We start from the raw sequence: 144,179 nt of genomic DNA, 5'->3' as shown, positions 1-144,179 counted from the left end.
ATCATCAGCAGGGAGATTCCTCTCCCCACAGTTGCTATCTTTCTTGGCTGCTGTTTTGGAGTGCCCACTGTTTCAAAGAATGGGGGAAGCCCCTGTCAGGCGGAATGGTTAGGGAGGCGGGGTTACAACATGAAGAGACATGTAGAGGCTTGAAAAGGGTTCAGAATGTAACATATATCATTATGAACTCCCGAAGGATGCTAGAAAGACAGTGAATTAAGAAACTGCGTTATAATGAACAGTTCAAAGCAGTTGGATTAAAGAATGCAAAGACTAGAAGCAAGAGACAATGGCTAGATTCAAGATGCCAAATGACAAGGGCCTGAAATACAACAAAGTATTAGGGATGGAGAGCATGAAAAAAGTGGGTTTTGAAAATATTCAGTCTGTAGAGCCAGTGTCATATTGGTAGACAGCAAGTTGGCAGTGCTACACACAGATTTGGAAGTCAGACAGAATCTGATTTGAAGATTTTTATTTGAAAATTATCTGCTTGGGCATAGTAACTGAAACCAATGACACGACTCAGATTGACTAAGGAGAATGTGCTGGATGAGAACAGAATATCAGGCATACAGTCTAGGGATCATGGAAGACCAGTCATTCAGCGTTTATTGATGGGCCTATTTTAGGCCTAAGATTGGTTAGCTTCAAGTCCCCAAAGAGAGAGAGAGAGAGAGAGAGAGAGCAAGAGGAAGAGAGAGAGAGAGGGAGAGAGGATATGAGAAAGAATCTAATATTTAAAATATTTTGAAAAGAGAAACAAAATGCAAAATGCCAACTCCAGTTCACTTATACATTCATCAGTCAGTTTTACAAAAATATTTAGGGAGCACCTGTTATGTGTCAGGCAACTTGGATACAGCAGCGAAAGATAGAATCATATGCATCTGCTTCTCGGCCTCTTGGTGTCTTCCCCTTGTTCTCTATGCTTTCACAGGACTTCCCCAGATTGCAATCTCTAGCACAATGCTATTTACACAGAATGTCACTTGTAGAATAATGGGCATTATAAGTAATAACTAGGAAAAGAAAATCTGACTATGTAATGAAGATTATGAGAGAAACACAGAAATCTGCATTACATTCCTCAGAACTGGGGTTACATGGTTAAACTCGTGCATTCAAATGAAAACTTATTTTATCTTGCCAGGTAATTCACCTTTGGAGAGATAAAACTAATCAATTGGGAACAAAGTGAATATGATTTCACTTGTATTGTCCTTTAGACTTTTACTAGGGAAGGGAATTGACACCATAAAGAATGATAATGTATTCTGGATGTTCAGCATCACTGAATTGAGTACTCCGTTGTGTTCTATAGCTAAACAGCACACTTTTACAAGTCACAACTTTACTAATATTAAATAAAAATTGCCATGTACAGTTTCCATTTGCTCTTATGACAAAGGTGCAAATTTCATCCTTTAAACAATGTCTCAACTTCTACTTGCATAAAGGACGTCTTGTTTAATGCAAGAAAGAGGAGAAAGGTGTTGGTTGATCACTCTGCCCAACTGGGTACCCTCAGCAACTACAGTTATCCAGGCTTATTCTGATACGATGTAGTTGGGATGTTTCAGTACGACTTGTGAGAATGAACCCAAGACAGATGAACAAGCCCAGATTGCTAAGTTTCATGAGAGTCATCTGATATCAAAGCTTCATGTCATCCATATGTGAAGATGCTTTGAAATGTATTTAAGTTAGAAATATAAGGAACATCTGAAATAGTATTTTCTTCTCTAATTTATGCTTTCAATTCTCCTTATTTAAAATCCTCCTCTGCTAACAGCTGTTGAAACAAACAACACAGGATTTGCTTTCACTTAAATATATTTAAGTGATATATTCTTTTGTGTGTGTGTGTGTGTGGTATGCGGGCCTCTCACTGTTGTGGCCTCTCCCATTGCGGAGCACAGGCTCCGGACATGCAGGCTCAGTGGCCATGGCTTACGGGCCCAGCCGCTCCGCGGCATGTGGGATCTTCCCGGACCTGGGCACGAACCCGTGTCCCCTGCATCGGCAGGCGGACTCTCAACCACTGCGCCACCAGGGAAGCCCTAAGTGATATATTCTTAATCCCCCTCCCAGTCTCAAAATTAATATAGTTTTCAAGTTTCCACTAAGTGAGTGCTTAGTTAGCACTGGGAAACCAGGTGGTCCTATCTAAAGAAGGGCACTGAAAGAAGAGAAAATACAAATGGGTGGGATATCTAAAAGCAGAGGGAGACGGGTGAGGCAGAAATCTATGGCAGGCGGTAGCACTCCAAAGTTGAGAAATGACCAACTGTGTTCAGACTGAGGATATGGAGAGGGGGAGTCTGAGGATATGGAGAGGGGGAAGGGTAAGCTGGGACAAAGTGAGAGAGTGGCATGGACATATATACACTACCAAACGTAAAATAGATAGCTAGTGGGAAGCAGCCGCATAGCACAGGGAGGTCAGCTCAGTTCTTTGTGTCCACCTAGAGGGGTGGGATAAGGGAGGGTGGGAGAGAGGGAGATGCGAGAGGCAGGAGATATGGGGACGTATGTATATGTGTAACTGATTCACTTTGTTATAAAGCATAAACTAACACACCATTGTACAGCAATTATACTCCAATGAAGATGTTAACAAATAAAAGACTATGTATTTGATGGATGTGTTTTGCTTTTCTTCCTCTGTGTGTCTTTGCAGGTATGTATATTTTGGGGGTGGAGAATCAGGTAGCAAGAGATGCCGATAGGTTTCTCAGGTCAGTGTTGAGTTATGCCTTTTCCCTTTTCTTTCTTTTTAAAATTTTCTTTCTCCCCCTGCACTCTTTTTTTCCACTGCAGTATGTCCAGATCAGTAATATGTTCAGATCAGGTAAATGAAATAATCAACATATTAGGTTAAAATGTTGGATTTCAATTGTGTAGACTTCTCAGTTTATGAAGATAGTCTTGTATTGTGCCAGAACCCTTGGAAAGGTGACAGGCACTTTCTGTGAAAGAACAATATTAATGTTTTTCTCCTGAGAAGACTTTACTCATTTGCTCTGTGATAAGTAGGTAAGGATGATTACACAGTTCCTTAGTGTGTGTGTGTGTGTGTGTGTGTGTGTGTGTGTGTGTGAGAGAGAGAGAGAGAGAGAGACATGTTTTCCTTCTTTCAAGAAACATAATCAGAATAGACAAATATTATACATGAAGTACATGTTAATACATATGATATATGAAGTACAAGCTGGAGAGAGGACCAAAATGTTATCATTGGCTTTTGTCCCTTTTCTGCTCACTCTTTCTCTGTATAAAAATATAAAACATCAGGGCTTCCCAGGTGGCGCAGTGGTTGAGAGTCCGCCTGCCGATGCAGGGGACGTGGATTCGTGCCCCGGTCCGGGAAGATCCCACATGCCGCGGAGCGGCTGGGCCCGTGAGCCATGGCCACCGAGCTTGCGCATCCGGAGCCTGTGCTCCGCAGTGGGAGAGGCCACAACAGTGAGAGGCCCGCGTACCGCAAATAAATAAATAAAACATCAGTACTTCAAAGAAATCTATAGATCGTTTTGTCCAACTATCTCACATTATATATAGTTGAGAAAATTGATGTCCCTAAAATTAAACTGACCTGTGGTAAGTCCTAGAGCAAAGAGCAGAACCAGGACTAGAATGCAGCTTGCCCAGTTTTCACTCCAGTATCCCATAAAGTGGTTTTCCTTAGAGACTTTAACCATGATCTACAATTACATTATAGCCAAAAATTTTACAAAGTGACCATTCAAGTCTCTGTGACTCTTTATAAAACTAACTCCGAGGAAATGAAAATAAAATGTTTTAACTTTTTGTCATGTATAACTTGAATCAGGATGCTGCAGCATTTTTTACTTTCCAAAATAAATCCTGATGATGGCTGTTGAAAAACCGTAATGAAATTCAAGAAATTTTATTTTTTTTCTTTTATCTTTTACTGCCAAGCAAAAAGAATCTCTAACACCCTGCTAACATCTGCATGGAGTCAGCTGCTGTGGAATATAGGGGGTTAATAGAGAAATAGTAATTATAACAACAACAACAATAAAATAATAGTATTCATTTGCTAGGGTTGCCATAACAAAGTACCACAAACTGGGTGGCTTATACAAGAGAAATTTATGGTCTCAAAGTTTTGGACATTAGAAGTCCAAAATCAAGGTATTCACAGTTTGCTTCCTGTTGAGGGCTGTGAATTTTTTCATTCTTCTCACCTAGCTACTCGAGGTTTTCTGGCAATCTTTGATGTTCTCTGGCTTGTAGAAGCATTGCCCCAGTAGCTGCCTTTATCGTCACAAAGTATTTCACCTACATGCCTGTATGTCCCCAAATTTCCCTCTTTTATAAGGACACCAATCATATTGAATTAGGACCCACCCTAATAATTTCATTTTAACTTGATTACCTCTGTAAAGACCAGAGCCCCCACTAAGGTCACATTCCATGTTACTGGGTGTTAGGACTTGGCTATATAAATTTATGCAGGACACAATTGAACCCATAAAAATACTAGTGAGTGGGCTTCCCTGGTGGCACAGTGGTTGAGAGTCCCGCCTGCCGATGCAGGAGACACGGGTTCGTGCCCCGATCTGGGAAGATCCCACATGCCGCGGAGCGGCTGGGCCCGTGAGCCATGGTCCCTAGGCCTGCGCGTCCGGAGCCTGTGCTCCGCAATGGGAGAGGCCACAACAGTGAGAGGCCCGCGTACTGCAAAAAAAAAAAAAAAATACCAGTGACTGAACAAAAATAACACTAATTATTGTTTTTCTCACATCACAGGTAAGAATTCTTGAACACTTAACCAGATAATATGCCAAGCTACATTGAGCACATTTAATAACAACAACTCTAAAACTAATATATTAGTAGCCTGATTTTATAAAAGGAAATAAAAGAGTTAATAACTTGCCCAGAGTCACACAACAAGCAAGGCAATTGTTTGCAAAAGGTGGCTGGTTTACCCCTCAAGGGACATTTGGCAATGTCTAGAGACATTTTTGGTTATTATACGAAGATATACTACTGGCATCTAGTGGGTAGAGACTAGGGATGCTGCTAAACTTCTTAAAATGCACAGGACAGCATCCTTTCTCCCACCACAAAGAATTATCTAAACCAAAGAAATATTGGTATACGAGTACAATCCAGGCTTTAAATCAAGTCAGACTAAGTCTAAGGTAAAGTTCTCAACTACAAAAGCAGTGAGGAGTGGAGAGAGTCAATAGTGGGAGGACTTCTTGCCTGGGCAGGAGCTAGTGTTCAGAGTTTGCATGAGAACAGTGGCTTGAAAAGGTAGCTGTAGAGGCTTTCTTTCCCTTAAACACACCATTGGGTTGTTTTCTTCCAAACTCGATTTTTAAAATTTTATTTTGCTATTTTAATATAGAAGTAATATTATTGTTCAGACAATATTTGAAAAATACAAGAGCAGAAAAATAAGAATCACTCATTTAAGTACTCAAAACCAGCCATTGCATACATTTAAATGTATTTCTTTCTAGGCTCTTTCAGTGCTAATTATGACATAGCTTTGGTCATATTGCATGCATAATATAATTTGGTGTCTAACTTTTTAAAATTAACGCTAGTAGATAATATTTTTCTTCTATGTGAGATCATTATTTTGAACAACTTCATGTAGTTTTTTATATGCAAGTAACATATTATGTCAGTGTAGTAAAATGTCTTAGTTATTAGGTTGTATCCAATTTTTTCTTTCTTTTGTTTTCCTTTTCTTTCTATCTTCCCTCCTTCCTTCACTCATTATATACAATTTATTTTTTATTATTATTACAATATTTGTTGCTTCCTACCACTCCATAGGATTGCCAGAATCGGGATTACTAAAACAAATAGTACACAAATTGTTCTTTATTCATTTTGTCATATTATTTCTCCAAAGTGTTGCATTCACTTTTCTGTATCAGTTTTCTGCCCTCCTTTCCGTACTGAACATGATGATTTCGGGGTAGAAAAGCATATTTCATTTTCCTGGATGTTTTCCTGATTGGGGGAAGTTTTTCTGTGTTAGCCATTATATTTTTACAACTATATTTTGTGTGTTTTTATGTTTTTTATGTGTGTGAGGGAACATCCATGAAGCTTCTATGCACCTTATTCATATTACATGTTTTAACATTTTCCTGTCAAATGTAATCATTTTAGGCTGAGATCAATGTATTGTTTCTTCCATCGCTTATACATTTTGTGTAATATCTCATTATAAGCATAACGCAAGGGATTGGCCACATGCAGTTTAATTTTCTCTCCCTCTAAAACCTCACTACCCTAATGGAAAAATGTGCGTAAAATCACCATTTACCCAATGACAATGAGATAGGTGAGAAGAAAAGAGCAGACAAATGTTTTCAACAAATTCAGCAGGTAGAATTATAGATGGAGGAGTTGGAAATGTCACACTAGAACGGAAGGTAAAACATAAGTGGCTTCTGAGGAGGAAGACAGACTAGTAAGAAATTGGGCAGTTTGCCCTGCAGAACCCCTGAGGTGCTCAGAATTTGGAGGTGCATTGAAGAGGGTGTGAACACAGGGGAATTCTTTATACATTTTTTGTTTTTTACAAAGTGATTGGCATTTCTCAGGTTTCCCCTTCATCCCACACTCCAGGAGATTAAATTAGTTCTTCCTTTCCCACTGACTTCCTCTTCACTGAAGATAAGAAGCCTGCCATGTAAAATATTTAATCAAAAGACCTGAACTCAGCCAAACTAGTTGAAATGTTAAGCTGAGATGGGGAGAGGGTGGAACAGTTAAATAAAAGTGAAAAAAGTATGGTCTATGTACTGTACAATGGGGCATGTTCATCATTATCCACCCTAATCACAAAATTCAGGAAGCATGGCTTATGCATACCAAAGCAGGAAATTAGAGGATTCTTCTGTAGAGAAACTGAATGACCCCAATTTAAAAAATATATATCTATATATATATATATTATATATAGATATAAATATCTATATCTTATATATATATAATATATATTATCTATATATATATTATATATAGATAATATATATAATATATAAATTTATATAATATAAATATATGTATATATATCTATATAGGTATAGATATCTATATCTTTTATATATATATATATATATATATATATCCACAAGACAATGGCAGGCACCTATAGACAGTAAACTGAGGACCCCTGGTCATCAATATTCCCCCCCTTGCATGAAGTTTAGTGCTTCGTTGAATGAATAGACAAGAATCACCCGATATTTGAGGAAATCCTCCAACAAGAGAGTTGTTGGAGGATTATACAAACAAATAAGAAACTGATAGAATGCAAAGAGCAACTAAAAACTAAAAAACTTTAAAAATGAATGTTTCATATATAAATTAATATGTATGTATATAAACTTACTCCTTAATCACTAGAAAGTTTGAAAGATAATATTGATAGAATTTATAAAGAGTAAGCCAAAATCATAAAGATATGGAAAGTAGAAGAGGCAAATGAAAAAGATTAATCAGAAGGCTCAACATTTAATTTAACAAGTTTCAGACAGAGAAAGTAAAATTAAAGGGAAGGAAGGGACATTTAAGGATCAACAGGAGCCTAAAGAAAAACAAAACTATTATACACATACATAGACACACACACACGCACACCAAGCATACAACTGCGAAATTTCAGAATACCAAGGATAAAGAGACAATCCTTGATGGCTTCTAAATGGACTAAAAGGTCATGACCAAAATAGTGTAAATGTACATAGTATTGGACTTTTCAAGTAGTACCGGATAATAAAATATATTGCAGCAATGCCTTCAAAATTCATAAGAAAAAAAAAAATCACTTGCATCCTAGATTTCTGTATCCAACCCAATTATCAATGAAGTGAGAGAGGAGAACATGGAAGGGCTAAAAATTGTTTATATAAATGGATATATATGTATATCCATTTATGGAAGTATTAGAAATGTCCTTAAATGAAATGATGTAATAAATTTAAATGAATGCATGGAATACAGGAAACAGAACTCCATATCAAGAGGATAGCAAATGGATATCCCATGATTCTGCAACCTCAAATTTTCATTGTAGATCTTGGAGAGAAGCACCAATACAAACTGCAGCATAAACACAAAAGGCTCTAGGAAGAATGTCCTAGGGGAATGCTTATGACAAAGTATGCTATAGGTTACAACATTGTGGGGGAAATATTGCTCAGTGTCAACTGAACAAGGACAAATGATAAAGAAGCACACATACATAGGCTTCTTAGAGAGGGAATCACATGGAGACAATGATAACTGGTATGTGGGCTCCTGTTGCTCACTACTTTCAAGGTCAGAACACAGAGACCAAGCAGAATTGGATACTGGACTTTCAGAGAAAGACCCAGAGCTTTGTGCTGTGGGAACTTCAATATATCTGATTTGGGAATCATTAGCTCCTCACCTACCATCATCAGGGGCTCAATGTAGTAGAAATATAATGTGGCAGTATCTTGTCTCTAGCCTTATCTTGACAGCTAAGCAATCTGTGGAATGAGTTTGAGTTTGAGTTTGAGTTTACAGCTCTGTGATGTGGTGAGATATGGCATGATCTCACTGTAAATGGTTAGAAGAGCACCATCCCCTCCCCTGGAGTGTTGGAATGTTGGGATACAACCTTGTCACTGTTATAAGTACTTGGGTGTGTCTAAGTTCTGGAGTTTAGCAAGAGGCAAAGTTCTTTACTGGAAGGCCAAATGCAGGAGATCAGTCTTGGACAAGTTAATCCTTACACAAGTTAAAATATTAATTCTAAGAAGAATATAATGTTTTAAAATGTCTATGTAATATTTGGCTCAGTTATAAGTAAAATTTACATTACCATGCACACTATAGATTTTAAATGACAATTGTGATATAAAAGTATTAGCTGAATGACCATGGAGCAATGGGAAAGAGATATAAGAAGCACAAAAAAAGCATAAATTTTATAAATCAAGAAAAGTTAGTTTATTATATCTAATTTAGATAGATGGAATAAAATATTATAGGAGACATCTAAATGAGTTGAACCTCACCACCTTATGGAAGTGAGACTGGGGAAGGGCTACCCTATTTTTTATTATAAATCCCCTGTTACTATTTGAGTTTTCACCTATATTCGTGCATTAACTTAGATGCACAAAATATAATAAAATGTGCTAAAACAAAGTATATTACATGGACATATTTTATTTATTTATTTAATAAATTTATTTAGGCTACATTGAGTCTGTTGCTGTGTGCGGGCTTTCACTAGTTGTGGCGAGCGGGGGCTACTCTTCGTTGTGGTGCTCAGGTTTCTCATTGTGGTGGCTTCTCTTGTTGTGGAGCATGGGCTCTAGGCACGCGGGTTCAGTAGTTGTGGCTCATGGGCTCTAGAGTGCAGGCTCAGTAGTTGTGGCGCACGGACTCAGTTGCTCCGTGGCATGTGGGATCTTCCTGGACCCGTGTCCCCTGCACTGGCTGGCAGATTCTTAACCACTGCGCCACCAGGGAACTCCCTTTGGACATATTTTAAAATGTTAAAAATCATGACGTAACTATCCACCCATGTGGACAACACAAATGTTAAATTTTAGATATTTTTCCAGTCATTGTATATATTTCTTTATGTCTCTGTTGTCATACTGTTTATGATTTTCTAACTTGCTTTTGATATACAGCTTATGGTACATGTTTCATTATATTTAAAAATACACATATCAAATAACATGCATGGATTTGGGGCATGGTCCATATAGCTCCTATTTCCACACTTTTCTGTGCTAGGTGTGGTAGGGATGGATTACATCAGTGGCTTCCCGTGCCCTCTGGCTCCCTGTTGAGTTTGGCCAATGGAAGCCAATATCAGAGGGAATAAGGAAAGTGAGGTGGAATAACTTATTTCACCAATTTTTTTTTTTCATGAGAAATTTGCCTCAGCTTGGTAGATTCTTTGACCAAAGTTCTTAGTTCCTTTCAGCGCAGCCATCTCTACCCTTAAATTGTGTTAACCTCTACCTACTCTAATTTATTTCGGACCAACTGAGGTAAGATCTCACTGTTATTATCTTTTTATGGTGTTTCTACATCTTGTCCACAACTTGTAAATAGTACCTTTAATAAACCCTCTTCAAATTACAATTTGAGAGTTCTGTTTCCTGCTAGGACCTCTAGTGAAACAAGCATGTAGTGCTAAATAATGGGGGGAAAAAAAAGTACGATGTTTGAAAAAGAAAAGTCTTGCTCTGAAAATTGTCTCAGACATTATCAAACTGTGTTGTCTGAACTCTCTTCCAGCCAGTTTCCTTATCTTTGAAATGAGAGATAACTCTTTTTCTTTATAATATTTTTTTGTGAAGAATACATGAGCTAATCAACATAAGGGAACTAAATACAGTACCTGGCATGTAGCCGATACTCAATAACAACAAAAATAGGTAATTTTATACCATATGTCAACACTTCTCAAACTTTAACATACATGAGAAACAACTGACAATATTATTCAAAAGGAAAATTTTGGTCCAGTAAGCATGGGGTGGGTTCTGTGGTTTCACATTTTTAATAAGCCCCCAGAAGATGCCAGTGGTTCCAATTCATAGAAAACACAGTGAATGGCCAAGTTCTGTATTATTCTAAATGCATATCTATACATGCTTTGGTAAGTATTCAATAATGTAAGAATTCAGGCATTTTTAAATATGTTTTTACGTTATTGTTACAAATTCTCATTTATATGGCAGGCTACTACTACCATTTCTTCAATACTGAGTTTACAGCAGGCACTAAGCTAAAAGTGGCTACCACCTCATTTAATTATTATAGCAACATTATAAGGCATGCATTGATTCCTTTGCTTCAGATGAGAAACAGAATGTGCAGAGTCGTTGGGTAACTTGTTAAAGTTTCCACCATGGGGAGATCTACCTGATTCAAAACGTTTGTTGGGAGAAGGATGATGCACAGCATTAGAAAGTGTTGAGCACCTCTTCCAGAAAGGACCCTATCTAGGTTGGGGGTACCACTTACTATAGTAACTGTTTCTTTCCCTGAGGTCTGGGGCATCATTTGATCAGGTGAACATTTTTATGGCAGCACAATGCTTAGCTGATGACATCTGTTCAGAAAGATTTTCTTCAGTTATCTATCTATATTTATATATCTGTATCTGTATGAGATGTGAGGGAGGCTGGGCATCTGAAGCTCATTTTTGTCTATTTTAATTTCACCAGTCTTGTAAAGAAACCTGTCCCATAAATATGGTTGGCACCAATGCTCTACTATCTATAACTGTCTAGGAATAAGTGTAGTCTTCTCTCACGGCATTATCAGCTCATCCTTTTTCCAGTGCTCAGTCAGGGGTAGGGTAAGCTGTGCCAGCTGGAGCTCAGCACACAGAACTCATCCACTATTAAAAAATAACTTATCAGGCACTCATTTTCATCCAGTGAAGCACCCATGCAGTGGTGGACTAAAATAAAGTGAAACATAGAATTCGGCTATATTCTCTTTTCTTACTTACACACAGCAAAATAAAGCTTACAAATAAACTTCACATGTCAAGGTTATTTCGTGCTGGAACATAAAAACAACTGAAATCACATTTCTTTTAAATGCATTTCCTATCAGTAAAATTACATTTATTTATTTTCATTTATGCAAAATATACCCTCATGCTTTGTTCCCAGTCGCTATTTATACAAGGAAGAGAAGACGGCCTTGAGAGGTAAATTAAACCAAGAGCAAGGGATGGGCTTTGTAAGCCACACCTCAGGACCAAGTATGAGATAATAAGATATAACTCACACTTTTTTTTATTATGTGGCCAGTCTTGTTAAGTCACCCAACCTTATTGGACCTCAGTTCCTTCATTTACAAAATGAATGGGTTGGGTGAAATCAATAGGTTTCTAAAGTAGAACAGAGCACTGGTGTGGTGAGATTATTTGTCAACGGTTCAAGAAATAGTATAACAATAAAATAATCATGGAAAAACTACCAAGATTTCGGAATGGTTTACTTTAAAAAAATAATAATCGGATTCAATTTTTCACTGTAGGCTGGACTGGATATATTAAATAAGCAGTGGCTGGCCATTCTGATATGGTTTCTAGGTGGGTAGCTCTATAATTAAAATGTCTAAAATTGTAAAAAATCTGAAATTTACCTGATCTAGGCCTGCAGTGAACCAAGTGATATTATCAACATGTTCTTAACGAGAGTGGTGACTAGAGATTACTGTAGTAATTTATACCCTTGCATTTTCACCCAAATAGGTATTCCCAGAGGTGGTGTTTGCAAATGTGGCTGTTATCTGTCATGCAAACAGAATGATTGAGAACCCCCAAACTTCCCTACCCTTCCCCCTAGGGGTTTGGAGTTTATAAATCTGTGAGACAACTTTTGCAGAGGGGATATCTCAGTTGATTGTTTCTTTTCAGTTTGGCACTTAGGACGTACCAGGCATGGTGCTTGAAACTGGTGACACATGGATAAAAAGTCTGAGTACTTCCTGAAGAGGTTTACAGTCTGGTAGTGGAAACAAACAGAAAAAACAACCCCAATGTCTTACTGTAATAATAATGATAAGCTGCAATAGTGGAGCTGTTAAGAAACCTTGGGAGAGGGATTACCTAAAGAAATGGTGCAGGAGTTGTACCATATTATAGGAGGTGAGTTCTATATGATGAATATTGTAGGGAGAAGAAACTGTATAGATAGAAGCATAAAGGAGTGACAACATGAAAAAGGTTGGCCATAGAGAAATAGTTTGTAATTGCATTTGTAATTGCAAGGATGGTTTTTGGGTGGGAGACAATTAATTGCCCCTATGAGTATTTAGATAATTGAATTAAGAAAGTCCTTTAAGGAGAAGCTGACAATGAGGGCTGCTTTGGCTGCCCTTAATCTCCTGTCTATGGATTTGCTGTCAGAATTTAGTTGCTTTTAATGAATCGGGAGCCTTTTGCATGTTTTCTCACCCTAGAAGTATTATAAGCGTTAACACTACTGACATATTTACCACACATCCTGGGCCAGCTTTACTCTTTGAGTTGCAAGTTAAGATGCCCTGAAGTTGACAAGAAGAAGCTGCTTCCTTTGAAAAGACTGCGATGATGATTTTGGCTCTTCCAGGTCCATTCCTTTCCATCCCCCGCCCAAACACACTGGAAGGCCTTGAGAGCTAGTAAGAAGCCCTTTTGTTGGAGAGGGATGCTGAAGAGCAGATAAGGCCCACTCTGGAAGGGTGCTCATTAAAGTCTTGTTTTAAAACAGAGATTTATCGTTTAGTGACCCCTTGAATCTCCCTTGTGATGAAAGAAATTTTCCAATGTTGAAGTATGGGGAAGTCATTGTGGCTTATACATGATTTAACATGAATTTTTTACTAACTAAAACAGCCTGTTTGTGGCCTATCAAACATACACTATACATCTGCTTTAATTATTAAAGAAAAGGGTGTGTGACCAGAAGTAAAGAATGTCCATGTTCAAAACAAAGATTAAATGCGTCCCCTCTTGGGATGTCAATGCTGGTACTCTTTTGATGATAAGACTCCCTTCCCAGGTGCCAAGGCCAGTTGTGTACATGTTGATCTGTTTTTTGTTTTGTTTTGTTTGTTTGTTTTTAAACCTTGAAGGAACGTATCCCTGACTTGTTTGATGTGCTTTGTTCTGACAAGATATAAAACTTCTGAAAACCATGCTTCTCCAGAGCAGTTCCTCAAAGTTATCTGAGAGGCTGTCTCCCAGGCTATAGTCCTTAGTTTCGCTAAAATAAAACTCTTTTTTATTCCTATTGTAGATTGTTTACTGACTATTTTTGTCGATAGTGGTTTAGACTGGACTGGAGGTCGGATGCTCAGAACAGAAATATGGGAAGGAAGCATCAAATGGCTTCTTGTGTAGCCCATGAGAGTGTTTCCCACAGTATCACAAAAGCTCAAAAAAGAGGTACTGAAAATATAAGCTGTAAAAAAAATCTTTTCCCCATTTCTCTACATCTTCTTGCACAGCCCTGGGTAAATAGTAAGACTCAATAAATGCTTGTTGAGTTGATAGTATTGGCATCTCACTCACTTTATTCTAATTAAATTTATCTCTCTAGGTGTAAAATGACTTTTCATTGAGCACACTTCAGATAGAAGTTTTTAGACACAGACAATGCAGCCACAAAATGAACTCAAATTCTGTTTGGTTTGATGAGTGCATTTTATTATCTGTCATTTGCTAGCAAGTAGATAACAAAAATCTGAAGCTTTTGTAAACACAAGGGGGATTAAAGTACAGCAAGCTCACCAACTACTTGTCATGCTTTTCAAGGAGATTCGGATGATCTATTTTGTTTTGTATTGTTTGCTCTGCTTTGTTGTAAAAGAGTCTCTGGAGTATATCTGTTCTCTCAGAGGAACTAGGTGAAAGTAGCATTTGAGTATTTAAGAAAGAGCCTCAGGACATATAAATAGACTCATTTATCTAGAGAAGAGTCAGCTTTGGAAGATGTTCCTACTTACAACCCACTTTGATCACCTCCCCAGTAGAGCTCCATTTCAGCTTAGCTGGTGAATCTTGGAAGCTCATATGTGTTTTGTCGCAGCTGTGTGTGAAATATTATGTAATTAAATTTTACATTACATCAGTCCAACTGCATAATAAAATGTCATCTGGTTAATTCTGGTTTCCAAATGTCCTTTATAACCAACTCAGAGAAAATATTACATGTGATTCATACCACAAATTGTTATGTAGGCATGTACTAGCATATTTATGGTATTATACTGCATGCCAAATGATGCACTAAATTCAAATATGGACATGCTAATTTCCCTTGCGTTGACAATATGAAGTTCTAAGCACTTTTCTTTAATCAGAACACAACCAGTTCACTGAAGTCATAAAGTGGACTTCTCCCAAATCTGCCTGCTTCCTTACTTTTTCAAAGAAGTCAACTCAGGGGCTTCCCTGGTGGCGCATGTGTGTGTATGTATGTGTGTGTGTGTGTGTGTGTGTGTGTGTGTGTGTGTGTATATATATATATATATATAAATGTATTGTAGATTTCATAGTTCAATTACAGAACTGGGGATGCAGGGATATTTTGGAACAAATATTACTTATCTGACTGTAAATGCTTTTGACAGTGTTCCATGTCAAAATCATTAGAAAAATAATACAGGTAAACAAATGACCTGGGTAGAGAAAATGACTGGGATTTGGTATGGTATTTTTATTAGGCTGTCTTAAAACAGGAAAAAAATGGAGATGATGGTGTTAAAGAGGTATTCCACTGTATCATGAAAAAAACCTGCCTTTAATTTTATCCTTTTTCCAGAATTTAAAAATAATCTGGAAGAGAATAATGACATTAATTGTGCTTATATTAGGTCGTGTAGGCATTGGACTATTTCCTTTATAAGTATTATCTAATTGATTATCACCAAACCGATTGTGATTGGCTTAATTTTTTTTCTGTTTTCAACATGAAAAAAACTGGGATCAGGCCAAGTATCAACATTATGATATAGGTGTAACTATTGAGTAGGTTCCAAGATGAAATATAAGTAACAGTTCACTTGCAGTGGACTGGGTACCAAGGATACGGTAGAACACCCACTGAAGTTATTTAAATGTATGGGTTTAACAGTGCCAAACTACCAAACTATCAGCTCATTTATTTATTTAACAAAACAGAGAACCATTGTCAGCAGTTGCTTGAATATACTGAAAACAATGGCACTAGGGATAGTGGCCAAGGGGTATTTTGGGGGAGCTTTAGCTACTCATTAGGACTCCAGCCTACTGTCAAGGGGTACCACTAGGGTGAATTATAATATGAATGGTCCTTCCTGGAGGTGTGCAGTGTAATATAGAAACTCTTGTAATTTTGTCAGTGCTGATCTCGCAATCCATGCAAGATGAACAAATAATCCAAATGAAAACACAGAGTTTACTATGCAAATGTGCCTCCAAGAAACATCTCTAATACACATATTGACAACTCCAAGCCCCTCCTATATAGAAATTTTAGATTCTTCCATTTTAATGAGCTAATAAAGCTGATCAAGGCAAGATGAACTGATTTGATTTGATTTGTTTAAAATAATATCATTGGAAATCAATCCACTTATCAAACAAAATATATACATATATAAACATTTAGAAACTTTAGCATTTGTGCACCTTATTATGTAAGCTGTACGCCTAAACATACACACACACACACACACACACATGCTTTCACAATAACAACTAAGATAACATCAGAAGCAACAGATTTTTGCCACATGAGAATAAATAATTTTGTTCATTTGCTTAAGTTTGGAAGTTTGAAAATGTTCCTTGTTATTTACATGTATTCATTCTCATTCATTTGTTCATTGAACACTGCTTGAGCACAAAGCATTGTTTTAGTCACCAGGGATATAATTGTGAAAAAAAAAAGACATGATCCACCTATCTTCTTAGAGACCTCACATATGGGGGTAGGGGGAGAGTTAGAACAATTAAAAAGTATACTTTTATGCAACGTGATAAGAATTAATAAGAAGAAAGGACAGGGTGCAAAGAAAGCTCCTAGGAGGGAACACCTAACACTGACGGGGTGTAATAAAGGCTTCTGAGCTAGTTATCCTTTATTTGCCTCCCAAATACATTCTGTGCCCTTCTCTGCTCTGTCTTGCTCTACAATCTCCAAGGATGGTATCTCCTGAGCTTCCATGCTCTCTAACTTCTGTTGGGTTGACCAATAGGAGGCACCAGCAGAAGATAAAAAAGCAAAAGGAGAGTTCAGGGATTATGCTTCAGCTTCCTTTCCTGCTTTGCTCTGTCTCTGGAAATGGATTAATTCCCCTATGGGTACAGTTAAATGAGTTATCTCCAAACCCCATTTCACACCAGGTTCTAGGTAACTCAGTCATTTCCCTTACCCAATCTAGGAATAGTAGCAGCTTCCAGATATCATTAGTCTTTGTGTGACTCATCATCACTTGCTGGTTCTTATAACCCTGACTACAGCTCTATAAATAATTCCTAAATTACATTCTCTCTAGTTAAGTCATTCTGTGTGTGCCATAATTTCCTGCTAGGACCCAGACTGAGAGAGTTTCATACAAAGATAAACCCTGGGGACTTCCCTGGTTGTCCAGTGTAAGACTCCATGCTCCCAATGCAGGGGGCCCAGGTTCCACCCCTTGTCAGGGAACTAGATCCCACATTCCGCAACTAAGAGTTCACATGCCGCAACTAAAAGATCCCATGTGCCACAACTAAGACCCGGTACAGCAAAATAAATAAATAAATATTTTTTTTAAAAAAACATAAACCCTGTATAGTCTGTAGATTACAACAATGAAGAACGTTTATAGTTAGATAAACTCAAGTTTAGATGCTCCACCTACAGTTTACACTGTAAGCTGTTTATATTGGTCTCTCTAAAGCTCAGTCTTCTCATCTATAAAGCCATAACATCTGAAAAGTCATGGAAAAAAAGTTTAGACTTTGTCCAGGATGCAATGAGAAGGTATTTTGATAAGCAAAGGTCTTATCTACCATGTGACTTTAAAAAGATTGTGCTAGAATTTACAGTAGGAAGAGAATAATGGATATAACATTGAAAGCCAAAAGACTGAGATTTTTATGTTTTTGTTCTTCAGTTTTAGCCAGTGTGATTTTATAAGGGCAAAAAGAAAGGATCCAGGAGTTGATGTTGCTTATACAGGTCAGGAGAATGGCTTTCATCTGAATTCCAACTCTTGTTTTCATTTTTTTTTTCACTACACTGGTGAGTCAATCTATCAGGAAAATGTAAACATGATTAAAAACAGAGATGGGTGTAGTTTATATATTAATCAAGGACTTGGGAAGCCTGGATTGAGAAATCCTGAGAATTGTGGGCCAGTTAGTAACATGAGAGAAAATTGTAAAGACTTGGTAGAGATTACGTGTCATAGGACAAGAAGCAGCAATCTACAACAAATCCAGTGGAACTGAAGGGACAGCTTATTATCCTAATGGTTGAAATTAAAATAATAAATATATTAAGTAAGAGGATAACTAAATTAAATACAAATAAAGCTATCTAGTGAAGCTTCATTTGAAATTGTAGAGAGACTATAAAATGTGTATACTTGTAGGGACTTGCTAAATACTTTGAAATTTTGTGGAAAGCAGTATATAAATTAAGATTGAGACTATAATTCTTTTAGTATATAATAACAGACATACTGTGGGGACATGATGAATGTAAATTAGTTTAAAAGAAACAAGGAAATGCTACCTTAGTGTTATCTACCAAGGAGCTGAAATAATTTATTAAAGTGGTTAAGAGTATGATCTGTAAAAATATTTAGACAAAACTGAATTTAAATCTGGACCTTGACAGTTACTTCCTGTATGACCATGAACAAATTAATCTGTCTGATCTCAGATTTCCTCAATAGCTGAAATAGGACCTCGGCCTCATATCCTGAGGATTGAATAAGTTTATTAATATAGATATTTTGTACAGACCCAGACTCTCAAATGCAGTTGCTATCATTATTATTGTTAAAAATGAAGCGTTCATAAAGTCCAAGAGAGTAAGTCGTAGGTAAATATAAGTTAAATGATGATTATTAAAAGCATGTCAATACATAAAAATAATAAATGTTAAGCAAAAGGCTAAATAATGTAGCGTTAGTTATCACTCTCTTCTCTCTTCTCTCCCTTTGTATAGCTTTCCAATATCCAACTAAATATCTTAAGGTAAGGATTAGGGATTTAGGGGAGACTTTTCTTTTATAATATAATTAATATCATTATGTAACTTCTTTTGAACATTTTTAAGTTAAAAATTTGCTACCTCCCAAATGTTATTTCATACATATATATGAGTAATTATAAAAGTCAGAATGTTGGTTATGTAGTTTAATTATGGCTCATATGTAATGTAGGACAATCAAAACCATCAAAAAATGGTGCTCCAAATTTTTCAGGGTGGGAAAACTCTACAAAATTAGCCTTGTATAAATCAGAAGTGAATTTCTTACTTCATCTATCCATATAATTTTAGTGGTCCTTCTACCATACAGTTTTCAACAAATTTTGTTCTCAGAGTGAACGAACAAAGGTGATTTGGAAATATCTCAGAGTTTAAACAGACAGTGTTAGTTTATAATTCCATGCCTCACATTAATTTATAGATTATTTCAAGTAGAATTCATGAAAAATTCCAAATAATTACATTTTCAATGCTGGAGTTGATGCCTTTGGAAATACAAATAATTTCACAACTAAAAACTTATCTTTAACTTAAATAGTCCAATTAAACCAATTCAATTGCTATATGGTGGCAATTTAAATTATGTTCTTACTTTTAATGAAGTAATTACCTGCTAAGCATTGCCATGCAAATTCTTCAATATTTTCCAAGAGTAACTCTTTTTTTTTTTTTAAGAAGTTTAGAGAGGCCAAGCAACCGTAAAAGAAGGTGAAAATTTGAGCCCATAACTTCTTTCCACAGTAGATGAGATGGTACATGAAGTATCTCCTGACTATGCCCTCATTTGTGATATTCAATGAATATGGATTAGCAATTAACCATGGCTACACTCAAAGCTAAGATAAATTACAGGGATAAATTCAGGGTGGACGTGTGTTGTGCAATCCGTATTGATCAGCTTGCAGAAAATGACCTCGAAATTACTTTCAATTTTATGTGGCTAGAGATAGTTCTTGCAGAAGTATTTTGTCCAATTATATAGGAGCTGTCATTAGAGATGTTGGGAAATTGCTAAGGAAGCAATTAGCGTAGGATAGACTCCAGAAGAGTCATATTTATTTTTAAACTCAAAGAAAATAAACATCTCATAGATGTTCACAATCTCATAGAATCGTGATGTTATTAATAGCTCAGTCATTTCTGATACTTCCTTGGATTGTCATTGTCATCTACTCATCAGTTATTCAACCATGAACACCTTGGGAACAGATGCTATATTTTGGATCTCTACACATTCAATATCTGGCATGCAGTAGGGAGTAATGAGTGTTTGTTAAATTGAATAAGGAATCTGAAAACTCTCTAGAGCATTGAAAAATATAGAACATGTTCTCATTCCACACATTTGATTTTTTTTCTCCCTTATCCTATGGATCAAGATTTTTCAGATGAGGAAACTTACATACAGAAATATTTACAAGTTGAAAAGCCAAAGAATAACCAGCCTTTTGCTATTTTCAAATGTTTTCCATAGAAAATTAAAATGTAATGAAATTTTAGATACTGTTAACATCAACCATTCTTTGGGCAGAAGAAGAAACTAAAGGAGAACCAGTTTTAATTATTTTACTCAAGAAGACATAGCTATTTAGTAACATATTTGTATTCAATGTTAATAATAACATTACTTGGCTTTAAATAATAAGACTCTTAGTATATATTGAATATAAACTAATATTCAAACTCCTTATCAGGCCAATAAGTTTTTGTATAATCTTGAAACCCTGTAACTCAAATTTGAGCCTTTCTCTCCTTCCTTCACTTTATTCTAGTTTCCCAATATTCCTTTTAGTTTTCAAATTAACTACAATACTTTTGGTGTCAGATACTTTGTACATACTCTGTATTCATCTTAGAATTTCATGTCCCTCTTATCCTCTAGACTTCCATTGATTTTTTTTTTAAATTACTCTCTTACCAGGTCTTCCAAACTAAACCTATCCCAATAGCCTTCTCTTCTAATTAATCTCCATCAGGTGTATTTTGTTTACTAACATCATAGCATTCATTTCTCACTTTCTATTATTATTGGTTGACTTATGCATCAACATTCTTTCTTCAGGAAACATTATGTTCTATGACGTCAGGGGTGATCTTTGTTTTACTAATTACTATATATAAATCATCTGAGATAGTGCTCAGTACTTGTTAGCCATTACTAAACATTGCCTGATTTAAAGAGTAAAAGAACAAATGAATCATTGTCATACATACTCAGCAACCACACTATTATAAAGATGCCTGAGGGCTGATGTGAATCCACCTCAGGACATACACATGTCATTACAGTGACAGAGGTGTGAAATTGAGGATCCAACTTCTAATCAACTATATTCTGTGCATTATTCGGAGTATCTTTAACTGGCCAAGAAAATGCCTATTAGTTACAAAATATAAATGATCTTTTAATATTCTCCTCCATAGGCTTATTTTTAAAGGGTCATGAATAATGCTGCTCTGTTATTAAGAAAGCTTTTATTATTTTTCTATTAAGAACTTATTAATATTCCCGATGAATGACTGCTAGATGTAACTTGCTTATACAGATTTATATTAATTGATAGAAGAGAGCTATCACTCATAAAAAGATGCTAAAATTAATTTCTACTACTTTATTAAGAGTTATGTATTCTCTGTGTGTAACATCCTTTTAGGAAATAAGATGCATGTCATGCTTGGGTAAGACTGCTCAGGGCAAAGTAGCCTCAAAAGATTCCCTGGGAACCCAGAAAGAAGTCCAGACTCTTCTTCCCCAGCACTGTGAGCATGGTATAAAGAGGATAAAGGGGCCATTGGCTGAACGTTGGCAGTTCCTCACCATTCCAAAAGTAGCAAAGAAGAGAAAATCTGTATATGTCTGTACCATTATATGTAATGCAAATTAATGACAGATACATTTGATAGAAGAGTACAAAGCCTTTGAAAGCCTCTTTTTTAAAAAGATTCATCTTCCAAGACAATTAGAATGGTGAATATCTTATGGTGCATTGATGAGAATATGTTTATTTCAGTATAGAAAAACAGGGCTTACTTCGAAGTGTGAATTTAATAAATATTTACTGAATTAATACATATATCTAAGACTATTTTAACTAATAAAATATTTGTAATTGTAATATTGTAATTAAATACCACTTCTACAGAAGCAAACATATGTAACCACCACCCAGATTCAAATATAAACTATTCCCAGCACATCAAATAGCAGCATTTCCAGGCCCAAGCAAGACAGTAATAATTGAGGTGAAGATCAGAAGGCTATGTGGAGTCTTTGTGATCACTATATCTTCCTTGCATGAAGGAGGAGGAACTAATCACTCAAAGCTCGGCGTGTGTATCAGTGATTTTTTAATAAAATTCCCATGACATGCGGAGGCTGAAAGGGCAAGTAACCTGCCCCAGTTATGAAGACATGCTATGAACCTGGGTCTGTGTGACCCTACATGCTCTTCTCAATACTGTTGGATTCCCAAACCTTTCATATAAATTTGTCACAGTGCATACCATTTTATACTTCTGAAAACCCACTAGAGACTACACATTTTGAGCTCAGGGACCACATCAAATCTTTATATTGACAGCACCTAACACAGAGCTTAGAACATCTTAGATTTTAGAAAAATTGTGGGATCATGTTTGGATGGATAGAAGGAAAAAAATGAAGGAACTAAAAAAAGAAAGGCAGGAAGAAGAAAGAAAAGTAGGAAAGAAAAATGTAACAATTATAAAAATGCTAGATTTTTCTTGCTTTTTTTTCTCTTTTTACCTTTAAAATTTGTGTGAATCATGTTGGAGAGGATAGTTCTAAAGAAGAAAACGATGAATGAACGAATGAATGAATGAAAGCAAATAAGGGAAGTAAAGGTGAAAGTTGGTTAATATAATTCTTACTCACATACTCCATCTCCACCACTACTTCTACCCATAGCATTTATCACTTCCCAGAAACAGTGCTTCTAGGAATTACATCTCAAGGCTGGAAAAATAAGCAAACCAACAAAATCTGTCAGAAAATTCCAGCATCTGATTCATCTCAGCGTTAGTATCGATTGGTTATATTTTCTTGTACATGTTGTGATTATCCTGGTTATTGATGCTGAGTGATTTTTTATTGTATCTTGATTGGACATTTTTTATTTCATATTTCATATTATGAGGCTCTGGATTCTATATAATGTTCTTTTTAAACAGTCTCCCTTTTGAGGTGTAATGGGAACGATCAGTATGTATTTATGTTCAGCTTCCCATTGGACTCCTCCAACTTCATCTCAACAAAAGTGGGCACTGACTCAAAGTGCCTCATTGCAGATGTGTGCTGTGGAATTTCAGCTACCCCTCAGTCCCTCTTACACCTCCCTAGCGATATGGAACACTGACACATACCACCTCATTTCCTCTGAGTGGAGATATAAGCTCAGATCACTACTAGGACCCCTGTCATTAGCCAAGGTAGACATGGAAGGCTGGTGACTCATACCACTTCTACTGCAGAGTGATGATAGAAGCTCAGCTCCCTGCTGGGATCCACAAACTTCAGAAGGGGGAGGGTAGAAGAGGAGTGACAAATAGCTGCACCTTCTATCACTTTATTCTCTCTTGCTGATGTTGGATGGGGGTGGACACCCAGCTCCCCAATGGGCCTGTTGACGCTAAGGATGGAGGGAAGCAGTATGCTTCCTATCCCTCACTCATACCGTTTCCTTCAAACTTGTCAATGCTTACGTGGGTCAGCTCTCCACTCTACTGCACTGTCAACTATCCTGGCAATGAAAATAGAACACCGTCTGCTTCCACCATGTGAGGACGGAAGATCAGCTCTCTGCTCAGTCTCACTGTCACTATCTAAATGGAAGGATTGGAATGCCACCACCTGCTCTTGGTGGGCAAGGAATAGAAGATCATACCTATGCTTGGTCCTGCTGACATCACTTGGTTGGGGAATAGTAGCACTGCTGTTATTTTCTGCAGGTGGAAGTGGGATAGGGTGAAAAAGCAACTCTCCACTTTGTCCAAGTGCAGGTTTTCCACCGGTATTTGGCTGTAGTTGAGCATGTATTGCCAAAAAAAGAAAAAAAGGTGTTCTTTTGTTAGCCCACCCTTTTCCCCATCCTATGGCTAGGGGAAAAAAGTATTTTATTTGGAGTTTTTTTTTGGTCAGTGCCTATTAGTGGTTCAGGGATGGAGTCTTCTGCAACTCCGTCTGTGGGCTATATAAGAGCAATAGTAAACCCAGGGGATTCACTGCAGTGTAGTTCAAGTCTCAAGCTCCTTAGCAGCAAACCTTCTTTCCACCTTTCAGAGTTTGTCTAGTAGTGTTTTTTATGTTATTCCCAAGGTACTTTAGTTGTAAAGGAGAAGACCTAGGAGGAATGTGACTACTCCATCCTGGTGAATTCAGAGGTTGACCTTACCTTTTGTGATAATTTTGTTTGGAAATAGTTCTGAAATGTATAATGCTAGATATGGTTGTAGTTTTTCTTGTTACTTGCTGAATATCTCAAGTATCCTCTGAGGTAGTTTTATCCATGCTCATAGATTAGAAAATAGACACAGAGAGTTTAATTTAGTCCACTTTGTTCATACAACTACTAAGTAGTAGAATTTGGATTTGAACCTACGTGTGTCTGACACAGATCCTATGACCTTCAAATGAAAGCAGTGGTGTTAAGTTGTAGTGGAAAGTGTGGGTTATTTAAGTATTCTTTGAAGAAGCCTCCTTTTAGGGAGGGAAGAAAGGATTGAAGAGGTGAGTGTCCAGTGTTCCCTATTTTTGTCTCAACTACAGGCCTAATGAGACCTACCTATGGTATTTAGTTAAGTTTCCACACTGTCTCCTAAAAAAATTAATAATTATTGCTTTGTTCACAATATTTAATTAGTAAAGCTATTAGATTCCAGAAAGTGATGACCATTCATAATATGTTCATAATATGAACAGTCATCCATACAAACAGTGATGACTGTTCATAATATACACTGAGACACACATTAAGGACACCATCTTTAGTGGTACCTCCCTAACCTACCTATTCACTTAAATCCTAAAGCAAAATTTTATATATGAAGTTGTTATAGTGCTTGATATATACATACATACATATACACACACACACACACACACACACACACACATATATACACATGGCACTCAATTGTTAGTTCCTTTTCTTCATAAATAGATTTTGCAGAGAAAGTAGAGAGAGGAAAAACAGTTCTTTCCTTAGTTGACTTAGGTGTATCATGTCAAGGTCTGTTGCACTGGGATGTCTCCATATTTTAAATATATACATAAATCTATGTAACCTCATTTAAACATTACCTGCCAGTTTAACAAGCTGGAAGAGAATTTCAGGCCTCAAGTCTCTCTGCTCTCTAAGTAAATAGTCAATGTCCCCCATTACATTGGATTATATAGAATATGTCACTGGCATTTTATTTGGCTTCATTTTTAAATGGGGAATCTCAACTCTGGTACTTCACAAATATTCCTGGTCTTCTTCATCATTCTAAGATAAAAACAAAACAAACAGAGAAAATGTTCCCTGGTGAAAGCGGTGTTGATCTCAGCTTTACTCAATACTCCTGTGTAGATCACCTTGGAAGTTTCAAGTAAGCAGACAAAGGTAGAGTGTGATCCATAAAGATGTTTTTTTCTTCAGCTTTTAAAGCATGCAACATATAAAGGAAATTGTTTGAGTTGGTGTAATGTATTCTAAGAAGCTACATTATCCAGTTGGAGACCAACAGGTAGAATTCCCATATTATTCCTTTTCAACTGTGTGCCAGATTTCTATAAAATCAAATAGGAAGAGAGAATGTCATTTATTTTCTTACCTGACTTTTAAGTAAGTGTTTATAATGATAGAGGTAGAGTCAACACACATGTCTAAAACTTTAGCAACTTTCCTTACACAAAGTAGTAGCAATGTTAGTAGTGCAAGTTAGAGGAGTAGAGTGGGCAGAACGTAGTATTACTCTAACTACTCAAGCACGTTTAAACTGAGTCATGCTAGGCCCTTTACCTACTTTTTTCATGTCATCCCTTCCCACCCCCCATCCCCAAATCAATTAGGGTTATCAAAATACCTAATTTATACATAAGGCAACTGAGGCTTGGAGAAGTTTAGTAACTTGGCCAAGAACATACAGATAACTCTAGCTGGCAAAAGTAGAATTAGATTCAGGCAATCTAAAGGCAGAACTTATGCTCTTAGGCAGTTTGGTATGTAGATTTCCATACAGTGAAGTGCAGTAATCAGTACCCATTATTATTACAGTCACAGAATTTGAAGTGATTGTTTCAAGTGTATTGGTATGTATGTGATCTGTATATGTGATGTATGTGTGTTTGTACGTGTGTGTGTGTGTGTTCAAGCAAGATGTGGGTATTAGGTCTAAGGAAGGCCCCAGGAAGTTCATATGTGTGCATTCACAGTAGTCATTAATTTTTCAAAACACATGGGATTTGGAAAATACGAATATACCTCTTTCTTCATCAAGATAAACCAATATCTAACAGCTTAATCTACACACAAAGATGATCTGTAGAGGAGAAGACAGTAATTTAGTAGTATATCAGTCATCTGTTAGGATATAGTCCAGTAATTTCATTTAAATGCAAACAAAGCCAGTGGAGCAAGGTATCTTCCTTTTGTCACTCCAGATCCCCTGCCCACCCTTCTCCAATCTGCTCTGTGCATTCCCCCCACTCACTTCACCCCCACTAATAAGTATCTAGTTTACCAGTGGGCCTTCTTTGCACTCTGTCTTCCCATTGACTTTGGTCAATTGGGAGCCATGGCAGAAGATTAAGGGAGAGAAGAAGAAAGTGAGATCAGAGTATTCATTCCCTTTCTCAAGAATCATCTCTGACTTGTTGTTTCTGAATTAAATGAAAGCTTCTCTCAAGTTTGCCCTTAATATAGGATATTCTTCTTTAAAATTACCTTAACCCCATGTATTCAGTTATCTCTTTGTACCTAAGGGTGGTTAAAACCTTGGGATGATGCACTATTCTTGGTAGTATAACTTAAACCTTTCTACATATGTTTAAATAGTGTCTTTATTAAGACATTCTCAAAATCCTATAATTTCTTTGTTCCATCTGCTTCTTTCTAGTATGCTAATATTATATATATATATTTAAAGAACCTCTTGTTTCACTCCTTATAGAAAATCTTATAATAAAGTAAGCATATTTTAAAACACCCATCCACATAGGTTTTAAAAACTACAATTATTAAACTCAAATCTGGAGGAATTGAGAGAGAGGTTATGTGGGTACAGCCCTTTAACTGAACAATGGAGAAGCCTCTCCTAGGTCATAGTGTATGGCAGTGCCTAGATAGGACCATGATTGTGACCTTAGGAGTTCTGTGGAGGTTGATGCTTTTTCCGTTGTAACTTGCTCCTGTGCATTGCACATGTTTGTACAATTCAGAATTCCATCCTTCTATCCATGAAGTTGTATTGTTGTATTCAATGCATTTTTTTCACAGAAAATATGTTGCATTCTTTTTTTAAATCATGTGATTCTTTTTGGTTTCCAACACAATAGATAATATAGTGTAAAGTATAAGTAAATAACTTCACTTAAAATGCCATTTTCAAAATTACTGTGCTTTTATTCCACTGTGAAAAGAATTTAAGTCAGAGTAACAATGAATTGACTATAAAGAATATCCCATTTGACAGGTATAATGCTCTGAAGTACCAATATATTTCAGGTCGTTCTTAGACATGCCCTGTTTCTCTTCAGTAACCAAATTGATTGTCCTTGACAAATTAGCCTGGTCAGGCACAAAATAGAACCAGTATCACGGTGTCTAAGGATTTTTTTCCTGCTAGTTACCAAACTGATCAGGCGTAATCCAACTTTTCACTAAAATAATTAGAATGACACTTATCCATGGGGATCTTTTTTGTACTAAGTCATGAAGGACCACAAATACATTCCCTTAGTTCTCTATGCTTGTATTTCATGGTGTTTTAAAATAATATTAATCATTTATTTCTTATGTACTGTTTTAAAATTCATTAAGTGCTTCTGTACATACGGCAGATCCAGTCAGAAGTAACCCTTGTTGAAACAACATTGTGTTGCGGGGGAAGGGGCTGTGTTCCCCTTTGTTTACCCCCTCTGGGCACCTGGATTTTGACTTAGTATTCACATAGGCTTCTCTCTCTCTATTAGTACCTGTGCTGTCTGGAGGGATTCTCTAGTTCATGGCATTATAAAGATAACAAAATTTTAAATTGAGAATGGCTTAACTTACACTTCAGTGTGAGACTGAGACAGAGTTTACTACGCCCTTAGTGTTGAAGTTATAAAATTAAAAATTTTAATATTATCCAGTTTACTCTGATATTAAGGTTAATTCCTCTCTACTTAAGGGCTTTTTGAACAATATGGCAAAAAAGGTACAGTGTGGTCTCAATGCCTTTGTCCATATGCTTCTGTCATCTTTATGTGCCCCATGACTTTCTTTTCCCATACCACCTGTGTTTTTTATTGGTCATTTTAAAAAGCCTTCATTACTATTAGAAATTTATTCTCAACCTCTACTGCCATTTATAAATGTCCCCCTTCAATGCAGTATTTAATCAACTAATTTCTGTGGATGTTTGCTTCTTCAGTTAATTTAGCAAAATGCTTTGTTCTTGCTTTTCATTCAGGAAAAGGCTTGTCTCCATAATTTAATTGCTTTCTCTTGATTCTGGGTCGATTCACAGTACAGGCATGCCTCATTTTATTGTGCTTCACTTTAGTATCATGATTCTCAGTCAGTGCATTTTTACAACTTGAAGGTTTGTGGCAACGCTGCCCCGCGCAAGTCTACCAGCACCATTTTTCCAACAGCATTTGCTCACTTCGTGTCTCTGCGTCACATTTTGGTAATTTTCTCAATATCTCCAACTTTATTATTATATCTGTTATGGTGATCTGTGATCAGTGATCTTTGAATTTGCAATTGCAAAAATAGCATGACTCACAGAAGGCTCAAATGATGGTCAGCATTTTTTTGAGCAATACAGTATTTTTAATTAATGTCCGTACATTTTTTTTAGACATAGTGCTATTGTATAGTGTAAACTACAGTAGACTACAGTATAATATAAACATAGCTTTTATATGCACTGGGAAAAATTTGTGTGACTAGCTTTTTTGTGATATTTGCTTTATTGCTATGGTCTGGAGCTGAAACCACAATACCTCCAAGGTGTGCCTGTATGTGTTGTGCTATAGCAGAGCAGAGTGATACTCTGAATGTTGTCCAAGCTGACGGATGAATTCTTTATTCAACAACAATAAGAGCAAATCTTGGATTCCATAATCCTTCCTGTAAACAGTCTTTTGATATCTATCTCTCTCTTATTTTTTCACCGTGACCCCACACTCAGTTTACAACTCCACTGTTTAGCAAATCATGCTTATTTGTTTGTTGTCTCTTGTGTCATCATTCAATGTTAATATTGAATATAGTACCAATGTATTATTTATACTTGCTCTTATAATGTTATATAGGTGAAATTAATCCCATATAAAATAGGAAAAAGAACGCTGAAATCTAAAGAACTTAGATGCATTTCTAAGACCTTTGAATTTGAGTTCTCAATACCCATCACTGCTCCATCCCCACTTCTTACTTGTTGTCATACTCCTAGTATATTTAGGTCATAAGTAAAGTGTTTTTGGCCTAGGAATGATAGACCATAACCAACCTGCAATCACATATTAGTGGTTCTCCAACTTTAGTGGGCATCAAAATCACTTGGAGAACTGGTTAAAACACAGATTTCTGGTCCACACATCCAAAGACTCATTAATCTGTACTGTTTCTGGAAAATGCATTCTTTTGATCAGTTTGGCCTAAGGATATGTATCTTACCCAGGTCTTGTTAACAAGAAATACAAATAAGTTTGCTAGGGAGGACTTCTCTTCTGATATAGAAAACAAATTTATTCAGAGGCACGGCAATCATCTTTAGCAATTTCACGGAATTGTGAGGTGAGAATCATAAAGATGTAAAGCCATTACTTCTAGTATGATGCAACAGAAAGTTTAGAAGAATTGGGTCCTGGATGACACCTTTCAAGTCCTGACGCAGCTCTAAGTAGCCTCCTTGGAATTTCTAGTTTTATTAAGACAAATAATCCCCAATTAATTTAAACTGAAGCTAGTTAGGAATTTCTTTTTTTTTTTTTAATATTTATTCATTTGATTGCACCCGATCTTAGTTGTGCCAGGCAGGCTCCTTAGTTGCAGCATGTGAACTCTTAGTTGCGGCATGCATGTGGGATCTAGTTCCCTGACCAGGGATTGAACGCAGGCCCCCTACATTGGGAGCACGGAGTCTTATCCACTGCGCCACCAGGAAATTCCCTGAATTGCTTTCTATCTCAGCTTATACAGACACCCAGTAGTTTAAGGGACCTGAGATTTCAAATTTGGTTTAGACAATTTTTGTTTAAATTTGGCATTCTAATATACTCATATTTTCCCTTCCCTCATGGTTTTTGTTGTACTACCATTGGGTCATCCAGTCCTGCTATGCACTTTACTCACCTTGTTGCTTTTTCCTCCTCTGAAAAGAATTCCAAACATTGGTTCTGCTATTGAGATCCATCAAAAGATATGCCAAAATGGAAAAGGCAACTTTTAATTAATAGGCATCATTTAAAAAAAAGGAAAGAAATCTGAATATTAAAATGTCAGAAGAGTGTTGTGTGATGAATTAAACATGAGAACAAATTTGAAATCTCTAAATCATGGCAAGACAGCTATTTAGGTGCTATTGTTTACTCTTGGAAAACATAGTCCAGCTGTTCTAGAAAGCATTACGGCAACCTAACCTGTTTAAGAACCCTGATCCTGAGCATGTTTTACTCCAGGCCATTGCCGAACACATGGATGGAAATTACTACAGACATCAGCCCAAGCAAAGTCAGGCATGGCTCCACTTGCCTCAGTGACTTGGCATAATGCAGTAAGTGTTGTGCAGTTAACACTTCATTGTATTATCTTTGAAATCTTTCTTTGCCTGTCACGCAATTCAGAGACACAAAGAATTATAATACCTTTATTCATTCTTTTAACAATTATTTTTGTCGTCAATATATAATCAGAAAAATAAAGCCTGTATTTTATGATTCTTAGAGTAATTTCATATTCATCATCTTATTTGAATCTTGAAACAAATCTGTGCTCAACCAGTGTGACAGAAAATATCAGTATTTTACAGCTGAAGATATTAGGGATTTGAATATTGAAATATGGGGAGAGGATCTTCAAGGTCATTTGTACCCTCCTGTGAATGAATTCAGGATTCAAACAGTGGATTCTCTGGCCACTGACCCAACGCCCTTTGCTTAGGAGACATAGGGACTTGTGCATGGTCACTAGTGAATCAGTGCTAGAATTAATACTAAAACCTATATCAGCTGACATCCAGTCAAGTATGTTTCCAATAGTTTATGATCCTTTTTGTGTGAAGCTGATATTATGTTCTTTCTTCTTGATTCCAAGTATAGAAATCTAATTAACTCTGAACTTTGGATCCAGAGGTCTCCTATGCTATGCCTCAGTATATTATTAATACCCCTTCGAATTACTAGAGTGGTAAACATGAAGGTGTTTGTATCTGAAGCTCTGTGATATCCCTGGGGAAACCAACAGGGCAACAACCTGAATCATAATAAGAAGCATTTGGATTGCATGTAATGTCTGTTAAATTTTAAGACTGCCCTTGACAAAGCAGAAGAAATATAAAACTTAGGTAGAATTTTCTAGTGATTAGGGGATAAAATATAGAAATGTAAATGTAATAGAATAATTGGATCACCTCTCTCGATAGATAGATAGATAGATAGATGATAGATAAATAGATTGTTTAACTGTTAGAGGAAAAGTAAATTGTGGGCAGTTGCTGTGATGATTCCATGATAGATTTTGATTGCGATACAAAGATAAGCAGAGAAGGCATTTGCTTGTCGAGATTTTTCCAAGTTAAAGAAAAAAAAAACTTTCTAAGTTAATATATATATAAATATTTATATATATTTAAATATATATATATAACAGGGGTTTTTTTCTGTTGCTATATATATATAGTTAAGGGATAGATAAATGAATGGATTGATGGGTATGTTGGTAGGCAGATACATAGATAACTGTATAGATTGATAGATAGATACATTTTACTCCATACGAAATCTTTAGACATAGAAACAGGTCTATTATTATAATATATTATTACCTGAGTTGTGAAGCAACCCACTGCCTTTTACAAATATTAATTCAAGCAGCATTCAGTAAGTTCCTCCTTTGTAAAAGGCCCTGAGAGAGGCACGTGGAGTATGCAAAGATGAGTAATACCTTGGTCCCTAAATTGACTCTCTATTAGAGAGTTCATCATATTGTTGCAAACATGTTGGTATCCCTACTAGACTGTGTAGAGGAAAAGAAGTAGCTGAGATGGGGAAATCAAAGACCACAGTTGATTGTTCTTTGTTTCTGTGGTTCCTGACAAGTAGCATGATGAATTATATACATTTTATATTGATCTGCCCATAATCTTGTTCTTGTTGTCAAGATTAGGAGAGACATATCAGAAGTCAAATCGAGCAAACATGGAAGCCTCTCTCTGAGTTATACAGACCTTTAAATTAAATGTTCTATGACAGGACAAACAAATAATTCCAGGGCATATTCCAACTTTGCTAGTCCTATTTTTCTAGTGTGAGATAAATAAGAAAACAAATTATGTTTATGAACTACGCCTTGTGTTATACTTTTCTTGTACATAATAAAACTGATAATATGTCTTTTGGACTCATATTAACGGGCATCATTAATTTTGTAAATCATTCAGAAAAGATGTATTTCTTGGTTGCGTGGGAAGAGTGTTTGGTGTTCACAAGCAATATCGTGAACCTGAACTTTATTTTTTTACCAGTATGACAGAAAACAAACAAGAACCATAATAAAATCTATGTTTGTGTATAAACAGATACACACACATATACGTACATGTGTACATTTTATCTTACTAAAATGACAGGAAACCGATAAAAAACATGACTAAATGTATATTTGTGTATAAACACACCGCACACACACACATAGCCTTTTTTTTCTTAGAAGTGACAGTGTTGTCAAGATATAACTTTTAAAGTACTGTGTTTTTACTGACAGTGACGGCACCAAAATTCTGTTTTTAAAGGCATCTCATTGGGCTTCCCTGGTGGCGCAGTGGTTGAGAGTCTGCCTGCCGATGCAGGGGACATGGGTTCGTGCCCCAGTCCGGGAAGATCCCACATGCCTCGGAGCGGCTGGGCCCCATGGCCGCTGAGCCTGCGCGTCTGGAGCCTGTGCTCCGCAACGGGAGAGGCCACAACAGTGAGAGGCCCGCGTACCGCAAAAAAAAAAAAAAAAAAAAGGCATCTCATTGAACTTCAGAATCTGTGACCCTGGTGACACGTCCGTTAAAACACACACACAAAAAAACAGAAAAATCTGGCATAAATGTATTGGCTTATATAACTGAATTGTTCAGTTTTTCATGAATTGAAGCACAGCTGGATCCATGGTTCAAATGATGATAAGTATCAAGTTCCAACTTTTAGGCTGCCTTCCTTTCTGCAGCTTTAGTCTCTTCAGTCGCATAGTAGCTAGATGGAAGGAAGAATTCTAACATACTCAGAGATTCAAGTGCATATGGGATGAGTGAATCTCTTTTTCTGAAAGCCAAACATCTGTTGATTGCATTGGTTTAATTTGGACATAAGCTTATCACTAAACTCTAAAGAAAAGGAAGGTTCTGATTGGTCAGGCCTCGGTTTAGTTACTAGGATCCTGCTGCCTAATTTGAACCCTGGCTTCCTTGATAACTATGATATCTTGATAAATTGATAACACATGGTATCTTGATGACCTTGATATCTACATGGCCTTAAACAAGTTACTTACTTTTTTTTGCTTTCAGTTTGTATCTGTAAAGAGTGAATAGTAATAGTTCCCGACTCATAGGTTGTTTTATAAAAGAATGTGTTTGATTCATGGGGATTGCCTAGGACACCTGGTGCAAGGGTCTTGAATAAGCGTGTCATTATTATCACAGGTGAGCTCTACCTCATAAAAAAAGTTCATGAGGAGTGGAGGATGAATGGATGTCTACAATGAAATTGAGTTATTTTTTAAAGTAAATACATAGTAAGTCATACCAAAATATGTATCTACAGATATAGTTAAATAGCCAGTGCTTGATCACTGTGGGGAAATGTAATTATTGGTTACTGGAGAGCTCAAGATCACCTTGAGAAATCACTTCTCAAGGCTGCTTTGGCAGTCTTTTAGACACATTTCCTTAAGCCTTCTTCCCTCTACCTCAAAATTTTCATCCTTATGCTGAGTCTGAATTAAGAAAGAGGAGCATGGCATTAAAAAGTGTGTGGGCGGGCTTCCCTGCTGGCGCAGTGGTTGAGAGTCTGCCTGCCGATGCGGGAGACGCGGGTTTGTGCCCGGGTCCCGGAAGATCCCACATGCCGCGGAGCGGCTGGGCCCGTGAGCCATGGCCACTGAGCCTGCGTGTCCGGAGCCTGTGCTCCGGGGCGGGAGAGGCCACAGCGGTGAGAGGCCCGCGTACCGCAAAAAAAAAAAAAAAAAAAAATAGTGTGTGGGCGTGGAGGAGGGGCAGATCTCCTTTCTGGACAGAATGAGTAGCTCAGTGAACCCTTTACCAGCAAAACAACCACTTAAGTAGAGAAATATATTTAGAAAGGAACAAAACAAACAAACACATAAAGTCAAAACTCTTAAAATTCTTTAGAAATTGTCCCAAGGGCATATAGCAAGTGAAAAACATTTATTCAAAAGAATTTTAAAAATCTTAGTAAGGCAGAAAGAGTCTGACATGTGCGCCAGAGACTGCTCCTATTCCCAGTCCTACTAGCCGCAGATAATGGAAGCTCTAAACCAGAGGCTTTACACTGGTTAGGTATAGCCAGGATATGAGGACTCCATCTTATCACAGCTCCCAGTCTAGGGCTGTGTTTTCACCCTCGGCATTTACTCATCACCTCATGATGCAGAAACTTTGTTCTTGCTGGGAATAGCCAAGAGGAATAGCTGTACACACACACACACACACACACACACACAAGAAATCAGAAATGTCGGAAGTATAAAAGAGAGAGGGATACAGCCCAAAGGGCCTTCCTAGGATCACACATAATTGTGGGTTAGGAGGCTGTATGCATGAACTAGCCTGTACCCACTCAGGAACAATCAGAGTAAGATGTAGGGGAAATGTGAAGCATTTTCCAAGCCATACACAAATCCATCAACAAAGGGCAGAATCCTCACTGGCACAGTGGGGCTTAAGATCAGTCACTAAGTGAAAATGGCAAAGAATGGAGCTCCAACGGCCTCTTCCTCCACAGGTAAGAAAAATGGACAAAGACTCAACGTCAAGTTTGGCAGAACTCTGGAAAGTAGTCAAAAGTTTATAGCAGCCAAGAAAACAACAAGTCAAGAATAAGATGACTGAAACATGGTAGGAGAGCTTTGTGGCATTTTAACTTACCCTTGCCTCAGATAGCACTTTAAATCAACATCACAAAAGAAAAAAAAAAGCCGTAGTAAAGGTAATTATATTGGTAATTATAAAAGACAGTATCATTTTATATTTTTCCTTTCAACTGATTTAAACAATAATTACAGTAAACAATATATGTTAGAGAACTGTAATAATGAAGAGTAATAGCACAAGGAAGTGGGTGGGAAAAAATGATGTATTAGAATAAGGACATTAGACCAGATGGGAACTCATTCACATTTTAAAAAATCAAGCAAACCAGAACTGGTAAATAAAGTGTTGATACAATAAACTCTACAAATATATGTTTACTTTCTATTCTTTTCTCAGCTTCTTTAAGAGACGTAAAATTGAAAAAAGTAATGATTACAATATCTATCTATATCTATCTACATAGATAGATATAAAAAATATTGGTCAAAAATCATAAGGAAAATTAGAAAGCACTTTCAGATGAATGAAAATGAAGCTACTAATACCAATACTTATGCGATGCAGCTAAAGGAGTACTGAGAAGGGAATTTAGAGCTGTGACACCTGTATTTAAATAAATAAGTAAATAAATAAATATTTTCTCTATATATGTATGTTTCAAATTGGTAACTTAGTCTTTCACCTTAAGAAAATAAAAAAAGAGAAAGGTAAACACAAAGCAAGCCTAAAGTAGGAAATAATAAAGATCACAGAAAAAATTTTAAAGGATTTGGAAAATAAATTTAGAAAATCAATGAAATAAAAAGTTGTTTCTTTGAAAAGTTGAACAAAATGGATGAGATTTTACCTCAACTGACAAAGGGGAAAAAAAATAAGATTGAATTTTCTAAAATCACAAAAGAAAGAGGGGACTTAACTACTAATTTTAGAAATATAAAAGAATTTATAAGGTAACATTACATGTCAACAAGTTGGGTAAGTTATATAGAGTGGAAAAATTCACACAAAGGTACAAACTACCTAAATTGACTCAAGAAGAATAGTAAACTCTAAATAGACATGTAAGAGGTAAATAAATTAGTAATTTAATACTATCTACAAAAGAAAGCCCAAGACCAGATGGCTTTACTGGTGATTTGTATTGAGTTTTAAGTAAGATAATCTCTGAACTTTGAGGGCAGACTAAGTACCAAAACCAGACAAAGTAAGCACAAGAAAACAAAACAACTAACACTCTTTATGTAAATAGATACAAAACATCTCAACAAATAATTTTAAAGTTAATACAATAATGTATAAAAGTATTATATACCATGACCAAGAGGGCTTTATCCCAGAAATGCAAGGATGATTTAATATCTAAAAATTAATTAATGTAATATACAATATCAACAGATTAAAAATATAAACTAAATGATCTTCTCAGTATTAGAAGAAAAAAGTATATCACAAAATCAAACATGATTCATGCTAAAAATACTCAACATATTAGTAATAATAGGGAACTCTTTCAACCTGATAAAAGGCACCTAGGGAAAAACCACAGCTAACATCATAATCAATGGTTAAAGAATGACAGTTATTTCCTAAGATGAGGGGCAAAGCAGGAATATCTGATTTTACCACTTTATTTTTTATTTTTTATTTTATATTGGAGTGTAGTTGATTTACAGTGTTGTGTTAGTTTCAGGTGTATAGCAAGGTGATTTAGTTATACATATATCTATTCTTTTCCAGATTCTTTTTCCATATAGGTTATTACAGAGTACTGAGTAGAGTTCCCTGTGCTATACAGTAGATCCTTGTTAATTATTTATTTTATATATAGTAATATGTATATGTTAATCCCAACCTCTTAATTTACCAGTTTTCTTTTACATTGTACCAGATATTCTAGGGCAATTAGGAAAGAAAAATAAATAAATGGCATCCAGATTGGAAAGAAAGAAATAATTTATCTCTATTTGTAGATAGCATGATCTTTTACATAGAATATTGTAAAGAGTTCACTAAAATAAAACACACACACAATTAGAACTGATAAGCAACCTAAGTAAAGATGAAGGATACAAGTTCAATATACAAAAATCAATTGTATTTCTATACACAGGGAATGAACAACGTGAAGATCAAATGAAGAAAATTCTCTTTACAATAGCGTCTGAAAGAATAAAATACAATACTTAGGGATAAAGCTTAAAGAAGTGCTGAAAACTACAAAACATTGGTGAGAAACTAAAGAAGATTTAAATAAAGGAAAATATATACCATTTTCACAGGTTGGAAGCCTTAATATTGTTAAGAAGAAGATGTACATAAAACTGATCTACAGATTCAATGCAATCTGTATCAAAATCCCATCTGGCTTTTTGGCATAAAGTGACAAACTTATCCTAAAATTCATATAGAAATAGAAGTGATTTAGAAGAGTCAAATTATCTTGAAAAAGAAGAATAAACTTGGGGGACTCATACTTCTTATTTCAAAACTCACAACAAAGCTACAGTGATCAATACAGTGTCATTCTGGGTTTACAGTAGACTTACAGATTAATAGAATTATAGATTAATAGAATAGACTTGAATGTACAGAAAGAAACTCTTAACTTTCTGGTCAATAATTTTTTTGACAAGAGTGCCTAGAACATTTCAGTGGGGCAAGATTTGTCTTTCAATAAAGGGTATAGTGGTAACTGATCATCTATATGTAAAATAGTGAGTATGACCTCTACTGCATGCCATATACAAAAATTAAATCAAGCAGTAATTTAAGCATAAGAGTTAAAATTAAAAGAACTATTATAAGAAAACATTGGAGCAAATCTGTATGACCTTAGATGAGGTGTTGCTTCTTAGACATGACAGCAAAAGCACAACTGGCAAAAGAAAAACAGAAGATGGCTCTGTATCAAAATTCAATACTTTTATGCTGCAAATGATAACATCAAGAATGTGGAAAGACAACTCATAAAATGGGAGAAAACATTTGCACATCATATATCTTTTGTATATAGCATATATAAAAATAGCTTACAACTCAAAAATAGATACAGAACCAAGAAAAAATAGGCAAAGCATTTGGATAGACATTGCTCTTAAAAAGATATATGTTGTCTTATAAGCACATGAAAAGCTACTCAGTATCATTAGTTGTTAAGGAAATGCAAATCAAAACCTTAATGTGATATCACTCCACACTCACTAGGATCATTATAGTAAAAAAAAGATAGACAAAACAGATGTTTGACTATGATGTGAAGAGACTGGAAACCATAAACATTGCTGGTGGGAATGTAAAGTGGTGCCCATTTGGAAAACATTTTGCCAGTTCCACAAAATGTGAATTATAAAGTTACTATATAACCCAGCAATTCCACTCCTCAGCATATACTGAAGTAGAACAAAAATGTACCTCCACAAAAAAAATTGTGTATACAAAGGTTATAGGAGTATTATCCAAAAGGTGGGTACAACTCAAATGTCTGCCAGCTGATGAATGAATAAATAATGTGACATTTTCATATGATGGAATATTATTCAGCCATAAATTGGAATGAAGTCCCAATATATGTTACAACATAGATGAACCTTGAAACCATTATGTTAAAAGTAAGAACACATTCACAAAAGACCACGTATTATATTATTTCATTTATATGAAATGCTGAGAATAGGCACATTCATACAGGCAGAGATTAGATTTGTATTTCCTTAGGATTAGTGGTGAGAGGATAAGAAGAGTGATTTCTTTTGTAGATGATAGACATGTTTTTAAATTGGATGTGGATATGGTCAAACTACTTTGCTACTCCTTGTTGCTATTTGGGACAAAATCCTCTTTTGTGTTGATATATTGCATACCACCACCTGGAAATAACTATTGTACCATATTGGAAGCATTTTTTCCCTAGGAAAATAGTTGCAGAAAGGCTAAATGAGCTTTCTCCATCCTTTGTCAGGGAGACTCTAAAGTTGTTGTTATCAATCTTTTGGAGCTTCCAGGGTGTATAATGTTTACTGGGTAAATCTCAAATGTCAAGTCAATTAAATCCCAGAAAACACTTGCACAGCCAAACCCAAAACTTCCATCTTTTCATTGACTAAGATCAATTTACGTCACAGGAATTCACTAATGAGTGTAATGATGGATAGTATGCTGTTTGTGAAGAAGAGATATTACCACACTAGAGTGACCTCCAGGAAAATTAATTGAGTGGTAGAGGCCTCAGTGAAAATGGGTTTTCTCTTCTGCCTCTTCTCACTCTCTAAACGTGACCCTGGATTCTTGATTTTTATGATGGTCCAAACTATACTTTGGTCCCAGGATATTTGACAGAAGTATCTTGAGGAGTGTGAAATTTCCTTGGTGGTGCCTGAACACTCCATATTGTTGCACAGTTTTAGCGCTGAAGAGCTCTTGCTCTGTGCTTCCAAAACTCCCTCTCCTTCTTCAGTTATACCTCACAACACATGCTGTTGACACTGCCTGTTTCATTCTTGTTTTCCCCACTATTCTTGAAGCTATGAGAGGGTAAGGGCAATGTGTACCTTCCAAAATTCTGATCATTAGTAACTAACACAATTAGGGAAGTAAAGTAGATATTAAAAATTAAATATGAATGAATTATTGGATGAATGGACCAATTAATCAAAATCTTGAGATGTTTAAATTTTTATAGGCTTGGTGCTGGAGAAAACCGTTTAGGTCACCCAGTTAAGACTGTCTCCAAAGAAGAAATAACACTTCTCTCATTCCCTTTAGTCAATGAACTGCACTACTGAATCAAGGCCAGCAAATTAAACTACTGTGGAACACTTCTTAGTGTTTTTCTTTATAATAAGCCAAGTTTCTCCTTCTTTTAAATGTACTCTTCTTATGAGCGGGATAAATCATGCCCAATGTCTTTTTCCCATTAAATTTTGGATAATGGGAATGCCAACATGGAGACTTTACCTTTATGTGCTGAACAGCTCAAGTTTTTCTTCAATTTTCATTCTTCTGATATTGTTTCAATACCAACTGTTAATCATTCAGAAAAAATTTTTCAGGCATCTATAAAATAGCTGGGCATCAAGCCAGGAGATCATCCTGCTTATACTCTGTCCTTGTTCTAATTAAAACAGGAAGCTATTACTATTAAAATTTATTATATAATTTATTGTCTTGAGATAAGTATCAAAGGAGAACTATACTAGGGGGTAAAATATATTTTCAGTGAGAAAATTATTTATAGCATACTCATTTCAAATTAGATATTTCTTGAATGCCAAGTATTTCTTATTCCTGTGGAGAAGTTATTTATTCTTATGGCTGAGAATAATGTTTGGTTATTATCTCAACCAACACACACACACACACACACACACACACACAGTATTTCCAATGATTTAAATATGATGAGACTATTCTAAAGCATGGCCAGATATATTCAGACAGTTTACCTGGGAGAAAAACTTTCTTCATCTCAGTCCATCTCTCTATATACATTTGTTTTTACCACAATTTCATTCTAAGGAATGAAGGTTTAGTTTTTTTCTTTCCGTAGACATTAAAGGAGGTATTTCAACTTAAATTCTTCAAGAATTATCTAGGTCACATTCACAGCTTTTAACTTGCATGGTGAGAACTGTTTTTCTTTCCCAGATGACAGAGGCTATGTAAGTGTGTAGGAAGATGGATAGGGAATCATGGCTTCTCAGTCTTATTCTCACATTTTCCTCAGTCCCAGGGGTGTTTTTTCAGCTTTTCAGATTCACAAACTTAATTTCACTGGTTTACAATGTGAGAGGACTCTAGCCTTGGTGAATTGATTCGTGCTATTCTAAAACACAAGAGACCACTACAGAAGCTACAATACTAAGACATTAATTTATATTTTTTAAAGTTCCTAATGGAAGAAACACTAATGCCTGTTTATCAAGAACATCTGCCCTCAGGAGATAAAAAACTCTGAGAAACTATAGTTATTTTGTTTCTCCAACAAATAGTACGTGGCTATTTAACTTGAAGTGCATTGCTGATGCATATTGACTTTCACAGGAGACCCTGAATGCAGTGGTATCAACGTTTTGTACTCAACCACAACACAAAACTCCCATCAGATGTTTTTTTTATCTTGTCCAGTGAAATAGAAACTCATTGGAAGTATCAGTCTCTGTCCTGTGTAGTGCCTCACCTCATCCAATGTCAATGTCCCTTGACTCCTCAAAATTATCTCTGCCCAGTTTCTTATACAAACCTAACCAGGATAATGTTGGCAACTATACATTTGGCCCAATCTCCAGTGAGGATTAGAAATCATTCTGAGGTCTTATCTCAAATCCCTGGTTGAAACCATAGGTACCTGTTTGAGCTTTGATCACAGATGTCCTCACAGTCATCTATAATGCCTTACTATAGCATTCCTATAACTAACTTAGCATATATTTTTGGATATGCTAAAGATTCCACAAATTCTACATCCCCTAAATTTGAACTCAAGATCCTTTCCCAAAACCAGTTTTATGTCCTGTAGCTCTTATCTCAGTGAATGGAAACCTCATGCACAAAATCATCAACAACCATCTGTTGTTTCAGATATTGAACAACAAGTAGGACATGACTGTGAAATTTGAGAGGAAGCAGATAAGATCAGTTCAACATTTTTACTGGCCTTCTGACTGTGGAAATGTGACAGATCAAGATGAGAAGGCTCAGGCAGAGTGTGGCGATTTCGTTGAAGCCCATGGAATAAGCATTCTACTGAAACCCATGAAAGATCAAGTCTTAGGAGTAAGAATCACACATTAGAATTAAAGCCACGCTGCAGAATTGAGGTCAAAATATTAATAGATTACCGCTGACAAAGAATAGAACCAAGCTTGAAAGGCTGAAAAGGAATTACCAGCTAAATAACTACCAACAGAATACAACTCAGTATTGTTTAAGGGAAGATGATATAGTCCAGATTCCACACAACTTATTATTCCCAGTGTCCAACAAATCATAAATCAGTAAAATGTAAACCAAGGATGATCAGGAAAATCTGAGTCATAAAAATAAAACAAATCAATAGAAACAGACCTTGAGATGATTCAAATGTTTGAATTTGAGGAAAAGAAATTTAAAATTATGATCAAAGACTAAAATACACTGATAAGATGTAGTGAATAGTAAATCTCAACATCTCAGCAGATAAATGATAAGTATAGAAACAAACTAAAGAGAGCAGTTATATATCCAAGATTTCAACATGAGGTATTCTGTAGACCTGCTCCCTAGTGAAACTCATAAAAATTATGACATAGCAACCATTTAAAGTCTCTGGAAATGGACTAATGGCATACAGCAAATAAAGAGACACTTATTCAAGAAAATCTGCTAACACACAGTTAGAAAAGCAAGAGTTTGAGGGCATTTAAACCCATTCCGCTCCCACTCTTTCTCAGTCTTGTGACAGAAATTCTACTACAGGTGAATGCAACAAAGAGCATATGGTTCCCACTACCCCCATCTCCCTGTATAAGTCTGCAGTGTCTTCTGAGAAGTGGTGGGTCATCAGCATATCTCATCCTATCTCTCAAGCACCTGTTAAAGAGTCTAAGTTCCTGGTGAGTACAACCAAGGAAGGGAGGTGTCATTTTTCCACTCAGCCTCCACCCACGGGATGGAAGTTTTACCTTGGCCCACTGAGAATACTGGGATCCTGATTAGCCTCTGTCCAACCATTAGTAAGATAGAGGTCCCATGCTGGGAGAGATAAGCTGAGAAGACCAGAGGCTACTGTCTTCCGTCATCAAGTACCCAGCTCCTGAATCACGGATGCTATGTGGAGAGAAGTGGCTGCTATGTCTGTCTTCTGCTTCAGAGCCATGGCTCCGAGATTCTGTCCGGAGGAGAGACAGGTTATAAAAGATTATGCAGTGAAGTTCTTCCCAAAGGAACTGACTTTGTTTGCAATAGAATGTGGGGAAATTAAAGCCTAGTGGTACTCTTCAAAATAATGGAGATTGTGGTGAAAAGCAATTAAGACAGACAGATAACTTCATTGAGATATAAGGTAACTTGTGGGCCAACTTAGTTTATCAGACAGAGCTATACTGGAATAATATTTCTGTATTTCACTGGAATTAATTTAGTGTATCTCTAAAGTAAATTCTCATAAGTAAATATATGGTAAACTCTAGAACAGCCATTGACAAAATAACTCAAAAATATAGTTTAAAAGCTAAAAGAATTAAAATATTACATTGTAAAAAAAATCATTTAACCAAAAAAAGCAGTAAACAAGGAACAGATAAACAAAAAACACAGACATATAGATTAAAATAAAATGGTAGAATTACATACAGCTATGTAAGTAATAACAGTAATAATAAAAGGGTCAATCCATAAGGAAGATGACAAAATATGCTCTATAACCACTATGGAGTGAAATTAGAAATCAATAACCAAAAGAAATTTGAGAAACTCAGAAATCTACAGAAATGAAACAACATACTCTTAAAAAACCAATGTGTCAAAGAAGAAATCACAGGAGAAGATGGAAAATATTTTTGAGATGAATGAAAATGTAAACACAACACTATGTAACGCAGCAAAAGCAGTTCTTGGAGGGAATTTTATAGCTGTAAATACCTCTTTAAAATAATAAGAGTAAAGATCTAAAAATCAATAATCTAACCTTCCACCCTAGGGAACTGGAAAAATATAACAAAGTAAACCCAAGGCCAGCAAAAGGAAGGAAATAAAGAAGATTAGACTGGCAGTTAATGAAACAGAAGTCCAAAAAGCAATAGAGAAAAGTCAACGAAACCAAAAGTTGTTTCTTTCTTTGAAAAGATAAACAAAATTGACAAATTTTTAGATAGATTGATCAAGAAAAAAAGATACAAGGCTCAAATTATTAAAATCAGAATAAAAAGACTGGACATTACTACCTACCTTACAGTAATAAAAGGATTATAAAAGAATACTATGAACAATAGTACACCAATAAAATAGACCACTTAGATGAAATGAGCAAATTCCCAGAAAGACTCAAACTACCAAAACTGGCTCAAGAAGGAATAGATAATCTGAATAGACCTACAACAAGTAAAGAGATTGAATTAGTAATTTTAAAACTATCCCCCAAAACCACCAAAAGAAACCCTACAAAATACTAGCAATACAAATCCAGGAACATATAAAAAGCTCTATACAACATGACCAAGCTGAATTTACCCCAGTAATGCAATGTTGGTTGAACATCAGAAATCAACTGATGTAATAGGACATATTAATTTTTAAAAAACCAAAAAAAACCCTACAAGATTGTATCTATAGATACAGAAAAAACATTTGTCAAAATCCAACACACATTGTTGATAAAAAGACTGAACAATCAGTACTCCGTGTCTAGAACTTAACCTGGTAAGAGCATATGTGAAAGACCCACAACAAACATCATACTGAGATCAAGGACAAGACAAGGATATCAGCTTTCACTGCTTCTATTTAACGTTATACTGGAAGTTATAGTAACATCAATTAGGAAAGAAAATGAGATATTAGAAAGAAAAAAGTAATGTTCTCCCAATTCAAAGATAATGTGATCGGGCTTCCCTGGTGGCGCAGTGGTTGAGAGTCCCCCTGCCGATGCAGGGGACACGGGTTCATGCTCCGGTCTGGGAGGATCCCACATGCTGCGGAGCGGCTGGGCCCGTGAGCTATGGCCGCTGGGCCTGCGCGTCTGGAGCCTGTGCTCCGCAGCGGGAGAGGCCACAACAGTGAGAGGCCCAAGTACCGCAAAAAAAAAAAAAAAAAAAAAAAAAGATAATGTGATCTTATATGTATAGAAAGTTCTAAGGAATCCATTAAAAACCTTTTTTTTCTGGAAAGACATATATTATTTTATTAAAATATTTTGTAAACTTTTCAAACTAGAGCAAAGTGATCACTTTTATAAGCTCACTATTTATATAACAAACTAACTTAAGTTTATATTCATTTTAACATAAGGTGATGGAATGAAACTGCAAAGAAAATATGGAATTTATTTTGTGAAATCTTGGTATGTAGTTAACTGAAATATTTTAACAGCTTTATTGGTATATAATTCATACATCATAAAGTTAACTCAAAGTGTACAATTCAGTCATTTTTAATAAATTTACAGTATTGTTCAATAATCACAATAATTTTAGAATATATTTATCACCCTAAGAAGATACTTTTTGCCCATTAGCAGTCATTTCCCATCCCCTCTCACCCCACCTCCCCATCCCCCAGTCCTAAGCAACCACTAACTTTTCTTTATTTATAAATTTTCCTATTTTGAACATTTAACAGAGTTGAAAAAAAAAAAATTTATTGCAGCATAATCCTAATTATGATGTAGCCAATCTATCCTTATAGATAAGCATCTACATATATATCTCCATGTTGAAGGAAGTACACCTAAATATTAAAATTGATTGTCTTCAGTTTTTTTAATGTAACATCATTTTCCAACTTTCTGCACTGATATGTTAGTTCTCTATCAAAAGTGTTTTTTTTTAATTTTAAAAGCTTTTACAACATTTAGGTCATATCAATTATGCTATGAAATGACTGTAAAGGGTATATATGATTTCTATTTTTATGAAATAAAGAAGTACTAGAGTTTCTACTTAATGATGAACATTTCCTTTTCAAGTTTAGCAGCCTTGCTTTTTAGTCTGTATTTTTCCAATCCTTTATTATAAATTTTATTTCAGCTTATATATGATACAGTTTGTAAGAAGCTTTAAAATCCTTTCTGGAATGAGGCCCAATACAAACATATAAGCAAATAATATAAAAGATTGATGAATTTAATACAGGTATGTTAGCTAGAGATAGATGGAAGAAGAAAATAATTAGATATTGAAACCTGTAGTTAAATACATCAGCTTTGCCTTTTCAGATTTGCTAACTAGGAGAAATGTTGACTGATTTGGATTCTCTACTTTCTTTTCTTGTTCCCTTGAGGAGTTCCTTAGATGTAAGGAAATGTGTCAAATTTGGGAACTAGACGAACTATATCAGAATTATGCATGGTGTTTATTAAAAATGTGAGACTTAGCATCAAAAGCTGTAGGGGAAATGTCATGGAATTTACTCCCCCAGGTGCTTCTAATGTAAACAAATTCAGAACCTCAGAATGAAAGCTGAGGCGAGGGCTTTCCTGGTGGCACAGTGGTTAAGAATCTGGCTGCCAGTACAGGGGACACAGGTAAGAGCCCTGGTCCGGGAAGATCTCACATGCCGCAGAGCAACTAAGCCCATGCGCCACAACTGCTGAGCCTGCGCTCTAGAGCCCGTGAGCCACAACTACTGAGCCCACGTGCCACAACTACTGAAGCCCGCGCGCCTAGAGCCCGTGCTCCGCAACAGGAGAAGCCACCGCAATGAGAAGCCCGCGCACTGCAACGAAGAGTAGCCCCGGTCGTTGCAACTAGAGAAAGCCCACGCGCAGCAACAAAGACCCAGTGCAGCCAAAAATAAATAAAATAAATAAACAAATGAAAGCTGAGATGAGAGACTGGAAGTGTTATAGACTGATAGACATAGGCTCCTTGTCGACCACCTTCCCCACAGGACCCTCCTTTTCTGGAAAAGGGATTGCTATTCCAGAATATTAAAAAAAAAAAAAAAAAAACTAGAATATTAAAAACCAAAAAAAAAAAGAAAACAACAACTAGAACCCAACAGCAAGAAAACAAATCCAATTTAAAAATGGGCAAAAGGGGCTCCCCTGGTGGCGCAGTGGTTGAGAATCTGCCTGCCAATGCAGGGGACACAGGTTCGAGCCCTGGTCTGGGAGGATCCCACATGCCGCGGAGCAGCTAGGCCCGTGAGCCACAGCTACTGAGCGTGCGCGTCTGGAGCCTGTGCTCCGCAACGGAGGGGCCACGACAGTGAGAGGCCCACGCACCGCGATGAAGAGTGGCCCCCGCTCGCCGCAACTGGAGAAAGCCCTTGCACAGAAACGAAGACCCAACACAGCCAAAAATAAATAAATAAATTTAAAAATGGGCAAAGGACTCCAACAGACATTTCTCCAAAGTAGATATATGAATAACCAATAAGCACATGAAAATATGGTGAATATCACTAATCATTATGGAAATGAAGATAAAAATCACCGTGAGACCATTTCATATTTCTTAGGATGACTATTATCAAAAAATAAAACAAAACACAGAAAATAAGTGGAGGTGAGGATGTACAGAATCCAGAACCCTCCAACACAGCCGGTGGGTATGTAATGGTACGATTGCTTTGGAAAACAGTCTGGTAGTTCCTCAGAAAGTGAAGCACAGAGTTATTTGACCCAGAAATTCTACTTCCAGATGTATACCAAACAGAAACAAAAATGAATATGCACACAAAACTTGTACACAGACATTCATGGCAGCACTATTCATAATAGCAAAGGTGGATACAACCAAAATGTACACCAACTGATGAATGGGTAAATAGTATATGACATATCTATACAATGGAATATTATTCAACCATAAACTGGAGTGAAGTACTTATGTATTTTACAAAATGGATGAACCTTGAAAACATTATGCTAAGTGAAAAACAATCACACAAGACCCCATATACATGATTTTATTTATATGACATGCTCAGAATAGGCAAACCTATACATAAAGTAGTTTAGGTGTTGCCTAGACCTGGGCGGGGAAGGGAGATTAGGGAGTGACAGCTAAAAACTATACTATCTTTTTTGGGGTGATGAAAATATTCTAAAATTACATTTCAGTGTAATGCTAGGCAATTGGGAAGATGAATCTATTTAAGGACAAGTTTAGAATAAACACCTCCAGTATTTATCACTGTTGTGTCACAGTGAGTGATAAAATAGCTCAGCCACTGAGGGACACCTGGTTTTGTTAAGGTCTTATTTCACTGAGGGAAATACTACTCCACAGCCCTTTATCTCCCTCTGTTAGTTGGCCTAGGATTGTGTGTTAATTCTGATTTTGGATGATTAACCAAAAAACATTCATTTGACCTCAAATGTCCTTCAAGAAGAAGGAATTGTAGGTAGAGTCTAAAGCAAACAAACAAACAAACAAACAAAAACCAGTCTTATGCCAAAGCCAAAGGGAGATCTCCTAAATGCTCGTTCCTTGGACTTATTAATGGGAATTTTCAAGGTTTCTTTTTCCTAAATTTCAACCAGCCTCTGGGATGTAGTCCTCACTCTGCAAGACAATGTTACATTTCTGATTTCTGAGTTGGCATCGTTTACTGTTATGTTGAGCAGTTTCATTGGTGTGTTGTACAGTACAATAAGCCAATGAGACACTCTCTCTAGGTTTAAGGTGTCACAGTCAAATATATTTTGAAATCATATGTCTGGGTAATCTTAACATAGATTCCTATATTAAAATTTCTGCAAATCTGTGAAATTCAGTTTAACTCTGAGTCATGGTCTCCCAAATTGAAATGACTAGGGAATATGCTACTACCTCTTTTTTATGTTTACTAATTAACATGTGAAGGAATTAGTATTCTACGAAACACACATTAGGAAATGCTGTTTTAGTGCCTATGTTATATAGTTTCTTATGTAGCCAGATTGAAAATAAACCTATTGACAGATGCCTTAACTGTAAATGGGCACGACCAAATATGAGCTTATGAAGTCAAATATTGTGTTTCAGTGTTCACATGGGCCTACTGAATCAATCTGAAAAAGATTGTGATGTGCTACGGTATTCTAGATGGCAGTCTGTGTGGTGGCATTCCTAACGTCCTGTTGGCGCTATGTGTAAAGGCATGGTATCAGCTATACAGGTAGTCTCTGCTTGCCTCAAGTTGTCTTGGGCAGATTGCACAAATTCCCTACACTTTCCCTGAAAAATGTTGATGGAAATTTCCAAGTAAGGCATTATTGACCTATGCATGTTTATATTTATTTTGTGGCTGGCAAGAATATCTAGCTCACCTGTTTATTCTGCATTAATAATCTCACTCCAGATAACAAAGAAAAGGACGTAAGTAAAATATTAAATAGGCCATATTCACGTGGTTTTAAGTCCAGTTAGAGATGAACATTTCTGTACCACCTAAATAAGGAGAGTTACATGGGAAAATATTCCTGTAATGTGTTGCTTCTAGGTTGCCAATTAATATTCTGTTAAAATGGCTACAACCATCTGGCTATTACAGGATGTTGGAGATAAAGTTGCCATTAAATTTAACCATGTGTTGTCCAAACAGAATTTTCAGCCTTCTGTAGATAATTCATCTGAATTCTCATTCATATGTCCATTTATTTACTTAACCAATAATCATCAATGTACTAGCTGCAAGTCCCTGATCTTAGCTATGAAAAGAAGGGTGCTAAGTAGGGATTATATTATTTTTGACATCAAGAATATATGTTCTTAAGAGAAAAAGATGTCTATGCAAATTATAAAATTAAGAATGTCATAGAAGTCATAAATGGGGGAAATGGAATAAATATTTACTAAGTGCCTCCTATGTATGGGCATTATGTTATGCTCTTTATATTTAAAGGAAAGTATATTGATTTGCTAGGACTGCCATAAAAAAATACCAGAGACTGGGTGGCTTAAACAATAGAATTTTATTTAGTCATAGTTCTGGAGGTTAAAAGTCCAAGATTAAGGAGTTGGCAGGTGTGGTTTCACCCGAGGCCTCTCTCTTTGGCTTGCAGATGGCTGCCTTCTCCCTGTGTCCTTACATGATTGTGCCTTGATTTGTGTATGTCTACACCCTAATTAACTCTTCTAGTAAGAATACCTGTCATATTGGAATAGGCCCATCCTAATGACCTCATTTTAACTTAATCACCTCTTTAAAGATTTTTATCTCCAAATGTGGTTACGTTCTGAGGTAATGGGGATTTAGGACTTCAACACGTGAATTTAGGGGGGAAACACAATTTGGCCAATAACATATAGTTTTTTTTCTCAATTCAGATATGAAAACTCTAAAACTCAAAGGGGATAACCAAGTTACCACTGGAGACCCATGTGTCTTCTGCGTCAAAACTCTTCATATCAATAATAATAGAAGTATTTTCAATAAGTTGCCATGTTTTATGTTGAGAATTTTGCTTTTACTAATTCATTTGGTGCTCCCAACAGTGCTACGAGATAGGCAGTGACAAATGCACCATTTTAGAAATTAGAAAAAATGAGGCTTAGAAAGATTAAGCTACCGACTCAATGTCACATAATCAGTAGGAGTCAGAGCCTTCTTCTAAATCTTGTTTTGCTCTAAACTTATCCCTTCTTTTCTGGAACTTGCTAGTTTCAATTTTTCTGACTCAAGAAAAAAATACATCAGCGTGTGTTATAATATTGGATTTTGTAAATATGACCCAATGTGGGTAACATCAGTATGTTTGGGAGTTTGGAAGAAAAAGAATATTACCTTCTTGAATACATTGGCATCCAAGCAGAGGCCCAGAATTAAACCAGGAGAAACAGCAGAAAAGAACATAAGTATGTAAACAGACTGCCCTCTGAACTTGAAAAACAATACACCTACACTTAAAATATGCCATGATCTTTTTTCATTGCAAATGTTTTTGAGGAGTCTACATATTATAGTAATTCTACTTTCATTTGATTAGCTTTTCATTAATAATGAAAACTCCTTACATCCTTGGACAAACCCAAAATATCTCTCTGGATGCAAATTCAGTGTGCTGTGATTTGGAGACAAAAGGAAGAAGAAAGAGACTATCTATCTAATGGGCAAAGATGTAAATGATCAGTGTAAATCAAAGGACAAAAATAAGCACCTGATTTTGAACACTGTCAGGTTGAATAAACAATGAGAGAGTTCATCTGACTGAGATGGTAGAAATGTGTGACTGGGGAAGAGGTGGAGAGGGATCCTTTAAAGATGAGAAATGAAAATGTCACCAAAATTTTTAGAAAATACTACTTCCCAGGAGCAGGTTAATGAAGCAGAAGCAAAGCTCCACCTGTCAGCAGCTGAATTATTAAAGGAGGAAAAGCAGAATCTGTGGACAGGTGCAGGCTTGTCCAGAAATTGAAAAATCTTAAAGCAAATCTCCAAGTGAATCACAAGAAGCTTCATTTAACTTTTATCTGAACACTTTAATGGTGCATTTGCTTTAGATTTTAACATTTTTCAGAGTTCGTTTTTTTCATACATCTATACCCATTCTCTTCCAAAGAGGAATAGTCACAAATCCGTGTCAAGAATTGCAGATGGGAAAATGGAAAAAGTAAGCAGACTGTCATTATACCAGTGCACTCATCAGTCAGACACCCCAAATGCAAGCATGCCTTTGGGAAACTTTTCTCTCAGGTGAAATAGAAGAGTAGTGGATTAAAACCTGCACTCTGGGTCAACAGAACTAGGTTTAATCCTGTCCCTGCAAAAATATTTCACGTGTGACTATGGATAAGTTTATTTAAAATCATTAACTCAGATTTTTCATTTGGAAATACCTCTTGATTCGGGTATACTGTGAAGATTAAAAGAAATAGAATCTGTAGAGCCCAGCTGTTTCCTTTCCTTTTCTCTATAGTCTCCGCTCTTCTGGCTTTACCCTGTTCTGGTTTTGCCACCCAGAACTCATCTTAAAGGAGTGGCTTGACTTCTTTATATCATTTCCCTTGGCTACAGAAGAAACCATCTGAGATCCACAGTTAGGGAGGAATCAAATGCTTGTATGACAGTTTGCAGCCCTAAATATAATGATGAACAATGTGTCCAATTATGGGCAGCAAATCAGGGCCACTCACAGAGGCTTTATTTATTTTTCTTTAATACTGATATATAGGTAGACTCTACAATATCATTAGTCATCTGGATGCAGGAATTCAGAAATTGTGCCTATAATGGATAGCAATCAATTGCCCTACTTCAAGGATCTAAACCAAATTTAAGGTATAAACACATTGATTTCTGCACTTCAGCAATTCATAAACTTTTCAATGAGCCTTTTCTATCTAGGAATAATATAGATTTAGATAGGAATGCATATGCATGTTTTGTGTATGTAAGTATGTATATTAAATAATTTGTAAGGTGTTAATGCAGTAACTAATTGACTATGCTGTAATCTCATTTGTTATTTATAACAATACATTTAAGCATATAATAGAATACAAGTGTATATGCATATGTGTTCATACTTTATACTATTTTGCTTATAAATTAAAGAAGAGATTCATAATTACTATGGTGGATGCTGTGATGCACTACACAGTCCCACTTTAGGAATGAAAGGCTTTTTCATCCACCTGATGGGAGTGATGCCAAGATAACCCTTGGCCCTCAGTTGTCAATCCTCCTTGAGGACTGTCTCAGCTGAAGAAAACAACAGCATCCAGAGTTGTTTCTGGATGCCTCTTTTCTTTTTTTTTTTTGGATGGGCCAAATGTGTTCTCCGGTAGTTTTAATTTGTTACTTCTTAATTACAACCGAGCATGTTTTTACATGTTTATTGGCCATTTGTGTTTCTTTCATAAATTGACTGATAATCTTAGCCCATTTATCTTTTTTATTTTAACATCTTTATTGGAGTATAATTGCTTTACAATGGTGTGTTCATTTCTGCTTTATAACAAAGTGAATCAGTTATACATATACATATGTTCCCATTATCTCTTCCCTCTTGCGTCTCCCTCCCTCCCACCCTCCCTATCCCACCCCTCCAGGTGGTCACAAAGCACCTAGCCGATATCCCTGTGCCATGCGTCTGCTTCCCACTAGCTATCTACCTTACGTTTTGTAGTGTATATATGTCCATGCCTCTCTCTCGCCCTGTCACAGCTCACCTTTCCCCCCCCATATCCTCAAGTCCGTTCTCCAGTAGGTCTGTGTCTTTATTCCTGTCTTACCCCTAGGTTCTTCATGACATTTTTTTTCCCTTAAATTCCATATATATGTGTTAGCATACAGCATTTATCTCTCTCTTTCTGACTTACTTCACTCTGTATGACAGACTCTAGGTCTATCCACCTCATTACAAATAGCTCAATTTCATTTCTTTTTATGGCTGAGTAATATTCCATTGTATATATGTGCCACATCTTCTTTATCCATTCATCTGATGATGGGCACTTAGGTTGTTTCCATCTCCGGGCTATCGTAAATAGAGCTGCAATGAACATTTTGGTACATGACTCTTTTTGAATTTTGGTTTTCTCATGGTATAAGCCCAGTACTGGGATTGCTGGGTCATATGGTAGTTCTATTTTTAGGTTTTTAAGGAACCTCCATACTGTTCTCCACAGTGGCTGTATCAATTTACATTCCCACCAACAGTGTAAGAGGGTTCCCTTTTCTCCACACCCTCTCCAGCATTTATTGTTTCTAGATTTTTTGGTGATGGCCATTCTGACTGGTGTGAGGTGATATCTCATTGTAATTTTGATTCGCATTTCTCTAATGATTAATGATGTTGAGCATTCTTTCATGTGTTTGTTGGCAGTCTGTATATCTTCTTTGGAGAAATGTCTATTTAGGTCTTCTGCCCATTTTTGGATTGGGTTGTTTGTTTTTATTGAGCTGCATGAGCTGCTTGTAAATTTTGGAGATTAATCCTTTGTCAGTTGCTTCATTTGCAAATATTTTCTCCCGTTCTGAGGGTTGTCTTCTGGTCTTGTTTATGATTTCCTTTGCTGTGCAAAAGCTTTGAAGTTTCATTAGGTCCCATTTGTTTATTTTTGTTTTTATTTCCATTTCTCTAGGAGGTGGGTCAAAAAGGATCTTGCTGTGATTTATGTCATAGAGTGTTCTGCCTATGTTTTCCTCTAAGAGTTTGATAGTTTCTGGCCTTACATTTAGGTCTTTAATCCATTTTGAGCTTATTTTTGTGTATGGTGTTAGGGAGTGATCTAATCTCATACTTTTACATGTACCTGTCCAGTTTTCCCAGCACCACTTACTGAAGAGGCTGTCCTTTCTCCACTGTACATTCCTGCCACCTTTATCAAAGATAAGGTGTCCGTATGTGCGTGGGTTTATCTCTGGGCTTTCTATCCTGTTCTATTGATCTATCTTTCTGTTTTTGTGCCAGTACCATACTGTCTTGATTACTGTAGCTTTGTAGTATAGTCTGAAGTCAGGGAGCCTGATTCCTCCAGCGCCGTTTTTCGTTCTCAAGATTGCTTTGGCTATTTGGGGTCTTTTGTGTTTCCATATAAATTGTGAAATTTTTTGTTCTAGTTCTGTGAAAAATGCCAGTGGTAGTTTGATAGGGATTGCATTGAATCTATAGATTGCCTTGGGTAGTAGAGTCATTTTCACAATGTTGATTCTTCCAACTGGATGCCTCTTTTCTTTGGCACCCTTCATGTGGCTATAGATCACCACAAAGATAAAGACTCAGCCCCCAAATTTGAATATACACCCAGCTCTCCATCAGACTGACACCTTCCTTTCTCAGACATCAATCTAAGAATACCCACCTCTGAAAACCCTGCACCGTTATTGCATCTTAGAATCTGCGTTCCAAGGGAAAAAACCTGAAACAAATGCTCAGAAGGAAAGGTTGATTGAAATGGAGAGAGATAGACTATTAACAGCAACAACAGAAACAAATGCAAAATAAAATAAAATATGGGCTTCCCTGGTGGCACAGTGGTTGAGAGTCCGCCTACCGATGCAGGGGACACGGGTTCGTGCCCCGGTCCGGGAAGATCCCACGTGCCGCGGAGCGGCTGGGCCCGTGAGCCATGGCCGCTGGGCCTGCGTGTCCGGATCCTGTGCTCCGCAACAGGAGAGGCCACAACAGTGAGAGGCCCGCGTACCGCAAAAAAATAAAATAAAATAAAATATGATCATTGTTTTTTGGGGGCTGATAAATGAAAGAGGAAAAGGCAATGATAAAACATAGTGACGGTATCTTCCCTGATGGAAGGATGGTATTGACTGTACATAGAGCACAGTCAATTGTGCTAGCCCTAGAGGCCACTTAGGCTAAAATGTTGGCTCTGCCTCTATTTAGCTTGTGTGTGTGTGTGTGTGGGCAAGAAACTTCAACCTTCTAATACTTATAGGGAATCAAATTATAGAGTACGTGCCTGGCACATAGCATTGTGTCTGGTACATAGCAAACACTAAATAAATATGTGAACAAATAACTTGTAAAAGCTTGTAATTGTTAGCAGCTAAATTACCCACAGAGCTGAGGTTCCACAGACATATTTCAAATAAACTCTTTTTCCATTCTGCTTTATAATAGCAGTATTACCATATTTACAAAACAAAGAATACACAGGGTGATTATATGTTTACAAAATAATAATCCCCCTTCCAAAGGATTTGTCATAGAAGCCTTTTAAGGATGAGGGTGTTTTCATTTGCCGACCTAGATGCCCTCTCGACTCTTCTCTACTCTGTACTGTCCCAGGAAACTGGTCTATACGGGCATCTGCTTTCCTCTCTGCCTGCCATATATGTTTGGCCAATGGGAGACACAGCAGTGAGGTCAGAGGATGGGAGGAGATTCAATCAGGCTACCAGGTCCCCCTATCCACCCAGCTCTCTTCTCCCTATTCCAGTAATCACTATTTTCTCTTGTTTCCTCAGCCCTGATATTTTTCACATTCTTAGGCTGCTATTAGATCTAGGGCATTTCACTATCCCTTGATTAACTTCCTATACTCTGACCACATCTTGGTAAATAGTGACTTTACTGGACTTCCTGCAAATTACCCAGCTCGAATGTGAATGCTCCATCCTCCTCCTCCTCCGGCTAGAAACTTGACTAACCTAAGTGAGTCTCCTAGAGATTAAAATATGCGTTTTTATTTGAAAAAATGTATTTTCATTCATATTCTTTTCAGAATCACTTTTTTTCATCATATGGAACATTAAAGCAAATGATCTGAGCTGCATTCAACATGAAATCTCTGAAATTTTACTCATAAAGTAAACTTTTTTTTTTCTAAGATTTATTTATTATTTATTTATTTTTGGCTGCCTCGGGTCTTAGTTGCAGCATGCAGGATCTTTCATTGCAGCACGCAGGCTGCAGGGTGCCTGGGCTCTGTAGTTTGCTGCATGCAGCCTCTCCGCGTCCCCTGCATTGTAAAGTGGATTCTTTACCACTGGACCTCCAGGGAAGTCCCCAAATAAACTTGTATACTCAGTTCTATTGAAGTGTCTCAAATGAGCAAATGGATTAATAAACCTTATTTTAAAATTGAAAGACTTCAGCCAAAAGATTCACCTTCAGTGACAAATGCCATTTCTTTACATTTTTTTTCATACTGATTACGTCTAAGAGACAAAAATAGACTTCCTTGGTTTCAGCCAACTTAAAAAAATAAATGTTAAGAAAGAGAAATTAAAGCACAAAAAGAAAACAAAAAGTTCTGTATTCTCAAATATGTTCGCTACCATTAGCTTAATACTGAAAATTGCCTACAAATCAAAACTATTTAAAAATCATAATATAAAGCATGATACATCCAAACTTTGGAATATCATGTAGGCATCAAAAGTGCTTTTATGAAAAAGAATAGTAGTACTTCAGTGGAAGATTATGTCTTCCTGTTAGGTGAGAAAAAAAATCAGGATATTCATTTTAAAATGTGAAAATTTCTAAAAGAAAGTACATAACAACTATTGATATGATTTCATCCAAGTTGTAGAGCATAGGTAGTGTTATCTGCCACTTTGAAGTTTTTGAAGTCACAAATTGTCAATAATAAGAATAGAATTCATTGTCAGAAAAACACTCATGGTTTTTAAATTGCTACATGAAAAGAAATTAGTGAAAAAACAGATTATTTATTCATGTATTTTAATATAGTCAAGAGAATTAGTTTGCTTTAGTAATATATCTAAACTAGTCTGGCTCTGGGATTTTAAAGAACGAAGTGAACAGCTCCAAAATTACTATATATACATATATATATTTTAGTAAAGATCTTATTTTAGACATAGAACCTTGGCTAAGAAGAATATAACAGGTCTCATCCTAATTCCCTGTAAATTATACTTAATTAATGCACTGATCTTAGTATTATCTCGTAGAACTGAATCATTTTCATAAAAAAACACATCAGTTCAATATAAATTTTCAAAGACATGGAAGTAGTAATATAACAATGCAGGAGATTTCAGAACAAAATCACCTTAATTCCCTGGGATTTAACTCGTAGGTAGTATTTCTTTGTTCCTGTGACATATTTTTATTTCAATATTGCCAGAAAAAATCATAGGAACTTGGCTTGATGTTAATGCTAGTCTAGGAATAAAAAGAAAAAATACTTTAAAAATATTTTTTGGAGGGAGCAGATATTATTCAGTTTGTACAAAACCCCAAATTTTATCGCAAGACAAGTTATATCAGCAAATGATAAAACACAAAAGAACTCCTGTGATAGTAATGCATCGGGATGGTATATCCCAATTTAGAAATCTTGATATTTCTAGTCTCCCTGGTCTAGTTCTTCCAACTTTCCCTTATTTCAGGAAGACCTGATATTCCATGCAGTATTAGCTTTCATCTCACACCTCCACCATGTGTATTCTTTGTCATGAATGCACAACCATCCTTGAAGTGGAGGTAATAAAGTTTACTTGATATTCTTCTCTTTTGTTAATTTAGGTGATTTCTATTGTCCATAATTATAAATAGCATCATAATAGTGACCCATGCTGATATTTTTATAATGTAACCCTAAATCAACCAGTTGTAAACATCCAAATTAATCACAGAAAAACATGTTGACGTTTTCAATTCAATACTATCAAATCAATTGGACCTAGCCTTCCTTTAGTTTCATTTTTCTTGAATTCTGTACTCAAAATATTTTCAGCATCTTGAAATCCCAACCCCTTCCTTCCAAATACCTACATATTTCTCTTGTTTCCCACCTACTCTTTCTTGTGCCTCAATTGCCCTTAACTTTATTGTCCAGCTACTAAAAATTCTTCTCATTGTCTCAGAAACTCAATATTGTCTTTTGTTTGAAGCCTTTCCTAAGTACCCCACTTAGGATTAAACTCTTTTCTTTCTTCCACAGAATTTTACATACCTATACATTAGCATTTACCATATCCCATTGTTGTTACATGTCTGTGAGAACCAGTTAAAATCAGGCCTAGTAGGCTTCCCTGGTGGCGCAGTGGTTGGGTGTCCACCTGCCGATGCAGGGGACGCGGGTTCGTGCCCCGGTCCGGGAGGATCCCACATGCCGCGGACAGGCTGGGCCCGTGAGCCATGGCTGCTGAGCCTGCGCGTCCGGATCCTGTGCTCCGCAACAGGAGAGGCCACAACAGTGAGAGGCCCACGTACCACAAAAAAATAAAAAATCAGGCCTAGTCACTACACGCTTGGCTGGGAGTGACCTGGACTTTGGTGTTCCTCATCTCACAGTAAAGTTTCCTTGGCAACTCTAGAGTTAAGATAAATGTATTTTTATTTCCATTACTCTAGGAGGTGGGTCAAGAAAAGACCTTGCTGTGGTTTATGTCAGGGTGATTTTCCTATGTTTTCCTCTAAGAGTTTTAAACAAATGGGACCTAATTAAACTTCAAAGCTTTTGCACAGCAAAGGAAACCTTAAACAAGATGAAAAGACAACCCTCAGAATGGGAGAAAATATTTGCAAATGAAACAACAGACAAAGGATTAATCTCCAAAATATACAAACAGCTCACGGAGCTCAATATCAAAAAAACAAACAGTTCAATTAAAAAATGGATGGGAGACATAAATAGACATTTCATTGAAGAAGACATACAGATGGCCAAGAGGAACATGAAAATATGTTCAACATCACTAATCATTAGAGAAATGCAAATCAAAACTACAATGAGATATCACCTCACACCAGTCAGAATGGCCATTATCAAAAAATCTATAAACAATAAATGCTGGAAAGGATGTGGTGAAAAAGGAACCCTCCTGCACCGTTGTGGGAATGTAAATTGATACAACCACTATGGAGAACAGTATGTAGGTTCCTTAAAAACCTAAAAATAGAACTACCATATGACCCAGCAATCCCACTACTGGGCATATACCATGAGAAAACCATAATTCAAAAAGAGCCATGTACCACAATGTTCATTGCAGCTCTGTTTACAATAGCCAGGACATGGAAGCAACCTAAGTGTCCATCAACAGGTGAATGGATAAAGAAGATGTGGCACATATATACAGTGGAATATTAGTCAGCCATAAAAAGAAACGAAATTGAGTTATTTGTAGTATGACAAATACTAGTCTGTCTGTATGTATGACAGACCTAGAGTCTGTCATACAGAGTGAAGTAAGTTAAAAAGAGAAAAACAAATACCGTATGCTAACACATATATATGGAATCTAAAAAAAAAAAAAGGTTCTAAAGAACCTAAGGGCAGGACAGGAACAAAGACACAGACGTAGAGAATGGACTTGAGGACACGGGGAGGGGGAAGGGTAAGCTGTGACGAAGTGAGGGAGTGGCATGGACATATGTACATTACCAAATGTAGAATAGATAGCTAGTGGGAAGCAGCCGCACAGCACAGGGAGATTAGCTCGGTGCTTTGTGACCACCTAGAGTGGTGGGATAGGGAGGGTGGGAGGGAGACACAAGAGGGAAAAGATACGGGGATATATGTATGTGTATAGCTGATTCACTTTGTTATAAAGCAGAAACTAACACACCATTGTAAAGCAATTATACTCCGATAACGATGTTAATAAACAATCCCATGGGATACTGAAAAGATAAGTAGTTTATTATTTTTCATGAAGGTTAAGGCATATTTCGCTGGGGAAAAAACACAACAACCCAGTCCTAAAAGGAGCAGAATCATAGTCCCAGAGATCACATACAAATGGTGCTATAATAAAACCAGACCCATTTCATGTCAAGATTTTTTTTAAAAGTTCTTGATTTAAGATAAATAGAATTTAGAGTGAAATCAGTAGGAGTACTCAAGGAAAGCTATCATGATCCTTGGAACTCCTCTAAATTCAAAATAGAAAAAAAATGAGAAAATGGAATTGAAAAATGAGAAAATGGATCAAAACTTTAGAAGCATTATGCAGTACTTGATCCTTCAGGCAGAGAAATGTCTAAGTGGGATGACAGAAATCTCTGTTAACAATGGTCTCTAATGTTGGAGTGTCTGTAATTATCCAATTTCTAGCCTTTGAATCTTATTTATGTTGTGTCTCTTTATAGAAGAAGAATGTGAATCATTCTTAGGATAGTGCCAAAGACCCCAGGAAGTTTTATTTCTCTCTTTTTTTTTTTTTTTTTTCCGGTACGTGGGCCTCTCACTGCCGCGGCCTCTCCCGTTGCGGAGCACAGGCTCTGGACGCGCAGGCTCAGCGGCCATGGCTCACGGGCCCAGCCGCTCTGCAGCATGTGGGATCTTCCCGGACCGGGACACGAACCCGCGTCCCCTGCATCGGCAGGCGGACTCTCAACCACTACGCCACCAGGGAAGCCCTCTCATTTTTTGTAATAACCACATTTTGAGAAAAGTATTCTTCCAGTTGTCTGTCTGAGGCATCAATCTGTGGGGATTCTAATTGAATCCAGCATCTTTCTGGTTTATAATATCATAGGACATAGATAACCCAATCTAACTTGAGCAGGCCTACTCATCATTTCAGCTTCAGAGAATTCATACAAAAGGGCCAGCATATTAAAAGAAGTATGTTTATCTTTCTCTCTTTTTATTACTGACTACCATCATTTCCTTAAGAGAAGAAGAACATCAATACCATAGCACACATATTTATGTAGCAAATATTTATCATGAATCTTCTGGGTTGGTGGTTCCCACATTTCCACCCATATAAGATTAACTTCGGAATTTTGATAAAATGCATAGGTATAACCTGTAATATTCTAAGTCAGGTTTGTGTGGACTATGGTCCTACATTTTATTGAAAGAAAAACCTGGTGACTCTGATACTGGTGACCCATAGACTGCACTTAGAAAAACACTGTTAAACATTAGACATTATTTAGCCATTGTAAAAATAAGATGTGTTATGCATATATATTCTGTTCTCAAGGAGCACACCAGGGAAGGAAGGAGAGCGCCAGCAGATAAAAAGAAGCATAGGAGGAACTATAAGATGAAAGCATATGACCAGAGAAGGGAAAGGTAACAAAATACTGAGTGCCTTTTACCTTTCATGCACTCTGCAGGGCATTTTATATATATACATTATAGAATTTAAGGGGAAAATCTCCAATTTGTATATAAGGAAACAGGTTGAATTAACTTAATAAATCAGTCAGGGCACCCATAAAAAGTAACAGAATAAAAATCTTATCCCATGTCAGCCTTTCCAAAAAAGAAAAAATCAATGGTTTTACATTGATAGCACAGCAGATTGAAAAATGTGTGCATGAATAATTATAATGCAAAGGAGACAAAGGCACTCCATAATATAGGCACAACATTCTTCACAGATTGGAAAATAGCACAGTGACAAGCCCAGAGTAGACATTTAATCAAAGTCGCTTACTTCCTGTTTGTTTGGAGAGGTTAATTAAGGACTCATTCAAGGACACCAGTGGATATGGAATATTTGACTTGTAGCTATTATTTTCATGTTGACACACGAGAGTAACAACTAGGTACATTTTAAAAAAGTTAAAGTCCTAAAACTCTTAGATAGTAGCCAGTTCTTGTTTTTTATGATCAAATGAGTCCCTGAAAGTGTTAGTAACTTGTTAAAAGTCACAATAAATTAGTTTTGCTAGCAAAACTTTTCATGATAAGGTATTTTTTAATATCTCCCCTTTTTCTGCTGTTACTTCCCAAAACACAACCTAAGATCCTTCCATGCCAAATGTAATAATGGATATTGTGTTGTGCCAGCAATTCAGATCTTCCCTTTAGTACCAAGGCTCTCCCTCAGTGGCAGCTGGGACTGTAGGCAGCTGAAAACTCTCAACTGGTCTTTCTTGAGGAATTGTCCTCAGCCAAAGAGAACGTCCTCACCCAAGACGATGCCCCCTCCCACCCATGCAGTCTACATCCTCTGACTGGTAAGTGTCAAGGTCTAACCACCTTACATTAAAACAGGACAATTCTGAAGGGCCAACCCATCACCAGAGCCCCCCAAGTGACTGTCTAAGCATTTTTTGCAACTCAGTCACAATCTATTTCCTCCCTCTAAGCAACCCTACTGCCTTCATTCCCTTAGAGGTGTTGATCTCGAGGACACTCCTAATGTGTAAGTCTGGGCCTATTATCCTAGGAACCTGACTTAAGACATCAAATGATTAGATCTTCCCTTCAGGTGCTTTAATTTTCTGCATATTTATACTGAAATGCTACCTTTTGGGGTATTATTCTTCCATGGACAACCCAATGCCATTGTCAGCTTAAACTGCACATTAATTAGGATACCAGTGGGAAATTGATGACATCTTAAAGTTCTTATAATTTCAGGAGGGATTGTTAAAGGGAATGTTTTAAAAGGAGAAGATAGAATATATAGAAGACACCAGGGATATTCCTTCCTGAACCATGGGACAGAGTGATGCCCCTCCTGACTCCATTGAGATGAGGAAAATGAAAGAATATAGGAGAAAAACCCAATAGAGAGAAGGGCTGGGGCTGTTAGCTGAAGGAAACATTTGGTTCAAATGTACCTTGCTGGGAAGGATCTGGGAAAATAAATACATCAAGGATGAGAGTAAGGGGATGAGTGGCTCTGGATGAGAAAGTGGAAGAGAAAATAATGTCCAGGTACAATGGGTGTCTTGCTTAAGGCCATAAAGTTAGTAAGTAGTTCTGACACTATAGAGCCACCCATAAGAATGCCTGTGCCATCATTTGATATAATAAGTATATTCCATTTTATTATCATGTTATATTTCTGTGTTTATATCTGAGGAACATTTTGAGCTTCCTAAGATGAGGCGTTAACTGTTACTCATTTCAGAATTTCTAACACCTAGTACAGTGTTGCAGGAAGTATAGAGCAACTTCCTTTTTCCTTGCGTACTCTTTGCTTAATATCCTCTTCATTCTTTGATTTGCCTTTGCTAAAAAACAGTTAACCTTCCTCGCTTCTAAAAATTATGCATTATAGTTTCCTGGGAATGTACATGGAGGTGTTAAAGAGAATGGGACATTCTCTTTCTGCTGTCCAGAAAGTTACAGCAGCTGACAAACCTTGGAGATGAATGGGGTGATGGCTGTCATAGCCATAATGCCATTATATTCAGAAAAATCAATAAAATGTATTAAGTGACTGAGTGAGTGAAGGAAGTTAATGACACAACTAGGACGAAATATGTGTTTCTTCATATTTAGCTCCACTATTTCTTGCCAACACATGATAAGGCCTCTTTAAAGGAATGATAAACATATGAATGAACTACTAAAATCCTCAAGAGCAGACAGATATATTACAAAATAATGTATTAAAGTCATTTTAAAAGAAGAAAAACAGATATTCTGCATCTCTTCGGAAATAAGGAGGTTACCAAAATATATCGTCAGAGAGAATTCAGCTTTGATGAAAGAAATTCAAATGCACAGATCACTGATCTTAATTAACCACTATTGATTCCATGGTATCAGGTTGAAATTAATGTAGGCGAGTTCATCAAGCACAAGAGAAATGAAAGTTATGAAGGTCTTCTCCTTTTAAGCTAGAAAGAGAAAGGGAAATTTAGGCCTATCAGGCAAGAGGCTCTGCCAGGTTTCAGAGGCCAAAGAAACAGGCCCCAGATGGAATCCTGTGGACTTCTGCCATCTCCTTGGCTGGGCTGAACTTCTGCCATTTGCCTGCATCTGTCAGTGCAAAAGGCAAAATCTCTCCCCTCCCACCCACCTACTTCTACCTCCACCACCCACCCCGGCCTTTTCAAAATACATTTTATTTTATTGTCTCATTACTTTTTGGAGACGAGCTCTGGAACTCCTCTCTCCACCAAAAGCAGCCCACTTCCTGCTGTACGAGAATTTACTTTTCTGCCTGGAACAGGTGTTATTGTTTAAAAATATCAAACAAAACTCCTTTAGCTACTATAAAAAGCATAACTTTAGAAGCTTTATATAATTTTCAGAGCAAATGGCATTAAGAAATTTGCTCTTGCACCTGCCTACTCTGCAGATTTGCATAAATGTCCGTTGCTGTACGAATGTAGCATGGCGTTTGGTTCTATTTAATGCAAAAAAAAAAAAAAACAGAGACTCTGTCCATCTCTAAAGCATCTTCCAGAAGAATCACAGACATTCACTTTGCTTAAGCACATGAAAGAATGAGGGGAGGTTTCAGAATTTTCACACTAAAATAAATTTTTAAAAACACAAAATATTAGAATATGACAGGCTAAGGCTATGCATATATTTTTGTCTGTAAGATTTAAGTATCTACTTGAATACATTACATTCTGAACATTAGGCATTGGCTTGTGAGAGAATTTCCTTCATAACATAAAGCTAACAAGCCTAGTTTGGAGTCAGTAATGTGAACAAATGGTCTTAAATTCTAGTACCATTTGTGGTGATATGGTCCAACAAATTGGCAAGGATCTAGAGTTTTCAAAATATAAAATATTTTAAAAGAATAATAAAGGGGGAAATAACACATAGGGGAATTCAAACTGAGTTAGAATGCTGCTCTAAATGCATATTTTTCTTTACATCTTGCTTCAAATGTAAATCTTTTCATACATGTTGCATTGAGCAAAGTAGTAGGTCTCTCAAACTTGTTTTATCCACTAAGTTCTGTTGTGTGTACTTTTTAATGATTTGCTATCCTGTATATTGTTCTACCTCTATAGTCTTACTTCATAATTACTTGCCAAAATTAATACAATAACTAATGCAATACTCTAGTTATTGGTATCACAGCATTTAATTTCAGTACCAACAAAATTACCTTCCATACTTCAATTTGTAGAGTTATCTTGGAAAATAAATAGGAAAATGTAATTACCCTGTTAAAACAATATCACTTCCTCCCATGACCCATAATAAGATTTCCAAGCTCCATATATGAGTTTTTTACTTCATTTACGAACTCTTTTCCTATTGGTCCTTTACCTGCTTTTTTAAAATCACTACTGACATTTTAGACCAAATTTTTTTAATTTTTAGATGTATTTTTTATTGAGGTAACATTATATAAGTTTCAAGTATACAACATTTATTTCTACTTCTGTATACCCACAGCAAGCCCACCACCAAAAATGTAGTTTCCATCCCTCACTGTACATTTGATCCCTTTTAACCATTTTGACCTCTTCCCCCCACCGCCCACACTGTGCCCCTTCCCCTCTGGTAACCACTACTCTGTTCTCTGTATTTACATGTCTGGTTTTGTTTGCTTTGCTCATTTATTTTATTTTTTTGTTTGTTTGCTTGGTCTTTATTCCACATATGAGTGAAATCATATGATATGTCTTTCTCTGTCTTATTTCACTTAGCATAATACACTCAAGTCCATCCATGTTGTTGCAAATTGGGCTGAATAATTTTTAATGTTGGATGTGGAACCTGTCTTGTGCATTGTAGGGTGTTTCACAACATTCCTGGCCTCTACTCACTAGATTCTCATAGCATCGCCCCACAAGTCATGGCGGTTAAAAATGGCTCCAGGCATTGCCAAATGTCCCATGGTCACAAAATTTTCTCTCATTAAAAACCATTGATCTTAACATGGGTTTCATGGAACCCGTGTATATCCTCACATCCAAATCCATTTACTCATGAATTTAGTATCCACTTAACACATGCCTACTCATCCATCACGATCTAACTCAAGTGCCGTTGCTCACGTGAAATCTTCTTTGATCCTTCTAACAATTAATTCTTTGTGCCACTTTAGACATAACCCTATTTCATCACATATCACCCTGTATTTAAACAATTTTTATTTCTGTCTTCCCCATAAATCTCTGAATTTATCAAATGTAGAACTTGTTTTTTTCTACGGATCTTTGATTATGCTATTACCTAGTAAAAAGACTGCCACATGAAAGAGAGGAACTCATTTAATATGTTTGAAAGAGTGATTGAATGATCAAACAAACGTTAAGATGATGAATAGTTGTTTGTGTGCCACACACTAGCATATAGTAGATAATTAATATATGTTTAGAGAAGGGATGAGTGAAATAGTCAATGTAATGGCACTCAAAATGGTGAGAGTCTATATAACACTATGCCACTCCAGCAACAAATCCCATTATAGCTACCTGGATATTCATTTCAAATTATGAAAGCTCTCAGAATATTATCCCTTACGTGTAAGCTAAGTTGTTCATGTAAAAATTATCCTTATTTCATTTTGGATGTGCTGAATTAAACAGACTCCTGTTCCATCTTATCTATGCTGTAACCTTTACTAGACTAGAAGATGAATCTTAAATGGCCCTGGATAGCCTGTGATCCATGCAGAATAATTGCAGTCCACTTACTTTTCTTTCTTATTTTTATCCTTTCCTCACAGGGCCACTCTCTTATCCTCCAATTCTTTGTGTGGTTTAGCATGAGCTAATGACTGCACATTTATGCCTATGAGAGTTTATAGTCTGAATAATAGCAGGAATGTCTTTTGACAATTTGCATTGTGCATATTGTTATAAAAATAAGAGAAGGGGAATAAGTTAATGGACTGTTTGTGAACTCTTTTCTCTGACATCATGTGAGTCAGAGGAAGACAGGTCAAGATTGATGAGCAGATTCTTAAATCGTTTATAAATTGATGAAACTCAAAGGATAGGGCTCTGTCTTTATCCTCTTATTGTTACATTCTAATTTTTTTGACAGGCCTTAAAATAAGCTCTTTTCCTTCCACATGGTATCAATAAAGCAGACACAAAAACTCTTCCTTGGTGATTTCAGTACACTCAAACTTTTCTCTGTTGATTTGAATGGAATGCATTTAAAAAGTGGTAAGGAATTCTGCAATGATTTGAACACCCAGCAGATATAAGGTAGAATAGATCAGTAGATACTGGATCAGGAAGTGAGGATGAATGAAAGTACACTTCAGGTGGAAATCTCTGTATAAGTGTGTGTGTGTGTGTGTGTGTGTAAATATAGCTATAGGTCTACATATATCTATCTATATGGAGAGAGAGTTATTATAGGAAATAACTCAAATGATATGGAGGCTAAGTCCCACAGTCTGCTGTCTGCAAGCAGGAGAAACAGGAAAGCCAAGCTGGTGGTATAATTCAGTACAAGTCCAAAACCCTGAGACTTGGGGAGCCAGTGGTTAAATCTCAGTCTGAGTCCTAAAGCCCAGGAATCAGTAGCACCGCTGTCTGAGGGCAGGAGAAGATGGATGTCTCAGGTCAAACAGAGGGAGCAAATTTGCCCTTCCTCTGCCTTTTTGTTCTACTCAGGCCTTTAGTGGATGGATATTGCCCACCTGCACTGGTGAAGGCCATCCTCTTTATACAGTCTACTGATTCAATGTTAGCCTCTTCCAGAGACACTCACAGACACACCCTGAAAAAATGTTTTACCAGCTATCTGGGCAACCCTTAGCCCAGCCAAAATGACACATAAAATTAATGATCACAGGTGTGTTCCAAAAACAGAGAATAAAAAATAACAACATAATGGAGAAAAGAGAAAAAAAGATTGGTGAGGCGTGTAAAGAGTTACATTTTAGGCCCTCATTTCCACTTCAGTGTATGTGCTTACTGATAAATGGAATAAGAATTTATTATTATTTATTAAATAAGAATTTATAAATAAGAGTTTATTTATTGTTATAAAGATAAATAAATAAGAATTTATTATTCTTATAAAGATCTTATTCATGGGACTTCCCTGGTGGTCCAGTGGTAGAGAATCTGCCTTACAAAGCAGGGGACACGGGTTTGATCGATGGTTAGGGAACTAAGATCCCACATGCCACGGGGCAACTAAGCCCTTGCGCCACAACTAGTGAGCTTGCACGCCTCAACTAGAGAGCCTGCATGCTGCAGACTACAGAGTCCATGCGCTCTGGAACCCGTGGACCACAACTACAGAGCTCACGTGCCCTGGAGACTGCACACTACAACTAGAGAAAAGAAAAACCCACACACTACAACTAGAGAGAAGCCCACGCGCCACAACGAAGAGCCCACGTGCTGCAACTAAGACCTGACGCAGCCAAAAATAATAAATAAAATAAATCAATAAACAAATAATAAATATTTTACAAAAAAGATCTTATTAGTAAGCATTAGCACATAATTAGCAAATATGCTAGGATATAGCTAGGTTTAGAATATCTAGACATGTTTTGAAATCCCGACCCTTTCAACAATGTCATTCTTTTCCTTGAGCTCTGGTTTCCCAGTTTTGGACACTATCTGGATACTATACACTTCTTGCAACTTATAACTGTTGATGTAATATTGAGTAATGTTTGCTTTATTTTGACAATCTAATATAGCTTTTCACTTTATTTAGAGTTCTAAAAAATAACGTTACAGGTATTTTAAGGTTATATAATTTTAAGGTTCTATATTTTAAGGTTACATATTTTACAGTTATAAGGTTTTATATACTTAAGGTCATATATATATATATATATATATATATATACAACATATATATGTATATAAAATATATACATAAAATCCTCTCTTCTGGAAAGGAGCTGAACATATGAAAAAATATTATCTCCCATAGTCATTTTCCATGACATTATGGTCTCTTTTTCCATGAGCAATCAGCTTTTTTCCTCTTCATGCTGTCACATACATATTGTTTGTGAGGATAAAAATCAATGGCTTGATTCATATATCCATGTATCAAATATGTTACACAAAACCATTTTCTAATATTGAAAAGCAAGGAGAAAAGTTATTTCTCTCAGAAATTGCAGTTTGTTTTCTGGCGACTTATCAGCAGTGTATGCTGAGTTTCAGAAAATCCCATAACTGGATTTATTTTTCCAAAAGAAGTGTTGGGGTAGATATGTTCAGCTTTTCACATCATAAAAATTAATTACTCTGATAGGACAATGGAAGACGGATTAGAAAATGATGTAATGGAAGCTGATTGGAAAGCAGTGGCCCTAGCCTTGAGCAGACTCCCAGGTTATAGCAGTCTGGATGAGGCAAATACATCATGGTATTTTTCACAATATACTGAATTAATTTTGTGTGAACTTTAGAGCGCTATCCAATTGCTGGTATGTAGTAGGCAGACAATAATGATGTTCATTTTTCGAAAGAGGGATCGTTTGTCCTCATTGAAACTGTAGAGTCACATAAAATTTGATTTACTTTCTGGAAATAGGATTCATAACGTTGACTCTGCCTCTCACCTATGCTTATTTTTACATCCATCTGTGCAAAATGGGTGAATGTGTAAACCATGCACAGATGCACACACACACATGCACACATTATTTCAGTTTTTAACTACCAGTAACTCTATGGTGAGTTTCTTTCCATAATTCAGTAAAATTATTTCTAAAATTGCTTTTACTTCATAATGAATCCTCTCTTTTAAGGAAGAAGTGCCAAACCATGGAATCTGAAATGGATATGATGTGACCCAGCGAATTAAAAATCTAATTTCTCTCCTCTCATTGTATAAGCACCATAAATTTTCTAATCCCTTTTTTGTTCTGAATATTCATAGTCATGTGATTATTAGACTCTTTTTCTGAAAAAGAAAAAATAATGAAGACTTCATTTGTAGTAGAAGATGTTAGAGTGGATCTACTTGTTCAGAATCACTTGAGGTAATTTAATAATTTACATTTCTTTCATGTGTGTTTGAAAAGTATGCTCTGTTATAGGTAATAGGTACTGAAGTCACTCACATCAAACCTTGCCTTCTCATTCCCTCTCCTGTGAAATGAGGTATCTGCATCAAGAATTACCATACCTTAGAGGCTCAGACTGTGTAATTTTCAAGGCAGCTCAAATGGTTAGATAAAACGTATTTGAAAATCAGTATTTTACACTGATCACTTGATTCAGTCTCATTAGATAGCATTACCTTACTCTCAGACATCAATTAATGCAATGGCTAGAGGATGAATCTCTCTGTATTCCAGGCTTTAGTTTGCCATCAAATTAGGTGCAGAGAAAACTGAAGGACATAGAACACTAGGCATGCAAAGAAAAAAATAATAATAACGATTATTGAATGTGATTTTATGAAAGAATAGAAATATTTTGAAGCTGTAGCTGAAGTCCTGGCATCTCAAAGAAAAACAATTCCATAGGAGATTTAAATCTTTTTTTCTTAAAACCCTAGGCCTTTTTGCCAAGAACAGGGCCTAGGGTAGACTGAGGCTTTGATCTCAGAAATCACCAAATGAGCCCTTTTCTTTTACTAGTAAGGAAACCAGGTGAACAGGAGTGGTGGCAGTGAGTAATTTTTTGGAAAGGCAAACGAAATCAGTAGGACCAAGGTGGTTTTTAAAAAGAAAAAGGTTCTAAGTGTTAGATGCTTCCCAACACATTGTGGCCACAGCCAAAGCCAAGCTCCTGCCATCAGCAGCCTTTCTCTTTTCCTGAACTAGGTAAGGTGTAGCCATTCTGTTGTTCAGGTTCTCCTAGGAAAGGAGCTCTTCTTTGTTTGCATCATCTATTTAAGGCTACCTATCTGCTAAAGTAAGGACATTTAGATACCAAGCATAAGAATGTGCACAGTCTTTACTGCAACATTTTATTTTTCTTTCCAAATGATCTTTATGAAGAAGACAAAGTATTTCTTGTGAGACTTGCATACCTTCCCCCCTGTGTTGCCATGCCCTCCACTATGCCTAATGATGCTAAGTGCATTATAGGTTATGAAGCAAAAATATAAGCTAACCTCTCTGCAGGAATCCTCCCCACAGAACCAGGTATCTACGTATCAGAGAAACTGTTGAGCACATCTGATCATAGTGGTTAAGAATGAGGCTCCAAACTCTGCCTCTTATTGACCCTGTGAGACCCTGACATGCTCTGAACCTACCTAAAGTCAGTTCATCACCCAGTTCTCTGATTTGTTATTTTCCTTCTGGCCTTGTGTTCATCATAAATTTCACTTGCCAGTAAGCAGCCTTCGCGTCTCACTCATTTCTTTTTACTGATTACAACTCGCGGTCTCTCTATTTCCTGCTTCAAAGGGTTTGTCCCTGGAGACCTCACGTGAGATGTTTCCTGAGAAGTAGTAATAGGGTATTCTGTGGGGGTGGGCGATGGGCTGGGTTTCCTTTCTGTCTGTCTGACGTCCTCTTGCTTGTCTTGGCCGTGGCCAGTGCCTGTCCGCAGTGAGGTGGGGGAGCGGGGGGAACTGCTGAGCTGAAGGCCCAGAGCTGATAACTCATCCTGGTCCTGTGCAGTGTCCAGGGATCTGGAGACATCCTCACCCACTCAAAAGAAAAAAAAAAGGAAAATAAACAGAAAAAGGATAAAAAGAGAAGGATCAGGGGAGTGGCCACGTGTGTCTGCTGGCCCTGTGTCTGTTCAAAGGTGTTGGTAGTTTGGTGTGTGTGGTGTCATGAGATCTTCTGTCTCATAACAAAAGGTCTGTGGGTGATCTCAGGCTATACCTCCTAAGGCTTTGCAAAATTTTGAATACGCTGAAACCAGAGTAAGAAAGAAAGAAAAAAGCTGGTCTACTCTGTTGAGAATAATACCACTGAGTATTCTCCTGTGAACTGAGGGCTATGTGGTGATAACTTAGAAAATCAATGAGATAAAGCTCTGTACCTTGATATTTATGCTAATTTCCCAAAGAACACAATCTTCCCCAAAGATTCAGCAACTTTTAAGGGCATAAGCACTGCGTCTTCCTTACCTATGTTTCCTGTAGTTTCTTGGGCATATCACTTAACTTTAAGCTTCAGTTTCCCAGGATGAGTAGAAAGCTGACAGTTTGCTTTGCTTATCTGGACAGCAAGGCAGCATAGACTGAGAGCAAGGCGAAATAGATTTTTTGTATAATTGTATTCCAAAAAAAACTGTTTTGTATACAATTATATATTTTTTCTTGTTTAATGCCCGATATATTTATCTTTTGAATTTATGAAAAAAAAGAAACCCCCCCCCAAAAAAAAAGAACTAACAAAGATCAAGAAGGTATTCCTCTAAATTAGGCATAGGCAACAGGCAGGCAGGCATAGACAATATGTAAATGAATGGACATGATCATGTTCCATTATCATTTCTTTTTTTTTTTTTTGCGGTACGCGGGCCTCTCACTGTTGTGGCCTCTCCCGTTGCAGATCACAGGCTCCGCAAGCGCAGGCTCAGCGGCCATGGCTCACGAGCCCAGCCGCTCCGCGGCACGTGGGATCCTCCCGGACCGGGGCACGAACCCGCGTCCCCTGCATCGGCAGGTGGACTCCCAACCACTGTGCCACCAGGGAAGCCCCCATTATCATATTTTTAAGTGAAGTGAGAAAATAAAGAAGGGGAAATTCCAGATCAGATTCACCACCTGGAGACAATTTCATGTTTTGTAAATTTGGTATTCTGACAAGGCCCTGGGATCTGAGCCCTCAGGACCCTGGATTCTCTTTTGGACCAAACACAAGGTGTGAAGGCAATGTTATCCTGAGGCATAATCCTGTGTTTACATAGACTCTGCCTCCTGGTTTGTGCTCTTGAAGAAAGGCGCTCACTCAGCATCCACTGTTCACAGAACTCTTAAAAACTGTCTTTTTCCTGCTGTCACAAACTTTCTATACAACTTGATTCACTTTAGAAGGGAACACAGTGCCTGGTGTGTACTGAGCACTTACTAAGTTGTGCCATTGGACAGGGTGTTCTAGAACATGTTCTCTCAGTGAGTCCTCTCAACAACTCTATTCAGTAAGGACTGTTAATGCTGTATTTTTTTTAAAGAAGGAAAGTGAATTTAAGTGGCATGTTCAAAGTCATATAGCTTGTAAAAGAGAGGCAGAATTGGAACACGAGTCTTTTTGATGCCTAATGTCATGATCTCTTTATGTTCTTTCCATGATCTTTTCATGACATCGTACTGCTAAGACAGTCAAGAAGAGGAATGTGGAGTTCCTCTTAAGGAGTCCCTTTTTGGCTCAGTATACTGGGCATGGCATTTTCTCCAAGTAAAAATAGAGATTCAAACAACATGGCATCTAGGAAGTAGAATATAAACAGGCTTATTCTCTTAATAAACATCACCATTCCTAGCCTAAGAGTCCCTCAGAGAAATGGAAGTCTTGTTGCTTTGAGATTGCCTGAAAAGTATATTCCAAATAAATACCGTATTCTCTACCTCTGGAGTGTTTACTTCAGAATGTCCAGGATGGACCCTGAATACCCTCATTTCCCTCTCCACACCACCACCACTGTGTAATTCTTATGAGTGTCTGAGATTGGAAGTGACTGTATTCTTTATGTCAGGTTAGGTCAGAATCCCACTCACAGAGAATATCAAACATACTCGCAAAGCCCTTAAAACATCTTATGCTGTCTTCTTGGGAAGTCAAATTTTGGACATTTCAAGAGACTATCTGGTATGGTCATTAAGAACATGGGTACTGAATTTAGAAAGCCTGGGTTTATCACTTATTATTTTTGTATTTGGGCATGTTATTTAAACTCTCTGTGTCTCAGGATAATAAAACATTCTACAATTACGAGGATATCAAATGAGACAAGCTATAGTAAGCACTTGGCAATCTGTTACTATTGTTATCAATGCTGCTGGTGGTATACCTGTTAGATACTGCACAAATAGACATAACAAATGATCCCAAAACTCTGTGTCTGACAACAGTAAGCATTTGTTCTGACACGCAGGGAGGTATGGGTCAACTGTGATTTGGCTGAGCCTGTCTGGATCTCAGCTGGGTGGATGTGCTTCAGAAAGCAAATACAGTTGAGCATGGCTTTAGGCTCTGGATTGGGTTCAGATCTGCTCCATTCTGTTCTGGGACCCAGAATCCAGGGCCAGCAGATGCCTGGGACTTACTTTTCTCATGGTGGGTCACCGATGTGCAAAAGCCAAGTCGAACTATATGAACACCTATAAGGCCTCTGCTTGAGTCACTTTTGCTAACATCCTATTGGTCAAAGCCATGTCATTTGGGAAGGAAAATAGATTTCATCAATCTGAGATTAGAAGCAGCAGGAGTGAAAATATATGGAAAAATAATCCAAACTATCAAAACTATAGTAATAATGATTCTCAATTAATAAATATGATGCTCCTTAACATTTGCTGTGAGACTATAGCTTGCAACATACTGTGCCAAACACTTTATATTGATTTTTCTTTAAAGGTATGAGAATGAAAAACCACTACCACTGAAACCATCATAAATGAGAACTGCCTTTACCTTTTCTTCCTCTGGGAAACACATTCATGCTATGACACTTCTTTTACAGGTGACTCAGAATAATTTATATTAGAACAGCTGATTTCTTCCAGGCTCTGTCCTAAAATTCCTAGAGACATCAGAAATAGGGAAATATGCCAGAGGTGTCCACACTGTGGGACATGGGTATTATCTGTGGGAGAATGTTAGCTGGGACTTAAGTAGAGGATAGCCAGTTAGAGTTGATTAATTCAGCAAATATTTATTGCAAACTAATGCTATCCTAGTTTCAGGCCAGGTAAAATTTTAAAGTGAGTTTAGAAACATCACAAGACTTAGTAAGGAAGTTAACTAAAGAGAAAGGTAAAAGCTAATAAAATAATAATATAATAATAATAAAATAAAGTCAGATCATAGAGGGGCTTAAATATGATTAGATATTGTATAGGAAGTAGGGAGGGATTGAAACTGGTGAGCAGATGTTAGTATATAGGAGATTCATCCCTCTAGGAATATTTTAAGTATATATAACATTGGTTTAGTAGTATAATTTTAAAGGACAAATTAAAAAAAAAAAAACAGAAGAACAGTGATTAACATACCAATAAAAATTGAAAACATTATGTAAACAGACTATTCACTGACAAGAAAATACTAAAGACCATAGACATTTGAGAGGTTCAACTTCAATAGTAATTTAAAGAAATGCATATTATAATGACAGTGTCCTCCTGGTTGGTTGTTTTTTCAGCAATTATTCAAATTTATTTTTCAGAAGTCTTTCAAATTTTTAAAAATTTATTTTAGTGTAATAAAGAATGTTTTGCATGAGATATACCCTCCTAAATTTTTTTTCAGTTTATAATACATTATTGTTGACCATAGGTACTGTGAAAACCTTTTTAAAATTAAATATAGTTGATTTACAATATTATATTAGTTTAAGGTATACAACGTAGCAATTCAAATTTTTTTATAGATTATACTCCCTTTAAAGTTAGTATCAAATATTGGCTATATTCCCTGTGTTATACAATATGTCCTTATACCTTATTTATTTTATACATAATATTTTGTATCTCTTAGTCCCCTGCCCTTTCTTGACCCTCCCCACATCCCTCTCTCCACTGGTAACCACTTGTTTGTTCTCTATACCTGTAAGCCTGTTTCTGTTTTGTTATATTCATTCTTTTTTTTTTTAGATTTCACATATAAGTGATAACATATAGTATTTGTCTTTCTCTGTCTGACTTATTTCACTAAGTATAATATCCTCCAGTTCTATCCATTTTGTTGCAAATGGGAATTTTTTTCATAGCTGAGTAATATTTCATTGTGAGTGTACGTGTGTGTGTGTATATCTACACACCACATCTTCCCAAAAACTTTTTTAAAGGAGGAAATATTACTAATATCCAGCAGTGGCAACAATATGAGGGTAAAACATAGTCTCATAAATTCTTAGTGGAAATGTAAATTGGTCTAGCATTATTGGACAAAAACTTGTCAGCATCTGTAGAAATTATAAATGTGCATCACTTTTGCCCAGTATTTACCTTCACAGATATATATCCAAGAGAAAAAAACAACAACAATAGAAATGAAAACAGAAATCAAACCAAAATTATATCCATGTCCAACAAATACAAGTGGGTATTTTATTGAAATAGCAAAATTGGGACTGGGGACTGAATTAAACTCTTATATTTACTGAATAGTTATTCACGTTAATTTCCATCCATTATATAAAATTCTGTGCAACATTTTTTTAAAAACTGGTCTTGAGAAATGTCACAGAGAACCTAGTGTCTTTCATGAATGAAGTATCACTGATAGTTGTTTTACTGTCAGTGTTTCTGGGTTCAGAAGCTTGTCAAAAGGTGTTTGCATTTTTTTTTTCTTTTCATTTTCTTTCTTTTCTGTGAAACTTGTTTTAAATTTTTTAAATGGCTAATTTGTCATACTCTGTGCATATAGAAGATGGTGTAAAAACTGGACATACTTTTCCAAAGCTGTGAGGTGTGATAAGGTGTGTAAATTGCTGGCTTGAATTCTAATGAAGAGGTAAAGCCTAAATCAAATCGCCTTTCCAGGTCTCTGTCAATAAGAATTGCAACGGCCTTTCCAATTAATTATCATTGAAGTTAAAAAGGAAAACAGAATAGCTTTAATTAATGCAAGCAATAGATAATACACTCATTAACATTGCTCCTGTATCATTTTCTGAAACATACTTTTTTTTTCTGTTTTTAAACACTAAAGAGCTGTAGGAACATCTTACACATTTGTTTCATGCATTTAATCAAATCTTAATCTTTGGAGTCTCTTATACCTGAAACAACTAGCTATATAAATTAAAATAAGAATGGTAAACTGGTAATTGATTAGTTCAGTGTTGATTAAGGCTCTTGTGTGCTTCTCAGCCAGAGGGCTACCAGGAAAGCTTACCTTCCATATTTTGGGGGAAACTCAGAAGGAAATATTTAGCCTACAAAGAAGAAGCTGAACAAGAAAATAAATCTTCAGTATCTACAGAGAAATCTGCAAAAGGTGATAAGTAGAGGTTGTTACTCTTTATACTCATTATAAATGTACTGATTATGAAAAGAGCACAGTTGTTGCAAGATGGTGGACTGACAATGGGCTATGTTGTTAAGCATTAAGGACTCATACAGTCCTGTGGTCAGCAGTAATTAATTATAACTTTTCCTTTTCATCCAAGTAATTGCAGTTGTAACTAGACTGAAATATGTTCTTTTTGCTTACTTTCCAAAAGAACATAATCACTGACAGAACTTTATGCAATATTTCAATAACAGCAGGCTTCAGTATCTTCATTTTACAGATCAAACTGCATGAGGTAATTGACATGGCTTGTCCAAGTTCTGGAATCAGAGTTGAACACAGTATCTCATGGCTCCAAATCAGTACTCTTTCCTTTATTCCACATCTTCTAGTGTTTATAAAATACTAGTATCTGGATCAGATGACACCATGCATATAAAAATCGTTTGTGCACTACAAAGTTCTACTTAAATGGAAATGATTATAGAACAAAGCAAAATGCATTTCTTTAAAGTTAGCAAAACCAGACCCATTTTAACAACTTACGTAAGCAAATTCCTTTCCAACAATAGTCTAAATCATTAAGTTATAAAATGGTAGTTTAATGTATTTTAACAGACTTTCCATTGCATGTTCCTTAGAATTCGCTTCTCAATTTTTGTGTCTTAAAACATGTAAAGAGTAAGATATGGCTCATTCTCTCAAGGGTGTGATATTCTGAGGGGGACAAAATTAGATATAATAATTTATTTAATTATAATGATGATAATAATACAACCACACAACAATTGAAAGTAATATGAATCATTAAAGGCAGAGACTAAATCACAGGGGTGAGGCATGTACAGAGTTTTAGGAAAATATTGCCTTAAGAAAGTAGCTATTGCCTCAATCAGAAGAAGCGGTATAATTTACACCTGATCCCAAGACATCCCACTTCATCCCTGCGATTTAACGAACAGCTGGTCTTTTTTTTCTGTTCCAGAGATTGTTCAAAGCACTGGATATGCAAAATGCATGGACACACTGTGCCCCCAAGAGGAAAGACAGGTACTTCAAGGTGACTGCAACTCAGTAAGTACTGAAGTAAGATTGTGAGCACCATGAGGAAGAACTAATAAGTTAAAGAAACATTTAAGATGAGCCTTGAAGGATGGGCTGTAGTTCATCTGGAGAAGGGTGGAGAGATACTTCTATGAAGAAGAAACAATGAGCAAGGATGTGAGGGCATGAAATTACACACAGTTTGAGAAAGCATACGTATTTAATGTCAGGGACAATACCCACCAGGAGCTCTTCTTCTTAGCTTCAAATGAATATTAAGATTTACAAAACTATCAGAGAACACACGTGGTTTCAGCTACTCAGATTTAGGCAACAAAGCACAGCACACCAGCCGGTCAGTATGCCCGTACAGAAGCGCATGTACCTGTTTACATAGTTAACCAGCAATTGTTTTTTGCCAGCTCCCCTTACACCCAGCAGGTGAAAGCTCAGGTAATGGAAGAACACATATCTTGCAGATATGTGATCCAACCTAGTTTAGAAGCCTCATTTCCAACATGAGCCAGTATCTGTGAACCACTTCAGTATTATTAAGTGAGCTTCCAGGGTCTCTACATGGGAAATACCAGTTAAGAGATTCTCTTCCATATAGAATTTCAAAGCTATGGCTCCAAATCAAAATTTTTTCAGCCATACATAGACATCCGAAACCAGACACAATTTGATAATCAGGGATTGTTTTTACCATAAGCAATGCTGCTAATAGTACACCTGAAAATCTACCTTTATTAAATCTCCAGGGTAACAGGAGGTGGCTGAAGGGAAGGAGACCAGCTGTGACTATGTGTCATCACCGGCTCTTTACTCCAATTATTTCTAATTTGGGGCAAATGTTTGAAGAAATAACAACGTAGGTGGAGAGAAGCAGGAAGGTTTCAGAGGCTCATCACAGGCACGTTATATAAATCTTGGTAACAGGGCCCTGAGAATAAGGGAAAGGAAGTGGTCAAGTGTCCGTGTGAAAGTTACCAAAGGTTAAGGAGGAAAATGGTTCTCAGAGAGTTTGATATGTTTCACGTCTCCCACCTTATCTCCTATCATAATCCCTTTAACTGTTTGCTTTCTGACCATGTTCATCCATCTTTCACTTGAATATGCCATATTACAACTAGTTATAGAACTTTCGCACCAGCTTAGCCTTCTGCCTGGGTAACATCATCACCATCATCACCGTCACACACATACACACATACATTACACATCATACATCCTTTACTCAAGGAAGTAACCCTGATTACCACTGGAGGAACTCTCCCAATCAAACATCCTCCTGATACCTTACAACTTTATATCATAGATCTGAACACAGTTTTCCCTTTACGGTCGTTTCAGTGTTCATTTATATTTTCCTCTGGATAGGAAGCTTGATGAATGTAGGAAACATACCTGGTTTGGGGCCCTTCCCAGCTCTTGGCACAGAGTGAGTACTTATAAAATTATTTTGAGTTCATGAATCAAAGGATAAATGCACAAATCAGACAAAGAATATCATGGGAGAAAATGTTGGTAATGGTTAGAAGAAAAATGTAATTTCAGTTGGCATATGAATTACCCATTAAATATCCAAATTTGAAAATGTTCAATTAATAGTGAGAAGGTCATGGGACTAGAGATAAAGATCTGAAGGTGTGTATGTAAAAAGCTGCAAAAGTCTTAAATCATCATGATCACTGTGGTTTTACATATCTAAAACACAAGAAATTACATGAGTCACAGATGAAAAACTTACCATGTTTTGAAGAAGCAGTTGCCTAGAAAAGTGTTTATGAATAAGCGGGAATTACCAGTTGGCCTTTAAGGCTTGGTAAAATGTTGACACTATACATGCTATCTCATTTCCAGCTAAAAGACAGAAAGGAAGGGTAGGACCTAACAGCCACTTAGTACTTTTTACTAGAAAACACCACTTTCATAAACTCTTTTAATCATCACAAAAGGACAATTCTGATCTCATCATCACCTTTTTATGAATAAGGAAGAAAATGGATTTAGAAAGTTAACTAATTTGCTCAGTGTAGCACAGTAAGTAAATAAAAATGGCAGGTCTCCCAAACAATATTTGCATATATTTTTTTTCAATACCTTAATTTTTAAATAAATCTTTCATATTTTTTGACCTTTTCAAATGCCCTTCACCTATCAACTCAGGTGGCCCTGTATATTTCGTTTAATTCTTCCCCAAGATCAGGATGACTAAGTCCTTTCAGGTTTTATCTTTTTTACAAATGGAAACATCCCCTAGGCTATATAGTCTTTGCTTGGTGTTTTCTAAAAACAAATACACACCTGTCAGAGATCCCAGCTACAGCCTCACTCAGATGAATCAGTGTCATTTCTCTGAGAGAGGGTGGAGTAATTTCTATACCTTTTTTTCATCACCTGCTCTCTGCTCCAATTATTTCTAGTTTAGAGGCCTCTCTTCACATTCATCCCTCTCAGTTCAGTCTTCTCTCCCTTGTGCAGGGTGAGGGATCACGGTTCCCATACACTCCTGTTAGGATGCCAAATTAGCAGTTAGCAGTTAAGGAAGCTCATTCACAAAAAAGACATAATCATTCAATTATGTGAAAATCAGAAGAATGATCTCTTTACATCCTAAGCCACATCAAAGAGGCTGACATTTATTTCCGATCATTATACCTTGATGACTGATCAATTTGACCATCTTCCTATTCTGTGAAACAAAAAAAAGGAATCTTTGTCTGCATTTCATGGCCATTTATCATTCCTCTGGCTTTCAGATTGCAAGGCTGAGATCAAAGGAAAGGGGAGGAGTGATATTCTGCCGCCTAACACTGAGAGCAAAGCATGATCATACCTCAGTGTTTTCTAATTGTTAAATATCACCTCTGCTTACTTTGTATTGTGAAAGAAACAAACACTGGAAACACTAAGATAACTAGCTCTCTTAATATATTGCACATCAAATTCTATTTGTTCTCTTTGATTTTGGAATCAAAATAAGCTCCCAAGTAATCAGTCTGAATATGGATTCCAATCCATATATATCCGTAGGCTCCGCCGGTAATTTGCTGTGTGATTTGGTCAGGTAGCCTTCCTTACCTGGACCTAATTTTTCACACATATAAAATGGAAGAATGGGAACTTGATCATTTTTGACATTTTCATTAGCAAGTTAAAGCCTCAGCTTTGATATTCAAGTGATACACCCAGTTAATTTACTTGTTATCACAGTTGTTTTTATTCCACAAGCAAATTTTATAAATAAGAAGAGTGGGTTATGAATATGAACACAGAAGTTTTTCTATCTAGACTATAGACATATCATATGACTTTCTGCTCATATACCATTTCATTTCTATAAAATGTGAAATCTTAAAAATCTAACACTTTTGTTTGTTTAATCATAAAATGCATAAATATGTAGCACGTGATATGAAAGCCTCAGGTAATTCCTTAAAATCTCCTACTTCTCTCCAGGGGAAACCACCTTTAACAGCTTAGTGTGCGTCCCATCACAATCCGTTTTATGTCCTATACACGGATGATATTGGCATTTACCTTTTGTTTTATGTTAATAGGGTTGTACTTTGCATATTGTTGTGTGTGTCTTTTTCTCACCATTTAGCAATATGCTTTTCAGTGCTATCCACATGAGCATACAGAGCTATCTGAGTCATTGTCTTTGTGGATGCATGTTAATCAATGGCATAAATGTACCACAATTCAATGTATCCATCTGTTGATACACATTTAGATTTTTAGTTTCTTTTCATTTTTACAATGACAAAAATGCTGAAAAAACTTTTGTTTTTTTCCAATTGAAACTGTACTTTTTCATCTGTTTATTTGCTACAGCTCCTGGCATATGAGTAGTGACTCAATATATATCTGATGATTAATTCATGGAAAAAATATTGTTATATATTACCCTAACAATGGATTTAAATTCGTAGCAGTGGAAATAAGATTCTTCACCACTTTTTGCCTTTTACCCTCATTACTAGATGGATCCAGGGAGCCAGAATGACTTTCAAACATGAGAAAGGGCAAATAATTGAAAGATTCAGAAGTATTATAATTCTTCACCCAGGGAGCAGAGGATGTCTTGTAACTTCTTCCTTCCAAATCTTCTCTTGTCTGATGTCCAGAGCGCTGAAAAGATTAGAAATCTAGAAGAACTTCAAGGGGTGGGGGGAAGACTATCACGAGATTTCAATCCATTCATCCATTTATTCTTTTTTTTCTTCTTCATTTGCTCAATTATTTATTTAACGTAGGAAATGTTTCTTAACCATTGGCATATACTGGTCACTCTCACTTGTTACCAAGGAGTCTAGTAAAAAAACTGAAAAAGAATGCTATTTATTGAGGTTTACTGTGTTTTATTTACTTTACCACATGAATATAATATATTTCTTACAACAGTATCACAATGTAGGGTTTTTATTCCAACTATGTAGATATACAAACAGAGGCTCAGAGAATAACTTCTCCCAGTGTATATAGAGTATGACATTTGTAGTCAGACAAAATAGATTCTGAATCTAAGCTAAGCCAATAACCAACTGTGTATCTTTAGTTTAGATGTTTAGTTTTCTAATCTAGGAAATGAAGATAATACTAACAATATCCATATGGTTAAGTTGAGCTTAGTACAAGACCTAGGACACCAGAGAAGACGTAATTGAGACTATTGTTTTCGTTACTGTTTCTTAGTCTGCTTTAGTGGTCAAGAGGTGCTGAGATGGATAGAAGCAGAAGTTGACTGATTAACCTTGCCTTGGGGTCTGGAGAAAAGGAGATGCTGATATGCCTTAGCTTAGCTCCTGACAGTAAGAGAGAATTCAGAAAGTAAGAACAAACGTCCTACTAATGAAGAAGTGAAGAATGACTGTCCCGTAAAAATCAAGACCCATGGGATGGGAAAAGGCTTGGACAAGCTCAGTAGGGAAGGGAGGGGCCCAACATTACCATGCCCCACCCCACCCCCCATCCAGAATGTTCTGCATCACTACCTTTACTTCCTTTTACTCACTTGTTGGTGATTTAATCATTTCCCCTTGGGTCTGCTGATGAACATTTACCAAAGCAAGACAAGTTCTCAGTGGGCAAGAGGGTTTCTACCCTGCATTTCTTTAACTCAAAGAGAGTTGTAACCTCAGTCTGGCTTCCTTGTCTTTGGAGTTGCTTAGGACCAGTAAAATTCAGATCAGTTCATTTGTCTGCTTTGCTTTCTTTTTGCCTCTGTTTCTCGCTGCCATTTTTAGACAGATGCCTGGAAGAAAAAGTTTGTTATTAGAGACCAGACAGCATGGGTTTTAATCTGGCTTGTACCAGTACTAAGCATCTGATTTGGCACATTGCATCACCTGAGTCACAGTCTTCATCTTTAAATTACAATGATAATATTTAATTTCCAAGGTTGTCATGCCATAAATAGAAGAAACAAGGTGAGGCACCTGGCAAAAACATAACCAATTAGTACATATTTGCTATTTTTTTTCTTTACAGTAGATGACTAAGACTGAATAAGCTAAAAACGCATATAAAAATTTGAGAGTTTGCTTTTCACTATTGTTTGTATAACTCCTAATTTGACGTTTATGCAATACTCCTCTAGATGTATTATAATCAAGGTTTCAGTGGAGAATACTGCTTGGACTAGAATCTCCTCCAGCTGTTCTTGTTAAAAATCAGAGCTGAAGAGTCACTTCTAGGGAAGTATTTGCATATAGATGAACTCAGTAGTTACTCTAGACCTTTTGAACCATTTCAGTCTCTATGGGCAACAATCCTTAGTTCTTTTAAATAGCTTTGTTACTCAGTGCTAACATGACTCATGTTGTGAAACCTTTAATAAGCCTTTTAAAACACTCTACCTCCATTCATAAGAGCAGGGCCTAAAATTTAACGTCGCAAATTAGTTGGAACTTGGATTTAAGTACGAGGAACTGAGCTTTTGTAGTCACTGAATAGTATGATCCTACCAATTTTCACACAAAACACCCAACTGGGTCTTTTGAATAAGACTTAGAGGGGGGGATGAGCCCAAAGATCACACTGTAAACAATTTTCAATAGTAACCCATAGCTTTTGTTATAGGCCTACTATAAAATAGATTTGATTTTATAACCTGTAATATTGTGATATTGTTTCTTTATTAGTTACACTACCTGACTAACTACAGATAGCATAAGGAGGATTTTACAAATGAAGACACATAGGCTAAATGAAGGTAGGAAGAAGTGAGGAGATTATAAGAAAACAGTTTATACACTGCAGGGTGTTCAATATGCCTGGGAACGTATTGAAAGAGAAATGAGAGCAGTACTGAGAATTGCTTTCTCCTTCTCTCCATCTGGCTACATCCCAATCTTCCTCCATGAGTCACATGCTTTCAGAATCTGCCCTTGCACTCCTCCCAGTCTGATGTAGGTTGTCTTTCTCTATTGCCTTGGCATCTGAGGCCTTCCCCTTCAAATACCTCTGCAGTGGGCTAAATTGTAATAGTCTAGTTACTCCTCTATTTCCAAGACTATATTGTAAGCATCTCCAGAATGTCTTGTTTAGAACTACATCTCCATTGGCTACCATACAGATGGTACTCATCATACCTTTACTGAAATGAGGTTAATGCGGGTCTTTATGGTAAGGTGAGATCTTAATGAGATCATCAGAGCTTGGTACTTAGCTTCACTGATTCACTGATCCTAAGGCTGAATCTCATTATGTGTTTAGTGAGCATGTACTGAATACAACACAGATCCTAGTCAAAGGAGTAGAGGGGTATAGGGAGATACACTTCTAACCATGAAGAGATCATATGCAGGCTCTCTAGTTTTATAGCTGGCCAATGTGTGGGTTTCTTGTGAAGGGCTCCTTTAAATATACTCCTATGAGAATCTTGGGGCCAGGTATGACTGCTCTGAGCATTTACTTTTAAGCTAGGAGGCCACAAAGTTAAGGGTAAAATTGGAACCATAGTTAAGACAAGGAACTAGGTCAAAATGGGGGAAGTGGTACCAAGTAAAGAGATATTAAGGAAATTGAGTCAGGAATCGGCTCTAAATGCTATTCAGCAGTGCAGATGGTTGGGGAGACGATGTTAGAGTTTGGCTTTCATGGATATCTCTGGATGTCACCACTGAAAATGGTTTGGCATGCATTAATATTCTGGTTGCTTTATTAGGAGATAGATGGTGCTGGCTGGCTTAAACAACCCATGAAGGTCAGGGAAGTAGCAGGAGAGCTTGACTTGAAAAAGAAACCCATTGTAAAGCATTCGTAAGTACTATTACAGGGACATGAGATAAGCATTGTGGATCATGGAACAAAAAGAAGCTTAACCCTTCATATGTATATAGAATTCTTCAGGTTAAAAAGTGTAGCAAAATCCTTATTTTTCACACACACACACACACACACAGACACAGCTTTGTTGGAAAAGATCAGGCAAAGACAATTATGTCTCACCTAGAGATGAGGAAACCAAGGATCAGAGTATAGGTGTTGTCTAATGTTATCCTTTAAGCAACATATCCTGTGATTCAAAGAAAACTTTTCTGCTTGAAACCCTCTGTTCTTCCTTGTACAACATTCTGCCTTTCCTGGGGTCTTTGATGTATTTACATACAAAGAGTAGCCTAAATGAGAAAACAGTGTCCTTCAGGACATTGTTTAAACTCTCCCAAGAATGCTGATAATTTGATAAGGAAGTCTATAAAATTTAAAAAATCACATGGGACTTACTTGGGGTTGGCCCTTTACATATATTCAACCTTTTAATACAAAAATAGTGGAAGGTAGGTAATTATGCACATTTACCAACATGGAAGATTTACATTCTAGCCCTTAAAAACTCCACTTTCTTTCAAAAGCCACATATGTGTCTAAACCACATATTCTGTGAGAGGGTCTCAAACGAGATGTAGCAAGAAAGAAACACTGCTCTCCGCGAGTACGACTACGCACTATAAAGTAGAAAGAGTTCCTTGGAGCAGGAGGCTTTGATGAATTAATCAGGAGGAGATTGTAGTTGGAATATGGGAGCTGCTCCATCTGAGCTGAAAATGCTGGGCTAGGAGTCAGCAAGTCTGGTTTCTACTGCCAGTAGTTATCACTCAGGGGCCCGAGCCCAAATATTTCCCCTAAACTTTAAATAAAATGAAGTGTTTGATAAGTTCTATGTTAACTAGCTTTCACAACCTCTGTTAGTTTGCTGTGGCTGCTATAGCAAGTTGCCACAAACATGGTGGCTTAAAACAGCTGAAACTTATTTTCTCTCAGTTCTGGAGGCCAGAAGTTTAACATCAGTTTCACTGGAATGAAATCAGGGTGTCCGGTATCAGCAGGACCATACACCATCCAGAGGCTCTAGGGGAGAACCCATTCCTTGCCTCTTCTAGTTTCTGGCGGCTGACGGCCTTTCTTTGCTTGTGGCCCAGCCACTACAATCTCTGCCTCTGTGTGCACGTTGTCTTCTACTCTTCTACGTGCATAATCCCTCTCATCCTCTCTTAAAACGTTACTTGTGACTGGACCTAGAACCTTCTAGATAATCGAGGATGATCTCCTCATCTCAAAACATTTACAGGTTCCAGGGGTTAGGACCATCTTGGGGTGGTCATTATTCAGTACTGAAGCTAGTAGTAGTAGTAGTAGTAGTAGTAGTCGTATATTTTAAAATATAGTGGATAAGAAGACAGGATTTTGAGCCAAACTCTTTGCAAATTGTTGGGCAAAGTACTAAAACTTTTCTCATCTGTAAAATGGAAATAAAAACTGAACCTATCTTATAGGCTTATTATAAGGATTTTTAAGTTAATACTTAAGAAAGCACTTAGAACAGTGCCTATCACAGGATAGGTGACCAGAAAAACTTAACTTTTATTATAAACTGTTACTATTTTCCACCCATGAAAAGCCTGCATATATTGAAGGATCTTGTCTACCAAAGACACTGCATGTATTTAGTAATATTTAATTTGATTCCTAATGTTTTATTAATCAAAGATATTTATCACTGCCTTTCAGAGCTGATTCAGCAGGAGATAACCAGTGTGTCTGCAATGAGTTGACACAACTCCAGCCAAAAGAACAGACTTTTAACATTTTAACCAGTGTATTCACAGTATGAGCCAAAGTTCCAGCACTGAAAACACTTGTTGAAATAGTGAAAATATCTATTTTACCTCTAATTAGGAATTCAAACATTAGATTTTTCTCTATATAAATCCTTTAAAATCTTATTTAATTATTCATTCTTTCATTCCACATTTTCCACCACTACCCAGGGAGTCCAGGCCTCGTTGAGAACTCTGCCCTTAAGCAACGTGGTACCTTTAAGGAGACCATCAAAGCTTCATCATCACCTGGGAAGTTCTTCATCTGGAGCATGTGTGGGAAGGGAGAGGCCATCACGTGAAAGTTGTTAACAAACAGCTTTAAATAGCCCTATCAAGAAGCCAACTCAAGCAAGCTCAGCCGTTAATCGCACTGAAACTCACTGCGGCGAGGACAGAGAAGAGAAGGAGCCATGGTTAGCGTTCTGTGAAGTCTTTAAGAGAGACAGAAATATGCTCCTTTTACATATTAGACGCTGGGGTAAGCTAATTGCCGAATCAACAACGTCAGCCTGCGACTGTTGTGATGAGCTCCAACCGAATCTACAGCCTGGTTTAGAACTCTGCAACAACTTTAATCCTTCTAAAGGCCTTGCAAAGAACGGGGTCTCTCCTATCCTTAGGAGGTACAGATGGCCAGCGTCAGGAAAGCAGTGTTATCCAAAGGAAGAAGTGAAGGCAAATGATCCCATTTCACAGGTGACTGCCTAATTTATCTCTGTGCACATTTGTTGGGGTTAAAATGAGAAATTCATGTATGCTATACATGTGCCCTTTCCTCCTTCTCCTAGAGATTAAATTCTTTGTCTCGTCCATTCTCCAGGTCTCCTGGCACCTACAAGACACCGGAGCCCTGCCTTTCAACAGATGGGGAGGCAGGTAGGACTCAAATCTAATAGAGACTAAGAGATGAAATAAATTTGCTGGTTTATTCCATGAACTTCAGATAATATGCTTAAAATGCTTATCTAATGCTAGGCACTAGATTTATAGATGATCACTCAGAAAAAACAGTAAAGATGGGGAAACTGAAGCTGTAAGTGGTAAATATCTTAGATACGCCATACAGGGAGCAAGATGCAGACTGAGGAGTTGAACTGGGGTAGTTGAGCTCAGAGTTTAGGCTCTTAAATATATTGGAATGTATCACCTTGCGATGTGCTGAGTTGCCAGCCTGCTTTCTTATTCCCATTTCCCATTCTCTGCATTTACAGTAACAGTGAAATTCCATGTCCATCTGACTGATTCTTGGCAATTTCATTCTCTGCCTCCCCAATGATTTCTTGTTTGACTCTAGACACCTGTTTCCTACTTCCCCAGAGTACAGAACTATAGCCTACTAGAAAGAGATGAAAGCAGGTGACCTGTGACCTGTATTGAAAGTCTTGCCTGAGGATACTAACCCCTGACAATCCTATTATGAAGAGCATGGTACAAAACAGAATTCATAATTCCACATTCAGATGTGACATTTTCTACATCTCTTTGTGTTGTGCGGCATTTTACTGTGTTTTACTATATGCTTCTGTTCAATATTTTATTATAGTTCACTGAGCTGTAGAACAGATAAAAGAAGGTATTGAAAAGTCAGAAAAAATACATGTTTAGCTCCCACATGGGACTCTCGTTTAGCCATATTGCCTTGAGTTTCAATATTTCATGAGTAAAATAGTGATGGTAAAATACACCTTGTTAAATGGATCAGATAAGAAAACATTTATAAAGCAGAGAGCACAGTAACAGGAATGTAGTAAGTCCACGGTAACTCCTAGTTATTTGAAAAATAATTGTGTTCTTGTTTATAAAGATGTTTGGTTTTTTTTTAATAAGTCCTTCATGTTTCTCAACATTAAGACCTCATTTCGTTTTCATCTTCAAATCTTACTCTGGTACTTGGCCCATAGCAGGTGCTCCATATGCAGTAGTGAAATTGAATTTCTGAGAGTTGTTTAGACTTTAAATGAATCTGTGGAAATTCTATCTAGCCTAAAAATTCTTGCCCTTATCTAAGATTAATTCCTTGGAGATTGAAGAGAGAAGAAGGATGGGGAATGCAAGTAGAAAAGAAAAGAGAGAAAAAAGATTATCTGTGAGATATTTATCTGAACAGTCTGGCAGTGAGAGTGGCAGGCTCTCGATGGTCTCCTGGTGTGGGAGGGAAGATGAATGGTTTCCAGGGAACCCTGGTGCTACTTCTTAAAAGGAGCCTGCTGTAGCCAGAGCTGGCCTCCTTGACCCTGTTTCAATGTAGGAGGAAAGATGGGGAGAAATATAAAAGGAACTCACACTATGACAGCAGTTCCCCTGGAAATATTGGATTTGTTGAGGCAGCTGGGATGTGAGGGTGCTTGGTGTGGTAAAAAGCACTTGAAATGTGACTCTGCTGCTGCAGCTCTGTGACCTTAGGCACATTATTTGGCCCTCTGAGCTCTTTACTCATTTGTGAAATTAGGAAAATAACATCTACTTCACAGGGCTATTCTAGTGGTTAAGAAATACATTAAAGCTATTAACAGAGTTTATATATCTATAGCTATAATCTGCTATGTATTACAGATATTTATTTTAGGCTAAATGTGAAAAATAGTTATTTTCAGATGTTTGTTCATCTTTATTGAAAATTAACCCTTAAGTGCTGGCATCAATGTGTTTACTATATGATCCTGTCCTCTTGGCGAGATTTCATGGAACCAGAGGTAGATATTTGATATTGAATGATGTGGACTTTTCTTTCCTAAAATTTAGTTTGGAGGCAAAGCTTGGTGTTCATACGGTGTGTGTGTCTGTGTGTGTGTGTGTGAGAGAGGGAGGAAGAGAGGGAGGAGAGAATGAATTTGGAGTATCCCGTTCATACCTTTTCCTGGGAGCATACTCTTAGTAAATACTTTCACAAGAATCCCAGTCTCAGGCTCTGCTTCTAGAAAAGTCAGTTCTAAATCAACTGACATGGAAGTTGCCTGCCAGAAATAACCAGCTCTAAGGCATATGCAGGTGTCCATAAAATCACACTGCAAAGGCCATTAAGATTTTTTTAAATTAAATGGTCTGTAGAGTCTAAAAAATTTGGGTAGATATGCTATATCAGCTACTAACCTTTGACCTTGGGAAAGTTAATGAACCTCTAGTGACTCAGTTTCCTTATCTGTAATATCTATCTCACAGGACTGTTTGGAGAAATAACAGATGTAGGGGTCTTCTCAGATGTCCTGGTATATCATATAAATTTAATAAATAGTAGCCTCTGTTATCACTATTACTACCACTACTACTGTTGTTTCTCTGTGAATGGTTCTAGCTCAGATGCTCTGCTTGAAGCTTTTTGGTTATTTTTTTTCTTTTTTTACCATTTACAACTGTGTCCTCCTAACTTACACTTAAACCAGAGTTAGAAAGTACTCCCGAAGTCAATAGTGAAAATGGAAACATTAGTGTAAACATAATTGGAAGAGACTGGTTGCCATGGTGATGCTTTTGCCAAAATAATGGAGAGGCAAGTTAAATGGCAAGGGAGGCTGTAAAAAGTTGCCTTTATTTTTAACTACATGGAGTGTGATGGATAAAAGAAAAGCACCAAATTGTATTTAGCAGACATTTTTCTCTCTTTAAAATCTTATTTACAACAAATACATTTTTACTTCAGTGCTGCTGTTATCCACAGTAATATTTACCTATCACTAGCAAATGTTTCTGCAGAAAGGAGTTAGTATCGTAGAATCAGACATCCTGTTTTTGAACCCGAGTTTGGCAATTTTCTGTTCTCAAAAATATGCACAATATAGATGTGAGAGTTTTTAACTCTTTATACTCCATAGCTCTTGTAGTCCCATTCTACCAACAGGCCTGAGTTGATAAGATTAAGGAACCAAGTTCCTGAAATTGAAAAATCGTGAAATCAGGTTACCAACCCAAATTTTTTTCGGTTCATTTCTGGAGTTGTCTTTGTGTCTTGGCATCACAAAGAAGAAAGTGGGTAAGAAAAAATGGCAACCTAATGAGGAGGGTGACCTCTGGAGTGAACTGAGGGTGTTCAGATTCCAGCATCACCTCATGTTAGCATTGTAAACTTTGGCAAGTCAGCAATAAGGCTAGTATACTAATAGTACCTAACAGTTTATTTTAAAATATGGTTAGACATGCAAGGTACTTAGCATTGTGCCTAACATATAGTTTCTGCTCAATAAATTGTTACTCACAGCAATGTATTTTAATTTTGATTAAACTGCAAATAATTATGAATAAAGTGATAATATAGGCGGCATTTGATGACTGCAATAAAAAGAAAACCTCTCACTCAAAATGGTGGACAATACCCACCATGTTTGCTTTGGAAGAGCTTCTTGCTTCCCTCATGGACGATTAATCCCTGTCAAGGATTTGGAAGCTGATTAAATGAGCTTATCATTTTACCTAAGCAATTCGTTTCCCCTTCACAGGCTTCCTGCTGAACTAGCACCTTTGAATGATACTCATGCGATATTTAACTGGTGTGACCATTGGAATATATTTAGTTCAAAATGGTATTTTCTTTTGGGCATACATAATCCAGCTAGAAATGTTTATTTTCATATTCTGAGCCAGTCTAGTTATAGGTTTCCCCCACTATCTGAAAGTAGTAGAGTATTCTTATGAAACTTTTCATAAGCCAAAATGGTGTAAAGCAAAGAACCAATGATCTTAGGACATATCTTGCTAACAGATGCACAAAATAAACCAAAATAAAGCACAGATGCTCACAGACACAATTCAAAGCTGTGGTCGCTTGATGCTGAGTGTGGTTCCCAGGAAGGAGCTGGGGGGCCACTCTGACTGCTCAGGGTGTACACTTCCTGTATAACAGCTCTCTGCAAAACAAATGCTGAATGCTACTTTCAATTTTTGCCTTTTCTTGTAAAAGTGAAAATCCTCTTCAGATTTCTTTAGTTAGCAAAAACTGGTGCAATGTAGTTCTTTCATAAAAGTGAAGGGACGGAAAGTGAATTTCGAAAAGCAGGGTGGTGCCTATACCAGTTAATCACAGTAGTGATTGACCTCTGTCAGTAGGTTTATACCATCTGAGTAATTCTACATATTTATTCTGTAGTTTTAGATATTCTCAACAAATATTCAATCCTAAATATTTCTATACACATTTTAAAAGAGCAATATTAATTGGGATAGGCAGATGTTTATATGATAGATCAATCTTATTATCAACTTTAAAAAGGCTCTCTGTACACTGTAAATTCACATATGTGCACAAACACACTCGTTCATACATACACACACATCCTCTCACACATATGTGCATAAATATACCTTTTCAATTAGAGTGTTTTGTGCTTGATAGTAACACAATTACACATTCAACTTATGAATAGTCTCGTTTTTAATCTTAAAATCTCAAAGTCTTCAAATGACTTTTTGTGATTAATACTGGTCTCAATACTTCCAGGAAAAAAGCCCCCTCCCCCACCCCCCATATATAGGAACTAACACTGAAATGCCTGTAGAATTCTGGACTTGCTAAAATTGTCTTCAGTGCACCCTAAAGAAAAGTTCAGGCGTTCAGATTTAGAAATGTAAAAGAGGATAAGTAATTCAGTAATGGCAATGATGTCTTGCTTGTATAGTATTTTTTCTCCATATCTGAAAGGTCTCCAAAACAATGCCAAGAAAGAGGCAGGCTGGGTGTTATTACCCTCAGCTTAAAAGTGAAGAAATCAGGGCTTAGATAACTTAAGTAAATTGACTACTTAAAATAGTATATAAACACCCCCCCTTTTTAAACTACAAATACAATACTTTTCAAACTACTTGATTCCCCCCCAAGTTATGAGAGTAAATAGGATACTAGAGACAAAGGAGGTCATTTACAAAATTAGATATCAATAATTAAAAGCTAAGCAACCCTCTTTTTTGGACCTCCAAATACTTGATAATTAAATCCCTAATAGGTGACATGCCCCATATCCATGATGCCAATTCAGATGACAGTCCCATATAGCTTTGAATAACCTTTGTACTCAAAACTAGTACATGAAACATAAATTCAGTCTATTGTCTCAGTATTAGACTATGATGGATTGCATACTCAGGAACTGATCTTGGTTTTTACCATGAAATTTATCCTCAACCTCTCGATGTATTGTCCATGTTTCTCCTTCCTCTGCGTAAAGCTACTTGTCTCAGCCTTACTTGAGTCCATAGCTGATTTCAACAGTTAAAGTGTTTAAATAGCATGAATTTAAAGGAACTGGTATGGCCAGTTTCCATTCCATCTTGTCTATCATGGAGGCAAAGAATTTGGACTATGGAGGTAAACCACTACTGAGAAATTTTGCGAGTGGTTACTATTTACCAGTAATGGTAGTGGTGCTGTCCTGTCATGGTGCTGCTTTGCAGATGAACATAATATTCAGAAGTGAAATAAAATACAGTTGCCTTTGTGCTACTCTGTAATTCCTTGGGTTGTCTGCTATTTCTGTTACTGGTTACATTGAGGATATGGGACCATACTACTCACCCTTTCAGAGATGGTAATATGCACACACACACTACCCAGCAACAGGTGAATTCTGGTTCCTTGAGAATTGGAAACCATCTACACACATGTACGGTATGGGAATTGAGTCTTTAGAAATGAGCAGAGTCGTGATCTGTTCAGATTTTTATTCTCCTTTGGCTTCTCCCTCTCTTAAAAGTTTTCAGTTCTTGCAAATTTGCATCAAGATTCTCATCTTGTGTGTCCTAAAGAATTGATACCAGTAAGCTGGGTGACACACGCAAAATTCAAACCACATTCAAGTGTGATTGAATTTACAAAACCACCACTTCAGTGAAGTCATATTGCAGTTTAAAGAAGAAAGTTCATGAAAGGTGTGATGACATTGTCTCCTGACGCACCCAACTATTCTCACCTTAGTTTCATTCTTACATGTTCAAGTGAAACCTTTATCTTTCACAGCCTAAGAATTTAAGATTTTCAAATCATTATTCATTAAGCATCAAGATATTTGATTCCACAACTAAATCCTTCCTCACAATCTCATAGAATAAATAAACAGTGTGGTTCCATAGGTCTGTAAATATTATCATCTGTTGTTTGAAGGGGGAAGACGACACAAAACTTGTTCTTCCTCTCTCATTTCACAGCTCCAAACAATATAATTTCTATGAAATAAGTGTTTTCAATTCTTCTTGTCATTCTGAAGCATTCTCATCTCATTCTCTCACTACCGTATTTTATAAAGGCTTCATTATTTCACCTTTAGACAAATCTAATGCTCTCTTAATCTGTGTTACTTTTATCAGTTTTATTCTTCATGCCCGCCTCCAGGCCCAGTAATCCACTTTCCATCCTTCTGCAAGAGTGGGATGACTGAGAAAAAACAAATGATCAGGTCGTCCTTTTGTTATGACATCTCAGTTGTCCTACTATACAAGAAAATAAAAAGTGTGAGTTCTAAATAGATAATGCAAAGTCTCTTAGTTTGGTCAAAGTCCAGCTGTGCTTCCTTATTCCCTACTGCCCCTGAGGCATTGAATAAATTAAGGAATAAATGAGTGAGTGGAGACACAGCAATTGGTAGTATGCTAAATTTTTTGTCTTTATAAAACTTACAAACAGGCAAAGATACTCTATTTATGGAATAATTTTTCACTGGTTTTTAAGTCATTAAAAATTGGGAGAAATAATGTACAGCTCTTTTTAGCCATTCTGTAGTCTTTAAACTGAACAATATTGGTTTATGAATATTTCATTTCATTACAGTGAAATTTCACCATCATGTATTGGAAGAAACAAATTTAGACAATAAGAACTCCTATAATTATTATTCAAACTTTAGTATATTTAATTATTTTCATATTCTCATTACTTTTGAGGGGATTTTCTCAATGAAAACAGCAGTAAATTGTCCTGAAAGTATTAACAAAGCACCTGAAATATGTCTCTGTAAATAAATGACCTTCAGGTGGAAATATCGTTGAGGAAATATATTTCTGCGTCATTCAAACTCAAGCCTCTGTTAGTGTTAAAACAGAAAATGAGAGAAAAAGAAATCTTGATGAGGAACACAATATAAAATTGCTGGACGGATTTAATTTAACTTGGGAATAATTGTCTTACCTAGTCCAAGAAAGGGTAATTTAGATTCACAGAGAGCAAGGGATATATACCTGACCAGGAGTGATGTAAGGGTACAGTTACTCATCACTTAGAATCTGTACAGATTGACACATTTTTCAAGAATCCTCAGAATATTAACAGAAAAAAAGAAACATCAAAATCTTGTCCCATTAATTTCTAAACATTAGGGCTCTAATATCAGGTGCAAGAGTATTGCTAAAGATAGGATAAATAAGGTCATCACTTCAAAATAAATAATGTCATCTTATTTATCATCTTTGCCTTTTGTATTACACACCTTATAACTTTGGTTTATTAATACGCCTAATGACGTATTCTCTCTGGAAAGACATCATTCTAAGCAAGGCTCCTACCTATGACTGTAACCTTCTAATATTCTAAACTTTATGCATGATCCTACTAAGCTAATGGTATATCCTAATGCATTATGCCCTACGTTTGTTCTTTGTTCATGTCTAGAATGCCTTCTCCTTTCCGCAATCCTTTTATTGACCAAGCGAACCCCTAATCATCCTTAAGGCCATAAGTCATTTTACCTTCTTCAGGAACCCTTGCCTGCATTTGAATTCATTCATGCTTACATTTATCAAATGTTTGCTAAATGAATTGAAAGTATTTATGCACTTAATATTTTAATCTTGTTGTCTTTGGGTTAATTACTTCTCTCATGTTACAGGTGAAGAAACTTCAGTTCTTTGAGTAAGTTGTCAAATATCACAAAATGAAAATAGGATTCAAACCCAACCCTCAAAACTCTCCAGTGACTGTCCAGTTCCTTATTGTACTACAGAGCACTGGGTTTGATCAACGCTGACTCTTCATGCATGATGTTAATTTTACTCCAGTTAAAACTTACAAAAATTTTAGCTTAGTCTCTCTTTCTTTATAATGGCTAATCACATATACACATAAAACAACAAATACACAAAAATGAATACTTAACTAAAATACCAAAATATTGTATTTTATAAATACTGTTTTCTTTTTAACTCATTGTGAGTCTGACTTGGGTAATGCATGCAGTGTAAAGCTAAAATCTACAATGCTGTTATATCCACATGTGTAGCCATTACTTGAAAAAAAGAAATTCTGTCAGGAGCAGAGTGGCAAAGTTAAATTGGAAGGAGGATCAAGGCCTAACATCTTATATAAAATGAATGACTTTGGAATAACTATACATGCCATTGATATTTAATATTTCACAGATGCATGTATTCTATTTGGATGTGCTATTACTCGAACAGAAGCATTTGATGAAATTCCTCCCTCAAGGTCTGCAGGGTTTTTTAAATTTTCATGTCACAATGGATTTCTCAGGTCAAGTCGATGGTAGCAAGGAAAAAATGGCTATGATAAAATTTTCTTTTCTCATCTTCTACTAGAGTCAAAGTTGTCTCAATTTATCCGTTACTTTGTCCTCATTAAAATTATTCTGTCTGCAGAACACTTTATTAGTTTCCGCATATGGAAATGGAGGACAGGGGGAAGACAGTGAGAATGAGTCCTTTCTTTGAATGCACTGACAATAAAAACTGCCAAGTTGTTAACTTATATAAGTTTAATAAGCAATATGAATAGAGAAGTGCACAGATGTACTATTGAGTTGAATATTATCCCTTTTTAAACGTGTGTGTCTGCTTGCATTTATATTTTACATTTATTTTTCAAAACAAATGCCTAAAAATATTAGGGTGTACTTATATCTATAGATTATCTGTCTATCCCATTTCTTAATAGTTGTATCTGGGAGCTAGATTTATGAATATTGATTTTTTTCCTTATGCTTATTCTAGTTATTTTAAATTAATTTATATCAATTGCATAATTACCTATTTTTTAAAATTGTAGAGCATTGTAAGAAATTATACATTTAGTTTTTATATATCTCATGTCTACTAAACATTTTAATTCCCTAGAAGTTCTTAGAAACTATCACATTTAATCCCGAATATTCCTTTGTGAGGTCAGCTAAAGTCTCTCTCCTACTAAATGATTCGCAATTTGGTTAAACTCACATATCTGCTAAGTAAGCTTTATTTCTGTATCTTTCACAAATGGAATCCAATCCATAAGCAACTTGTTTCTTCTAACTTTAGAAAAAGCATTCGAAATATGAATGATTCCCCTCGTACCATCCCACTACCTGAATTGAAGCCCCCATCATCGCTCATCTTAATTATTGCAATTAACTGCTAACGGATCTTCTTGCCGCCTTTCTGGTCCCCTATAATCAATCACACACTGGCTTAAGGGGTTAGCTATTCTTGAAGACACCAGCGTGGCTTCTATTTCAAGACTGTTGGTTTAACTCTTCACTCCACCTGGTGTATTCATTCACTGGATGGCTGCATGACTTAATCCTTCATTTTATTCAAGTTTTGTTTGCAGGGACAATCATGACCAGCTTATGTAAAATATCACATTCATTTTTTTTTAATGTTTATTGGCATTTGGATTTTCTCTAGTGTGAACTAGTTATCCTTAATTGTTTTCCAGTCTAAGGTTCTATTGCATTTTGTCTTCTTATCAATTTAACAGTGTTTCATTGTCATTACAAATTTTATAGCAAAAAGTCTCCCTACATTTTTTAAAATTTTATTGAATTACAGTTGATTTACAATGTTAATTTCTGCTGAACAGCAAAGTGATTCAGTTATACATATACATAGATTCTTTTTCATATTCTTTTCCATTATGGTTTATCACAGGATATTGAATATAGTTCCCTGTGCTATACAGTAGGACTCCATGTTTTTTTTTTTACAGCTTATGCATTTCCAGTCTTCTTTGAGAAGTCTCCCCCAACCCTTAGCTTTTACATGTAGCCTCCAAGGTTTACTTCTAAAATTGCTATTCCATAATCCACCTGGAATTTATTTTGCATTATGATGTGAAGTGGAAGTTTAACTTCATTTCATCCATTCACTTTTATAACTCTTTAGTTCACTATCTTTATATTTCTCCATTGTATTTGTGTTGACTTCTGTGCTGATTGTTGTCTATTTCTCCTACTTGAATGTAATTACACTCATGAATGGGGACTTTTTTATCTTGATCATCACCATAAAATTTGACCTGCACATAGAAAGGACCCCATAAATGTTTGTTAAATAAATTAATAAATACAGAAACTAATATCATTTATTGTTTTAATTCCTAAAGCAATACTCAGAATATATTTAATCTTTATAATTTTCTGTGGGAAGTAAACTTTATATTTTCATTTCATAAATGATGGAATTGAGGAATAAGAATATGAAACCACTTGTACTTGTTAGGTGAGTGGAAAAGCTAGATCGAGAATGCACAGCCTACGGATCATAATGTCTTCTGTCTTCTTCTGTGAAGAGGTAACTTCCCCTAGGTCTTTGTTACCTCAAATGAAGATAAGGAATGTGCTCCTAATTTCCTAAGCAAATAGTAAACCATTCCAGGGACCTCAAAATCACTGAATTCCATTCTTCTAGAATAAGTTTCGAGTTGTCATCAAGTAGCCAGGGAGTAAAGATTTCCATCTTCACATGAAAATTGAGGATCATGGAAAATACTCCTTAATATTGATTAGTTTAGGCTAGTGACTCTGCAGAGATTCTACAGATTTGCATGGATCTCTCCAATTTCCCCAGTCAGTCAGTTTGCCAGTCTGAGTTTATTTTTATTACCCTGGAGTAAATGGTCTTCTTGGCATCTACCTGAATTTTAGTGGGCTTGTTTGTTTGTACATAGATTAGTAGAAAAAAATAGCTTCCAATTACACTGGTATTTCCAGAAGTCCAAGTCCTAGGTGGATTTGTTTTAATTATATTTCAGACCCTTTGACATTCACAGGCACATAGAAGAAAATTTTATTCTGTTCATCTGTATCTTTAATTTGATTAATCAATTGATATCTTAGAAGTGGGACCCAAATTGTATATATCCATGATAATATCTCTGGAGAATTGATAGAGTTACCATCCGTGGGATACTTGCAATAGATTCAGCGTTTTCCTAATCCTACTCAGAGGTAGTTCTGAGTTTTGGTCTCATATCCTTTTTTCGTAAGTGTTGCTGTAGCCCTGAGACAAGGTTCTTAACTCTCTCACACTTTCCGCCAATATTCTACAGTGGGTTTTTTGTTGTTGTTGTTGTTTTTTGTGGTACGCGGGCCTGTCACTGTTGTGGCCTCTCCCGTTGCGGAGCACAGGCTCCGGACGCGCAGGCTCAGCGGCCATGGCTCATAGGCCTAGCCGCTCCGCGGCATATGGGATCTTCCTGGACCGGGGCACGAACCCGTGTCCCCTGCATTGGCAGGTGGACTCTCAACCACTGCGCCACCAGGGAAGCCCTCTACAATGTTTAAATGGAACCATAGGTCCCAAATTCTCAAGACATCCTGATCTGATTCCACATCCTCTTTGATTACCCACATTCAATCCATAAGGAAGGCTTATCAACTCCAGAACCTATACCCATATCTATACTTATGTGTACTTTCACATCTATATCTATATATCTTTATATACAACTACATCTATATCAATATAGATATTCATATGCATGCATATATTAAACTTTGTTTATATATTCAAAATCCATCCATTTTACTGTTTCCTGTTACCACCAAAGTGAGGACTGTATTTTATCCCACTAGAGTACCTGTAAAATGTCCCTTTCTATCTCTTCATTTTCTTGACTAAAATCCACATGCCAGTAATTTACTGTTGACCCAAAAGCCAAAATGACTTTGTTTTAAAGAAAATTCTGCCACATCTCAACTTACAACATTCCATGCCTTTTCACTGAACCAAGACTACTATATAAATTATTGACCCTGGCCTAAAAGGCCCCTTTCTGCTTACCCAGCATCACCTCTTTCTCCACTCTCCACCCTTAGTAGTTTTTTCCTTTTCCTTGTATAGTAGTATTCCATTGTCTAGACACATCAAAATTTACTTAGTCATTTATTTGCTTATTGATTAATATGAATTGTTTCTATTTTTTACTGTTATGATTAAAGCTACAGGGAACATTCAGAAAAGAAGTCTGTGAGGACATACATTGGTTCTCTTGGGTAAATACCTAGAAATAGAATGCCTGGGTCATATGGTAAGCATATGGTTTAGTGTACATGAAGTCTGAGTACTTCAAGATTTATAGTACCATTTTGCATTCCCACCAGCAATATATCTGTTAGATATTATCCGATATATTATTAGATATATATCCTCAACGTTTGGTGTCGTCACTTTTAAAAACTTCATTTGTTCAAAGGTGTGTAGGTAGATCTCATTGTAATGTTAATTTGCATTTTTTCTGATGCCTACAAGTATTGAATAGCTTTTCATATGTTTATTGGCCATTTCAATACCTTGTTTTTAATATCTTTATTAGAGTATAACTGCTTTACAGTGCTGTGTTAGTTTCTGCTGTATAACAAAGTGAATCAACTCTATGTACACATATATGCCCATATCCCCTCCCTCTTGCGTCTCCCTCCCACCCTCCCTATCCCACCCCTCTAGGTGGTCACAAACCACCGAGGTGATCTCCCTGTGCTATGCGGCTGCTTCCCAGTAGCCATCTATTTTACATTTGGTAGTGTATATATGTCCATGCAACTCTCTCATTGTATTTTGGAAGAGTTTGAGAAGGTTAGGTGTTAGCTCTTCTTTAAATGTTTGATAGAATTCGCCTGTGAAGCCATCTGGTCCTGGGCTTTTGTTTGTTGGAAGGTTTTTGATCACAGTTTCAATTTCAGTGCTTGCGATTGGTCTGTTCATATTTTCTATTTCTTCCTGGTCCAGTCTCGGAAGGTTGTACATTTCTAAGAATTTGTCCATTTCTTCCAGATTGTCCATTTCATTGGCATATAGTTGCTTGTAGTAATCTCTCATGATCCTTTGTATTTCTGCAGTGTCAGTTGTTACTTCTCCTTTTTCATTTCTAAGTCGACTTTACTGATTTGAGTCTTCTCCCTTTTTGATGAGTCTAGCTAATGGTTTATCAATTTTGTCTTCTCAAAGAACCAGCTTTTAGTTTTATTGATCTTTGCTATTGTTTCCTTCATTTCTTTTTCATTTATTTCTGATCTGATCTTTGTGATTTCTTTCCTTTTGCTAACTTTAGGGTTTTTTTGTTCTTCTTTCTCTAGTTGCTTTAAGTGTAAGGTTAGGTTCTTTATTTGAGATTTTTTTTGTTTCTTGAGGTAGGATTGTATTGCTATAAACTTCCCTCTTAGAACTGCTTTTGGTGTATCCCATAGGTTTTGGGTTGTCGTGTTTTCATGTCATTTGTTTCCAGGTTTTTTGATTTCCTCTTTGATTTCTTCAGTGATCTCTTGGTTATTAATTAGTGTGTTTAGCCTCCATGTGTTTGTATTTTTTACAAATTTTTTCCTGTAATTGATATCTAGTCTCATAGTGTTGTGGTTGGAAAAGATACTTCATACCATTTCAATTTTCTTAAATTTACCAAGGCTTGATTTGTGACCCAAGATGTGATCTATCCTGGAGAATGTTCCATGAGCACTTGAGAAGAATGTGTATTCTGTTGTTTTTGGATGGAATGTCCTATAAATATCAATTAAGTCCATCTTGTTTAATGTATCATTTAAAGCTTGTGTTTCCTTATTTTCATTTTGGATGATCTGTCCATTGGTGAAAGTGGGGTGTTAAAGTTCCCTACTATGATTGTGTTACTGTCGATCTCCCCTTTATGGCTGTTAGTATTTGCCTCATGTATTGAGGTACTCCTATGTTGGGTGCATAAATATTTACAATATTTAATTGTAAAATATTTACAATTGTTATATATTCTTGGATTGATCCCTTGATCATTATGTAGTATCCTTCTTTGTCTCTGGTAATAGTCTTTATTTTACAGCCTATTTTGTCTTATATGAGAATTGCTACTCCACCTTTCTTTTGATTTCCATTTGCATGGAATATCTTTTTCCATCCCCTTACTTTCAGTGTGTATGTGTCCCTAGGTCTGAGGTGGGTTTCTTGTAGACAGCATATTTACCGGTCTTGTTTTTGTATCCATTCAGCCAGTCTGTGTCTTTTGGTTGGAGCATTTAATCCATGTACATTTAAGGTAATTATCAATGTGTATGTTCCTATTACCATTTTCTTAATTGTTTTGGGTTCGTTATTGTAGGTCTTTCCCCTCTCTTGTGTTTCCTGTCTAGAGAAGTTCCTTTAGCATTTGTTGTAAAGCTGGCTTGGTGGTGCTGAATTCTCTTAGCTTTTGCTTGTCTGTAAAGGTTTTAATTTCTCTGTGAAATCTGAATGAGATCCTTGCTGGGTAGAGTAATCTTGGTTGTAGATTTTTCTCCTTCATCACTTTAAATATGTCCTGACACTCCCTTCTGGCTTGCAGAGATTCTGCTGAAAGATCAGCTGTTAACCTTATGGGGGTTCCCTTGTGTGTTATTTGTTGTTTTTCCCTTGCTGCTTTTAATATTTTTTCTTTGCATTTAATTTTTGATACTTTGATTAACGTGTGTCTTGGCATGTTTCTCCTTGGATTTATCCAGTATGGGACTCTCTGTGCTTCCTGGACTTGATTAACTATTTCCTTTCCCATATTAGGGAAGTTTTCAACTACAATCTCTTCAAATATTTTCTCAATCCCTTTCTTTTTCTCTACTTCTTCTGGAACCCCTATAATTCGAATGTTGGTGCATTTAATGTTGTCCCTGAGGTCTCTGAGACTGTCCTCAATTCTTTTCATTCTTTTTTCTTTATTCTGCTCTGCAGTAGTTATTTCCACTATTTTATCTTCTAGATCACTTATCTGTTCTTCTGCCTCAGTTATTCTGCTATTGATCCCTTCTAGAGAATTTTTAATTTCATTTATTGTGTTGTTCATCATTCTTTGTTTGGTCTTTAGTTCTTCTAGGTCCTTGTTAAATGTTTCTTGCATTTTGTCTATTGTATTTCCAAGATTTTAGATTATCTTTATTCTCATTACTCTGAATTCATTTTCAGGTAGACTGCCTATTAGTCAGAATCCCACCTTTCAGGTCTGGTGGGTTTTTACGTTGCTCCTTCACCTGCTGTGTGTTTCTCTGTCTTCTCATTTTGCTTAACTTACTGCGTTTGGGGTCTCCTTTTCACAGGCTGCAGGTTCGTAGTTCCCGTTGTTTTTGGTGTCTGTCCCCAGTGGCTAAGGTTGGTACAGTGGGTTGTGTAGGCTTCCTGGTGGAGGGGACTGGTGCCTGTGTTCTGGTGGATGAGGCTGGATCTTGTCTTTATGGTGGGCAGGACCATATCCTGTGGTGTGTTTTGGGGTTTCTCTGAACTTATTATGATTTTAGGCAGCCTCTCTGCTAATGGGTGGGCTTCTGTTCCCATCTTGCTGGTTGTTTAGCATGGGGTGTCCAGCACTGGAGCTTGCCGGTCGTTGAGTGGAGCTGGGTGTTAACATTGAGGCAGAGGTCTCTGGGAGAGCTCTCACCGTTTGATATTGCATGGGGCTGAGAGGTCTCTCGTGGTCCAGTGTCCTGAACTTGGCTCTCCCACCTCGGAGGCTCAGGACTGACAGCTGGCTGGAGCACCAAGACTCTGTCAGCCACAAGGCTTAGAAGAAAAGGAAGAAAAGAAAGAGGGAAAATATAAACTAATAAAATTATTAAAATAAAAAATAATAAAATATTATTAAAATAATAGAATAAGTAATTTTAAAAAGACAGCAACCAAAGCAATAAACAAATCCACCAATGATAACAAGCACTAAAAACTATACTAAGATAAACAAAAAAATCAGAAACTAGTCTGTTGCATACAGCAAACCCCAAGTCTACAGTTGCTCCCAAAGTCCACTGCCTCAATTTTGGGATGATTCGTTGTCTATTCAGGTATTGCACAGATGCAGGGTACATCAAGTTGATTGTGGAGATTTAATCCTCTGCTCCTGAGGCTGCTGGGAGAAATTTCCCTTTCTCTTCTTTGTTCACACTGCTCCTGGGGTTCAGCTTTGGATTTGGCCCCACCTCTGCGTGTAGGCCGCCTGAGGGCATCTGTTCTTTGCTCAGAGAGGACGGGGTTAAAGGAGCACCTGATTAGGGGGCTCTGGCTCACTCAGGCTGGGGGGAGGAAGGGGTACGGAATGCGGGGCGAGCCTGCAGCAGCATAGCCCAGCATGACGTTGCAACAGCCTGAGGCACGCCGTGCGTTCTCCTGGGGAAGTTGTCCCTGGATCCCAGGACCCTGGCAGCGTGGGGTTGCACAGGCTCCCAGAGGGGAGGTGTGGTTAGTGACCTGTGCTTGCACACAGGATTCTTGGTGGCTGCAACAGCAGCCTTAGCGTTTCATGCCCGTCTTTGGTATCCACACTGATAGTCGCAGCTCGTGCCCATCTCTGGAGCTCATTTAGGCGGTGCTCTGAATCCCCTCTCCTCGTGCACCCAGAAACAACGGTCTCTTGACTCTTAGGCAGGTCTAGACTTTTTCCCGGACTCCGTCCTGGCTAACTGTGGTGCACCAGTCCCCTTCAGTCTGTGTTCATGCAACCAACCCCAGTCCTCTCCCTGGGATCTGACCTCCGAAGCCCAAGCCTCAGCTCCCAGCCCCTGCCCACCCCAGCGGGTGAGCAGACAAGCCTCTCGGGCTGGTGAGTGCTGGTCGGCACCAATCCTCTGTGCTGGGCACTTTTCCCTTTGCACCCCTGTTGCTGCCCTCTCCTCCGTGGCTCTGAATCTTCTCCCCGCCATCTCCACCAGTGAAGGGGCTTCCTAGTGTGTGGAAACCTTTCCTCCTTCACAGCTCCCTCCCCAAGGTGCAGGTCCCATCCCTATTCTTTTGTCTCTGTTTTTTCTTTTTTCTTTTGCCCTACCCAGTTACGTGGTGATTTTCTTGACTTTTGGGAGGTCTGAGGTCTTCTGCCAGCTTTCAGTAGGTGTTCTGTAGGAACTGTTCACATGTAGATGTATTTTTGATGTATTTGTGGGGAAGAAGGTGATCTCCACGTCTTACTCCTCTGCCATCTTGAAGGTCCTCCTCTCAGTATCTTCTTGTGTGAAGTGTCTACTCAAACTCTTGGCCCGTTTTTATTATGTTTTGTTTACTTATTTTTAAATTGCAAGAATTCTTAATATATTAACATAAGCCATTGTTAGTTAAATGTGTTACAAATATTTTCTCCCATAGTTCAGTGTTTGATTTTATCCATGATGCCATGATAAGAGCCAAATATTTCAATTTTGATGAATTTCTATTGATTTTTTTTCCTTTTATGGTATATACTTTAGGTTTCTTATGTAGAAAATCTTGGCCTATCCCAATTTCATAAGCATAATGTCTATGGCAACTTCCAGAAGTTTTACAGTTTTAGCTTTTATGTCTAGGTCTTTGTTTCATTTTAAGGTAATTGTTGCATATGAGATAAGATAAGGATTGAAGACCAATTTTTTTCTAATTTTATATCAAAAATGAAGTTGAAATAAAGATTTATTCAGAAATTTATTTATTTATTTATCATTTTAGAGTAATTGGCTTTATTTGGTTGAAGTGTCTTTTGTGTAAAGTGAAGAACACCTGTACAGACTGGTTTGGGGAGGGGAGAAGTGCCAGTGGACTTAGGTAGGCAGGTTTGTGCCCCCACAGACCAGAGGACTGGATGGGAGCATTTCTTTTAGCCCAGTCTTCCACTTCTTTTTTGGCAAGGAAGAAGAAGATCGCACAAAGCTTACTTTAAAAATTCAAATTTCAGGGAATTTTTAATATGAAAAAAGTCTTTATTTGCCTGTGTATTATGTGTGTTGCTATGTGTTGCTTTGTATAGATTCAAGTCTCCATCTTGAATGGACAATTCTTATGTCTGAAGAATTTTTTTTTTTCTGAAAAATTACTATTTACTCTAGTGGAAATCTGGCTAAAATTTTTCTCAATTATTTTTTCTGAATAAATCTTGATTTTCACTTCATTTTTGACAGTTATTTTCTCTGGGCTAACTCTAGTTGGGTTTTTGCTTTCCCTCTCTCAACTTTAAAAATGGTATCAATTATTCTCTGGCTTGTATAGTTTCACAAAAGAAAATTACAGTCATTCTTACCTTTGTTCCTTTGTCTTTAATGAGGCATTTCTTTTCAGTCAACTGTAAAAAAAAATTTTCCCTTTATTACTGCTTGTCAGCAGTTTGATTAGAATATACCTTGGTGTGGTCTCATTATGTTTATTTTGCTTGGATTTTGTTTATTGAATTTTTGGATGTAAAGCTTTCATCATATTTACAAAATTTTCATCCACCATATTTTGAACACTTGTTTTTCCATGGATCATTATTAGTGCTCTTCCTTTTTTAGTATTTAGTCTCCCCCCAACCCCCGCCCCATGCTTATATCTGAGTTGTTTCTATCCCTCTGTCTTTAAGTTTACTGATATTTTCTTCCAGAATGTCTTCCTGCTGATTATCCCATCCAGTGAATAATTAAATTACAGATATTATATTTTTATTTTGTAGATATATCATTTCGTTCTTTCATATTTTCCATTTCTCTCATTATTTTGTACATGTTTTACTTTAATCCTTGGGCATAATAAAATCAGGTGTACTTGTCTGTAAATTTCATCACCTCTATCATTTCTGTGTCTGTTTTTAGTGATAATTTAAAAAAAATTTTTTGGTTCACATTTTCTTACATAATGTCATGCCTCACAAATTTTGAGTGGATCTTGGATGTTATGTTCATGAGTGTCTGAATTTTGCTATTCTCCTTTAAAGAATTATGGGCTTTATTATGGCAGTATTAATTCACTCATTAACTATTAACTTTGGTTTGTTGAGACTTGTTTTAGGCAATTTTTAAGAGTACCTATTACTTTAGGAATTGTTTAGCCCTGCGAAACTTGTGGGCCTTTTAGGGTTTCTACTGAATGCCCAAGTGATAAATGAAAAATCTATGAATAGTCAGAGCTAGAAGGTCTGCCTACCTAGTGTGATTTCTGAGAAGTATTCTGTTTACAGCACACTCATCATTCTTTGCAAGGCCTCCTGGAATTTTACTCCATATGTACCGTCCTGGTTTGGAAACTGGAATGGGCCTCTAGGAAGAAAACTAGGTCCATAGCAGAGTCCACCACATTTATTTCTCTTCTCTCAGAGGTAACATTTCTGTGCTACCTGCTATCCAACATCTGAAAATAACTCTTACATATATGTTGTCTGGCCTTCTATTTGCTAATGGTGGGAAGGTGTAATGGGCTGAACTGTGCCTCCCCCAAATTTATATGTTTAAGTACTAACCCCCAGTACCTTAGTATGTGACTGTATTGGAGATAGGACCTTTAAGGAGGTGATTAATGTAAAATGAGACCATAAATGTAGACCTTAATCCATTACGATTGGTGTTCTTATAAGAAGAGAGAATTAGGACACATATGCACACAGACCAAAGGACAACCATGTGAGGACACAGTAAGAAGGTGGCCATCTCCAAATCAAGGGGAGAAGCCCCAGAAGAAAACAAATCTGGCTATACTTTGATCTTGGGCTTTGATCTTGGACTTCTACACTTTGATCTTGGAGTTCTAGTCTCCAGAGCTGTGAGAAATACATTTCTGTTACTTAAGCCGCTCAGTCTGTGGTATTTTGTTATGGTAGCCCTAGCAAACTAATGCAGAAGGTTAAGTCAGATTTTCATTACTCCATTCTTTCCAAAAAAAAAAAAAAAAGGGCCTTAACATCATTATAAACTGCCCAATATCATTTAAATTATATTTTAAAACTCAAATATTCTGCATATCACTTAGATGGCATTTAGAAGATTTATTTGAGGAAACACAAATGTGTTGTAACTATTAAATAGTGTAATATAAATTGGATCTTGTTCAATCTTTTTCATTTGAGTGATTCACAATATCTTATTTTATTATACAATGTAGCCTTGTTTCAGTAAATCAGCGAGGTAAAAGCACGTGGCCTTTCCTTTCTGTAGCACTGAACACTACAGCAACTGTTGTGCATTTTGTAAATGAACGCTTTTTCTATGAAAAGAAAAGGGGCAGCAATTTCCTGTATATGTATTGAATCCTAAGGACCGTACAAGTTATGGTTGTATATTATTTACTTTTTAATACACACAACACTAATTTTTACTGTGCCCATTTGCTAGAGGAGGAAAAAGAGATCAGATGAGTTGTTTGAATGTACTAGTAAATGAAAGAACTAAGATTCTTACCAGTTACCTTCTTGCTTCTGTGAGCTCTTGGTCTTTTTTCCACATCAATCAGGATAGTATCATTTTGCATAAGGTTGCTGTTCTTTCCCCATACGAGCGTGCCTAGTAGGATGTGTAGGAATTTTTGTTTGTATGTTTATGCTAAGAATGATCAAAACTTGTTTTAACAAATGCTTTTGTAAGCCTTTGCAAATTAACTAATGAATATAAGATTTTGCTAAGAAAACTCTTTGTGTACTTCGAAATATTTTTTGTTTTGATTTGTAATATACATGGAAAAGCTTGGCAGATGGATATTGCAGAAATGAACTGTACACACATATCCACTGTTACTCTTGATATTCCTGAATAGATTATTAGGTGCAGGCATTTTACCATAGTTGCACTGTGAATCTGTAAAACATTAAAAAAATTAATGAGTATTCTATTCATAGAGTAACATTAATAATAAACTCTGTGTTACCTGGACTGTTAGATAGACACTTTGAATGAATGCTTTGCTTTGGAAATACATATGTTGTGCTCAAGCTGAATCAGATTTAGCTTTTGTTCAACAGATGGACAAGCTCTTTCATAATGTTAATCCTTGCTCAGAATTCTCACTGACTGCTGTCATCTCAAGTCTTCTTTGATTCTCTGAAGAATACATGTGCCCAAACTTAGCATTTATCTGACTCTGAAAGGAGTGAAATGGAGTGCAGGAGAATTTAATGGTATTTTTATTGGAGAAGGTAAATCTGTTATCATCAATGCACAAATTTTCCTGACTGCAAAATCATTTCACAAAAATGGCATCTTCACAAAGCCAGTGTGCATATAGAGAGGCCTAAATAGAGTTACCATAAATGATGTCACTAGGGCAAGTCATGAATGCCCCCAAATGACATAAGCAATACTCAGATAATCTTGATGACACACTGATTACAAAGGGCTGAATAGAGTTAGCAATGTATGCATTAAGACATAAACTCCTAAAATATTAGAACATGTTATATCATGATATAAGGGAATGTGTTAAGATTGAGTAGACATCATAATGCTATGTCCCTCTGTCCAAAATACCATTATACATGCTTCACAAACACTTAATGAGTCTTCACTTCCTTCAAGGAGTAAATGGAAATTAAATAAACAACAGCTTGTAATTAGATAGTTTGTGTCAATACCAAATGTTCCAATAACTAGTTGAATGATCTTTGGCATAATGCTGAACTTCATGTCATGAGCTTATTTTCTTATCTATAAAATGATTTTTTGTTTTCATTCAAAACATCAGTTTTTCAAGAAAATATTGTATGTTCAACTGGGAGAACTCTAGTTAATGTACTGCCCTTTTAGAGAGTCACAGGAATCCTTAATATATTAAAGGCTCTAAAAATTCTGATGGTAAAGACATGTTGCATGTTAAGTAAAATTTTTTAAAACTTATATAACAGATCAATTTTTATCTACCTTCTATAATACCTATTAATGATCCACTAAATGCATCACAGTCAAAGAGGAACAACTTGCCAAGGCTCTTTCCAGGTAATGTATTCTGAGATACTCTATTTCCCACATGATTCAGTATGTTACCAGACTCCATTTGGTTGTTCAATAAATGAAAGAAATTATTTCCTTCCTAATCTTCACTGGTGAATATTTCTAATAGCTTTGCAAAGTGGTTGGTGTTTTAGACTTTGAGCTCCATTCTTTGGAAACTAAGGCCAAAAATAAATAAAATTCTCAAAATGGCTCATAGAACAAAGTGTAAAATGCAAAACTATAAAACTCCTAGAAGATAGCACAGGAGAAAATTCAGATGACCTTTGGTTTGGTGATGAGTTTTTAGATATAACACCAAAGGGGGTGAAAGAAATAATTGATAAGTTGGACTTCACTAAAAATTAATTGTTATAAAGAAGATATTGTCAAAGGAATTAGAAGACCTCCCACAGACTAAGAGAAAATATTTGCAGAAGAAATTTGATAAAGGGCTGTTATCTAAAATATACCCAGAACTCTTAAAACTTAATAATAGATTTTTGTACTACCTGGTATGGGTAGGCAGCTACAATAAAAGAAGGAAATGTAACATTTAAAAAGAAACTTGATAAGAAAATAATTCAATTAAAAAATGAGCAAAATATCTGACAATCTCACCATAGAAGATATACAGGTGACAAGCATATGAAAAGATGCTCAACATTATATATAATTAGAGAATTTCAAAGTAAAACAAAAATTAGATACTACTACACACCTATTAGAAGGCTAAAATTCAAAACACTGACACTACTAAATGCTGACAAGGATGTGGAACAACATGAATCCTCATTCATTGCTGGTGGGAATACAAAATTCCCACCAGCCACTTTGGAAGACAGTTGGTGGTTCTTGGAGAACTAAATATAATCTTACCATAGTATTCAGCAATCATGCCCATTGAACTTTGACAAATGAGTTGAAAACTATGTCCACACAAAACCTGTACACAGATGTTTGTAGCAGTTTTGTTCATAATTCCCAAAATTTAGAAGAAATGAAGATGTCCTTCAGTAGGTTAAGGAAAGTTAAGTAAACAAACAAACAAAAAACTATGGTGCATCCAGACAATGTAACGTTATTCAGTGCTAAGAAGAAATGAGCTATCATGCCATGAAAAGAGATAGAGGAATCTTAAATGTATATTACTCAATGAAAAAGCTAATCTGAAGAGATGACATACTCTTACGATTACAACTACATGACATTCTGGAAAAGGCAAAACTGTGGAGACAGTAAAAATATCAGTAGTTGTCAGTGTATTTAGAGAGGAATGGATGAATAGGTGGAGCACAGGGGATATTTAAGGCAGTGAAACTATTCTGTATGATGCTATAATGGTAGACACACGGCATTATACATTTGTGAAAACCCATAGAACATACAACACAGAGTGAAGTCTAATGTAAACTACAGACTTTGGGTGATAATGATGTGTCAATGTTGGTTCCTCAATTGTAACACATGTACCACTCTGACCTAGGATGTTGATGGTGAGGAGACTATGTGAGGGGAGGGAGCATATGAAAACTCTGTATTCTCTGCTCAACTTATTTGTGAAACTAAAACTGTTCCAGAAAAATAAAAACTGACTAAATAAATTTCTAATAATGACAACTCCTATTATCAAAAGACTAAAACAAATCAAGTATTCTTCCAATACCACCCAAATTGACAAAAAGATGATTTTAGGTCTATTAAAAGTATAAATGCAATAAAGTTAAGCATTATCTATGCATGATATGAGAGAAAAGAGGCCTCAACTTCCCTCCACCATTATCAAATTAAATCATCTCTGATTTATTCCATCTTCCAACCTGATCATAGTGTGGCATTAAGCCTCAGCTTTCTCATCTGTGAAATGAGGAGTTTGGACTAAAGATAACTGAAGGTACTCTCAGCTCCTTCATTGTGTTTCTCTGTGAATTGTCTTCAATCTTAGTAGCCTAACAGATTTACGTATAACTTTGAATTCCTACCATAATGACTTGTAGAATATATGTAAGTATATAAGAATCAAGGGATTGCTATATAATTTCAGTAAATGATTTTGGCACAGATCTTAACTTTCCTTAAATGATGACAACTGAAGGGACTTAGAGATCTTACCTATGCGATTTCAGTAGCCTCAGTAAAGAAATACACTGAGCAGTCACAGTTAAAGCCATTTCTACCTACTTAGTTACAGATTAGCTGGCAGACCTCGACAAATTCTATCAATTTGGTACTAAGAGAACCATTTTATAGATGAAAAAACTGTCAGAGTATTTAAGTAACTTGACCAAAATCATTCATCGAGAAAGGGAAGAAATGACAACTAATCCAGTCAACATTTAATGTGAAAGTGTGTGAACTTCAAGTACAACATGCTCTATCCAAACTATAAACCAGTATAATTTATGTGTCAATATGTCAAAGATACCAATATGTGTATACCCTAAATAGCATTTTGAAGACACTATTTTACTAATACTTTTTCAAATTCATCTTAGGCCATTCTATATTTTAGAATCAAGCTAGAGCCACTGAGATACATTCTCATTATATTTTAGTTGTACTGATTTTACATATAATTTAACCATCTTATTAGTGGGCAACTGTAATGTATTACATAGTGGTCCAAACACTGAGAAGAAAATGAGACATTAACAATGGTTCGGGGCTATTTCTAAAAAAAAAGCTGTTCCCATATCTTTGGATGATTTGCTATCATCCAGGAGATTCAAAAGGTCATATGTAAGTTTTGGAAAGAAAACTCAAGGTAGCCTTGAAAAAAATGTTTTGATTTGAGAGCCACATCAATGATCTTCGTGTTACCTAATATATAAAATCCTAAGCATATATTTTCTCATTTTGTATGACCCTATACATTTAGAAACATGAATACCCATGTTATTGGTGAGAAAATTGTTGTTCAAAAGTATTAAGTAGATGACCCTTATCACAGAATCAGGATAAGATCACATTTCTAGTTTTTTGGTCTGCCAACTAAACAATCAACCCCAAGCTATTTCATTCAAACAGTTCACATTCCTGCAAGTTAAAACATCAAAAATCTTGCATATTGTCCAGCTAAATTCAAGGCATCTACTGACTTAAATGGTATATGACTCTTCAAAACATTTTAAACATACATATATACATCTCTTTGTATCCAGTCCAAATGTTTTGTGTTACACATGGTTTCACCTTTTAGGTAAACTTTTTTTTTTTTTTGCGATACGCGGGCCTCTAACTGCCGTGGCCTCTCCCGTTGCGGAGCACAGGTTCCGGACGCGCAGGCCCAGTGGCCATGGCTCACGGGCCCAGCCGCTCCGTGGCATGTGGGATCCTCCCAGGCCGGGGCACGAACCCGTGTTCCCTGCATCGGCAGGCGGACTCCCAACCACTGCGCCACCAGGGAAGCCCCTTAGGTAAACTTTTGAAGTACAATTTAAAATAAAGCACACAAGTTTTAGTGTACAGCTTGGTAAATTCTCACAAAAAGGAAAAGAATAATCCATGTAACCACACTCTGATCAAGGTAATAAACATAACAGAACTCAAGATACCCACCTGATAGGCATGATACAAGATACAGTCTTTTGTGTCTAGATTCTTTCATTCAACCTTATGTTTAGGAGTTTTTTTAATATAATTTCATACAATTTTAGTTTGTGCATTCCATAGCTGTATATTTTTAATTGTATGAATATATCACCATTTATACTCTTGATAGACATCTAGGTTGTTTCCAGATCGGGGCTACTATGAGTACTGCTGCTATAACAATACTTATATATGTCTTTGTGGTACATATGTAGGCATTTCTCTTGTTTATATATGTAGGAGCCAGTTTGCTGGATCTCATGATATATTTGGTTTAACAGATAATCTCAAACATGTCTCTAAAGAGCTTGTTCCAGTATGAGAGTTTACTGCTTCATCTTCTTGCACACTTGGAATTATCATATAATTTCAGTCATACCAGTGGCTTGTAATACAATTTTATTGTGGTTTTTATTTGAATTTTTCTGTTGACTGCTGGCATTAAGCAACTTTTCACATATTTGCTAAACATTTCGGGATACAGTTTTTGCAAATTTCTTTTCAAGGACTTACCAATTTTCTCTCTCCTTCCCCTTCCTTTCTCCCTCCCTCCCTCCTTTCTTCTTTTTTTTCTTTGTCTTTTTTCAGTTGGGTTGTATGTCTTTATTATACATTTGTGAGAGTTCCATATATATTCTACATATGAGTCCACTGCCAAATATGTGTTTTGCAAATGTCTTTTATTTCTTGGTGGCTTTCATTTTCATTCTCTAAAGATGTCTTTTTTTTTTTTTTTTTTGCGATACACGGGCCTCTCACTGTTGTGGCCTCTCCCGTTGTGGAGCACAGGCTCCGGACGCGCAGGCTCAGCGGCCATGGCTCACAGGCCCAGCCGCTCCACGGCATGTGGAATCTTCCCGGACCGGGGCACGAACCCATGTCCCCTGCATCGGCAGGCGGACTCTCAACCACTGCGCCACCGGGGAAGCCCTAAAAATGTCTTTTGATAAAAGTTGAAATTTTTATTTTTTATGTAGTTCAGTAAAGGAAACATTGTTTTATGGTTAGCATTATGTATGTTAGCACTTTTTTCATTCCCAAGCCGTAAATTGATTATGCTATATGTTGCATTCTAACATCTTTATTTTTCCACCTTTCACATTTAGATTTATTATCCATCAGGGATTTATTTTGTTTATGATGTGAGGTAAGAGTATAAATTTTTCCGCTATGAATATACAAGTGCATGTTTACTATTTATTTAAAAGACATGCGTTTTTTTTGTACCCTGAATGGTATTTTTGTCATAAATCATGCTACTTTACATGTGTGGGTCTGCTTCTGTTATATTTTTTTTTAGATTTTTTAAAATTTATTATTATAATTATTATTTTGGCTGTGTTGGGTCTTTGTTGCTGCACGTGGGCTTTCTCTAGTTGTGGCAAGCGGCGCTTACTCTTTGTTGCTGTGCATGAGTTTCTCATTGCGGTGGCTTCTCTTGTGGGGCACAGGTTTCTCATTGCCCTGGCTTCTCTTGTTGCAGAGCACGGGCTCTAGGCGCACAGGCTTCAGTAGTTGCAGCAAGCGGGCTCAGTAGTTGTGGCGCGCAGGCTCAATAGTTGTGGTGCACAGGCTTAGTTGCTCCATGGCATGTGGGATCTTCCCAGACCAGGGATTGAACCCTGTCCCCTGAATTGGCAAGCAGATTCTTAACCACTGTGCCACCAGGGAAGTCCTGCTGTTAATTTTTTTTTTAATATTTTATTTTTTAAGAGCAGTTTTGGGTTTACATGTTGGTCCAAAGTCAGACAAATAAAATATGGAATAATTTAACACCACTGACTCTTTAGTGTTCTTCGTATTATTTTAATATCTGGTAGCTCAAGATATTCAATTATGTTGTTCCTTTAGAGGATCTTGATGTTATCAATTTTATTCACATATAGAATATAAAACAACTAATAAATTAAAAGCAAAAAGACAAAATGAAACAAATTTAAATTTTTTTAAAATATTTATTTATTTATTTGGCTGTGCTGGGTTTTCATTGCTGCGTGTGGGATCTTCATTGCTGCATACAGGATCTTTAGTTGCAGCATGCGGGATCCTTTAGTTGTGGCACGCAAACTCTTAGTTGTGGCATGTGGGATCTAATTCCCTGACCGGGGATCAAACCTGGGCCCCATGCATTGGGAGCACAGAGTCTTAGCCACTGGACCACCAGGGAAGTCCATTTTATTTTCTAAGAGTTTTTTGCTAGTGTACATAAATGCAGTATAGCCTTGCATATATCTTGCAGTGCCTAAATTCACACATTAATATTAACATATGTTTTATGATCTTAAAAAAGTTTTCATATAAACAATCATGGAAATTTTAATTTTAATTTCTTCCTTTCCCATCTTTGTATATGTATATATATTTTTTGCCTTCATTATGCCCCTATTCCTTGTTTACTATTTCAGCTCAAAGTATTTACATGATTGCATAGTACTTAAATCACTTTCACCAGTGGAAATGAAAAATGCAGAACGGTTGCCACTTCTTGGAAAAGTTGGCATTATATGAGGCAGGGCAAAATATTTTTTGCCTCAGACCATGCCTTTAAGGCATCTCAGGTATGTCATCAACATTAATCTTCAAAGCAGCACTGTGAGAGGAGTGATGTTAATTTCATCCTATATGTAAGGAAATAGATTAAGAGACATGAGACCTTCCTGCAAATTACCAGATCTGTTTCACTTGAAAGCCTGTGCATTTTCTACAGCAAATTGCTAGCAGAAGTCCACTCATGGGACACTGTCTCTGCCCTTCATCTGCTCAACAACTTCAGGCCAGAGAGGACTTTTAAGGAAAATAAAACATGACCTTTTATCCCATATGAAAAAAAAGTAGGAATGCTTTGGCAAAATGCTGTGTGCGTGTTTGTTTGATGATCTGTTTGTAAGGTATCTCCACTCTCATCTGCCTGTTTAACCTTAGGACACCCCTGGACCATGAGCAGATCTGGTTAAATAACATGGCTAAATGAGGCCCTAGAATTCAAATAATTTGACTGGTCTTATAGCCAGTCTTTGGCTAGGAAAGCACTTTTTTCTAATGCTCCAACTCCTTTAATCTTACAAAAAGAGCCTCCTATAAATAATGGCAATATTTTATTTCCACCATAACGTAAATGATTTTCTGACTATAAAACAATACATACCTATCGTAGAAACTGTAAAAAAAAAATACATAAAATATGAAACATACATATAGTATTATAATCAAAACAGAAATAGAAACAAATTTTACTTTTATTTGCATTTTTTAGTCATTTTATATATTTTCTTTATGTAAAGTGTGTGTATTTACACAGTTGAAATCCACTTTGATTTTTATTCTATTTAGTTTCCTTTAGTTTGTGTGATAAGCTTTTTTGCATGTTTATAAATTCTTTACAAACCTCAATTTAATGGCTACCTAATATCCTCTAACATGAATATACTCTACTTCAGTTATTTATTCCTCAGTTATCATGCATTTAATGATTTCCATTTTTTGTGAGTCTAAACAATGTTGAAATAAATATCTTTTTATATAAATATTTCTCCTGATTTCACAGTATTATTATATATCATATTTATAGACAGTTTCTGAGCCAAGAGGAAACATTATATCTATGTTTTACTTGTTCAGGGAAATTGTGCATTCTATAAAATATGGATATAAATTTTAGTTTGGTAACTAAAAATTAGGCTTTGACATGTTGGAGGCTGAGGAGGTAAAAACTCAGCAGAGAGAAAATGAGGTTCTCTGAGGAAGGGATAAATGGGTAAGTGACACTGGCCTTCTCTGTAACCTTGAAATCTGCAAACATAGGCAGTCATCTGCCTTATCTTGTGAAAGTGGCAAGGTTTTCCAGGACAGAGCCTGGTACATAGAGTAAAATCTATATGCTTTGATTTCCTTTCCTCCCTGTCCCAACAACTTGTATCACACAATACCCTTGTCCTGGCCTTCTATTCTTAGCTCGAACCTCCCTTTCTCCTTCCAAAAGTGCGTGCTGAGCCTCACTGTGTCTGTAGACAATCAACAACTGCCTTTTCTCCCTTTAGGGAAATTGCTATGCTTTGCTTTGAAATTGCAGGAAAGCCTTCATTTAATGTTTGCATTTGGTTGAAAAGCCTGAGAAGATTCAGCAAGGACAAGCAAATGAATATAAAATAGAGCGGGAGAAAAGGGACAGAATAAGAAATAGGATTCAGTGGCACTGGTTTTTTTTTCTTTTTTTAAATTAAAGAAACAGACACACCACCCACGTGTTCAGGTCACAAACTCAGAAATTCAAAAATGATGATTCTGAATATCAAAGTAAAAGTTACTCAGACAAACTCAGACAGAATGCAGATGTTTCTTGTTTAAATGAGTGATTTCTCTGACTTAATGTATGAAACGTTGACTGTCTTCATGACAGTTCTATGTTTTCAGTTCTCTCTTCATAGGTGCCATTAGAACGAAAAGAAAAACAGGAGGGACTGTTTGTTGTCACAATTTGACGTGACTTTCACAAAAGATGACCCATTTAATCTTTATGAAATCCAGTAGGAATTTCTATTCTCACCTTTAGGCAAAGAAATTGAGCTATGTTAAATTAAGTAAATTGCCCCAAATTTTCATTACTATCCCCAGTACTTTAAAATATATTATCCATGTATTAATGTCCAGGAAAGACATTAGGCGTATACTTAGAAAAACATATATCAGAGGTGTGAATTGCAGCATTGTTTTTCCTAACAAAAAGCAGAAATAACAAAGTAGTCATTAGTAGGATATGGATTTTTAAAATATGAGATATTCATGGACTAGAACCCTATGCTGAAATTAGTTAATAAACTGAAATTATTTTAAACTGAAATTATAATATTTATCAAAAAGCAAGATACTGAATGATTCATGCTGTATGATAACATTATATAAAGTTTGAGTAGATAAAGACAGTTGCAAACATAGATTATAGCTACTTAAATAAATAATAATAGTATAATAAACACTTGTAGGAATGGAACAGAAAAAAATCAGAAGAGTGATTACTTTTGAGTAGGGAAATGGGAATAGAATCGGGAAATTTACAAAGAAAATCTCAATTCTATTTGAGTAACCGTGAAGCCAATGGTAAAATCTTACAGTTTTATTTAGTTAGGCTGTGGCACCCAGACATTTATTATATTATTATTTTAAGATAATTGTTGAGTGCATAAATCATTGGAAATAAAACAAGGAAGGAATGTAAGCAATATTTCTCAAATAGAAATAAACAATTTGTATCTGAATTACATTTTTCCATTAAAAATGCAGATGTCTTGGTTCTACCTCAAATAAAATAAGTTGTATCTATGGGACTAAGCCTAGTGAAAAGAACTCTTATGTGCATGCACATATCACACACACAACATCATTCCTGAGATGTGTTCTGCATGTTTGTATGTTGCCTACTCTGTTTTGAGAACCATTGGTATGAAAGAGCAGTTATTGAATTCTCTGGAACCAAACAAAGGCTTCAGCCTTGGCTAAGATACCCCCTATCTTTGTGGAATGAATACCTTGCCTCAGAATTCTCTGCTCATCAGTAGATTCATATCCTTCAGTTGCATATTGGCACAGAAAAATCCTAGTTATGACCCCAGGTTGTCCATTCAAAGTAAGTAAAATAAAACCCTAATCCTTGGAGCTCTCAATCTGCTAGGGGAGGGAAAATAGCATATAATTCCCAGCATAGTCAGTGCATTGACATGGTCTAAGACACAGGGTAGGAGTCCCTTCCTTTCAGTTATCCAGGAGATTGCTCAATATAACTAGTTTGATCCTCTGTCCTACAGGACATGCCAACACTGTCCTTTGTTCTCACCATACAACAGTCTTTAAAATTTGTTGAAATCAGCTTGGCCAGGAGAACTTGAGGACCATTTAGGGATCTGAGAAACCAGGAAAATTATGATTTTGAGGGAAAAAAAAAACAGTGAAAAAAGCCATAGGCCTTTCTACTTTCCACTGAGAGTTATTTACCAATGCCTGGTCAGCATCTTGGCTCTCTATTTCCTGTCAGCTGGCTACAGGATCCCAGACTATCATGGTAGCTGCCTCCCATTCTAGCCTATGTTACCTCCCTAATTATCACCTTATGTGGAGTCTCCGTTTACTTCCCAGGGGAGAAAAATAGGAATTGAGAGATCTTTTCCCCATACATAAAACATCTAAAACGTTCCAATACCTCACCCAAATTTATACCTGGCCAAATTCTACCCATTCTTTAACCCTCTTCTCAAATAGAAACTGTCTGTGAAGACTTCCATGATCACTCTTAACCATATCTATTGCACTTCATTGTAATAATTGTGTTATTAAACAACAGTTTGTTTCAGCGCCTCCTTTTTGAACTATAAACATTTTGAAAACTGAGGACATGCCTTATGTACATATGTTCATAACCCCAAAACTAAACATAATGCAAAAAGTAGATTATACATTTATACTTGCTGAGGATTTCAAAGCAACCACCAGAATTTTCCCACTTATAAAATCTGCTTAATGGAAAATCCATATTCATTTATGTTTTGTAGACAGTTAATGATCATAACGTCAAAGAGACAAATTTCAAGCAATAAAAGGATCATATATGGATTACTTATAATGGTTTTATAATTTAACAAAGGTTTTGTAAATGTATTCCCTGACTCCTTACTAAAGCAAAAACCTTCAGCTTCTTGCTTCTGCATTTAGTTCTTGGGATGAGTCTCATAATTCTCTAGTTTTGTTTTTTTGGAAAAGATCTCTAATTTTCCCCACTGTTACTACAACTCCTTCTATAATTCTGGCCAAGTCTGTTCTCACTACCTTGAATAGCTAAGGTAGTGGAGAATAATTGGTGACCACTTACTATAAAGGGACAGTTTGCAATTGGAGATATTTTTGGTGACATTTCACTGGGACTCTGTACCTCTCAGAATAAGCACATGTTAGAAAAAACAAATACTGCTTCATCTAATACAGTAGTAACTAAATAGATGTCTTTAGACTTCCTCAAAATATTCAGTATATTGAGGACATGAGAAATCACAGTTAACTTAATATTACTATCTTCGTAAAATCCTTTCATTACGCCAAAAATTGTGTCGGATACCACATAAATCCTCTTTGATTCTTGCAAAGCCTTGCAATATGGGCATTATTAAACTTGTTCTACGAATAAAGAAACTGAGATTCAGAGTCAGCTAAAGTGATATCCTAAGTCTAGATGACAAGAAGTGGCAGAACCATGAAAATTGTTTGGTTTTCTGGCAGACTGAGGTTTAGTGCTTTTTAGTTTTCATTTAGGTCTAAGCTCCTGAAAAAAAGTCACTCTCCTAACCTTACAACAGTGGCACTATTGGTGGCCACAGTCCAAAAATGGTTGCTGGCGAATAATTACAGACACCCTGAGACACAAGAGGAATGAGTAATAGAGCTTATGATGGAAAGCAACTCTGGTATTTTGCTGCAAGCTGGCACTGGTGGTTTCTGGGTGACCTTTGTTGGCTGTGCCAATGGGTTTCCTTTTCTAATGCTGCTGCTAAATGCCATTAGTAGCAATGGCTGTGAATTTCTCCCTGACACTCTCATTAACCTCAAAAGAGAAGTTTCCAAGGGACCTCTTCTAGGAAAGGTCACTGGCTATTTCTGTACCAAACTACTGGCCTGTGAATTAGAAAAGGCAGGTGGGAAGTCAAAGGAATGGTAAACTGAAAATCTGGAGAAACATAGGAGAATTAAATTAGAATTAGGCTTCAAGACCCGGAAATCAGAAACACTGTGGATCAGAAGGGCAAGTGACTGGGGACACTAGTGGAGACGAGGGAGTATTATTTTGTCCCCCTTTTCCATCAGAGAGGCAAATTAAATTTTACAGTGTTGCACCAAGTATTTTTTGGTATTGATTTTGAAATCTATGCTTGACGTTTAAAATGACAGAAAAGAGATAGGTGTAGGGGTGAGGAATCTAAGCCAGGCATATGGTAGAATGGTCTTTTATCAACAATGATTTCAAAGATCTCCGTAAAAATGGGACACAATGTGGATATTAAAACTATTTCCATGTCTTGGGTCTTATGTGGAATATCTCAATTATTCTCGCAAATCACAGTGGATCTCACAAGGTGTTAGTTCCTCATCGAGGCTGTGAGAGTGCCAGCTCACTGAAAGAGAAAAATTTACGTCCCTGGAATTGATGCTGTCTGAGCTCCCTCTACTGCCCCTCCTTAATTCTAAAACCACAAAGACCTGTGCTGGGGAAAGCTGACAGACAGATCGAAATGTGAAGTTATTACGGGATTTTCCTGATGCAATTAAAGTAAGAAAATATGTGGAAAGGCTACAATGAAAGGGCACTTTTTCATGGACAATATGTTACTGTGATTGGGGAATGGGGTGATGGGGGAAGTGGGTGATGGAGTAAGTGTTAAGGTCTTATAAGGCATAAGGACCTTTGTTGTTAAAATTACGCTTCTTCTTTTTTTTTTTTTTTTTTTTTTTTTTTGCGGTACGCGGGCCTCTCACTGTTGTGGCCTCTGCCGTTGCGGAGCACAGGCTCCGGACACGCAGGCCTAGAGGCCATGGCTCACGGGCCCAGCCGCTCCACAGCATGTGGGATCCTCCCGGACCGGGGCACAAACCCGTGTTCCCTGCATCGGCAGGTGAACTCTCAACCACTGCGCCACCAGGGAAGCCCCATATGCTTCATTTTTAAAAAAGAGGTCACTGTTAAATATATTTGCCTTTAAAAATCTTACCAATTCAAGCTACTGTATTCCTGGTATCTTGATCTCTTTGGGGGACTTCTAAAGCTGATAGGAAGCTTTATATATTTCTAATACTTCATAAAATCATGAGCAAAATTTCTAAAATGCAACCCCATCTACCCAACTAAAGGAGAAACTTATGTATCTCATATTCATCTATTTAAGTATTTTATTGTGAGCCCTACTATGTGACAATCCTCTTAAAGCTGGATTCAAAAACTATTCCCGATAAGCTTCTCTTCCCACCTTTCCACCTTTCCTGTCTCCCCAGCAAGACTTATTTTTCAATCTTCTCTGTTTCCATTGCCCGCTGTTTATAACCTTAAATAGTATGCAACTAAATTTCTCCCACTGACTGCAGTCTCTTAACGGTAATTCCCGGAAGAGAGACCAGCAGTGTTCACAGACTTTGAGCTAAGAAAACCTACATTGGGAAGGACTTTCATGATCAACAACTGTTCAATTTCCCTTAAGTACCAAAAGAGTGACAATGAGAAGTGAGATGTTACTGAAGAAGTAGAAAGGGGATGATTCATACTGGTCCAAAGTCTAGGCTAATCTTTAATTGAAAAGCAGTGTAAGACCTTGGGTAGTATGGCCATTTTAGCAATGCTAAGTCTTCCAATCCAAGAAACAGGGATTATCTTTCTGTTTTTGTTCTTTTCAATTTCTTTCATCAGTGTCTTATAGGATATGTTATACAACAAAAGGAATATAGCCAATATTTTATAATAACTGTAAATGGAGTATAACCTTTAAAATTGTGAATCACCATACACCCATAACTTATATAATATTGTACAACAACTATACTTCATTTAAAAAAAATAATAATCAGCCCAGGATGAGAAGGGTAAATGTCTTCCCTATTGTGATGATCCCTGACTTGTTATTCCTCCCAACAATAAAGACTTAAAAATTAAAAAAAAAAAATAATAAGCAGTGTAACGCCAAGGAAGTCTTCTTTTTAAGACTCTTTGGTGGTTGTCAAGAGAAGAGGGCAGACAAAAGTTGGCGAGGGCTCTAAATAATGATTCCAGTCTTCAAGACACTCTCAGTCAGATAACTTAGAGATGATATATAAAACCAAGTAAATAAAATACTAGAGAATAGAATTTTTATTTAAACATTTCATTTTGACATAGTTGTAGATTGGTATGCAGTTATAAGAAATAATACAGGAAGACCCCACATACTCTTTGCACAGTTTTCCCAATGGAGATCGCTTAGAAAACCCTAATAAGATATCACAACCAATATATTATTAGTTATACAGACAAGATACTGAACATTTCCGTTACCCCAAGGATCCCTCAAATTGTCCTTTTAAAGCCACATTCATTTACCCACTGCCCCCATCCTTTATTCAAGCCCTGACATCTACTCTTTTTCTCCTTCTCTATAATTTTATAATTGCTAGAATGTTATATAAACAGAATAATACAGTATGTAACTTTCTAGAAGTAACTTTTGTCACTGAGCATAATGTTTTGGAGATTCATTTATAGAGCTGCATGTGTCACTATTTTTATAACTGTTTTTTTATTATTGACTGGTATTACATAGTATGATGCACCACAGTTAATTTCACCATTCATCCATTGAAGAATATTTAGGTTGTTTCCAACTTGGGGTCTGACAAATAAAGATGTTACATACATCCATGTACACATTTCAGTGTGAACCTAAGTTTCCCTTTTATGGGATATGTGCCCAAGATTATAATTGTTGAGTCATGTGGTAGTTGCATTTTTAATTATTTAAGAAACTGTTTTCCAGAGTAGCTGTGCGATTTTAAATTTCCACAAGCAAGATATGAACAAATCAATTTCTCTGCACCCTCACCAGCATTTGCTGTCATCACTACTTTTTTTTTAATGTTGCCTTTTTAATATACGTTTAATGATAACTCATAGGGTTTTAATCTACATTTCCCTAATGATATGGGTTAATGATATTAAATTTCTTTTCATGTGATTTTTCTTCTTTGGTGAAATGTCCTTTATGCCTTCTGACCATTTTCTAGTTGGATTTCTTTTTATTTTTTTTTTTTAATACTGAGTTTGGGGAGTTCTTTATATAATTTAGAGACTAGTCCTTTGATGGTTTTATGGTTTGTAAATATTGTCTCCCAGTCTGTAGCTTATTTTTCATCCCCTTAATAGAGTATTTCTCGGGGCAAATTTATTAATTTTGATAAAATACTATTTGTCGATTTTCCATTTTAAAGGTTGTGATTTTGGCATCAGGACTATAACTCTAACCTTAGCCCTTGCCTAGCCCTAGATCCCAAAGATTTTTTCCTTTTTTTATTTAAGTTTTTTTCTTACTTTGCTTTATCATTAAGTTTGTGATCTGTTTTGATTTAAGTTTTGTATAAGATGTAAAATTTAGGTTGAGGTTCATTTTTGCCTTTGGTGGTACAATTGACCACAGCACTACTTATTGAAAGACTATTTTTGCTCCATTAAATTGCTTTTCCATCTTTGTCAAAAGTCACTTGGGCATATTTGTGTGGGTCTGTTTCTTGATTCTCTCTATTCTGCACCCTTGATATATGTTACTATCTCTCCACCTGTACCACATAGTTTTGATAAGTGTAGCTATAGAAGAAGAGTTGAAACCAGGTAGACTTACCGCCTCCCACTTTATTCTTATTTGTTTATATGTCAAAAAATTCTTGTTGAGATTTCTATAGCAATTGAATAAAATCTTCATATCAATTTGTGGAGAATTGACATATTACTAGAATGAGTCTTCTAATCATGAATATTCATGTCTCTTCATTTATTTGGATCTTTGTAAATTTCTTTCATCAGGATCTTGTAGTTTTCAGCATACTACTCCTGCAATTTTTTTTTTTTCAGCTTTGCACCTAGGTATTTTTTTTTTTGAGTAATTACATATTGTATTGTTCTATTCAGTGTTGGTGTATGTGTGTGTGTGTGTGTGTGTGTGTGTGTATAAATTCAATTGATTTATGCAGATTTATCTTGTATCCCACAACCTTACTGAACTCACTATTACTTCTTGGATAACTTTTTTTTTTTGGTAGATTTCTTGGGATTATCTATGTAGATAATCATATTATCGGCATATAGCAAAACTTTTATTTATGAGCTGCATGCCTTTACATTTCTTTTGTTGCCTTATTACAATGCCTAGAACTTTCAGCACCATGTTCAATAAAAGTTGAGTAAAAGATAAGAGCACATATCTTTGCCTCATTCTTGATTGTGGTAGGAATGCATTGTCTTTCTGTAGTAAGTATACTGTTAGCTGCAAGTTTTTATAAATGCTCCTTTACAAGTTCAAGTATGTTCTTAATTCTTTGCTGAATCATTTTTATGATGTCACTTTAAAACCTTTGTCAGATAATTCTAACATATCTGTCTTCTGAGCATTGACATCTACTGATTGTTTTTGATTCAATTTGTGGAATTCTTGGTGGGTGTTGGCCTTGTTACCAATTGGTGAGGCTGAAAGTCCTGAAGCTCTGCTAGGTCTCCTTTGATATCACCCCTGCTGGGAGGAGAGGAGTGTCTTGTTACTGTTGGGAGACTAGGGGCTGAAAGTCTAGGTTGCTCACATTGTTTCCTTTGACACCATGTTGTGAAATGTGGATGAAAATTACCATCTCTCAAGGGTGAAAGTCCAGACTCCTTCCATGTCCTTCTTTGACACCACCCTAGGGGGCGTGTTGGAACACTTCATTACAGCCTGGCAAGAATGGAAGTCTAGATTGATCACTCAGCCATTGCTGGTGTGGACGGCAGTGAGGCCACCATTTTTGCTGTCATGTTTGGCTAGAGTAGGTGGATTATTGTCTAAAAGGTTTCTATCTTGATAGCCTGCATTTTTGCTGGTCTTTGGTTGGACTTGGGAGAGCAGGTTTTTATTGGTAATTTTTGGCTGTGCCCTTTGGCATTTCTGTTGTGCTGGCTTCTTCAGCTCCAAGTCTGCGATATATAAGGCTGAAAGGAAACCCAAGGAACTCACAAACGTGACATTTCTTCGGGCCTGAGTTCCCTAGCTAGCCTTCGTTCTTCTCTCAACCTTTCAGAAACTCCTTATGTTTGATATACAGTATCCTAGGATTTTACTTGTACGTAGCAGGAGAAATAGGAAAAAGTACATCTACTTCATCCTCCCAGAAGTGGAATTCTCAAGAACATACATTTTCATGAGGTACAAACTCATATGGGAACTCTTTGAAATGAAACAAGAAGGATGGTTAGTATTAGGATGCAAGAAAGTGAAGAAAGGGGGGTGTTTGAAAATTCCAACCACAGCATACATTCTGAGGATCAAATATTAGGAGTTTATAAATGTATCATTGATTACAAGAAATGAGTAGATTTCTGTGATAAAGTTTACCATAGCTTCATAAACTTTGTAATGTGAGCCTTGGTTTTGTTTGCTTGTTTGTTTTTTTCTAATCACTTTAGCCCTGATACTAAATATTCTTCTAATTATTACACACTGATTATTTTGAAAACACCTACAATTAAAACAAAAGGGATTATAGGACCATAGACTTTTCTGAACTGATGTTAGAAAAAAAAATAAGGAGAAAGAGCGCAGTTAATAATACTTTAAAATAAAATAAAAGTCGGAACTTCCCTGGTGGCACAGTGGTTAGGAGTCTGCCTGCCAATGCGGGGGGACACGGGTTTGAGCCCTGGTCCGGGAAGATCCCATATGCCATGGAGCAATTAGGCCCGTGCGCCACAACTACTGAGCCTCTGCTCTAGAGCCCGTGAGCCACAACCACTGAGCCCACATGCCACAACTACTGAAGCCCATGTGCCTAGAGCCTGTGCTCTGCAACAAGAGAAGCCACTGCAATGAGAAGCCCACGCACCACAACAAAGAGTAGCCCCCCACTCACCGCAACTAGAGAAAGCCCGCACACAGCAACGAAGACCCAACGCAACCAAAAATAAATAATTTTTTTTTAAAAATTAAAAGTCATCCCTTTAGAGAAAAATGTGATGATTGACAATATCGTCTATGGATGTACTGCAATGCACAGTTACAGAAATTTAACTGTAGTTGTGGCTAAACATCAAATGTTTTATTGCAATGGAATCATAATGTAGAGGAGTAAATGTTATGCTTTGGGCATTTGGTGCAAATCCAGTTATTTTGAAAGCCTGAGTTGCAAAATCAATGTGTTACTGTGCTGGTTGATTACAAGGGAGGTGAGAATTGTTAAGGCAACTCCCAAAGACTAATCATTGTATTTAACAAAACCAAATTTGACTTATGGAGGGCTTTTGGACTCTGCTCACTCTCCAAGGTCCATATCAACAAGTGGAAAAGAAAAAAATAAACAATTCAGAATGTTGGAGAAAATGCTTTGGGCCATGAATAAATTTGTAACAGAATACACTTTTAAAAATGTCCACAGAATATTTCAGTACCACATGCTCTTCTACTATCTAGCCAAATGGGAGGTTTATTTCTCTTCCCTAATTTTACCACCTTAATCAACATACGGTAGCAGAATTGACATTGTATGGTATTCATGGCTAGGTCATGAGAAACACTACACTTTCCTTGTCTCTATCTCCTTGCTCAGCCCTTGGTATGAGGTGATCATGTAGTAAGGAATCCCAGGCTACATCAGAAACCATTTCTCTGTTCCAGTTAACAGACCCAGCTAAATTTTAAGGAGACATAAGAAAGTAGTCAAAAGAAACCATAAGATCTGTGAGACTACAGATTATTTCAACCTTCAGCCTGCAAGCCACTAGAGCCGATGCCATGTGATAAGTTTGTGGAAAGAGAGTATCATTGGGAGTCAAAGCAGACCTATGATGGAGGTCAACTTATTTAATATTGCTGAGCCTTTGTATTACCTTCTGCTAAAATAAGTATAATATCTAACTCTCCTGGTTTTTATACAAGTTAAATAATATAATTGTTTTAAAATGCCTGTTAGAGGACTGTGAATATCCTAACACTAAACAAAGCTGATATTAACATCTTATTTATATACTTGAATATAACTATGATGTTTGAAATAATTAAATATCCTGATGATAGAAAATGTGAACTTCACTGGGAGTACATAGATAATTCATGCAAATAAGCTTTGGATCCAGGCTTCATGGAAGGAAACAGTGCTTTTTTACAAGTTTTAATGTTACCAACAGAGAAAAATGAAATAAGAGAGAGAACTCCTGAGTGGAAATGTCACAGTAAATCAGGGGAAAAAAGGAGACAAGAGAAGAAATCAAATTCTTAAGGAAATAAGAAAAGAGAAAGAGAACAAAAACTTGGAATGGATTCATCTAAGTCCGGATTTGCAGGACACATGATTTCTGCCCTGGGATTGGTGTTTGGAGAAAAAAGGCACTGAAAATTTTACTTTTAAAAAAAAAAGAAAAAAGGAGAAGGATGGATTAGCCAATTCTAGGGCTTCAGTGTTGAAATCCTGCCCCCCAATATATTTAAACAGCATGCTGAAACACTTAAACATCTTTTCCATTCTGGTTGTACAAATGTTTACTTTATGTTGGGTTAGTATCTTATTTATGTATGTATGTATTTATGCTCTGCTGGGATCTTCATTGCAGCATGCAGGATTTTTTTTTTTTTTTTTAGTTACAGCATGCGGACTTCTTAGTTGTGGCAGGCGGACTCTTAGTTGCGGCATGCAGACTCTTAGTTGCGGCATCCAGACTTAGTTGCAGCATGCAGGCCAGATCAGACCTGGGCCCCCTGCATTGGGAGTGCAGATTCTGACCCACTGGGCCACCAGAGAGGTCCCAGGGTTAGATCTTCTTCTGTACACACAAGGCATATACCCCTTTTTCTGGAGCCACCAAAAGAAAATGTGTTATTCTTTCCCATGAAAACCTTTGTGTTGTTCTAAGAGAGTTACAATCCCTATCCAGCCTTTTCTTCTTTCAGGAAAATAAAAAGGAAAACATTTTTTCAATGATTGTATGTAGGACTCACTTGGAACTCTCTTCACATCATGATATCATTCCTTTGGACATGGTTTGTTTGCTCCAAGCTAATTGAGTAACATGAAACGCATGTGAGCTTTACAAAGTATAAACAGAAGGAAGTATAATTGTGATTTACCAAATGTATTCAGTACAGATTGTATATATTGTTTATAAAGTTTATATAGTTCAGATTTTGTGACTTTAAAAGTACAAATGGTGAAGACTTTTTGTGATTTAGTTATTATTTATAATTTTATAACAATTCTATTAAATGGCTATTACTGTAAATTTAGAAATGAATCTCAGTGGACTATGGAAGAGTTGGGAGAAATTGTTTTTCTAATAAGTCTGGAAAGAAGGAAACTCTCCCTCTTTTACTAATGGATAATGACATGAAAAAAGTAACAGTGATTACCCTTGCATGTATCAGGGATGTAGTTTTGAACATGGTTTCTTCAAAACTCATGTGATTATTTTGCATTAAAAGCAAGGAAGAAACTCAGTTGCTCACTGACAGTCAATTATTATTTGAGAGATGATCATTTGATAAGCATCATTGACACATCCTAGGATTTCACAAACGCTGAGAAGCTGATTCACTTAAATGAATCTTGCAGTTGTAACTAAGAAATAATCATAATATAAGAAGACATCTCACATTTTTATTGACCCATTTTCCCCTATCAACATAGAGTTTGCTCACAGATAAGTTTCCTCATACAAGTATGAGAAACGGCAAGTCAAAACTAAAGTCAAAATACAAAAGGTATTTTTAAGGTGTTGCAAAAAAGGTAATTAACCAAGGTTTTTGCCTAAAGAGTAGGAGAGCTGAGATTTGTGAGGCACACCTACTATTAAGCCTTTTTTCCACTATGCTGTTATGTTTAAGCATATTTGTTTCATTACTATAGCAGAACCAATAATAAAAATGTATTAGAATTGTTTTTATTTAAATGTCTAAAGGAAAGAAATTATCCTTTCTTTGGTGATCCAAATACCAGATATTAGGTAAACTAAAAATGAAAAATACAAAACAGAACAAAAAATTGTAAAAAGCTGTGAGTTTTACTAAATACTGCTTACGCAGCCCCAGGCTGTTTTAGTCTCATGGTTGGAGGAACTCATTCTTATTTACTACAACAGAAACAGATGATAAGGACTAAAATGAACATTTTAAGATACTTTGGATTTATTTTATTGCTACCACTGGAAGGATATGCAGTAATTATTGAAAAGAGAAAATGTTTTGACTACAGATATCCCTGAATTAGAACTCAGAGTTCTTAATTTTTAGCTGAATTGTTATTTGGAGACATCAATTCTCAGGCTGTATTAGAAATTATAATATCAGACACCTATAAGAAAACAGACTCTTTTCATAGAAGAACTACAAGTAAAATGTTGTTTTCCTAGAACTACCATTTACACATTCTTTGTAAAGTTTTGCTTAACATGATATCAGAAGAGGGGGGTGTTCATTCTCCCGTGTGCATTCTTTTCCATTTTGAATTGATAATGACACAGTTTTCCCTAAAAGGCACAATGTAACCTATATTGAAAGATTCTTATTGGTTGAACAAGATGTAGAGAGGACAGATATTGTGTTTTCATGGTGATCATATCTGCCTTCTTGGCACACTTAGATTCTGAGCTATGGGGAGTGTTTAGGACTGAAACCTAACATAGCCTATATATATATCAGTTTCAAATGAAGTAAAATGTAACCTGGCATTATATCTCTATAATTTCAAGCCCTTGTATGTGGGGACAGTCAACTTCATTAACATTTTATGCTAGGCAACATATTAGAATTCTTCAGCCTTGTTCGTGTAATTTTATTTATTTATTCACTTCAAAAGCATTCCTGAAACATCTAATATATACAGACATAAGATGAATAACAAAAGATAACTATTGTGTGACAACTTCTAGAATGGCTGAGTAAGAAGTTCCATGAATCTAATCCCCTACAAAACAGCTGAAATTGGTCAAAGCTATCAAAAATAAAACATGTAAAGTATATGAAATTTGTCCTAACATTATAGCAAATGAAAAAAACACATATTCAAGAAAATCTACAAAATCTCTATTAGGACAGTGAGAGTCAGTGAAAGTTGAGCCATGACCCATTGCCTCACTCATCTTAAGAGTGAGCTTAAAATAATAGGAGCTCAACTTCAGGTGATGAGGCCTAGAGAGTGAGGTTTCTTCACCCAGTTCCCAGAATTGCTAACAGGAATAGGTTACCAGAATTTCTTACCCCTCCCAACTCCATATTACAAAGGCTAAATTATAGGTGACTGCAACCAAGAGTTCATGAGCTCCCTTTCTTTACCTATTCTCTCATGTTGTGAGGTTCTATTCAAGAAATAGAAGGCTGAGATTTCTGTAATAAAATGTAAAATTACGTTACCTACAACATCCTAGAGGGGTTCAAAAGTGGATCTTAATTGACTAAAGAAATAATCAGCAAACTTAAAGGTAGATTGGGATTTCCCTGGGGGTCCAGTCGTTAAGACTCCATGCTCCCAATGCAGAGGGCCCAGGTTCAATCCCTGGTCAGGGAACTAGATCCTGCATGCTGCAACTAAAGGAGCCCGCATTCTGCAACTAAAGATCCCTCATGCTGCAACGAAGATCCCACATGAGGCAACGAAGATCCCATCTGCTGCAACTAAGACCTGGCACAGCCAAATAAATAAATAAATAATTTTTTTTAAAAAAACTTAAAGGTATATTGATAGAAATTGTGCAATCTAAACAACAGTAAGACAAGGACAGACTAAGAGAAAATCTCGAAATCAGTAAGATATAACCAATTAATTATATACAATGGGACTCTGATAAAATCAAGAGCTGGCTTCCCATTACACAAAACAGAGGCCAGAAAGGAGTGTTAAGACATATTCAAAATACTATAAGGAATGGAAAAACATCCACTAAGACTCTTATACCCTGCACAACTATCCTTTGAAATGCAGATGAAATAAAGATAGTTCATAGTAAGGAAAAACTGAGAGAATGTGTAGAAGACTCAACTTACAAGATACTAAAGAGTAAAGATAAAGGAAGCTCTTCCAGATGAAAGCAAGGGAACCCAGACAGTAATTTAAATCCATAGGAGCAAAGAAACAAAACAAAACCAGAGCACTGGTAAAGGTAATTATGTAATTGTGAAAAACAATTTATATGAATATTTTCTCCTTTCTTCTCATAACTGATTTAAACATTAATAATATAAAATAATATTTATAAAATAATGTCCTAGGACCTATATAATACATATAAATATAACATTTCACAGTAACAGCAAAACATGATGGGCGGGAGCACAGATGTTTTGGTGCAGGTTATGATACTAAATGGTAACTACAATAAAGAAGAACAGTTGAAGATAAATATAAAGATAACTTAAAAATATAATTTTAAAACCTTATAAATACATAAGCTATATCAATTACCTTAAATTTTAATGGAATACTGTCCAATCAAACTGTTCTTAGCATTGACTAAAAAACCAAGATCCTGCTACATGCTGTCTACTGGAGATACCCATTTGATTCAAAAATGCAAATAGATATAAATTAAAAGAATATAAAAAGTCATATCATTCATCAGCGATAGTAAGAAAATATGAATGGCTATTTTAATATCAGGCAAAATGGATTTTAGACAAAAATATTACTAGAGAATCAGAAGGCTATTTCTAATTATGAAAGTTTCAACCAATCTGTATGATATAACTTATATAGAATTATGTATGTATGTACAACTAACTATATACATAATTATATATATATATAATATATATATATCTTCAATTAAAAATGATAGGTAAACTGACTTTTCCACATGCAGAACAGAGAAATTAGAACCATGTCTCACTCCATAGAAAAAAGTCAACTCAAAATGCAATAGACTTAATTGTGACACCTGAAACCATAAAACTATTAGAAGAAAAAATATAGGATGAGAGTTTTTTGATGTTGGTCTGGGCAATGAATTTTCGAATGTATCCCAAAAGCACAGGCAAAAAAGCAAAAATTGACAAACATAATTGTTCAAACTAAAAGGCTTTGGCACAGTAAAGAAAACAGTCAACAAAGTGATGAGAAAACCCAAGATATGGGAGAAATTGTTTGCAAATCAAAAATCTGATAAGGGATGTCTTAAATTACTTCAAGATGGTAGAGCAGAAGGACATGCGTTCACTCCCTCTTGTGAGAGCACCAGAATCACAACTAACTGCTGCACAATCATCAGCAGGAAGACACTGGAACTCACCAAAAAAGATACTCCACATCCAGAGACAAAGGGGAAGCTACAATGAGATGGTAGGAGGGGTGCAATAACAATAAAATCAAATCCTATAACTGCTGGGTGGGCGACTCACAAACTGGAGAACACTTGTACTACCGAAGTCCACCCACTGGAGTGAAGGTTCTGAGCCCCACGTCAGGCTTCCCCACTGGGGGTCTGGCAATGGGAGGAGGAATTCCTAGAGAATCAGACTTTGAAGGCTAGCGGATTTGATTGCAGAACTGTGACAGGACTGGGGGAAACAATGACTCCACTCTTGGAGGCCACATACAAAGTAGTGTGCGCATCGGGACCCAAGGGAAGGAAGACCCCATAGGAGACTGAAGCAGACCTACCTGCTAGTGCTGAAGGGTCTCCTGCAGAGGTGGGGGATGGCTCTGGCTCACCATGAGGACAAGGACAGTGTCAGCAGAAGTTCTGGGAAGTACTCCTTGGCGTGAGCCCTCGCAGAGCCTGCAATTAGCCCCACCAAAGAGCTGGGTAGGCTCCAGTGTTGGGTTGCCTCAGGCCAAACAACCAACAGGGAGGGAACCCAGCCCCACCCATAAGCAGACAAGCGGATTGAAGTTTTACTAAGCTCTGGTCACCAGAGCAGCAACCATCTCTACCCACCACCAGTCCCTCCCACCAGGAAACTTGCACAAGCCTCTCAGATAGCCTTATCCACCAGAGGGCAGACAGCAGAAGCAGGAAGAACTGCAGTCCTGCAGCACGTGGAACAAAAACCACATTCACAGAAAGACAGACAAGATGAAAAGGCAGAGGACTATGTACCACATGAAAGAACAAGATAAAACCCCAAACAGCTAAATGAAGTGGAGATAGGCAACCTTCCAGAACAAGAATTCAGAATAATGATAGTGAAGATGATTCAGGACCTCAGAAAAACAATGGAGGCAAAGGTCGAGAAGAAATGTTTAACAAAGACCTAGAGAATTAAAGAACAAACACGTAGAAGAATTAAAGAACAAACAAAAAGAGATGAACAATACAATAACTGAAATGAAAAATAAACTAGAAGGAATCAATAGCAGAATAACGGAGGCAGAAGAACAGATAAGTGACCTGGAAGACAGAATGGTGGAATTCACTGCCACGGAACAGAATAAAGAAAAAAGAATGAAAAGAAATGAAGACAGCCTAAGAGACCTCTGGCACAACATTAAATGCAACAACATTTGCATCATAGGGATCCCAGAAGGACAAGAGAGAGAGAAAGGACCCAAGAAAATATGTGAAGAGATTATAGTCCATAACTTCCCTAACATGGGAAAGGAAATAGCCACCCAAGTCCAGGAAGCACAGAGAGTCCCAGGCAGGAGAAACATGCCAAGACACATAGTAATCAAATGAAAAAAATTAAAGACAAAAAAATTATTGAAAGCAACAAGGGAAAAATGACAAATAACATACATGAGAACTCCCATAAGGTTAGCAGCAGATTTCTCAGCAGAAACTTCACAAACCAGAAGGGAGTGGCATGATATATTTAAAGTGATGAAAGGGAAGAACCTACAACCAAGATTACTATACCCAGCAAGAATCTCATTCAGATTCGAAGGAGAAATCAAAAGCTTTACGGACAAGCAAAAGCTAAGAGAATTCAGCACCACAAAACCAACTCTACAACAAATTCTAAAGGAAGTTCTCTAAGTGGGACATACAAGAGATGGAAAAGACCTACAAAAACAAACCCATGATAATTAAGAAAATGGTAATAGGAACATACATATCGATAATTACCTTAAATATGAATGGTTTAAGTGCTCCAACCAAAAGACACAGGCTCACTGAATGGATACAAAAATAAGACCCATATATATGCTGTCTACAAGAGACCCACTTCAGACCTAGGGACACATACAGTCTGAAAGTGAGGGAATGGAAAAAGATGTTCCATGCAAATGGAAATCAAAAGAAAGCTGGAGTAGCAATACTCATATCAGATAAAATAGAATTTAAAATAAAGAATGTTACAAGAGACAAGGAAGGACACTGCATAATGATCAAGGGATCAATCCAAGAAGAAAATATAACAATTATAAATATATATGCTCCCAACATAGGAGCAACTCAATACATAAGGCAACTGCTAACAGCTATAAAAGGGGAAGTCGACAGTAACACAATAATAGTTGGGGACATTAAACCGCACTTACACCAATGGACAGATCATCCAAACAGAAAATTAATAAGGAAGCACAGCTTTAAATGACACAATAGACCAGATAGATTTAACTGATATTTATAGGCTATTCCATCCAAAAACAGCAGATTACACTTTCTTCTCAAGTGCACATGGAACATTCTCCAGGATAGATCACATCCTGGGTCACAAATCAAGCCTCAATAAGTTTAAGAAAATTGAGATCATATCAAGCATCTTTTCTGACCACAACACTATGAGATTAGAAATCAGTTACAGGGAAAAAACCATAAAAACCACAAACACATGGAGGGTAAACAATACATTACTAAATAACCGAGAGATCACTGAAGAAATCAAAGATGAAATCAAAAACTACCTAGAGACAAATGACAACAAAAACACGACGATCCAAAACCTATGGGGTGCAGCAAAAGCACTTCTAAGAGGGAAGTTTATAGCAATACAAGCCTACCTCAAGAAACAAGAAAAATCTCAAATAAACAATCTAACCTTACACCTAAAAGAACTAGAGAAAGAAGAACAAAACCCAAAGTTAGTATAAGGAAAGAAATCATAAAGATTAGAGAAGAGATAAATGAAATAGAAACAAAGAAAACAGTAGCAAAGATCAATAAAACTAAAAGCTGGTTCTTTGAGAAGATAAACAAGATTGATAAACCATTAGCCAGACTCATCAAGAAAAACAGGGAGAGGACTCACATCAATAAAATTAGAAATGAAAAAGGAGAAGTTACAACAGACACCGCAGAAATACAAAGCATCCTAAGAGACTACTGCAAGCAACTCTATGCCAATAAATGCAAAACCTGGAAGAAATGGACAAATTCTTAGAAAGGTATAACCTTCCAAGACTGAACCAGGAAGAAATAGAAAATATGAACAGATCAATCACAAGTAATGAAATTGAAACTGTGTTTTAAAATCTTCTAAAAACCAAAAGTCCAGGACCAGATGGCTTCACAGGTGAATTCTGTCAAACATTTAGAAAAGAGCTAACACCCATCCTTCTCAAGTTCTTTCAAAAAATTGCAGAGGAAGGAACACTCCCAAACTCATTCTATGAGGCCACCATCACCCTGATACCAAAACCAGACAAAGATACTACAAAAAAAGAAAATTACAGACCAATATCACTGATGAATATAGATGCAAATATCCTCAACAAAATACTAGCAAACAGAATTCAACACCACATTAAAAGAATCATACACCATGATCAAGTGGGATTTATCCCAGGGATGCAGGGATTTTTCAATATATGCAAATCAATCAATGTGATACACCATATTAATAAATTGAAGAATGGAAACCATATGATCATCTCAATAGATGCAGAAAAATCTTTTGACAAAATTCAGCACCCATTTATGATAAAAAAAAAACTCTCCAGAAAGTGGGCACAGAGGGAACCTACCTCAATATAATAAAGGCCATATATGACAAACCCACAGCGAACATCATTCTCAATGCTGAAAAACTGAAAGCATTTCCTCTAAGATCAGGATCAAGGCAAGGATGTCCACTCTCGCCACTATTATTCAACATAGTTTTGGAAGTCCTAGCCACAGCAATCAGAGAAGAAAAAGAAATAAAAGGAATACAAATGGGAAAAGAAGAAGTAAAACTGTCACTGTTTGCAGATGCCACCAGAATACTACTAGAGCTAATCAATGAATTTGGTAAAGTTGCAGGATACAAAATTAATGCACAGAAATCTCTTGCATTTCTATACACTAACGATGAAAAATATGAAAGAGAAATTAAGGAAACTCCCATTTACCATTGCAGCAAAAATAATAAAATACCTACGAATAAACCTACCTAGGGAGACAAAAGACCTGTATGCAGAAAAGTGTAAGATACTGATGAAAGAAATGAAAGATGATACAAACAGATGGAGAGATATACCATGTTCTTGGATTGGAAGAATCAATATTGTGAAAATGACTATACTACCTAAAGCTATCTACAGATTCAATGCAATCCCTATCAAATTGCCAATGGCATTTTTTTACAGAACTAGATCAAAAAATCCTAAAATTTGTATGGAGACACAAAAGACCCCGAATAGCCAAAGCAGTCTTGAGGGAATAAAATGGAGCTGGATGAATCAGACTCCCTGACTTCAGACTATACTACAAAGCTACAATAATCAAGACAATATGGCACTGGCACAAAAACAGAAATATAGATCAACGGAACCGGATAGAAAATCCAGAGATAACCCCTTGCACCTATGGTCAACTAATCTATGACAGAGGAGGCAAGGATATACAATGGAGAAAAGACAGCCTCTTCAATAAGCCGTGCTGGGAAAACTGGATAGTTACATGTAAAAGAATGAAATTAGAACACTCCCTAACACCATGCACAAAAATAAACTCAAAATGGATTAGAGACCTAAATGTAAGACTGGACACTATAAAACTCTTAGAGGAAAGCATAGGAAGACCACTCTTTGACGTAAATCACAGCAAGATCATTTTTGATTCACCTCCTAGAGTAATGGAAATAAAACAAAAATAAACAAATGGGACCTAATGAAACTTCAAAGCTTTTGCAAAGCAAAGGAAACTACAAACAAGATCAAAAGACAACCTTCAGAATGGGAGAAAATATTTGCAAATGAATCATCAGACAAACGATTGATCTCCAAAATATATAAACAACTCACTGTGCTCAATATTAAAAAAAAAAATGGGCAGGAGACCTAAGTAGACATTTCTCCAAAGAAGATATATGGATGGCCAAAAAGGACATGAAAAGCTGCTCAACATCACTAATTATTAGAGAAATGCACATCAAAACTACAATGAGGTATCACCTCACACCAGTCAGAATGGGCATCATCAGGAAATCTACAAACAACAAATGCTGGAGAGGGTGTGTAGAAAAGGGAACCCTCTTGCACTGTTGGTAGGAATGTAAATTGATACAGTCACTATGGATAACAGTACGGAAGTTCCTTAAAAAACTAAAAATAGAACTACCATGTGACCCAGCAATCCCACTACTGGGCATATACCCTGATAAAACCATAATTCAAAAAGACACATGCACCCCAATGTTCATTGCAGCACTGTTTACAATAGCCAGGTCATGGAAGCAACTAAATGCCCATCGACAGATGAATGGATAAAGAAGGTGTGGTACATATATACAATGGAATATTACTCAGCCATAGAAAGGAACGAAATTGGGTCATTTGTAAAGATGTGGATGGATCTAGAGACTGTCATACAGAGTGAAGTAAGTCAGAAAGAGAAAAACAAATGTCGTATATTAACACGTATATGTGGAACGTAGAAAAATGGTACAGATGAACTCGTTTTCAGAGCAGAAATAGAGACGCAAATGTAGAGAACAAATGTATGGACACCAAGCGGGGAGAGTGGCGGGGTGGTGGTGGTGCTGTGATGAATTGGGAGATTGGGATTGGCATATGTACACTAATATGTATAAAATGGGTAACTAATAAGAACCTGCTGTATAAAAAAAAATAAAATAATTTTTTAAAAAATCTGATAAGGGATGTCTTGCTAATCACCAGGGAAATGCAACTCAAAACCGCAATGAGATATCACCTCACACCTGTTAGAATAGCTATTATCAAAAAGACAAAAGATGACAACAATCAATGAGGATGTGGAGAAAAGGGAACATTTAGACACTGCTGCTGGGAATGTAAATTGGCATAGCCATTGTGGAAAAGAGTATGAAGGTTTCTCAAGAAATTGAAGATAGAACTACCATATGCCAGCAATCCCAATTCTGAGTATATATCTAAAGGAAATGATACAGTGTCTTGAAGAATATCTCCCATGTTCATTGCAGCATTACTCACAATAACCAAGATATGGAAAGAATCCCAGTGTCTGTAAACAGATGATGGGATATTATCCACCCATGAGAAAGAAGGAAATTCTACCACATTCAACAACATGAATGAACTTGGAGGACAGTATGCTAAGTGAATTAAACCATACATAGAATGACAAATACTGTATGATCTCACATGTGGAATCTTAAGAAAAATAAAAATTTGAACTCATAGAAGCAGAGAGTAGAATGGTGCTTACCAAGGGCTTGGGAGAGTGGAAAATGTGGAGATGTTGGTCAAAGAGGACAAAGTTGCAATTATGTACGATAAATGTCTGCAGATCTTATCTACAGGCATGATAAACGTAGTTAATATATTTACAGTAGCCAGGACATGGAAGCAACCTAAGTGTCCCTCGAAAGATGAATGGATAAAGAAGATGTGGCACATGTATACAATGGAATATTACTCAGCCATAAAAAGAAACAGAATTGAGTTATTTGTGTGAGGTGGATGGACCTAGAGTCTATCATACAGAGTGAAGTAAGTCAGAAAGAGGAAAACAAATACCATATGCTAACACACATATATGGAATCTAAAAAAAAAGGTTCTGAAGAACCTAGGAGCAGCACAGGAATGAAGACGCTGACATAGAGAATGCACATGAGGACACGGGGAGGGGGAGGGGTAAGCTGAGACGAAGTGAGAGAGTGGCATGGACATATATACACTACCAAAGGTAAAAGAGATTGCTAGTGGGAAGCAGCTGCACAGCACAGGGAGATCAGCTCGTGTTTGTGACCACCTAGAGGGGTGGGATAGGGATGGTGAGAGGGAGATGCAAGAGGGAGGGGATGTGGGGATATATGTATACGTTTAGCTGGTTCACTTTGTTATACGGCAGCAACTAACACAACAATGTAAAGCAATTATACTCCAATAAAGATGTTAATAAAAAACAAAACATAGTTAATAATACTGTATTGAATAGTAGAAATATGCTAAGAGCGTAGGTTTAAGGTACTCTCATCACAAAAAAATAATGGTGACTGTGTGATATGATATGTTAATTAGCTTGACTATAGTAATCATTTCACTATGTACCTGTATATCACATAATCATGTTGTACACAATAAATATACATGACTTTTATTATATCTGTATCTCTATATACATATATAAGATTGCTAGTATATCTCGATATCCTATAGATACACTCTTGTCCCCACTTGCCAGTTTCCCAAATTCCAGTCATTCTGAAAATTAGATTCTTAGATTTTCATTATAGAACATAGCATTACTTGAATTTTCATACTTATGTTTTCCTGTTTTCGTCAGCTCACACCTCTTTTATTATTTTATAAATCCCGTGACATAAACACTGTGAGGATAAGGAACATATTACTGTTGTCCTCTACTGTCTAACATTGGGCTTAACATAGTACACACACACACACACACACACACACACACACAGAGGCACACAATCATTCTAGACTCTACCATGGTTTCTTCTGGGTCGCTAGGGATTTCTTAAGTAGCTACATATGAATTTTAAAGTAAAAATGTAAGATCACAGTTTTAAAATTGCATTATTAAAATATGCGTTTTTGTTATTCACATCTATCACACACTAAGCGCTGTCACACTTGGATAGCCAAGTACACTCCCACTGCTTTATATTTTCCAGATCCCAGGTGGATATGAGTGTATGCATGTGTAGACAGGGTGTTCCCCTTTCATATTCCTCTTTCACTTTCATAAACCACAACTCAGTAAACTCTTTTTGGAGGAAAATATCAATATTCTGATTTTTGGGAACATCCAGAGAATATCAAAACATAGCTCACCCTTGCCCCTCTCAAATAGCAACAAATCTATAGTGATAACATCAAAATCCTGTAGTAAGTAGAATGTTTTGCAAAGAGAACTTAGGAGCTGTTGTTACCATTTCAGGATTGTGTTTTTCCCCACAACTAGAACACCTGGATAAACTGAAACATTAAATGTGTGTTTGTGTTTTAAGCTGAAATCATAATGACTTATTTTGGAAAGCAAACTTCTCTTGTGAAATGAAGCATTAGTTAGGGTTAATATTTATATTGGCAATTAATAAAAGTAAAAATGATTTTTCTTTAGTAAATAAAATATAGTAGACAACATCCTTTTTAAAGGGAGAGGTAGTAACAAAGTAAATTCTTATGGTAAACAGGAATATTTGTCCAAGCCAGTTTTTAAAAAGTGGATCAAAAGTCATATTTACTTTACAGTATGTCCCAATTTAATGAAATATTTTAACATATGTCTTTTGGCAGAAACTATGTTGCTGAAGAATTAGTGTCATTTCAAAAAGGTCTTTAAAAAAACCATTCAATGTTAATCTGCAAGTTTTAGTGCTTATAACACCTCGGGGTAATATTTGGATCCACAGTGCTCTGTTTGCTTCTCTCGACGTTAGAAAATTTAATAGGCAGAGAAAAATCTAATTCTGCTTCTTGTTCATTAGCATGCCTGAAGTTATGGATATTTGATTTTATGCTGGCAATTAAAATATGAATCAGGCACATTGTCACCATGAGTTTCTCCATGGGAGACATATCCCTTACTCCCAGCTCTGTGAAGAACCATTTGCTGCACCATCTCCTTCAGCTAAAATTTCATTTTACATTTATTCAGGCATGAAATGCATCAAGCTCCCTGACACATGGCAGTAAAACATTTTGTATACTGTCACTTCCAACTTGTTGAACAACTATTTCAGATGGAAGGAGTAGTTCCAAATAGAGGGGTAGTTCCTTCAGTGGAAAAATTGGCACCCAAAGTCACCTTATTTATCTCATTTTCCCAAATTTTCCCAAATGCCCCTGAGATTCTTAGTCTAACATGCTCTCTTGTGCATACACTTTCCTGAACCTACCTGGGATGACCAAGTATTTATACATACTACTACCAAGCTTCAGCATTATTTATTTTAGTTTCCTTTGCTGGAGAGAGGGCAACTCAGCTTCCTGAAAAGTGGCCTATGGTGAGAGGGTTTAAATCCTTAGAGGATATGGAAATTGCCATCTGCTATTGTCAACTGAATTATTGCTATCTTGGTCACAGAAATACTCAGTAAGGCAGAGAATAACTCAGGGATTTATATCTCCATATTTTTTATTCATCCATTCAACACCCTTTTACTGAGTACAATACTAGAATTAGAATGCTAAATACAATCTTGTTCTTATATTTAAGGAGTTTAAATTTTTGTAAGGGAAACAGATTAAAGGGAATCAATGATAAAATATTAAATTAAATCTCTGAATAGGTACAACATTATGTGAAGTGAAGGAATAAGAGGGGAAAATTCCCATCCTAGTTAGGGTTTTCCCAGAAGGATACACTAAGTTAAGGCCTTGAGTACAGATACTTCAGCTGGGAGGTGATCAAAAATTACAAGGGAGGGAGTAAAATGAGAAAGAAAGGAAGAAAGGTAATAAAAGGTTTGTTAGTTACTGCTGAGCGTAACTGAAGCTCCAAGGCCCTGAGGACCCGTTGAGAATCAGTGTGACGTGTGCTCAGAATTATAAAACCAGAGGACTGGAGACCAGACTATTTATACACCAATTCCCATTCCCTAACGGTAGAGGGTTGTCCTCAGGTGTTGATTCGCTGTATTTCAAAATAGAGAACTGCTTTCAATTTAGCAAACCTCAGGTGCTGGAGGAAATTCTTGGAGAAGTAGAGCTGCAGATGCTTGAGTTAGGAAGCTATCAGTATTAATGCCCCTATTTTACAGAAGAGAAAATTATTTTTTTGTTAAGTGAAGGCACATATACCTACACATACTTTCCAAATCATGTCTTAATTCACCAATTTAGACTCTGAAAAGTTTTGAATGGCCACCTACTTTAGACTTTAGCCGTTGGTCCATGAACACTACTGAAAAGAAGTCCTTGTAATCACACATCTTTCACTGGTTCATGTATAACACTTTTGTTTCTCCTAATGCCTTCCAACACAGGTGGTGAATTTATAGGGGTTTGAGTGCTGTGGCTAAATGTTTAGGACCATGACTAGAGTCCACAGCTCTGTTGTTCCTATACTGTCCTGTGTCCAAGTAAAGGGGAAACAACATGGTCATTCATTTATGCATAAGTCCTTCCCTGCTTGGCCGTGGAGTCACTTAGTGTACCTAGTACTGGATTGTAAGACATGTTGACCTAGCTCTACCTTGGGGTAAATGGCAAGAGATCAGATTTTAACTGGATTCCGCTAAGTAGCTATGTTTCTTTATGATCCAATTCTGTGTTGATTCCTTCTTTCTTCCTGAGGCAAAATTCCTCAGAGCCTGAGGCTGTGTCTGCCCCCCTAGCTTTTCCATCTCTAATCTCTTAATAACCTGATGCCTAAACAGAGAGGAGTTAGGACTCTGCATGCTGGGATTGTCCCTAATTATCTTTTGCTGGGTGACCTTGATCACAGGCCTTGGCGTAGCACCTAACATGTACTCTGTTAAGTGGATGCATGAAGGATCAGTGCTTATAGTTCTGCTACCCAGATTACTACCTATAT

This window comes from Delphinapterus leucas, chromosome 20 (genome assembly GCF_059928025.1).
Source record: "Delphinapterus leucas isolate spDelLeu-1000000601 "Yukka" chromosome 20, BTC_Dleu_Yukka2, whole genome shotgun sequence".
Classification (NCBI taxonomy): domain Eukaryota; kingdom Metazoa; phylum Chordata; class Mammalia; order Artiodactyla; family Monodontidae; genus Delphinapterus; species Delphinapterus leucas.
Note: the sequence above shows the minus strand (reverse complement) of the source record.